General features: G+C 42.8%; 16 protein-coding genes across 18 annotated transcripts in view; 6 read left to right on the forward strand and 10 right to left on the reverse strand.

The window, feature by feature from the left end:
- Window positions 1-2042: 2042 nt before the first annotated feature.
- On the forward strand, window positions 2043-9357 carry kcnj12b (potassium inwardly rectifying channel subfamily J member 12b). Its single transcript, XM_080511480.1, has 2 exons — window positions 2043-2575; window positions 5139-9357. Exon 2 carries the CDS (start codon window positions 5273-5275, stop codon window positions 6539-6541), a length of 1269 nt encoding a protein of 422 aa, XP_080367606.1. The 5' UTR covers window positions 2043-2575; window positions 5139-5272; the 3' UTR covers window positions 6542-9357.
- A 4293-nt stretch (window positions 9358-13650) lies between these two features.
- On the reverse strand, window positions 13651-17209 carry tufm (Tu translation elongation factor, mitochondrial). The gene is made up of 10 exons (XM_080511729.1): window positions 17162-17209; window positions 16520-16566; window positions 16268-16406; window positions 15936-16102; window positions 15553-15822; window positions 15305-15437; window positions 14977-15081; window positions 14631-14782; window positions 14074-14193; window positions 13651-13836 (listed from the first exon to the last, which is right to left on the reverse strand). Exons 1-10 carry the CDS (start codon window positions 17196-17198, stop codon window positions 13663-13665), a joined length of 1344 nt encoding a protein of 447 aa, XP_080367855.1. The 5' UTR covers window positions 17199-17209; the 3' UTR covers window positions 13651-13662.
- Window positions 17210-17880: 671 nt separating this feature from the next.
- hspbp1 (HSPA (heat shock 70kDa) binding protein, cytoplasmic cochaperone 1) lies at window positions 17881-21930 on the forward strand. The gene is made up of 8 exons (XM_080511163.1): window positions 17881-18014; window positions 18184-18308; window positions 19358-19565; window positions 19690-19914; window positions 20057-20212; window positions 20649-20745; window positions 20849-20960; window positions 21139-21930. Exons 2-8 carry the CDS (start codon window positions 18192-18194, stop codon window positions 21220-21222), a joined length of 999 nt encoding a protein of 332 aa, XP_080367289.1. The 5' UTR covers window positions 17881-18014; window positions 18184-18191; the 3' UTR covers window positions 21223-21930.
- Window positions 21931-22057: 127 nt separating this feature from the next.
- Window positions 22058-23839, reverse strand: tmem86b (transmembrane protein 86B). Its single transcript, XM_080511164.1, has 3 exons — window positions 23681-23839; window positions 23284-23527; window positions 22058-22525 (listed from the first exon to the last, which is right to left on the reverse strand). The coding sequence occupies exons 1-3, from the start codon at window positions 23729-23731 to the stop codon at window positions 22074-22076; spliced, it is 747 nt and encodes a 248-aa protein (XP_080367290.1). The 5' UTR covers window positions 23732-23839; the 3' UTR covers window positions 22058-22073.
- A 945-nt stretch (window positions 23840-24784) lies between these two features.
- aspdh (aspartate dehydrogenase domain containing) lies at window positions 24785-27966 on the forward strand (the record flags this gene model as incomplete). The annotated part of the gene is made up of 7 exons (XM_080511920.1): window positions 24785-24836; window positions 24927-25071; window positions 25223-25307; window positions 25523-25672; window positions 26223-26446; window positions 26533-26672; window positions 27929-27966. 7 exons carry the CDS (start codon window positions 24785-24787, stop codon window positions 27964-27966), a joined length of 834 nt encoding a protein of 277 aa, XP_080368046.1.
- A 632-nt stretch (window positions 27967-28598) lies between these two features.
- Window positions 28599-36319, reverse strand: gys1 (glycogen synthase 1 (muscle)). Of its 2 annotated transcripts, none has more exons than XM_080511124.1 (15): window positions 36162-36319; window positions 34229-34347; window positions 33861-34042; window positions 32731-32922; window positions 32364-32549; window positions 32128-32272; window positions 31832-31949; window positions 31625-31745; window positions 31296-31402; window positions 30935-30994; window positions 30371-30563; window positions 30036-30258; window positions 29783-29946; window positions 29604-29684; window positions 28599-29517 (listed from the first exon to the last, which is right to left on the reverse strand). In XM_080511124.1, exons 2-15 carry the CDS (start codon window positions 34344-34346, stop codon window positions 29272-29274), a joined length of 2136 nt encoding a protein of 711 aa, XP_080367250.1. In that variant the 5' UTR covers window position 34347; window positions 36162-36319; the 3' UTR covers window positions 28599-29271. The 2 variants fall into 2 exon arrangements, with proteins under 2 accessions (XP_080367250.1, XP_080367251.1); XM_080511125.1 differs by lacking the exon at window positions 36162-36319 and adding an exon at window positions 35865-36016.
- Window positions 36320-39337: 3018 nt separating this feature from the next.
- On the forward strand, window positions 39338-47001 carry pold1 (polymerase (DNA directed), delta 1, catalytic subunit; the record flags this gene model as incomplete). The annotated part of the gene is made up of 26 exons (XM_080510759.1): window positions 39338-39524; window positions 39721-39834; window positions 39963-40103; window positions 40237-40362; window positions 40559-40727; window positions 40965-41079; window positions 41182-41311; window positions 41451-41617; window positions 41754-41858; window positions 42025-42165; window positions 42303-42413; window positions 42614-42805; window positions 42886-42974; window positions 43064-43180; window positions 43696-43809; window positions 43907-44054; window positions 44352-44447; window positions 44540-44677; window positions 44929-45104; window positions 45224-45376; window positions 45464-45566; window positions 45720-45852; window positions 45998-46111; window positions 46241-46293; window positions 46620-46717; window positions 46817-47001. 26 exons carry the CDS (start codon window positions 39338-39340, stop codon window positions 46902-46904), a joined length of 3318 nt encoding a protein of 1105 aa, XP_080366885.1. The 3' UTR covers window positions 46905-47001.
- A 315-nt stretch (window positions 47002-47316) lies between these two features.
- On the reverse strand, window positions 47317-51517 carry LOC308141517 (GTPase KRas). The gene is made up of 5 exons (XM_080511701.1): window positions 51270-51517; window positions 50890-51002; window positions 49862-50040; window positions 49022-49181; window positions 47317-48912 (listed from the first exon to the last, which is right to left on the reverse strand). Exons 2-5 carry the CDS (start codon window positions 50998-51000, stop codon window positions 48799-48801), a joined length of 564 nt encoding a protein of 187 aa, XP_080367827.1. The 5' UTR covers window positions 51001-51002; window positions 51270-51517; the 3' UTR covers window positions 47317-48798.
- A 4850-nt stretch (window positions 51518-56367) lies between these two features.
- slc17a7a (solute carrier family 17 member 7a) lies at window positions 56368-69498 on the reverse strand (the record flags this gene model as incomplete). The annotated part of the gene is made up of 13 exons (XM_080512049.1): window positions 56368-56669; window positions 56754-56823; window positions 56922-57049; window positions 57243-57353; window positions 57855-57987; window positions 58136-58285; window positions 58671-58809; window positions 59659-59749; window positions 59915-60002; window positions 60102-60216; window positions 60448-60566; window positions 61064-61316; window positions 69437-69498. The coding sequence occupies 13 exons, from the start codon at window positions 69496-69498 to the stop codon at window positions 56368-56370; spliced, it is 1761 nt and encodes a 586-aa protein (XP_080368175.1).
- Window positions 69499-70612: 1114 nt separating this feature from the next.
- Window positions 70613-81150, reverse strand: slc6a16a (solute carrier family 6 member 16a). The gene is made up of 12 exons (XM_080511702.1): window positions 80933-81150; window positions 77916-78144; window positions 77468-77625; window positions 76783-76909; window positions 76529-76704; window positions 74937-75047; window positions 74549-74790; window positions 74234-74414; window positions 73307-73508; window positions 72889-73048; window positions 72638-72800; window positions 70613-71894 (listed from the first exon to the last, which is right to left on the reverse strand). The coding sequence occupies exons 1-12, from the start codon at window positions 80933-80935 to the stop codon at window positions 71547-71549; spliced, it is 2100 nt and encodes a 699-aa protein (XP_080367828.1). The 5' UTR covers window positions 80936-81150; the 3' UTR covers window positions 70613-71546.
- A 2896-nt stretch (window positions 81151-84046) lies between these two features.
- On the forward strand, window positions 84047-88599 carry eps8l1a (EPS8 signaling adaptor L1a; the record flags this gene model as incomplete). Its single annotated transcript, XM_080510877.1, has 13 exons — window positions 84047-84164; window positions 84345-84403; window positions 84974-85109; window positions 85630-85718; window positions 85817-85891; window positions 85979-86127; window positions 86211-86408; window positions 86630-86738; window positions 86826-86966; window positions 87086-87215; window positions 87325-87487; window positions 87724-87856; window positions 88348-88599. The coding sequence occupies 13 exons, from the start codon at window positions 84047-84049 to the stop codon at window positions 88417-88419; spliced, it is 1572 nt and encodes a 523-aa protein (XP_080367003.1). The 3' UTR covers window positions 88420-88599.
- A 907-nt stretch (window positions 88600-89506) lies between these two features.
- LOC308141712 (nucleoside diphosphate kinase-like) lies at window positions 89507-92810 on the reverse strand (the record flags this gene model as incomplete). Its single annotated transcript, XM_080511921.1, has 5 exons — window positions 89507-89621; window positions 89720-89832; window positions 89949-90050; window positions 90127-90260; window positions 92792-92810. 5 exons carry the CDS (start codon window positions 92808-92810, stop codon window positions 89507-89509), a joined length of 483 nt encoding a protein of 160 aa, XP_080368047.1.
- A 3013-nt stretch (window positions 92811-95823) lies between these two features.
- On the reverse strand, window positions 95824-108343 carry xpo6 (exportin 6). 2 transcript variants are annotated; one of them, XM_080512053.1, is made up of 24 exons: window positions 107805-108343; window positions 106765-106855; window positions 106142-106254; window positions 105673-105870; window positions 104983-105142; window positions 104226-104303; window positions 103576-104107; window positions 102517-102643; window positions 102307-102416; window positions 102095-102203; window positions 101854-101946; window positions 101092-101161; window positions 100830-100989; window positions 100387-100479; window positions 99839-99983; window positions 99523-99672; window positions 99105-99294; window positions 98784-98939; window positions 98360-98474; window positions 98015-98186; window positions 97733-97894; window positions 97485-97583; window positions 96703-96933; window positions 95824-96405 (listed from the first exon to the last, which is right to left on the reverse strand). In XM_080512053.1, the coding sequence occupies exons 1-24, from the start codon at window positions 107805-107807 to the stop codon at window positions 96304-96306; spliced, it is 3459 nt and encodes a 1152-aa protein (XP_080368179.1). In that variant the 5' UTR covers window positions 107808-108343; the 3' UTR covers window positions 95824-96303. The 2 variants fall into 2 exon arrangements, 1 of the variants encoding a protein (XP_080368179.1); XR_013936982.1 differs by lacking the exons at window positions 95824-96405; window positions 96703-96933 and having other exon boundaries at window positions 98015-98179.
- A 1535-nt stretch (window positions 108344-109878) lies between these two features.
- Window positions 109879-118778, reverse strand: atad5a (ATPase family AAA domain containing 5a). The gene is made up of 22 exons (XM_080511922.1): window positions 118656-118778; window positions 118371-118434; window positions 116582-118290; window positions 116378-116447; window positions 116130-116285; window positions 115441-115588; window positions 115112-115360; window positions 114864-115012; window positions 114574-114728; window positions 114134-114426; window positions 113523-113619; window positions 113328-113410; window positions 113106-113224; window positions 112841-113018; window positions 112581-112751; window positions 112255-112485; window positions 112094-112158; window positions 111809-111998; window positions 111573-111718; window positions 110623-111485; window positions 110370-110528; window positions 109879-110013 (listed from the first exon to the last, which is right to left on the reverse strand). Exons 2-22 carry the CDS (start codon window positions 118419-118421, stop codon window positions 109935-109937), a joined length of 5361 nt encoding a protein of 1786 aa, XP_080368048.1. The 5' UTR covers window positions 118422-118434; window positions 118656-118778; the 3' UTR covers window positions 109879-109934.
- A 2987-nt stretch (window positions 118779-121765) lies between these two features.
- LOC308140971 (far upstream element-binding protein 2-like) lies at window positions 121766-127428 on the forward strand. Its single transcript, XM_080510953.1, is given in 16 exon segments — window positions 121766-121851; window positions 122040-122076; window positions 122207-122259; window positions 122350-122421; window positions 122532-122589; window positions 122748-122919; window positions 123036-123134; window positions 123230-123349; window positions 123353-123500; window positions 124112-124233; window positions 124332-124628; window positions 124779-124894; window positions 125034-125122; window positions 125478-125687; window positions 125924-126120; window positions 126213-127428. Coding segments are annotated over 14 exon segments (1722 nt in total). The 5' UTR covers window positions 121766-121851; window positions 122040-122076; window positions 122207-122246; the 3' UTR covers window positions 126222-127428.
- Window positions 127429-128476: 1048 nt separating this feature from the next.
- Window positions 128477-139102, reverse strand: part of rfx1a (regulatory factor X, 1a (influences HLA class II expression)) — a 13009-nt gene continuing 2383 nt past the window's right edge. Inside the window, exons 4-18 of the mRNA XM_080511698.1 lie at window positions 139051-139102; window positions 137864-137958; window positions 137346-137772; window positions 136436-136617; window positions 135148-135267; window positions 134684-134817; window positions 134231-134349; window positions 133995-134101; window positions 133729-133880; window positions 133100-133197; window positions 132609-132758; window positions 132145-132353; window positions 131218-131371; window positions 131082-131127; window positions 128477-130992 (exon numbers count right to left, since the gene is read on the reverse strand). The exon at window positions 139051-139102 is cut by the window's right edge and continues 44 nt beyond it. Coding sequence (XP_080367824.1) covers window positions 130832-130992; window positions 131082-131127; window positions 131218-131371; window positions 132145-132353; window positions 132609-132758; window positions 133100-133197; window positions 133729-133880; window positions 133995-134101; window positions 134231-134349; window positions 134684-134817; window positions 135148-135267; window positions 136436-136617; window positions 137346-137772; window positions 137864-137958; window positions 139051-139102 — 2206 coding nt within the window. The 3' untranslated portion in view covers window positions 128477-130831. The remainder of the gene's footprint in view (window positions 130993-131081; window positions 131128-131217; window positions 131372-132144; window positions 132354-132608; window positions 132759-133099; window positions 133198-133728; window positions 133881-133994; window positions 134102-134230; window positions 134350-134683; window positions 134818-135147; window positions 135268-136435; window positions 136618-137345; window positions 137773-137863; window positions 137959-139050) is intronic.

Here is a 139102-nt window from a genome sequence, read left to right on the forward strand (position 1 = left end):
CACTGGTCTCGCCTGCGCCGCACAGGGATCACCACAACATGACAACACCTTAAATGAGTCAGAAACGGGCACAGAGTGCTGATAATCTGAAAGGTGATCAAGTGTGAGCAAACACTGCAGCTGGTAGCAGCTCCGGTCAGGCTGAGCCTGGCCCACTTTGTCCTGCCGCAGTGAGGAGGCCTTTAAATAACTCGCTGGGCGTACGTGGAAGCTTTCAGCCGGACTCTGAGCTCGCTGTGGCCAGATAGCACACTTCACATCCCCATCTGGACTGCTATACCCGGACTGAACCCATAACCCATTTACAGGCTCGACAGCAGCTTATAGTAACAACCGAATGAGACTGAAAAAAAAAAAAAAGAATGTAAATTCCGACTGACAGGAGGGGCAACACAAAAAAAAGTTTTCATTATGGTATTATTTTATTCATATTTTGTAAATTCTCTATTAACGGCTCCACTTTGCTCATAATATGAAGTAGCTGCTTTCTGTAAAATCTAAAACTTTACAGTAATTCCTAATAAATTGCATCATTTAAGTTTAGTTTGTGTAGTTTTACTACTGCAATCTACACATACATTGCATTTTCTTCTTTGATTTGACGTACATTATCTTGCATATGTGAAGCAAACTATTCATACTGATTTGGTTTCAACAGAACTCTGATAGAGAAAAACGTGCAACTCTTGAGAAAAGTGGAGTTGGAAGCTTTCAAAGACTCTGAAGCAATTTATTGTCTGTGTGCAGATTAAATAGTATTTAAAACACGGTTACACTAAACTGACCGTCCTCTTGTCTGTAGAATGCCAATACTGAGACACTATCTCCCACCTTCTCATTTGAATTCTATAGTGTTGGTTAGTAGGTCAATTACATGGGCTCCTCCTGAAATATAACGTTCATATGGAATTCATGGGGTCCCACATGAGATCCAAACCAGCGACACCCGATCCTTGTTGTTTTCGCACCACTGCAGTACGACCCTCATGTCCCTTCGGTGGCTCGCAGACGTTTCGCAGACCACCACCGACAGGTCAGCATCGCTGATCACAGCAGGTTGCTTACTGTGAAACATCTGAGCATGCGGCACCTATTTGTCGAGTTCTACCATTTCATTTGGCAAACGCTTTTATCCAAAGTGATGCAGATCTACGAGCACGTGTGCTTCGCCTGTTCCGCTCTGGGACACACGGCACACTCTGACCACCACAACACAAACCTTACAGAAAAGTAAACACATCTGTTCATGCTCAGGATGTGACACCATGAAGCATGGAGCATCAGAAGTGGGGAGAATAATCTGTCGCAGCAGGTTGACACCAGTATATTGTCATGCTGCTCTCAAGATTTACCGTGTCAGTTAAAAACTAAATCTTCTCACTTGTCTTGTAATACGCATGAGGTTAACTGACGGGCTCCTTCGTTCGGGCTCGTACGCAAACGATGCATAACAAGCTGGTGTTCCGCTAACAACTGCCTACATGTGCTTTTCAAGGCCCAGTGTGTTCAACTGGGGCTGCTTTGCTTTCTGAATGAGTCAAATTGGACTGCACACCACCCACTCTGTGGTCCATTTGGATAGAAAATAAAGGCAATATTATAGTGCAGGGTTCTACTTTTTTTTTTTAAAAGAATAAAACACACATAATAAGGTAGATTTGATCTCTGCAAATACATTACATATTTGTGAAATCACAGTTCGGGACCATTTATTCACAGTGCTGTGCTCTCTTCAATGTAACGCAGCAAGACAAATGTTAGGAGACAAAAAAAAAAAAAAATGAGAAGGCAGCAAAACCCTGAAGAAACTGTTGTCCTCTGGTCTTTCCTCACCATATATCAGACCTGAATTAACCAGCTGGTTCTTTCAACACCAGGGGTTGTCAGCTGACCATCAATATGTTGTAGGGGAAGAGCATGTAGTCTCCAAATGCCAAGTAGCTACAGTGACACGGTGAGAGGGAGGGGGAGGACTAGAGCTGAGCAGTGAGCAATAGTTCACTGGATGTGGGAAACAGAGTGGGATCTGCAGCAGAACGAGATCAGATAGCAGATTTACCAAGGAAGTGTGAGACACGTGGAAGAAGAGAGACTGTCGACTGCTCATGGCTCTAAAATAAGAAGTGAGGAATAGATTTTCTGATTTGACTAGACCCAGCAGACCACGTGAGCACGAGATTTATTTAGTTAGGGAAAGCTGTGATTAAGTTCTGCAAGTCTGAGGGTCAAATTTACAACTTCACTGCTTCACTAAAGTCATTTTATAGCATCGGATCTGTTTCTGATGCACTGGATATCAGCAGAGCAGTAACGTTGGAGTACCTGACCGCAAGGAGTGACTGTTACACGTTCCTCATTTAGAGGGAAGCGAGATGCAAAACAACTAGGAGGAAGAAGCATGAAGATACTCTGTGGCCAGTTACTTTCCTGCCTCAGGAGGACCGAGTGGCTGTACCCATAACCAGAGAGGGGAGGTGAAGGGAGCCTGAGAAGAACCATGCAGCAGTTTGGCTAGAAAACTGAGAGATATTTAGAAGAAAAAGTCGGATATCAGTATTTGCTGGGAACACCTGAGGTAAGACATTTAACATTTATGATAAAGAACTTATATAGTTTTGCAAACTTCCCTTGTTAGATTCAGTCTGTTGGATTAAACGTGATCGTCAATAAGGGAGGTTTTCTTTGTGATTAAAAGTCAGCAGAGAGAAAGGAGCTCCAACAAAAGTGCCTCCACTCTTGGAGATCACAGCCCAGCAGGCAGAGTGTGGCTTCTCAGATGGCTGATGATCAGTCGCACAAAATATTAGATATTAATATCCCTACTACATCCTGCTTCCTAGCAACTAGACCACTGAGACCTGAAGCAAGTATCTGCAACACCCGGATTTCTCACTCATATGCAAAGGTTGTTATCATCCATTCATTTGTCATCATGCACGATAAAGTCTGACATGTAATTAAAACTGAATTTATAGTTCACCTGCTGATATGTCGCATGTTGCATGTCCTCCTGAAAATGAATGGTCGTCTATCCATGGCTACAGGAGCTATAAAAAGAAAAATCTACAATGGGAAAATATGCATATGAGACTTTACCAATAAGACCTTTTGTTTGGCAAGCAAATAAAAAAAAAAATCACATCATCCTTTCATTCCTAATTATCTCTTTATTTTAGTGTTGGTACAGTTTGTTAAACAAACTGTAAAACATCTTTCAGAGTTACTGCATTGGTTTCTAGACACAGCAGGTGGATGTGTGACCTCATAATGTCCACAGATACTCGTTCAGCCAGCGAGATAAATTCTACATAGTGGAGAAAATTTGCAAGGCAACTCTGTGTCAGCCAGTTGTAAAAGCAACAAACCACGTAGTTGAGGTGTTTTTTTTCCTCTGAGTCTCCTCAGTGTGCCGTGCAATGGTGCTACTTGTTACGTTAATAATCACATTTACACTTCACAAGAGCAAACTGACCCCCCCTGTCATATCAGTGCCACCTCTGAAATAAAACAGCTGAACATTACAGCAGCAAAGCCTAAATAAATAATGAAAGTATGTGAATTATCATCTAAACGATCTGTAGCATCGTCTATTTTAAATGAAATATTCGTTAATGGTTAATATGTTTTAATGGTGAAGTCTGCCTGTCTTCTTGTTGGTTTAGATGACCCATATTTCTACATATGTGTGAAATAAAATCATGTAAACATAATTCACTAAATTGTTGGAAACTAAAGAACATTCCTGAGACCATTTCTATGCAATTCAAAGAATCAAATAACAGAGACGTGTTACTTTAATCTCAGATAATTACCCATAATCACCACAAACTAGAGCAGACCAGCAAGTTATTATGTCTCTCAAAACTCTCGATTCTTTCTAACAATGGAAAAATATTTAGATTTCACCTTTAGAAAAGTGAAGCTCAGACATGTTTCTATAAAATCTCCTGACGTCATTGTTGTGGGTGATGTAATGATGCGTTTCCGTGTGTTGTTTACATATTCAAAACGCTTGCATTCAATTTAATGGACGTCATGAGGGGCAGACCAACGAAAATCTCTAATCACGTGCATTACTTTCTTTTAAAAAGCAGTTTTTAAAACCCTGTGGCTTTTGCAGATACGCGTGTCTGTTCTTGCTCTGTAGTAAAGAAATAAAACACATTTCTTTCATTATCAATACAAGCTTGAAATGATACCTTGGCTTGGATAAAACTCCCCTTCATAAAAAAACAAAACAAAAAAAAAACACAACATTTTGCTCATAAATGGGATCCCATCGATTTCTATCATGAAGCCATTTGTTCTCAATCTGTCTCCATGATATCCAGTCCTGCCCCGTCTTTTTCAGTCCACATTACTTTCCAGTGGAGCCTCACTGGGGAATCACACAGCCTCATCACAGCACTCCAGTGACTCTAATAGTTGTGCCAGCTGGAGGAAACAGAAGATACGTCACATAAAATGGCAGGGCATTGGATTAGCTGGCTATTTCTGTACCTTGTTGATCAGTGACACATGTATTGTATATTGTGGGATATTTCCAATGGAGCAAATAGAAAAGAGAAGAGAGGTAGACTAGTAAATAAATGATCAATGGAGGTGTGCGGAAGGTGCCGTATAAATAAAGGTAGTATTTAGTTGAAAAACTTGCTTAGAATAATGTCAATTGTATGTTAATTATGAAAGAAACAAAGAAACAAACAAAGTAAGAAACAAAGATATTTTACCAGTAAAAGCTTAATAAGCTAGAATCTACTGGAGGCAGAACTATCAATCTTAAAGCTACTAAATAAAACAGGGGGTGACTCATGACAAAGGCCTGCATACTTTAATCATTATCATCATTAACCAAAATCAGATTTTAATGAGTCATATTGGAAATCCTAAAGAAAGAAAAATGAATAGAGAAAAAATAGATTTAATCATGTTGAGGAAAATGTAATTGGAAGAGTAGATTTCCACTGAGTTGGACTAATGAACGAGATGTACACTGATGTACTGATAACCTGCCTTCCTTTGTGGCTGTAATCTGAATTCTTTACATAAACAAAGCCAATCGTGTCCTGACAGCTCCATGCAAGTTTCAACCACCCATAATGTGGCGTGTTAATACCCTGCCTGTTCTTCTTTTCCAGGAATCCGTAGTTCCCATCAAGCCTGTGCTGGACGGAGCGGTGCTCTCCGGGTGTACCTGCTCAGTTTTTTTTTTTGTTTTTTTTTTATGATCAGGCTGATAGCATCAAGTCCTGTGGCTGCGTCCCACTGAGGCATGAGTGTGGGAAGGGCCCACCACCACAGCTTCTTGTCCTGTGAAGAAGAAAGCCTTCGACTCAGCATCATGCCTGCTGTGGGCAGCTTTGGCAATGGAAAGATCCACACAAGACGCAAATGCCACAGTCGGTTTGTCAGCAAGTCTGGCCAGTGCAACATCCACTTCTCCAACATGGACGAGAAGTCGCAGCGGTACATATCGGACATTTTCACCACTTGCGTGGACATCCGCTGGCGATACATGTTCCTGCTGTTCAGCCTGGCGTTCGTGGTGTCCTGGCTCATGTTCGGCTTGGGCTTCTGGGTCATCGGTCACCTTCACGGCGACATGGAGCACGAGGGAGACGACAGTTTTGTTCCATGCGTCACGCAGGTCAACACCTTTGTGGCGGCATTCCTGTTCTCCGTCGAGACCCAGACGACCATCGGCTACGGAGCTCGCTACGTGACGGAGGGATGTCCGGGGGCCATCTTCTTGGTGGTCTTCCAGTCCATCATGGGCTGCATCATCGACGCTTTCATGATTGGCGCCATCATGGCCAAGATGGCGAGGCCCAAAAAGCGCGCGGAGACAATCATTTTCAGCCACAACGCGGTGATCGCCTTACGCGACGGGAAGCTTTGTCTCATGTTCAGGGTGGCCAACCTTCGGAAGAGCCACATTGTGGAAGCTCATGTGCGGGCCCAGCTGGTGAAGCCTCGCTACACGGAGGAAGGCGAGTACATCCCCATGGATCAGATCGATCTGAACGTTGGCTACGACAAGGGCACGGACCGCCTCTTTCTGGTCGCCCCGCTCACTGTCATACATGAGATCGATGAAGAAAGCCCACTGTTTGGCATCAGCAAGCAAGATCTGGAAACATCCGACTTTGAGATAGTGATCATACTTGAAGGATTGGTGGAAGCCACGGCCATGACGACGCAAGCCCGCAGCTCTTTCCTCTCCTCGGAGGTCCTGTGGGGTCATCGCTTTGAGCCCATCATCTTCGAGGAGAAGAGCCAGTACAGGATAGATTTCTCCTACTTTCACAAAACATTCGAAGTACCATCTACCCCCAGGTGCAGTGCAAAAGACATGGAGGAGAGAAAATTCCCGGCGTCCGGAGCAAATTCCTTTTGTTATGAGAACGAGCTTGCCTTCATCAGCAGGGACGAAGAGGACGAGGAAGGAGATGTGGACAAAGATCAAGACAGGAGCGGCTCGTCGGAGCTGACTCCCCTCAGACAGGATAAACCGTCCTCGCGTAGAGAATCAGAAATTTGACTTACCGTCCGATGCTCGTCTCGGCGTTTCTGAATGCAGAGCAATGTCTCAAAAAGAACCCTATGACTGTCAATCCACTGATACGAGGACTTGATTGAAGACATGCCTGCTGCGGGAGGAGGACCAGCGGTAGTAATCTCCTCATGTGAGGACAAAACTCACAATTTCTCTCATTGGAAGAACTTTATTTCTGCTTTCCTGAGATGATTTTTGAGCTTCACCAAATGGAAACGTGTCACGTGCTGATAACTGTCTCAGCTGCAGAAAACAATACAAAAGTGCATGAAAATAGCATCATTTGTGACTGAATATTTTCAGAAATGTTTGGTAGATCTGGTGCAACTACTTGTGGGCGCTATTGCTGAAATGTACATTTCACAACTCAGCGTGCAGTGAAACTGACACATGGATGCATTGAATACATTTAGCATAATACCATCACTCGTGTGAACAAAGGGACTCTAGATATTTCACAATTATACAGTGTCAGTAACTAATTTCATTAGTTGGCACAGGTAATTGACTTACATCTGGGATGGGCTGCACAACTGTCGGGATACAAACAAATTGGAGTCGCGACAGTATCGCGAAAAGGGAAAACACTCGGTAAGTTTGATGTTCAAGCAAGGAAAACTATTCATCTCTCTCTTTCTTTTTAGCCAGTGGGAAACATTTAACTCGTGTCAATGAATTGATTTCTTTCACTCTCCAAGAAACCTCATGACTTTTAGGAGACCGTTCATATTAATCACCATCCCTGCGCTTGTCCCAAGGAGCACATAAATCATGATCAAATAATGAAAGCACATATAAAGCTTCTTCATCTAATATTGGAACAATATCTGTCAGAACAATGAGTGTTTGATTCCTGGCGATAGCAGTTTTCTCTCCTTACCTGAACGGTAGCCAGTTAATTAAGGCAATGCTATTTTGAGTTGGTATAAAAGGCAGAGTTTCTTAAAAATATTTGTAATTGTTATTAAATCTTGATACCTGCTTTATGAACGAGAAATCCAAGCTAACACTGATGTTTCTGCAGGAAAAGGAAACATCAGTGTTATGAAAAGGAAAAGTGCAGGAGTAAAAAGTCTAACAAATCTTATTGTCTCTTTAAAAGTCCTGTATTTTTCTTTACAAAGACTTTAAGGATCAGTATATTATCTAACAGATGTGGTTGTATTCAACACCAGCATCCGCTCAGCAAGGTAATATTATTAAGTGGACGTGCCAAAGATAAAGAATTAAAAGTGACTCCACTGTTGGTGAAATCTTGAATATCTTCATTGCGGTAGAGGGTCAGCAGATTTGCCATATGGAATAAATAAGTAAATTCTATAGCTTTACGTTCTGAACAGAAACATCTTTGTAAATGTTGTGTTACGGCTCAAAAGACACATCGATGCCTGCTAATCAACAACCGATAACAAGCACCTCTAGTTCGACCTCAAGATATGAAAACACAGAGAGAACAGGAGACTCAAACTGTAACGTCGCAGCATCATTTGAGAGGGACCCCGCATGCAAGATACCGTATAAAAAATAAAAAAAAAATCTAATTAAAGTCTGAAATGAAGCTCTATCTTATGTGTGACCCGTGGGAGACAGAGCGGAGTCACACTGTGTCACATCTGTGCTCTAAATCCAGCTCAGAGGCCCCGACTCAAAAAAAATAATGACAAGAAGGGAAATCGTGACACCAAACCAAAGACGCCACAGAAGATATACGTGTCGGGCGTCTCCTCGAGGACTTCAGTCTGCGTATCAGATTTACCGGTAATCCTCCAGTGTGTTTGGATGCGATGTCTTACGTAAGGTTGCAGAGAGATCATCAAATTCAAACAAGCTTTGAATAGGTATTCCTCATTGCTGAGTCAGTGGAAATATATTGCACATTCAAGAGGAATGGAAGTTGGAAAAACTTTTCTAAATGAACTTGATTTACATCAGCCGATTTAAAAGAAGAGTATAATAAATTGTTATTGTCCATCAAGGCTGAAATTTGTCTTCAGCTCAACAAACAAAGTACATACAAAGACAGAATCTGTGGAGGTTCCACCTAATAGAAACCCGTGGCCGCGGTGTTGAATCTGTTGCTATAATTTACCAGCTCAAGCAGTTTTTTTTTTTCACTGTTCTCGTGGCGGCATCACTCTGATTCTTTCTTTTATAATAAAGAGGGTGATAATAAAAATGTGTAGGTCGGACTATTTTTTTTCTGATCCCCAGCGAGATGAAATAGTTTTCCCCTCCACATTTCTCACACTAAAAAGCACCATGCGGGTTATTATATACACCTGACTGCCATTTCAGCACATTTCGACACATTTGTGTTTGTATATTGCTGACTCGTGCTGAAAATATCAGGATTAGCTCTGAATAACAAATGGGGGTTGCTCTGCCATTTGCACAAAGAGTGGGGTCAAGGACTTCCTGCATGTAAAAGAGCAAAGAGGCACATGTTGTTGTTGTTTTTTGTTTTTCTCTCCATTGAATATTGTAAATATATATTTTGTTCAACTTCTGTTTCTGGTTTAAGATCTCTCTGGCTGATCAATAGGTAAATATCACAACATATTAGAAATACTTTCTTTGCTTTTAAAAAGCTGAAAGAATAATGAAGCGAACGACTTGGGTCTCCTCTTGCCGTCTTCCACTGAACACATTTGAAGCAATCTCAACTATCTTTTGCACCTTGTTCTCTTCTCTCCGGGTTTTGTTTGATTCTATGAGACGACAATTAAAAAGATAATGGCGGAATGAGAAGAAAAAAAAAAAAACATCATGTTGTTGACCACAATAAAAATGTCTGACAAAAGTCAGCACAGCTTTATTTTTAATTTTTTATTTTATATGTAGATTGACTGGGATTATTTCATGATGTTGTAGGATCCTATTAAACAAGAGGAGCAGGGAGGGCAGACGCGCACGCTGCTGGATAAACAAGGAACGGACTGTAATTTATGGCTGCGATTTGGTCAGATGGTATCTGGTCGGGGTCAGAGGTTTCTTCTTTCACTCTTATGCAACCAATCAGGCATCTCCGAGCATAAATACATATATGGACATGACTTGGCAGATCTTTTGGATTTCACTGCCCCGTAACCTTGAACACCAGAGAAGAGATCACACACGCCCATAGAGTCACACTCGCTGGGAAACCCGATGACAAGCTTTTTGCCGCTGTCGTTTCTTATTATCAGAGTGTAATATGATAGATAGATAGATAAATACTTTAATGATCTCCAAGAGAAATTCACATGTCGCCCCTTCTTCTGAGAATAATTCAAGTTTTAACTGATGGCAAATGTTCCACTAGCCTGTAAAAAAAATTGACATTTAAGCAGAGATATAACTCGATCTGATCATAACGCTGTCCTGATTCTATTTCATCCAGGTATCATTTAATATGAGCAGACACATACACACACACACACTCATGATGAGCCAAATAGTGGGTGAGACACATTAAACTCTCATCAGGTTTCAGACACAGATTAAGCGGCCCCATGTTGTCACACCTTCACCTCTCTAGGTTTCGCATAATCGAAGGTCTAATTTCGTACTTATTTCGAGCTGCATCCTCCGAGATGGCGGGAGCTCTGAGAATAAACCTGGGAGGCTTCCCACCCACTCTGGCAGTGTTGGAAGATGAGAAGCCGTGGAGGGTCAGTCTTCCAACATGCAGAGTGGGCTGCTGAAAGGCAAATTCAGCCCTAATTGGAGCGGCTCTATTCTTTCCCTCAGCTGTAAGAAGAGGAGGCGGGGAAAACAACAACAACGCAACACTCACAGCTGCATTTTCTTCTCCTGGAACATAACTTTAGATATTCTAGTCCAAAATGACAATATTAATCCATGTATTTTCAAATTTTTTTTTTTTTTTTTACCAAGAAAATGCTTCTGTTGACATTAAAACACCTTCAAAGCTGTTTGATTCAATTCAAAGTTTCTCAGAATTTTCACAGACCATAACGGAGAACGTACCTTAATGTCATTTTGAGAACTCACAATTAACACTTTTATTTCATTTTCAAATTTGATTTCAAGATACTTTTTCTTCATTTGATTTTGTGCGAACCTCAACAAGCTATATGTATTTCAATCACCTGAGTTCGTTCAACTTTAATTATTTGACGAAACCACTTGCCTTTAACCATTTGATTTTTTTTTCTTTTCCTAGTGAAAATAAAAAAAACAAACATATTAAAATATACCATTACAAATGTAGTTTTGTCACAGTTTACATCCTGGAAATACTTACTGAGAAGTCAGTGCAACTTGAGGGAACCTAAACTATTCGAGTTAAATCTACAGTACATAAATAAAAAACAGAACTTAACACTCTGTGTTAGATAAAAGAATAAATCAATAGTGTACCTTAAACATCCATTTAGGCAATTTGGCACTGATATGAAAATCAGTTGTTGTTTTAATTGCCTTGCACCAGATTATTTTATTTGGTTGTTTTTGGCTAAGGGAACAATTGCATGACATATTCTGGACATATGCTAGATTATTTCACCTCAGTGTAGGGTACGACACAACTTTGACCTGGTGTGATCTTCAGGATGTCAGGCAAAATGAGTCTCCAGTTATTGATCCACACGTCTGGATCTCAAGCCTGAGATTTCGTGTTTGAATGCTCTTGGTGATGAGTGTCGTTCTTTGTAAAAGAAAAAAAAATCCATTATCATGTTACAGTTTTCTTTCCATTCAGTCAAATCAGAGCACTAAATCTGTGCCGTGTTTTTCTTTTGAGGCGTGTGAAAAGTTTATAAGCTCAAGAAGCGAATAGAATATCACTGGATGGGGGGGGGAAACTCCACCCTGTCTGAGAAAGTACAAGACAGGAAGCTGGTGTGACAAGTCATGGAGGACGAGACTGTAATTTATATGATTATGTAACTGCCTCAAGTAATGTGCAAATAGAGCCCGTGTGAATCTTTATTTCATAAGGGACAGAAAATCCCACAAACTTGGAATAACAAATACTAAAGGCACGTAAAGATGGTACTATTTTAAATGTTACTTTCATATTTTACCTCAATCCTCATATGAAAGATATGGAAGGCTTTATAAAAAAAAATAATTAAAAGAAGGCCACTGAGAAATTAACATGTAATCATATGCAATCATATTCAGTGATAACGGATCAATCATCTGAATGGGAAAAGACAGATTACACCCATCACTTGGCAAACTCAGAGAGACTGACAACCACACACACTCACATTAAACCTGGAGGCAATTTTAGATTTACCAGTCAACTTCAGGTGGGTGTTTGTGGACAGGACACTGGTGAGAAACTGAAAACTGAACACAGGAAGGACCAGGCCATATTTAAATCCATGACTTTCAATATTACGGGATGAAATGAGAGTAAATATGCAGAAAAGGCAGGAAAAAGTGCATACAGAAAGGGCATGGAAGCCTTTGAATGACAGTGTTCTAGCTGTCCTGCACGGATATGAAAAATTAAAAAAGTATCATTTATGTTTTCTTTTTATGAGATCAGCATAAACTGCAGGGTATATTTTATATTTTTCACTGTTTATGGTTAATTTATCATCCACTACTTCTTTCACAAGACAGGTTTGCGCTTCTAAAAATCCTTCCAAATACATCATAATGCATTACATTACCAAAAAACAAACCAAATCAATATGAGCTCTAAAACAATAACCTCTATTACCCCTCTTTGTCTCGACACTAAGGCTGTGTCTACAGTGAGCATCGTTTTGATTCTAATGTATTGTTATAGTTAAAGACGTGTCACTGAAGTACACCAGTGTTTACCAGTCGAGTCTGATCATCTACCTCTGAGGTATTTAGTTCATGGAAACATTCGTCCTCCAGCTGAGCACATCACTCAGTGACACTTGCTGCTCCAGCCCCGACTCCTGCAGACGTACAGTATTTGATTACAGCAACAGGCCGATTGGATTACAGGAGGCTCTGACTCAAATACCGACAGCAAACACAGCAACCGAGAACTTCCTGCTGGGAATAAACGAGCAGAGAGCAACCCAAAGTACCGTGTGGCCCACACCCAGGCCAGAGCCAGAGACTGAAACCTGCAGGACAGCCTGCATTCAAACATGAACCTCACACTTCTGAATGGGACTCAATGTGGGTCTTTTTTTTAACGTCTTTCCTACATTTTTCTTACAGAAACCACAATAACAAAACGTTTGTGTTGCTTTGTTTTTTTCACATTTTGATTATAGCCTGGGATGTCTGTGTTGAGTTTGTATGTTCTCCAACCTGTTGGGGATTTTCTAAGTATCCTTAGATTCTTCACAAAAAAGTACAAAAGTGTGTTTAAGGTCCATTTCTGCTTCTGAATTGTCTGTCGTTGTGAACGTGTGTATGAATGTCTGTTTTCACACACTGTCGGCTGCGGTCACCTCCAGCACAACACAATCTTTAATTGGATAAATACATTACTCACAAAAAGTTAGACATTTGTCATTTGTATGAATTTTCCTAAAAATATCAATTCAGTTATTTAAGGACATTTGTTTGAAAAAATTAGGAATTAGGGAAAGAAATATTTGAAATTGTTGGTGCATTGTTTAGAAAACAAAAACCCAGATAACTTCAACTTTTAAAGTGAGCAAACTTTAAAAGACTTAAAACAAGCACGTACATAAACATAGTTATCCTAACAGGTCATCACTATAGGATGTGTGCTGCTTCATACTGTATCACAACAAACCTGTGTGTCCTCTGAAACGCCTCTCTGCTGCCCCCTTATGGAAGTTCACATCCAGTGAAATTATTTTTTATTGGGAAAACCAACAGGACGCGAAACAAAACCAGAAGCCTGTCTTATTAAATACATTTTATTACATAAATGACATAATTTTGGCTGTCCTCGAACACAAATTCTAAGCTGAACATTTTGAAGTATTTCTGTTGGGTGGAATAGCACAACATGCGTTTCTTTTGAGTCCTCTCTTGTTTTGAGATTTCAGCATGTGTTTGTGTCTATTTATACACGTAAATCATCTCACCAGACACAGTCGCTCAGCGAGTCGCCCCACGTTCACCCTTGCGGCGAAGCACCACCTTACCCCCCCCCTCACCCCCCCCCCCCCCCGCCAGGATCTGCAGGTTTTTCAGCCCCCCCAGTTGACGTGGTCGTCTTCTTCCATTTTCAGGATGTCCGTCACCAGGCCGGTGCCGATGGTTCGGTTTCCGTCTCTCAGGGTGAACCTCTGGCCTTTCTCCAGGACCATCGGCTGGCGGAGGATGAGCGTCAGCGAGGTGTCCTCACCTGGCATGACCATTTCCTGAGGGCGGAGACGACAACGCGCGAGTGGTAAATATTCCACCATTGAATTTGGTCCTCACTCACTCACACACACACACACACACACACACACACACACACACACACACACACACACACACACACACACACACACACACACACACACACACACACACACACACACACACACACACACACACACACACACACACACACACACACACACACACACACACACACACACACACACACACACCTTCTCTTTGGGCAGAATGACTCTGCAGGCCATGTCCCAGGTGAAAGAAAACATGATGGGCATGAAGTTGGTGACAAACGGTTTGTGTCGGCCTCCCTCCTCCTTACTGAGGATGTACACCTGCGTCACAAAGCGCGTGAAAGAAAACACTTTACATGTAAAGGAAAGATGTAAACAAGAATCTTGTGCCTTTGCGCGAAATAAGAACGTCCACAGGCTCGACGAGCCCTTTCACTACCAAGTATATAATCACTCATGTTCAAGTTTTTCATTCATATTTAAAAGTGTTTCAAAAAAAACTTGGGCTTTCAATTGGATAAAAACAATTTGTTTGTAGTTAAAGACAACTCAAAACTGACATCATACCAAAACACTGTTTTAATAATAATAACAATAATAATAATAAAATACAGCAGGGATGGAGCAACTTTGATCAATGTAAAGGCCAAAAACATTTTTGTGTTTTACCTTGAAATAAACTTAGTGCCTAACAAAAATTACTAGCATCCTACCATAACGTATTAAAACAAGAACTCGTAGATATTTGTGAATCGGACCTGTGCCTTGACTTTCTGGTGAGGCAGGATGGATCCTGGTTTGCACATCACCATCCCTCGCCTGACGTCCTCCCTCTTCAGGCCTCGGACCAGAGCGCCCAGATTGTCTCCGGCCTCCGCCCGGTCCAGGGATTTGTGGAACATTTCAATTCCTGGGCAGGAAGACAAAGGTAATATATGAGCGAAAGTCATTCTGTCAAATTCTCCTTTTTTGGATCAAATTCACGTGTCTGAGATCTTCAAGCTTTAGAGATCCACAGCATCAGTCTGCATGCATTTCATGCTGGAACTCTCGAGGTGTCCCAGGCATCAATAACGGCTCCTCCTCTGATTTATTCCCACTCACCCGTCACCACAGACTTGCTGCTGCGATTGTGGCCCACAAACTCGCACTCGTCTCCTTTCTTGACGGTTCCTCTCTCCATGGTGCCGCTCACCACTGTTCCTCGGCCTGGGAGACGAGAGACAACATTCAGAGCCGGGGCGACACCAACGGGCGTCGGTCTCCCGAGTCGACTTCGTTTGCAACTTTAAGTCAAATGCCAGCAGACATTTCAAGTGTATTTTTCAAATTGCGGTTATGTGACTTGAGTACTGGAACAACAGAAACAAATGTTTTACAACAACAAACCAATAATCGTAATAAAAGATTTTAATGTTTTTTTTTTTCTTACCTGGGATCGAATAAACGCCTTCGATCGGCAGAAGGAACGGCCTTTCCAGTTCTCTCTTGGGCAGAGGAACATAAGAATCTACAATTTCCAGCAGCTGCATCACTGCCTTCTGTCCCAGCTCGGGCTGCTTGCCCTGAGACAGAGGACAAAAAAACAAAACCAGTGAGCTTTTGTTATTTAATGACAGTTTCTGCTTTCAGCCAGCTGGAAATGACGAGTGTGCGTGTGAAACGCGTCCTGCGCCTCACCTCCAGGGCACAGAGCGCCGAACCAATCACCACCGGCGTGTTCTCGCCGTCGTAGCCGAACTCGGTGAGCAGCTCACGGATCTCGATCTCCACCAGCTCCAGCATCTCCTTGTCCTCCACGGCGTCGGCCTTGTTGATGAACACCACCACGTGCTCCACGCCGATCTGCCTGGCCAGCAGGAGGTGCTCGCGCGTTTGCGGCATCTGGCCGTCGGTGGCCGCCACCACCAGAATGCAGCCGTCCATCTGGGCCGTGCCGGTGATCATGTTCTGAAAGAGGAAACCAATCCTCAGTCCGCTTGTTTGGAAAAGACGGCGGCGCGTCACGGTGAACGGCTTTTCTCAATCTCGGCGTCGCGTGAGCGAGAGGAGCGGGGAGCTACCTTGACGTAGTCGGCGTGGCCGGGACAGTCTGTGTGGGCGTAATGTCTGTTGGCTGTGGTGTATTCAACGTGGGAGGCGTTGATGGTGATTCCTCTGGCCTTCTCTTCTGGAGCGTTGTCAATGTCCTCGTACTTTTTGAAGTTCGCCCCGCCAGCATCAGCGAGCACTGATGATGGAGAATCAGATTTATTTATTTTTTTTTAGATTTTCTGTTATGTCAGATCTAATTGCATCCTGATGTTGAATCCAAGTTTAGTTGCCTTAAAAATATAAATAAGTATATGTTTACTTCTCCTGGAAAATCAGTAAATCATAAAATCAGAGCTTGAACCTTTGGTGATGGCTGCAGTCAGGGTGGTCTTTCCATGATCAACGTGGCCAATTGTTCCAATGTTGACGTGGGGCTTGTCCCGGCTGTATGTCTTCTTAGCTTCTGCAGCAAAGGTCCGCCGGCTCAGAGGCACAGCACACTAGACGGAGAGAGAGAAGAAAAAAAAGAATTGAAGGAATGAGTGTTAACTGAAGTATACTATAATAATATACAATAACAAGTCTGTGTCATGCAGTTTTTCTGCAAACTTACAAGTTTGAATGAGCTGTGCAGGAGGCCTGGTGAAGACAGCTGAAGTGCTGCGGAGAGGAAATCAACATCAATAAGTGGTATTTTTTTTGGACTGGATGTTCAAGTGAAGTAGATTCCTTTTTTGTTTCGTCATTAGGACTTGTAGGTCAGTGCTATTGTGGTATTTATCGAGACGATGCCTCGCATTTAAAAATCACTGAAAATACACAGGTTTTCTTCAACAAGCTAAAGAAAAGAAAAGAAATGTTGCTTCACATTTAAAAGCAGGTGAGCCGATCAGGAGCTCTGCAGCTCCAGACGGTGAGCTCCTAAACCTTTTAACCATTCAGATTCAACTGGATCAATCTCCTACAAATTGAGCAGCTGTAAATAGTATGTGTCAAACCGATATTGGTTGTTTCTATGCGGTTTGACAATCGTCCAGACAGGCTTCATCCTGCTCTCTCTGTCGTTAGCTAACCTCACTGGTAACGTGACCTTGCTCTGCTGCCCAAGAGCCTCTTTTTAAACGCACCTCCAGGTTTATACAAATCAAAACAAGCAGCTATATTGTTCATAAAGCGACGAGCAGTGCTGTGAATCAATAGACAACCAAAGATGCATCCAACGACGGATATTTTAAAAGAATTAAACATGTTTTACCAGAGAAACATGCACGCAATCCCACAAGCGCCGCCATCTTGGATGATAGACAAATCAAAGACGATCAAAAAGTCAAGATAAGACACTGACAACTGTCGAGGATGTCGTTTCTAGCCCCGCTTCCGTCAAGTTAAACGTAAAACGCCACTACGGGATAAGATATTAAAGTTTGAATGTAGTATATTTTTATACTACAAGGAATGTTTTCTTTTCCGATGATCTGAAACAAATTTGCCATAATCCAAGAAGAGGATCACAACTTGTGAATCATAAGACACTTTTTTTTTTTTAATTTACAACGGTTGTATTTCTCAATCGTTCACTTTATGTTAAACTTATACAATGCAATATGATACAACATGTACTGCTACATAAAGACGTTGTTTACAAAACATTGTGACGAACTGGTTGGCAGCGGAGACTTGTACTCTCCGTGATGGGGGACATAGGGACTCATCTCAGCCTTATGATACTCTCTGTACACGTCGTGTTACTTATTTACCGTAATTCTTCTAAAAGATGTAGGTTTGCGCTGTAGTATTTCAAAGAAAGGGGTGTATTTTATGATATAGCTTATTAGAATATCAAATATTAAATCAAAGTTATTGTTCGAGAACATGTTCGGATTAAAATGACTTTGACTTTCCGTTTGGTACATAGACATATATATAAATGTATTCACGTCCATTTGGTTGGAGTTTTACGGTGCAGCATGGCGGCCTCCGTGTCGCTCACGAGCTCAGCTCGCTAGAAGGTTCTCGTTCGTTCCCGATCTGTCTTTTAAAGACGTTATAAATTGTCTTGGACTCACGGAGAAACAGATCGTCCATCAACTCTACTCGACTCTTTAGAGGTAAGACAGAGATCAACATGATTCTGTGTAAATCGTCCATTAGGTGATACGTATCATAAATGTTGTGTCAAGTCAACTGTGTTATAGTCCATCGCTTTATTGTTGGTGTTTTGTAAAAATCGGAATGTGTTTTTATTTGTATTTTTTTCTTGTTGTGTTTCTCGTCCAGTTTGCGTCATGTCGGAGAACAGAGAGACCAGGAGATACCCCCAGAACCTGCAGGGGGTCCTGCAGCTGGCGGTGGACGCTGGATCCGCGGAGGCTCCTAATCCCGTGGAGCCCATGTCAGAGGAGGTCGGTGTCTCTCTGGCTCAACGTGTTTTAACTGGATCTCCTCACCAACACACACACACACACACACACACACACACACACACACACACACACACACACGCACGCACACACACACACACACACACACACACACACACACACACACACACACACACACACACACACACACACACACACACACACACACACACACACACACACACACACACACACACACACACACACACACACACATCTCCATCCGTGTGATCAACACACAAGCGAGAATCACTGTGATGTTATTCTAATGTCCTTTCTATCACACGCACACTCTTCAAGACTTAAAACCATCGCAGTGTAAAGAAAAACAAAGTTAAACATGCTTCCACCATCATATATTTAAGTCTCAAGAAAAGCTTTTTGCGTGATTATAAAGTTTTGAAATTTGTTTCAGTGTGATACCGCTCAATTTAAAGTTTTTTTCTGTTGTACTCGTCAGTTAGCTGAGCCAGGCTGTAAACAGCTTGGTGTATTTATAAAAATAGAATTATCTAAGTATTCACTTAGCTTGTTCCTAAAACAAGCAAGACGTGCAGGTGCATCACAGGACATTGTGAAACAATTTAGTCTTTATGTTTGGTTGGCTTTCAATGAAAAATGTTCGAATTAACTTTCTGAATATCACCATTCAGAAATCAATAAGATGTAAATATATACACAAAGGTTGAAAGAAAACTATAAAAAAAACCTTAAACACAAAAATCAATTCAACAATAAAAAGAAAATTACCAGAAGAGCATCAAACCCCATTTAAAGATCAAGATCAACAAAAACAGATAACTGAGTAAAATAAACACGGGGACATGATGGGAGGGGATTTTTGCCATATGAGCTTTGTGAATATAGAATTTTGAAATGTAATATTATTGACCAAAAAATTTTATTTCTTTGTTTTTCCAAAACCAATTCCAGTCTGTATTGTTCGATAAGGGAGGAAGTCGATGTTCACAGATCTTCCTATCAACCAGTGGTGGATTCGTAATCTTTTCATACTCGTTGTTTCGCTGCAGAGGAAAGTCTGGTTGAGAGAAGCTCTCGCCGAAGTCTGCAAGGGGCAGCTGGACGAAGTGGAGCAGATCAAGCAGTGCCTGGCCATATTACAGACTGAGGAAAGCAGCGAGGGGGAAGACTGGGCTGAGGATGAGGATGAGGAGGACGAGCGCGAGTCGGTCTTCCAGCTGTTATCTGACTTGTGTGAGAATCTGGACAATGCTCGAGGTTTGTAATAACTCAGTCACGAGTTGATTCTACTTTCTGCCGCAGTTTATAGGCACACACTATAAAACGTTTCTCAGCCAATATGAAGGCGATGTGTTACTGAGCTCATCATTGCTTCACCCAGACTTGATGACTCTTGGCGGACTGGACTTGTGCGTGTCTCGCTATCTGTGTCACGCTCACGGCGGCCTGAGGTGGCATGCCGCTGAAGTCATCGCCTCCTGCGCCCAGAACATGCCGCAGGTTCAAGTCCACCTGCTCGGCATCGGGGCGCTGCCGAAGCTGCTGCAGCTCACAGACTCGGACCCTCACACCACCGTCCGGGTCAAAGCCTTGTACGCCGTCTCATGTGAGTCGACCCGGTTTCACAAATGACAACTTTGGTATCATGCTGCATGGCTTTCCGATGCAAATTTAAACATTCCTGCCTCTTAGAGATGAGGCAATTCATTCATTTTTGCAAAAAAACATTTTTCGTTTTGTGGCTCCAGGTCTGGTCCGAGAGCAGGAGGCGGGGCTACAGGCCTTTCTGTCCCATGACGGTTTCTCGGTGCTGATGCGAGGGATGCAGTCGCAGAACGAGAAGCTCAGGACCAAGTCTGCGTTCCTGCTCCTCAACCTGCTCATGGCTCATCCAGAGCAAAAAGGTTCGGACGAGATCTGATCGGTACAGCGAAGCTGTGTCCACACTGATGGTTTTTTTTGTAAAGCATCTTACAACATCGCAAAGCTTCAGTTTGAGATTTAGCAACTTTTTAAAGCAGTATAACGAAGAAGTAATTGGTAATTATTAATGAAGTAATCCTCCCCACATGGGCAGATCTTTCTTGGGCGACACTCATGTTGTCTGTGTAAAATAGGTAAATGTTTCCAAAAAAAAATTGAGCGGTTCTGTTTTTCTCTTACTGTGACTGATCCAAAGATTTTCACTGAGTTTTTGGTAAGAAAACCTGTGTTTCTACTGCAGGTTACATTGTTCCAATGCAGGCAGTGTTATTGTTGTTTTGAAAACCACAATAAGCATATTTACTCGATGAAATACATGAAACCCAAGTATGCTCTTGTGTATTTGAATTCCTGCAGGTGCGGTGGTCTCCATGGGTATGGTCGATCAGCTGGTGGCAGTTCTCCGCACGCCACACTCACCTTTTCACGAGCACGTGCTCGGCGCCCTCTGCTGGTGAGACAAATTGTCCACTTCACCGTCGACCCTCAGAAGTTAAAGTTGAATTAATGTGTCTGCCTGTGATAATATATGTGGAACTTTATTTTTTTCTGTGCAGTTTGGTGGAAGATTTTCCACAAGGGGTTAAAGACTGCAGGAGCGCGACTCTGGGTCTGGAGGAGCTCCTGACACAAAGAGCCAAAGAGCTCCAAGGACAAGAAGAAAGTCAGGTAATTCATTATTTTGAGTTTTATGGTGAAACTGGATTTAACAGCATGTGTATTTCCTCATGAGGCCTGGATGCAAAATTACCAGGAAAAAACACATAAAAAAAACTAAGAACAATTGAAAGTTTAGGAATCGGGTTAATCATTTCCCACTAAACATCTTTTTATTGTTTTCTAACAGGAAGAGCTCGACTTCTGCAATCGCTTGAAGGCTCTGTGTTTCCATGAGGGGAAGCAGTCAGACGACAACGGCATGGATCGCTGAAATTTCTGGGGGGTTTTTTTGTTTGTTTTGTTTTTTTCCTCCAGTTCTTCACACCTCAGCTGTGTAAAAAGATCCAAAGTATTCATGAGCTGGATCAGGGATGTTCTCCTGCTGCGTCTGTCTCTTATGACAGCCACTGTCTATATTTTGCATGTCATCCAGAAACTGTGTTTTGCTGTGTGAATCCCCGTATGAAACACTTCATATCAGCATCTTTTATTTCAGTGTTTACATTCTTCGTGTGTTTATTGTTATACCAAACCGATCTGTTATGGTTGTGATGTTTAATTTTCTTTTAAGTTGTAGTACACTCAAATGTCAGTTTAGCGAAAACGTATTTGTCTGGATTCATGTTAGTATGTTTCAAGCATTTCGCTTCAGTTGGTCCTTTCACAAAAAAAAAAGAGAATCACATTCATAGATCATTTATTTATTATTAACAAAACACTTTGTCAGATATATACATCGAATTCCTGGTTCACATGATGCACAGACTACACTTAAACATAAATATCCCTCAAAATAATTTCATCATTAAATCAGAGAACCTGGATATCCCTTATTGGTGCACAGTGGAAGCTTTCTTTTGCTGTCTTATCTGTAGACTTTGTAATTTGAACATAATAGGACTTTTTCTACCATTATTGCAATAGTATGAAATATCTTATTTATTTTGTCACAGGTATAATAAACTATGATTGAAATTCACATTTAGACTCCAAAGTTTTTTTTGTCCTATTCCACACTTGTTGGATTAAAAAAAACCCAAAAAACATTAAGTATAAGAATTGGTTGTACTGAGAATACCGGCGAAGGTCCCTCAGACTTTGGGGATACCACAGGGACGCTGGTTAAGTTCTCTTCCGCTTTCCAAAGGTGTCTTTGTTCTCCGTGGCTTTTACATCACCAACAGCAATCAAAAGCTGCGCCAAGTAATATGTCGCCATGACTGTGACGTTGCCATACACAGACGACGGCATCGCCTTGAAAACCTGCAGAGCCAGAGTAATGTCGGACACCATGAAGACTAAACTCCCCAACAGAGTTATCGCACGGCGAGTCTTGATGGCTAAAGCACCCATCGCAACTATGAGGAAGATGTAGACGCCCACAGCTGGAGTCACTATCTCCGGGTTTGGCGCTTTCCTCAAGAATGGAAACAGGTAGACGTAAAATCCTCCACCGATGACGGAGATGGTCAGAGACAGCGGATGGAACCAGGAGGAAGACGAGTATGTTGCGTAGCGGCTGGATAAGAAGGAGAGCGAGTACAGCAGGTGAGCCGCAGCAAAGGCGCCCATTCCTGAAACGGATGGAAGGTCGAATATTGAGGTCAAACTGGGGAAAAAAAAACATCTAACGTCATGGCATGGTGAAGATAGCAGGTCTACTGAAGGTTGTATTCTATAACACCAAGTGTTTCATCTCCTACTGCTTTTTTAGTTTTGACAGAGAAAAACAAGTAACTGATTTTGAAATTAGTCACTGAAATAATGAAGTGTCTTCAACCATTGCGCCTGCTACCCTTGTGCTCGATTTTATCACCTTTATTTTATCATCATATAGAAGATTCACCTCTAAAAATGCGAAATTCAAATAAATAAACTGCTTTGAGTGAGGCGACAAGGAAGAACGATTTCATCATCAATTGGCCAAACTTCAACTTATTGCACAAACTCTTAGAAACTTGTTTAATTAAAATTAATACAGTAGGAATGTAATTCTAAAATCCTTGATTGTCTTTGTCCTGTGTTGGGAGTTTGTAATTTGAACGATGATGTTTGGCATCAATTTCTAAAAAGACAGAAACGACTTTCTCACTTACATTTTGGCCAAATATAAGTAAACCGATGGACAAGGGCCAAAGACAACCAATTCCAAATAATAAGAAGTTTCTGTCCATTATTTCCTTGGTCATTTCAGGTTGTTGTTTGTTTTTTTTCAAAGTAACTTCTATATCTTTTTTTATGACTTGTATCACACTGCCAAACATGCAGATTTAGCGGCATTAAGAGAAAACTCCACTTTGTTTACTTCTAATATATAAATTAGGGCTCCTACCATGCAGAAAGTGTTCGGGCCACACCAAGCACCAGTCGCCGACCGCAGACAGCAGCAGTCCTCCCACCACACCCAGGACACTCTGACCTCCGTTCCAGCTCAGCACCGCCGCAGCCAGCAGCAGCACGGGAGCTGATTTGACACCTGCGGTCATGATGGACGGCGGGGCGTCGTTAGTCCACAGGTAAAAGTACAAACCTGCGGCCAAAAAGAAAGGCAAGAGAGAGAAAAGGAGAGCGCAGGACTGAAGGAAAAGGATGGACAGAGAGAATAGGAAAGACATGTCATTACTTTTGACACCAGGGGAACAGTGGAAATGTATTCAAACACTTGTGTGCGCTTTGCAACATGATAGCTGGACAAACATCGAAAATGAATAAAGAAATGTAAACTGTACCATGTTTCTCCTCTGCCGCCTGTCAAAGTTGTGCGTGTCAAGGATGTCCATCTTCTGCCTGTCAGTACTGATGTGGCCTCCGGTGGAAGTCCCAATGAACTCGTCTCTTTTAAAAAAAAATTTATTTCTATAGTTGTACTTATAGTTCAGCGTCTTGGTCACCAGCACCGACGCTCCTCTGATGTTCTCCCGTATCCCTCCTCTCAAACCTCTGCCGTGTCTTTCAGATCGTCGGTGTTTGGCAGCGACGAACTTTGGACCGATCCTCGCTGTCTGATTACACTCCGATAATCAACGTCCTCCTTCTGTTTTCACTTCTCACGGGCAAACAGCTGACCTTTGACCTCTCCAGCCAGAATACACCAGTGACATCAACACGCAAGGGGCAAAGTTGAACTTGCTATTATAACTGTAATTGAAAAAAACGACAACTTTCATGTAAGTCAATTGCTGTAATGACATAGTAAATCATGTAAAATATTGGATGAATACGGGAACGTGTGAAATTCTCAGCCTGGCATTGAGCTCATTCTTCTAACAGCAACAGTATATCTATTAAGTACATTATCAAAAGGAACAAGATGGAAACATTGTGTTCAAGCATGTTTCGATTTTCACGTTTTAAAACACTGTTGCACATTTATCTATAAAGGGAAGAACTGTGTTGCTGAGCACAAAGCAACGGATGTAAAAGTAGAAACTTTAGAAACATATTCTGTCTGTGGGGGAAACACTATGTACATAATTTGGGTCTGAAACTAAAATTCCTGTTGTAAGTGACTGGTGGTGGAGCTCTGTGTGGACGACGTTTGACAGAACAGTAATGATTAACTTGAAACAGGGAGCCAAACTTTGAACTCTTTTTTTTTTTTTTCTTTTCCCTGCACAACTCCCGGGGTTGCAGGCTTGTCGCTGCTCTTCAGAGTGGGAGACGCGGCTCTGGATGAGTGTTGGACTCTCGAATGTGTAGAGCCATAAATGCAGTAAGTGTAACAGCGATTAAGTGATTGTGGGAGGGGTATCAGATTAGGTGTAAGGTCGAATAGGTGTGCATGGGGCAGCTTGATGTTCTGGACATTTTATTAGTCTCTCTTTTTGCAGGCCATGGAAAGCAGCTCTTCGATAAGGATTGGAGTGGTAGGATATGGACATCTAGGTCTGACATTCTGTACCAATTCCCAGACACACGCTCTTTCAATTGGTACTTCTGGGCGACTGACACAACATGTCTGTGTTTACACTTTAGGGAAGTTCCTGGCGGAGAAGATCCTCAGAGATGGACCTGCACTTGGTTTGACCCTGGCATTTGTCTGGAACAGAAATTCAGACAAGCTTAAGGGTTTAGTCCCTGCTGAGCTTGTACTCAGTGATCTGTCGTCCTTTGCTGACAGGTACACACACACACACACACACACACACACATATACATATATATATATTTCGACATGGCAGGGTGAACGCTGAGATTACTAGAGACAGTCTGTACTTTGACGGGTTAAATAAAATGAACAATGACTAATAATGACCCGTGTGTTTTTACAGACGGTGTGACGTGATCGTGGAGGTGTGTCATCCTCAGATAGTGAACGAGTTTGGCCCCAAATTTCTGGCTCAGGCTCATTTCATGGTGGGGTCCTGTTCTGTTTGTATCAGTTTGAGTGAAAGGACAAGTGTGTGACTTTCGTTTTTGAAATGTTGCTTTGAGTTTGAAGCTACGCTATTGTATGTGATACATGCACATGCTGTGCATCTTCAACTTTACGTACTTATCTTGTGAAGTCTCAAGTAGGGGAATGCTACTGTCTTACATCCATGTGAACATCTCGTTTATTACCGTTATAGGTGGGCTCTCCCTCAGCACTCTCTAATCCTGACCTCAACGAGAAGCTGCGTCAGGCTGCTCAGCAATATGGTCGGACACTTTATGTCCCCAGCGGTGCATTATGGGGAGGCCAGGACATCCAGAGGATGAACGATAGTGGGACACTGAAGGTAACGTCAAAACAATGCAAGTGGGAAAGCAATATAAAACTAGAACGGGCACTTGGGAGAGCGCATACCTTCGCCAACACCCCATTTGTTTGTGGAACCCAGTCAGCACCAAGCAGGGAGCGTCTCTATGGCAACAGGCCCTGATCTCACTTGATCTCTATGAGATGCCCCTCTCCTCCACTTTGTATGGGAAGGTTTTTAGGATTTATTGGGGAAAAGGCTCGACATTAACATCCCAGAATCTAACTGATTGCTCCTTGGATAATGACAAATCATCCCTGAAAATTTCAAGCAATTTAGGTGTGTGGTTTTTGTGAAAAGTTGTTTAAAATGCATATAAAACTAATCAATAGATAAATACACGCAGACGAACACGTAACCTTCTTGGCCAGCTTCGCTGGCATAGTTAAAAAAACAATGTTAAACAAAGCAGCAACTAAATGTTTGCAACACTGACAGAGATCTGCTCTTAGACGAATAGCACAAACAAGATTACTCGCTCATGCTGATGGCGACAGTCTTTGGCAGCCTCTTCTCTGCTTCTTTTCAGGCTTTGTTCATAAGAATGTCCAAGCATCCGTCCTGTTTCCGGCTGACAGGAGACATCCTCAGTGATTGGACGGAGGGGGAGGGCCGGCGCGTTTTATTCGGCGGCTCAGTGGCAGAGTTGTGCTCACTTGCCCCAAACAATGTGAACACCATGGCAGCAGCAGCAGTGGCGGCGGGGGCGCTCGGCTTCACCGGTGTTCGGGGGGAGATTGTGTCAGACACGGCGTGAGTCTCTCCGGAGGAATCGGATCCATCCGACGCGGCCTCGGGCCGACGTGTGCATTGGATGAAACGGTTTCTCGTCCCCTCAGGTTGAGCGACTTTCACGTGGTGGAGGTGGAGGTGACGGGGCCCGACGGTTTCTCGGTGAAGACAGTGAGGAGGAATCCAGCCAGACTCGGGGCTGTAACCGGCAGTGCCACATACAACTCTTTCTGGAACAGTTTACTCGGTGGGTCTCGGACAGTTTTTAGCTACTTTCTAAAACGGTTCACTACAAAGCATGAAATACTTGGAGTAAGTGTATTGAAAACACTACGTAACCCTTTAAAGTCCTTCTCAAAAAGTTAGTGAAACAAACGTCATTAATCGGGCTGTGGAATCCCAGTTGTTGCAGGAAGGGAATCTCATGTGAAAATCGTTCAAGTTTAATGTGCCAATTGTAATAACTTGACATGGAGACTAATGTAAAAGGACGTAGCTGAATAGACACTTCATCCTCAGTTACTGGACATATAGTGGAAATGACGAGACTGAGTCTGCTCTGTGACTTAGTTTTTATACAGTTATCTGCAAAATGTTTGTTATAAGATACAATATTACACCAAAGATATATAGTAGGAGTATTCAACGGCTGTCCAGAAATGTTTTTTTTCCCCTCAAGAATTGATTCGAGGAAAAAATAAAAAACTGCAAAGTTAAAGGTGTACAGGAGGATTTTCCCGAATTTTAGGAAAGAACCGCCCTCTCCACCTTTTGAAAAAATGCACATGCGCAACGCTCTACCTGCTCCCGAGACGGAACGCCTACTAAAACGTGCGCGAGAGACATGCACGAGCCCAGTTCTCCTCGTGCACGCTCCGTTTACAAGTCATAAGTCGGCATCGCTCACACAAGCTCACTTTACAAGAAGATTTGCACTTTTTCCACTAATCAACCCTGGAAAGTTACAATATAGACGTAGATAACTTTTACTGGAAGTGATTTGAAATGGATTTCTCCAAATAGAATGCCAAACTTTACCTGTCGAGTAGAAACTTCACGACTGAAGCATCAATGGGAAGCCCAACCTGGGCTTTCAGCGCACGCGATCGTGTGAAAGAATCTCCCAAAAACACTCTGGTCTTGTTTCTCTCTTCCGAAGCCTGTCTCTTCTTCTCATACACTTCGAAGATACTTTTTCTCTTGCGACCCTTTGCCATTTTCAAAGTACCCGGTGAGAACTCCGAGCTACCTGAAGGCGTAGCTCGCCATATGCACCTGAAAGCGCGCATGCGCAGAAAGTGAAAACTAATAGATCCACGCTACCTAGGGACGAGCACGTACGACGGCTTTACGTAATATATCACCAGAATGATTGACAATTGGGAGGACCAATAGTCTTGATGACCCACCCGGAAAAAGAACATCCTCCTGTACATCTTTAAAAGTGTGTGTTTAAGCAAAACTATATCAGTTTTCTTTTTTTTTTTTTCCTTTCCTTTTCAGTTTGCAAAGGTCACGGGGGAAAGTTTTACTTGTGCTGAAGCAGGAAAGGACCATGGAGCATCACCTTCAACAGGGGAGGAAGCTCCACGACCAAATCCCCATTAAACTAGAAGCTTTGTTCTGGATCACTGCCTCAGTATGTTACTGCAAAACTCCACAGATGTTTGGATGAACGTGTTTCAATAAATTGCATGCATACAATGAAAGAAGAGGCAGTTGTTTGTAAAACACTAACCGGTATATATATATATAGAATTCTTTTGTTTATTATAAGTTCATCTGGGTCAGGTTTTAACAAACGATGCAACGCTTACAGAGAGTGAGAGCACACGCATAGTAAAATCAGTTTTCATCTTCAACACAAGGAGTTGAGATTTACCGCAGCTCCTCTTATAGCACTTAGATGTTTTCAACCCTAAATTACAGTTGACACTTCAGAAGACAGTCCAGTGTTGTTTTTTCCCCCCTTCCTTCTCATTTCACATATAAATACAGGTCAATCAAGGATAAACCATTTCCACACAGTCACACAAATGCATACGAGGTTGTTCATCAGTATATACTGAGAAGCTGTGATACAATAAGGCACAGAAACAAAATGCAAACGTACATCTGACGCTTCTCTCAAATGAAAAACGTTATTTGTCACTGTGCATATGTGTATTTTGCATTTTGTTTCCATTCTGGGAAATCTTGTAGTAAACAAGGCATTTCAAAGAAAAACAAAAAACAAAAAAAACAATGCTACATCATTAGTGGACAGTTGAGTTTGAAGCCCTGTGTCATGATCACACAAACTGGTACACAAATGGAAAAGTGTTTACGACTCTGAACAGCAAATGACAGCGCAATGTTAATGTGATGTTATTAAGCAGAAATAAAATCTGATTGTAAAGATGTTTAGCTAGTAAAAATGAGGGTAATGTGGTTTCTTCTACTCTGACCGACCTTAGAATCAAGTATAAAAACCATCTTGTTACAATCCTATCATTTATGTTTTACACTTGTTATCCAGCGTTAGTACCCTACAAAATCCAGCAAACATGATTTTCAGCAAACATGATTTTCACCCATCACATTAAACTGCTATGCAACTCAATCACTGGGTTAATTCCTCCAAGCAAACCAATGGTTGCACTGCTGGTGTAAATGAACGATAGCAAAAGATATCAAACCGATTTGCAATTCTGAGGTACGTACAAGTTGGGAAGACACCGAGGGTAATGTAGATTCTCTTTTCTGACAACATGCTTTCATTTGTCACGTTTGCGAATACGTAGATCACTAACTATTGCCACAGATAAAGATTGACTAGTGAGGTTTAGCATGTACTGTATGCGTGTTCAGATTTTCTCGCTTGCGGCACCGTCACTGGTCCCATTGGCTGAGTTGGCGGCAGCCACCTTGTTTTTGAACGCCAGGCTGTGGGGCTGGCGGATGTTCACTCGGTCCTTTTCCGCCTCCAGGTCCTCGTCGTAGCGTTCGTCTTCGTCGTTGTCTTCGGCCTCGCTGTGGTGCGGGGAGGAGTGGCGGGACAGAGCTGGCGAGGGCGGCACAGAAGCCGGTCGGGGGTAACGGAAACCAGAAGTCTGAAGAGGACATAAGAGGAATGAAGGCATTAGATCCTCAGCTGGAAAAGAACAAGAAGTTAAACACACATTTGTCATCAACTTACCGAGGTGGGGTCGTGAGGTTCGTACAGGTACGTGTCAGGGAAGGCTTTAGCCAGAGCCATGTGACGGGCCGATATGTAATACTGAAGCAAAACACACACAAAAAAAATGGATTTACTGTCAAGTTTGTTGTTTTTTTTTTTGCATACAACAAAGTTCATCCTATAAAATGTAATCGCACCCTGCCAAGGTATTTCCAGTCTAAGAGGTCACTTAGGCGCTCAGTCCGGTTCCTCTGGATGATCCTCTGACGTCGGCTCTGCTTGCAGAACTGGAACAGGAAGGAGGTGAGCTGGTTACACGACTCGTCCACCCCTCGATACCGCCGGTCCAAGATGTAAATACCTGTCCAAAGAATAAAGCTCCATTACTGCCGAGCCAATAAAACAAGGAGAAGTAAAAACTCAAAACCATCCTGTAAAGGAGACACTCGCCATATGCTGAGGGGTCCGCTATGTGTTCCTCCATGAAACAGCCAAAGCCCGACAGGTTAGTGGAGACCGATGGGATTCCCATAACTGTGCACTCAGCTGGGGTATAGCCCCAAGGTTCATAATACGAAGGGAAGACACCCAGGTGGCAGCCTCTGACAAACTCCTCATAATCCATTGGAAGTAGAGGTGAAGTGGATGAAAGAAACTCTGGGTGGAAGATAACCTACAGGGGTGTAGAGAACAACATATACAAGCCATTAATGTACACAATGAATGTGAAAGTTGCAATGTAGGACATAAAACGGCTAGTCGTCGTTCAGTGGGATCCTCCAGACCTTGACCCGGTCAGCAGAGCTGTTGAAAAGGCCAATGCGGCGGATGCAGTTCAGAATGGGGTCGCTGCTGTCCTCCAGCATGTTGTGGGTGCAAATGGGAGGCTGACACTGTCTCTGGGTGGCAAAGATGGCTCGCTTCATTATGGTGAAGTCGTCTTTGTCCAACATCTTTGACACGTCGGGGAGCTGCCCACTTAAAAAAAAAAAAAAATATATATATATATATATATACACATGAAGAATTAGAGACGCACATGCTTTGAAGCTAATTCGACAATCTAAACTCAGAGTTTCTTAATTGAAATCTAAAGAACAGAAAGAAAACATGTGGTTACAGGAAGTGATAACAGGATTACATCTCAAAGTCTGAGAAAAATTACAAGCAAATTTTTGTGGGGAAAAAAACCCCCAAAACAACCTCCTCCAGTTACTGAAAGGGGATGTTAAATGACAAGAAACATGCCAAGTGAAGCTTGTTGCACTTCCATCTTCCTTGCACTTTTCCACAAAACATTTCCTTCCACATCTTACAGATTTCATTCTGAAAACATGCAACGAACTTACTGGAGAAGTGATTCATACAGTTTCTTGCCGAAGCGTTCCTTCACAGTATGAGCAGTATCCCTGTCGAGAACAATAAAACAACATCATTTCTGTTCAACACCCGACTCCAATTCAAAAGACGTCAAATGAGTACAGATGTTGAAAATTTGTTTCTATGTTACAGATTTTATTTTAAAATAAAACGTACCAAATTAATTAATTCCACATTTTCAATAAATTAGATACCAGGGTTCTCATAAGCCATTGTGGCAGATGAGCTCAATCCCCTTTTGGACCTCTCATAGTGAGAATAATATTTCTGATGTGTTCTCTGTGTCTTGTACAGCATCGAGATCAATTTAATATTTTATTGCACACTTACCATAGCTGCTTCCTGACTGCTTGGCCCTTCAGTGTTTCCACATTAAAGTTGTTTGTCCGAGCCGGCATGATGAAGAATGCGATAACGGTCACGTCGCTGTGGTTGACCTGTGAAGGATAGATCATGCAACTACTGAGTGGGGAAAAAAAATGAACACAACTATGCTACATTTTGTAAAATGAAACGTTTGACTTAAAAATTGTGTGGAGATTAAGTCTATTCCTCATTGGATTTCAGTAAAAGGTTTTAAAACCTTGGTGATGCATCTATTGTAAATCTTTGTGTGGGTACAGCAATTAAACTGCACAAGATATTATGAAGACACTCACCCTCAGAAGATAGTTCAGTCTGGCTAAAGCCTCCAAGAAGACGTCGGCCCCTTTGTTGGAAAACTCATACCTTCCTGCTATGAAGAGGAACAGACACTTGTCCAGGTTGAAGTCCAGATGCCTGATGGAAATGAAAAAAAAAAAAACATGCAGTCGATGTATTTCCACTAAGAGTCAAGCTTATTATTGTGGTCAGTGTTTCCGCACCCGTAGAAATGTCCCCTGACAAACTCCTGAATGCGATTTTTGCTCTGAGCGTGCAGGTTTTGAAACTCGTGCACGGCCTGGAATTTCTTCACGTTGAGCCCATTGGGAGTCACGATATCTTTGAAAAGGTGAGAGAGCACAAGGACATTGAATGCAATTTATTAACAAAGAAAAAAAAAAAGAAGTTACAATGTTCTTTTCTACTGGCGAGCCAGTGATTCTGAAACCTCCAGCACCGAGGATGAAGGCAGCAGGAGACGACACATGACCCCCCCCCCATAATATGATTCACACACCTGGTTTCCTCTTAAGCAGGTGCTCCGCCTCGATGGCTGTAATTTGTGACACTGTAGTGAAGACGTGGGCACAGTGAGCAGCCGCCCGCTCCAGACAGTACCGGTGGTAGATCTGTCGGTCGCCGGCTTCCTTGTCAACTTTGAACTGAATCAGACAAAGAGAGTAAAATCAGGTCGGTTACTTGCATCTCTTTTATACCGTTTTGATGTGATAAAAAGTTGACGGACACGCGTACCTCTGCGAGGTTGTTATAGAAGTCCACGCTCCCAGCGCACAGGTAGCGGCCCAGCAGCGTGGCGTGCGTGGTGAAGATGGTTGCGACGGGCAGCTGCCTGTGTCTGCACAACACCAGACCCAAACCGGCCAACCACTCGTGGAAATGGGCAACGATGTGAGGGGGCTCCTCGCTCTGGGCTGCATACTGTCATGTGCAACAACGCAGAGTCAGTACAGACAACATGCTCAGTTATGCCAAGCTCATTTCAAAAAAATCCACCCCAATTGAAATTCTCCTGTTTATTATTGAGAATGTGTCTACGGCGTCGTCTTTTTTTTTTTTTCTTCAATTGGGTATAGCGTCACCCTCAGCTGGAGCTGCTGACCTCTCCCAGAAGCCAGGCCGTCAGGAAGCCGAACAGCACGGCATCGTTGGCCTCGCGGTCGAACCACGGCACGCCGATGTCACAAAGGTCCCACAGTTCGGTCTTCCAGCGGTCCAGAGACCAGGCGGTGAACCCCACGTCGATCAGAACCACATAGGGACTGCCTTCAATAAGCCAGCGGCCAAAATAAACCTGGAGGAAAAAATGAAGATCAAGTCAAGGTCAATACTTTTTTTTTTTTTCATAAATTTCTTTACCACAGATGTTTGGGGTTCTTTTGCATCTTCAAGATGATCATTTTAAATATGTTGAGAAGCAATATTGAAGAAAATAAAACAAAAGCAGCTATCCCGTGTTCTTGTTAAAATCATCCTATCAATTGTACATGAATTGTGTCGTCGCTCTGTTTGCAACGTGACCCATTTGCATTTGAACCAAACCACGCACAGAACATTAGGATATTTGTGTCCATTCGTCAATAATTTCTGTGGCGTAATGATACTTCTTTGCAATACACAGAGTCATTGAGAACAAGCATTTGTTCAGATGGTTTGTTAAACGAATGAATTGAAGTCGAAGGAAACAAGACCAACATCCAATCCACTAAACAAAAAGCAATAAGCAAATAAAGTCCGCTTGGCACTGAAAGAGACAAATCATAATGAGCTCAGGCCATCTACAAATATGGCACCAAAAAAGGAAAACTTTCGGCCTCGCTAACTTTGCTCCAGTCTATCGGACAACTTTGTTCAAAATTGAAACTTTTCCCTTTCAACACATGACCACTCCTTTCCTTGACCTATAATTCTTCCAGCACTCCCAGAGTGACGCAGCACAAAGCACCGAAAGTATCACACTCTGCCTTCTATTTCTGGAGCGCCTCCGTCTGAAAAGAGGCAGAGACGCCGACACGACCTCCAACCTTTGCAGTGAAATGTCATTGGACTTGGACAGAAGGGCTAAAGCCAAGTGGGAGTGGGTGAACTCTGATTGGTTTCTGCAGGTTTGACACACACACACACACACACATTCACCAGTCTCACTGGTCAGAGTCTCCAGCTACAAGTAGTTTGACCGCCCGCCCTTGAACGTGTAATTCTACCTGGGGAGCCGTGTGTGTGCGGCAGTACCTTACACCCGCTGGCGTTCATTTTGTCAATGGTCCTTCTCAGCGTCGGGTTCGTGGGCTCGATCAGCTCCACCTGCGTGCGCACGTTGCTTTCCACGTAGGGACCCACCAGGAAATAGTTCTCCCCCCATTCTTCTGCGGTCAGACGGGCCTTGGTCTGGATGACGGTGTAGATGCCTCCAACTTCACACATGCAGCAAACATGCCACACGAGGTTGAGACAGAGATATAATTTGATTCAGTCTGATTTAGACGTCGCCGACGACAAAAAATATCAATAAAAATCTGTGAACGCGAGCACATTTTTCACCGTTTTAAGAATCTTTCTTTACAGTTTTACTCGACACACACAAAAAAACAAACACTTGCCTTTGTTAGCAACCTCCCAGGCAATTTCAAATAGGACAGCATCCTCCAGGTCAAACTCCTCGTCCCACTCCTCCAGTCCTGACAGGGACGTGACGGAGAGGCTGCGAGCCAGCGGCATGCTGGGTAAATATAGAGCACACCTTTAAAATTCTGTTTTCACAACACGTGAATGTCATGGGCTGAATGTGTTTTCCCCCCAAAAAAAGTCACTTGATGTGTGAGCGACACATACATTGAAGGTATGAACTCCTATTAAACAATGTTCTTCATATTAATGGCAATTACTTTCTCATTTTCTTTCTCACAGGCACTGCGTTTTAAAACAATTCTGTACAGTTAAACTGATTTCTCCATTTCTTTAAATATGTTGCATTTGATAACAGAACTAGGTTAACCTGTTACCAACTAAAACAAAACCTCAACTTCCTCTTGATCAATGTTTTGCTTACAAACTTGTCAAATCTTGTCAAAAACCAGTGTGAATGAACCACAAACCCTGTTTCAAAACTGCTGTTACATCACTGAACTGTGATGCAAACAACACTTGCTCCGCTCCTTTATCTCTGACTAATAGGAATGAGACGTATAGACGCATCAAATGTCCCGATTTGCTCTTTACATCTGGACATTCTCACAGGGATCCTCAACCAAACGAACACATAAAGTTTTTGAGCAATAAAGATCTAACGACGCAGAATGAGAGCGGAAGGTGTTTGTTCTTTCCACTATCAGGTCGGGCCAAAGGGCTGCGTCTATCAGAGTGGCTACACAACACACTGCAACATATATCAGATACTACATTTGTCATTTTAAATGAGAGAAACCTTGCATCACTGTACCACTGCCTTCGTATTAGTAGTGGGGACACTGCCAAAGAAATAACAGGAGTGCATTCCTGCTGTGTGTGTGCAGCAAAGTAAATACAACTTTGTTGCATTCTTGCTTGTAGATAAACACTTGGATCGTCTACAAATGGGGGAGTGGCCTGTGAAAGGATGCAGGAAGCAACAGGACAGATTATAGTTCAGGTGTAAATCTGATCTTGTCTCTTCCATTGTGGCACAAAGAAGCCTTACAAGTTGCAATCACTGTTGATACTTGACAACATTTTTTTTTTAATCCAGTGCAGCATAAAGGACAGATGAAGAATGTTCCAACCACCTGTTCTGTAGATCTTTTCTCAACGTTGTTTTTTAATACACTTATCCAAAACAGAAATGTAATCTGTCCAAAACAGGAGCAATCAGCTGATCTCAAATTCCAAAGTGTTGAGACGATTGATAGTAGTTGACACAGCCAATCTGGATACATGTGCGCTCTTCACCTCCAATAAAGGACAAATTAATAACTCGTGTAACTTGTCTTGGTTGATTGCAGTTTTTGAAGCAGGATTTTAAAGTTTGATATATTGACGGACCACAGAGTGGCTCAAATGACCTTCCAGCCAGTTAGAAATTCAGCTTTCAGTCTGCTTTATTTCCGTGGATTGCCTGTCCTGGGGGAACGTCGTTAATCTGTTTGTATAGCAATCATCACGACACGACCTCACGTCCATGTCTCTCTTTTTTTTTTTTTTTTTTTAATGAATAATGCACTGTCCTGTTGGCCCGCGGTGGGAAGCGAAGACAGAAATAACCTCGAACTTCCAAAAGCGGCTGATGTGCACCGTCACATTCAGCACAGACGCCCCGTCTCCAGCCACTGACAGCGGGCCTGCTGGCTCGACGTGCAAAAAGCCGCCGACCGTGTGCTGCTATGTGTTTCGTCCGGAGTTGCGAGGTGGACGTGACATCAAGCACCTTCTGCAAAACAGCTGCGGAAACGCGCAAGGAGGAGGACGCGGCGTCCGGGCGCGCGCCTCAAAGCAGGAGAAACTCCATCTATTATCAAGGCGTAGAATTAAAATTAAAAAAAAATACAAGGGTCTACTCACGCGTCAGTTTCGTGCAAACTTCACGGAGATGAGCAGCGCATCAACAGCTGTCGCTGTCAGTCCACACGCCGCGGTGAACGGCGGAGAGTGAGGGGAAAAGGGGGCGGCGGCCTGCGTTAAATGTCAGCGTCTCACATTGGCGTGGTGCGTTCACTGTCACGTAGAGTGGACGGGACGCCCCTGGCGGCGGGCCTGTGCACGATGGAGGCCGGGTCGGAGAGAGAGAGTGTGTGCGTGTGGGTGTGTTTCTTTTGCTCAGATTCACCCCTCCATTGGCTCCAGCTTCCTCCGTGTCCCCGCCTCCTGGAACATCATGACGGGAACTGGGAGTCTTCTTCAGCGGAGAGACGCCATTGGCGGAGCGGCAGTGACAGAGGCCTTCTGTGGTTGGGGAGAAATCATCGCATCCATACAAACTGGAGGAGCCCTGGTCCACAGGGACATGGTTTTTATTTTTTCCCGTGCGGAGGGGGGGCAGAGAGAGTTATTTATAAGGGTCCTCTAAAAGCCACAGAGCCAAATTCTGAAAAACACAACGTGACCAGTGACATTAAGACTTCAAACCTATACATATATCTGATCTTTCCTACAACAACCCGTTGAGCAATTTTCCACTGGCTGCCATTTATCAAACCTCAAACCAATTACAGGAACATTTACAAGAGCATACTGTGAAAGACAACTGACACACAAAAACATTGATGTCCCCGCAAAACTAATTTGATTATATATTAAACATTTTGGATGATTTTGGCAAAACACTGAACAGCACTGTGTTGCTGTGGTGAGCACTGTCGCCTAATAGAGAAGGCCTTGGGTTTGAGCCCCCCTGTGCAGGATTTGCATGTTCTCCCTGTGCATGTGGGTGTTTTCTAGGGCTACCCCAGTTTCTCCTCACAGTCCAAAAACATGTGTTTGAGGTTGATTGTGACCATAAGTTGCCAGTTGGTGCAAATGTAATTGCGTGTCTCTGTGTAGCACCACCTCTGGGCTGCAGGTTTTATTTTCTGCAGATTGTTCTTTTTAGGTCAATAAAACATGTCAGGGAACTGAATATTGAATGTGATTCTATCAAAAGCCAGCTCTCATAATACACATTCAGGTTAGAATCATTTTGTGATGTGATGTTCCTGCAAAAAAACAAAAAAAAACAAAAAAAAAAACTAAACCATGAAAGTGAAATAAAAACATTTGACAACACCTGCGAAGAAGCTGGTTCATCAAAATGATCAACATAAGCTGTGATCCATACCATTGGAAAAGACAACCAACAGTCCCATTGTCATTACTTTCACAATACATTCAAGTGCTGCAACATGTCACATACTCTGTAGGAAGCAAGACAGCTCTAATTGGTATGATATACATTCAGTGTTTTTTTTCACCTCTCCCATTAAAAGATGAAGCTTAAAAAGTATTCCTCCAATCAGCATCTGCTCATTTTCTGGTTAAAGGGTTTAATATATTATTTCAACATAACTTGAATGTATAGCTCTTTATTTTCATTATATTGTAACATAAAATGTTCACGTATTTAATGCAATATATCACTTTGAAATCAGACAAGCCATAGAAGTGAAAATTAAACAATTAAGTACACTTCACATTTTATTTTTGCATTATTATTATTATTATTATTATCATCATTGTTTGCTTCACTCAGGATTATTAAAAAAATTACACAGATAGTGTTGTTTTCCCCTTTGTTGTGATTTTATTTCAGCTTCATCTATGGAAACCAAGATACTTAAATTTTTCTAAAGAAATTCGTTTACTTTTGGGAATTCTGAAATTGAAGTAAGCTTGTTTTTTTTGTGGTTTTTTTTAATAGATGGATATATTTTCCAGGGAGTCAAATCTTCTTCCTTTAAATGATTTTACTCTGAGTAAGTTATTCATTTTGGACATTGTCAATGTAATTAAATCAAAATTCAATGGAAGTCAGGAAGTTTTCCCTCCAGTGTTGCTACGTAATACCAGACGTCATTTTGCCGGGAACACACGGTCTGTCTTTGTTTCAAGGTTCAGACAAATCGTGGGCCCCCTCGCGCTCAGATACCGCGGCTACTTCCGCCCTTTCTGTGACGTAGATGACTATGACTTTACGATGCGTCCGGAGACCAGGCTGCAACTTTCCGCGCTTTCGTCGGTGAAAGTTCACAAATTAAAAGGAGATTGGCGGGAGCCCCGTTGTCAGACTGGTTCTCTGCAGTCAAGAAGAGACTCCAGTTGTTTATTTTTTTAATATATATCTTCGCGCTGTTAAGACGCAGAGCCTTGTTAGTTGTCTCGTCTGAAAGATATCAGACGTCTATCTGACGCTTCAGGTAAGATTATCCGGTGGAGTGTTTACATCCTGCAGTGCTAGCTGCTTCCTTTAGCGTGTTACAAAAGAAACAAGCTGCGCCGGTTTGGTACGTAACGTCTCGTGTTCCTTGGATGCGAAAGTCTGGCTTTAACCGGGAAACAAAACCATTCTTATTTAAGAAGCAGCAGAAGTGGCTCGTTTCAGTCGTAATGCAGACAGCGTGACTGACTGTGTGTTAAATCAGCAGGCATGCAACACACCGGCCATGCAGCCTGAGCGTCAGCACACATTTACCTACTTATGGTGTTTCTTTTAAACTGAAAGACACTTGATGCACGAATTCTTAGTCATGTTCAGGATCTTTCTTGCATTTCGAGTTGCGTTATAATTTAATGATTGGAAAGAAGACATGGAACTAAATATAAAGTACTTCCTTACCGTATTTCCATTTTATCACGTGTGCATAATGGTAGACTGGAGAGTATTAACTCAAATGCAATGCAAATGGGTTGTTATGCAGTCAAATACTGCTCTTCCTAAAAGAGGCCAGTCGGTTGTCACACTTTCTCAGGTATCCTGGTTTTGAAAGTGTAGTGCCTGGGATCCGTGGAGGCCTTCAAGGCTTTGCCATGTGTTTGACTATACTAGAGAGTAATTAAATGCCTTTATTCACATTGTAGAGTGGAGAACAGTGTTGAAACGGGTTGTTCATAAAATAAAATAAAAAGTATCTTCTGGACGATTACAGAAATTCGGAACTTTCTGTCGTTCCTGATTAGGTAATTGTGTCACCATCCAAAAGTTGCTTCCAAGTCTAAGTCACTACTCTTGTCTTTATTAAAGTTTTTCTTTGAACTTGCTCATAGGCATGGATTTTAAACGGCGCAATGGCGGCCCGTTCACCGGCGGAGCGTCGCAGGCCAAGCGGGGTAAAGTGGCCAGTGAGTGGGAGGACAGCCCATCGCAGTTTGAAGAGGAACTGCTGTTGCTTGAGGAGTCGGAAATGGATGCGGAGGAGATGGAGGGGCAAGCGGGACATGATGTTATTCCTGTCGGTGAGTGTTGCACAAAAGTGCTAAATATTCAGAGGTACGGCGGGAATATTTTCCTTCATCAATGAAGTTGTACCTGTTGTAGCTTTTAACCATCATCCTACAAACAATCTGCTGGTCCAACTTCTGAGAAAACTAGGCTCTTCTTGACTTCACATGCTGACATGACGCGTCGTGCTCTTGCTCCTTTTCCTGTCAGGTGACCTGTTCTCTGCAGACCTGAACCCTCGCTGGCGACGACCTTTTGCTCCCCATATTGAACCGTCATCCGACACGCTGGTGTTTCAGCAGATCGATCTGGACTATTATATGGGTGATTATCAAGAAAAGCACGTTGAAGCCTGAAAACAAAAAAAAACCTCATTGGTTTCTCTGCTGTTTGCATCAGATCTTGTGGCACGCGGCTTAGCGGATCCGTGACTGCGTTTGTGTCGTGTATAGGTGACGCAGTGGCTGGCATGCCCGGCCAGTCGCAAGCAAAAGTCCCCATCATTCGGATGTTTGGAGTAACGGACAATGGAAACAGCGTGTGCTGCCATATTCATGGATTTGCTCCTTACTTTTACGTTCCTGCACCAAGCGGTGAGTAACTTTTCAAACGCTTAATACTTAATCATACTCTCAGTGAAACAATTTCTAAGGTATCACCCCCCCCCCCCTTCTATTATGAGGAAAATAATCCCACAATGCTTTTCTCTTTCTACTTCATTTGAAGGCTTCACCTCTGCTGACCTGTCTGAGTTTAAAAGAGAGCTGAACTCTGTGGTGTTGAAGGACATGCGATCCAACAAAGACAACATCTCCACAACAGTGCTTGCTGTCGACATCACTCGCAAAGAGAGTAAGTACTGGATTGATGTTTATAAATAAGTTCACAAATGTTATTTGTCTTTTATTGTCCGGGAGATGGCTTGTCTTATGTTATATAAACGAAAGAATTGACATCTTAAATCACCTGCACAGACACAGAGTTGTGTCGGTACGTTTTATTATACTTGTAGAATGAAATGATGTAAGTTTAATTTGTTTTGTCACAGACATGTACGGTTACCACGGGAAGAAGATTATGGATTTCTTGCGGATCACCATGGCGATGCCTCGTCTCATCGCCCCCGCCAAGAGACTGCTGGAGGTGGGCTTCAAGTTCGGACACCACCCAAGCCAGAGCTACCAGTCCTACGAGGCCAACATCGATTTTGAAATCAGGTGTGTGTTCTGTCGAAATTCACGATTGTGGCTTTTCAACCCACTTGGCCCAATGACACAAGCGATGTTGATGTTTCTTAGTGCAACCCCGTGGTATTTCAAATAGATTGGGGGGGGGGGGGGGGGCACTTTGAATGTGCTGTAATTGTTCATTTACATTAGAGTGTCTCAGATTATTCTAATAAATTCGATACTAAAGCCAAATCAGTCCAATCATAGAGTCTCTCGCGTCCTCAGGTTTATGGTGGACAGTGATATCGTGGGTTGCTGCTGGATTGAGGTTCCCAAAGAGACGTACAGACTGCGTGAAGAGAAGAGCATGGGCAGCGGAGATTCTCGGGCTACAGGAAAGGTGCGTTCAGTTCACATTTAGGTTTTGATGTTTTCTGTAATTTGTCTATTCAGACGCGTACCAGTAGTTTTTGAGCCGTATTCGCTTCTGTTTGTCCTTCAGGTGTCCCTGTGTCAATATGAGGTGGATGTGGCTTGGACGGACTTGATAAGCCACCTGCCGGAGGGCGACTGGCAGAGGATTGCGCCGCTGAGAGTCCTCAGCTTCGACATCGAGTGTGCAGGAAGAAAAGGTATTTCCCAATCTGAGACGTTCTTTCCATCCGGCAGACGGATGGCGGTGTACGAACGTATCACGTGGCCTGGCTCATGAAAAGCAAGTGCATATTCGTGAATTTGTGAAACGTTTGTGTTTGGCTCTTTTCTTCGCAGGAATTTTCCCAGAAGCAGACAAAGACCCTGTGATCCAGATCGCATCCATGGTGCAGCGGCAGGGCGAGGCGGAGCCCTTCATTCGCACAGTGTTCACCCTTCAGTCTTGCGCCAGCATCGTCGGCTCTCAGATCTTGTGCTTCACGCAGGAGAAACAGCTGCTGCAGGTACAGCCATTTTTTAATTTTATTTAAAAAAAATTTTCCAGCAGGACACTTACACATACGCGGGTTTCTTCGGCTCCTCGGTTTGAAGTTGTGCCATTTCATATTCGTCATGCCGTTTTTCTCTTTTGCTGAGCAGAGCTGGGCCGAGTTTCTGAGGACGGTGGACCCCGACGTCATCACTGGATACAACATCCAGAACTTCGACTTCCCCTACCTGCTGAACAGAGCAGCTGCTTTAAAAGTTAGTTGAAGAAATATTTACTTATTACATTATCCACTGCAGAAACTTTAAAGCTACATTCAGGCTGATGGCGCGCACCTTTCCTGCAGTCTGAATGTAACTCTTTATCAACTGGAGCATCAACATCTCAGGACTTTTTAGTTTTTTTTCTCTCTCCCTTTCCCAGGTGAATTACTTCCCCTACCTCGGCCGAGTGCGAAATGTCAAGTCGGTGTTGAAAGATTTAAATTTCCAGAGCAAGCAGATGGGACGCAGAGAGAACAAGACCATCAACATGGAGGGCCGAGTTCAGTTTGATCTGCTGCAGGTCAGCCTGTCGCGTTTCAAACTTACATTTTTACTATTTGTGATAGTCAGCATGAGGTGTTTTGTGTGGGTAACCATGCTTTTCGGTAAAGATTCCGAGTTGTGCAGGGTGCAGGCTGATTGTTGTGTTGCATTCAGGTCCTGCTCCGGGATTACAAGCTGCGTTCGTACACGCTCAACGCTGTGAGTTTCCATTTCCTGCAAGAGCAGAAGGAGGATGTGCAGCACTCCATCATCACTGATCTGCAGGTAATCCACCAACCAACAATCAGCATTTAGTTCTTATTTTGATTCTTTCACTATTAATACCTGATGTGACATATTTCCGATAACCATAACTCCTTGATCACTTATGGTTTTGAGAAAATTTAGCTTTTTATTCACACGACAATTATCTGCCATCCAAGTGGCGCTTTTGCATTAAACTTTCTTTTTTTCTTTTTCCTCAGAATGGAAACGAACAGACGCGTCGCCGTCTGGCAGTGTACTGCCTGAAGGACGCCTACCTCCCGCTGCGCCTCCTGCAGAAGCTGATGTGCGTGATCAACTACATGGAGATGGCCAGGGTGACGGGCGTGCCGCTCACGTACCTGCTGTCCAGAGGGCAGCAGATCAAAGTCGTCTCTCAGCTGCTGCGACAGGCAAGAACGGCGAACGCGAACCTCGTCCCCGCATTCTGACCTGGTAACTGCCACGTGTGTGTTTTTTTTCCTCCGTTCAGGCCATGAAGCAGGATCTGGTCATGCCCGTGGTGAAGACGCAGGGAGGGGAGGACTACACTGGCGCCACGGTCATTGAGCCAGAGAAGGGGTGAGTGTGCCAGGTATTTTGCCGGTGCGGTGCGGGCGGTTCGCAGCCCGCTCGCAAACCTCACCGTCGCCACCCTGTTGTCTGTGCAGCTACTACAGCCTTCCCATTGCCACCCTGGATTTCTCCTCCCTGTATCCGTCCATCATGATGGCTCACAACCTGTGTTACACAACCCTACTGCAGAGAGGCACAGCCGAGAAATTGGGGTGAGCAAGTTTTATTTTCATTTCAGATATATTTTAGTTTTCCGTTTTGGACTCTAAGCCACTACTTTATTGACCCGCTTTGAACCCTGCGGCTTATACAAGGATGTGGTTAATTTATGGAGTTTTACGGGTTAACAGGCTTCACGCCGCCAGATTCCGCTTCTCCAAAATTTTCCCTAAAAGCGATATTTGTCTTCCTGACCTGGTCGCGCTGCTTTATCTGGTCTGGTTAACCAATTGACCAAAATAGCCGATAAAATACTAAATCAACTCGTTATTTTCTCGTAGTGAAATTCATGCCCTGTTCCAACGTGGACGCCTGCGTGAGAGCTATATATGTACATTTTTTTTTCTTTTAAAATTTGGTGGGTGCGTCAATAGTCTGGAAATTACAGTACTTTTACGAAATGTCAGCCTGCAGCCTGGAATTGCCCCTCTCATGCACGAGCCTTATGTTTTACACCACTAATCTCGTTAATTGTAGAGATATAGACTAAAAGGTTGAGTGTTTGCAGTCTGTCGCCAGAGGAGTTCATCAAGACTCCCACCGGTGATCACTTTGTGAAGAGCTCGGTGAGGAAAGGACTTCTCCCAGAGATTTTGGAGAACCTGCTGTCTGCTCGAAAGAGGTGCGGTGGGACTCTGGACAAATCACCCACTTGGACCCGGAATGTTTTATATTCTTCAGATAATTGCAGTGAAACGGTGTCTTCGTTCTGTCCACAGAGCCAAAGCGGAGCTGAAGAAGGAGACGGACCCCTTCAAGAAGCAGGTGCTGGATGGTCGACAGCTGGCGCTCAAAATCAGCGCCAACTCCGTCTACGGCTTCACCGGGGCCCAAGTTGGAAAACTGCCCTGCCTGGAGATCTCACAGGTCGGCACTTAATTCTGGGGCAATACTTTATATGGCACATCTCCAGATAGTGTTATTGTCATAGTTCTTTATAATGGATCTTTACTGTTTCTCACTGCGACCGTTTCTGCTGTTGAGCACAGATTAATGCTGAAACAGGAAGCACAGCACAGCTGGAGTCAGAAATGCAAAAGTTGAAAAAAAAAAAAATGGAATGCTCGTTGATTTGTAAAATAACTATTAATGAGTTTTTTCCCCCCAGACTTGTATGGTCACTTGCATGTCATATTTCATCCTAATCTCTTTTATCTCATTCAGAGTGTCACAGGTTTTGGGAGGCAGATGATCGAACAAACCAAACAGTTAGTCGAGTCAAAATACACCATTTCCAACGGCTACCCAGCTGACGCCAAGGTGAGAAGCGTATTATATCCGTTTTCTGACGAGTACTAAAATAAGGTGCCGAAATTTTATACTTGATAATCGTGAACACTTGGCCTGTTCAGGTCATTTACGGAGACACTGACTCCGTCATGGTCAAACTTGGAGTTCCGACAGTGAGCGAGTCCATGGACATCGGGAAGGAGGCAGCAGAATGGGTGTCGTCTCATTTTATACCTCCAATCAAGCTGGAATTCGAGAAGGTGCTTTTTTTTTTTTTTAAACAAATTGTGTGCTTTAACGGGCTGTTTCTTGCATATCTCTTTGGACCAAAAATTCTTTTTTGTTATTCACCTATTCATTGTGGAGGTGTAGTGGTTAGTGCTCTCACCTCATGGTGAATTTCTCCGGTTTGAGTCCAGTCTGTGGGCTTTGCACGATTTTATGTAAGATGTTGGTTTCAATACAGTCACTTAGCCTGCAGATAAATGAGAGCTTGTGTTCATCTCCACAGGTTTACTATCCCTACCTGCTGATCAACAAGAAGCGCTACGCCGGCCTGTATTTCTCCTCCAATGCGAACACTCACGATAAGATGGACTGTAAAGGCATCGAGACTGTCCGCAGAGACAACTGCCCCCTGGTGGCCAACCTCATCAACACCTGTCTGCAGAAGATCCTGATAGACCGGTGAGACGAGCTCAAGCAGCCTCAGTTCACTTTGGTTTAAAAGTTTTGTTTAATAAAAAAAAAAAAAAAAAAAGCTTTAAAGGTCGATGGCTGTGTAAAAACTGTTACCGTGTATTTAGGGATCCCGACGGTGCCGTCGATCACGCCAAAGAGGTGATCTCAGACCTGCTGTGTAATCGTATTGACATCAGCCAGCTGGTCATCACCAAAGAGCTGACGCGCACCGCGCAGGAGTACGCCGGCAAGCAGGCGCATGTGGAGCTGGCGGAGAGGTCCGACCCACTCGCCAACAAGACTTTTCTATTTTTAAGCTTTTTACAAGAGTCTCGGTCCGCCAACCGTTGAATTATTTTTTCCAGGATGAGGAAGAGAGACGCCGGCAGCGCCCCAAACCTCGGGGACCGAGTCCCGTACGTTATCATCAGGGCGGCAAAGGGAGCAGCAGCGTACATGAAGTCAGAGGTGCGGAGACTCTCAACTCTCAAGCCCGATGCTAAAATTCACTGTTTTGAAAGTCGTCCCACACGTACATCAGCTGGTCGCTTTTCCCTTCACCGGGTGGGGACAGGCCGAATGAATGACTTTTTAAAACTCTGCTTGTCGCACCTTTCCAAGGATCCCATCTACGTGCTGGAGAACAACATTCCCATCGACACGCAGTACTACCTGGAGCAGCAGCTCTCCAAGCCCCTGCTGAGAATATTTGAGCCGATCCTGGGCGAGACGAAGGCCGAGAGCGTCCTGCTGAGTGAGTCCACCTTCACACGTCGCCAGCTGCCTTCTGGGCGGCTTGTTGACACGCGAGTGAAGAAAGTCGTGCGCGACCTCGAAGAGGAGGATTCATGTTATGGGCTGGATACGTGAACTGAAGAGATGCGCTGTGTGTGTTTCAGAGGGTGACCACACCCGCTGTAAGACCGTGTTGACCTCCAAGGTCGGGGGTCTCATGGCGTTTGCTCAGAAGAGAAGCACGTGCATCGGCTGCAAAGCCGTGCTCAAAACAGACGGTGAGTGGCATCTTCCTTTTTTTTTAAGAATGTTTATTCCTTGTTTGTGTAAGGTGGGAGTGTGTGGCTTTAGAGAAGTGTGCGTTGTGTAATGTGTCGCAGCAAGTAACACCTACTGTGCCGTTGCAGCTGCTGTGTGCGACTTTTGTAAGAAGAAGGAATCTGAACTCTACCAAAAAGAGGTAGGCAAGCTGCTGCAGGACACGACAAGTTAAAATGCTGGTTTTCTTCATGGGTTTGAGCCTTTAATGAGTGTTTACCGTTCATCATATTGCCCTCTAGTGGCTAAGAGAAAGTGTTTAAATGACAGTCGCATTGAATTGCCACAACATAGGCTTTTCAAAATTACACCCAAGTTCCCCCGACTACCTACTCTGAGCACTTTGAACAGAATCATGCCGTTACTTTCAGACTTTTTTCCCCCCACAGAAAGCACTTCTTGGTTCATTTCATTCAGATATCGCTATTTAATAAATGCCTTCAGAGCTGTAATTCGTTGATCTTTCAGATCTTTCACATGAACACGCTGGAGGATCGTTTCTCTCGCCTGTGGACTCAGTGTCAGCGCTGTCAGGGCTCCCTCCACGAGGACGTCCTCTGCACCAGGTACGTTGTTTCTTCTTTTTTTTTTTTGGTCTTTGAACACTTCCAGCGTTTCCCGTGATAATTCTCACGACGCGGTGGTCCCTGCTCTCGTCTCTGCAGTCGGGACTGTCCGATCTTCTACATGAGGAAGAAGGTGCAGAAAGATCTTGACGACCAGAGCAAGCTGGTGTCTCGTTTCGGATGGTGATGGAGGCTCCTGGGCTTTAATTCAGATGACTTCAGACACTCCTCCTGGATTTTCTGTTTTGATACTTGTAAAAATGCTTAATTTCACACCATTTCTCTATTTTCTCTCTAGTTTTGTAAAATAAATATAAAAGCTTTCTACTAATTTTCAGCTTATTGCTTCATCTGCAGTTGTGTATTCTGGCTCATCTTAATTTACCATCATAGTACCCATGTTCAACTTTAAGGAAACAAAAAGAGGAACTTGGATACTCTGTTCATTTTATCAAACTACATCCCATCCTTTTTATTAACTCAGTACCTCAGAGAAAAACAAATCTTTGCCATCTGATGGTACAAATTAAACAGATGCACTATAAAGGCAAGGAAAGCAGACATTTGAATCCAATGTGTTTATTCCCTGTGTTTTGAAAACTAAAGTGAAGGAATACTATCAGCTCTGACTGACAAAACACTTCTAATTTGCAGTGACCACTCAGATCAGCTTCTGTGTTGTGAGAAATTCCTTTTAATGTCCTTTTTTAAAAACAAACTTTTCTGAAACCCTAACGAGCAGATACTGTGGTTCCAATAAACCAAACATGAGTCATTTGCTAAAACACATGAACTTGTTCTTCACACCAGAGTGCAGTCCTGATTTTACATTGCTGTCAGTGAGAGGCCAGTTCTGATCAAGTTAATTGAACATTTCATAAGTAATACCACAGTTAGGCATCGTATTAACGTACTAATAACGATCATATAAGTGGAGTCTGCAGCTCAAACATGCCCCACAGATTCACTTGTTTGTACAATGCCACTCAACTTTGAGTAACTGCTTTTTATATTTGGGAATGCTGTTCATACTTTCATAAAAAAAAAAATCTGTCACATTTAGAGTGACATTACTTACCCAAGAAGTTGAAACGACAAAAAAAAAAAAAACCTTGATTATCAAATCAACTAGCATTACGTGCGATCTGACATGTGTGACTTAAGTTTCTTGCTGACTGACCTATTACTGCAACTACCACCAACAAGACGAGCCACACATTAACTGAATTTCAAGTGGACCATGAAATCAACCGCAGAAACAAAAAGCATCAAATTTGAGCTGATTATGTGACAAAGCTGTCAATTTAAAAAAAAAAAACATTATCAAAGCCTGAAAGTGACATGACAATATAAAGTGCACCTACAAGTCTGAAGCTGAGTTTTGTGTTTTAAGCCCCAAAAGCTACACCAAGCTATGAAAAAGAACAATTAAAAAAAAAAGAATCCCTATGGTTTCAATGGGGTCTTATGTGCCGTCGGTGCTCAGACTCTTATTAAGGGGATGACGCACATTAAACCTCTGAAATGTTTTGACAAATCTCATCTTCGATCAAATGTTTTCACGTGGAAAACGGATTTCCAAGTCATTTTAAACAGTCAGAGCAGTCCGTCACTGATCGGTACAAAAAAAAAAAAAAAATATGAAAGGTGGTCAATTCTGTTAGAAACATTTGGACAAAGTTATTCACCTGATGTGACGGTGCAAACCGCAGAGACGCATCACTGTAAACACTCGACCACTACATGGCCAACTGGAGCCACAAACACAAACAAAAAAGTTTGCAAAAATGCTGAATTTAACATAAAAAAAACCCCAAAAAACAGCAGTTTTTCTTCAGTTGGTTATCAAAACGATCCCTAATAAGCCCTTGAACAAGACGACTACACTTGGTGTTGAGTAGATGCTGTACACGGGGGAATCGTGCGCCGACAAACTGTTAGTGGAAACCGTCACGGCAATAAAAACTGTTTTTTGTCGCTTCTGCTCCTCCTGTCCGGAGCAGAGAGTGGACGTTTACATGGCAACGGGGGAGCGGAGGGATGCTGGCAGTGGGTATTTTTTTTTAGGGGGGGTGGATTCGCTATAGTATTATGCAACGTCTCTGAGTATTCTTCTTGCTCTTCTTGTTGCTGCGGTTGGTCTCCTTGTATCTTCTAATTTCCCGCACCAGGGAATAAAAAGCCTCTTCCACGCCCTGCGAGACGGAAATAGTCAAAGAAAACGTCACGTACACGAACGTATCACTGGCTTAAAACCCACACGAGCGCCCATGCAAGCGTGTCGCGCAGTGCGTCTGTGCTCACCTGTCTGGTTTTGGCGGAGGTCTCCACAAACGGCACCCCGTAGCTTCGCGCCAGCTCCTGCGCCTGCCGGCTCTCCACCGTGCGGGTGCTCAGGTCACTTTTGTTCCCCACCAGCACCATGGGGACACTGTCGCTGTCCTTCACCCGGTTGATCTGCTCCCTAAGGGGGAAACGCAATAGCCAAGACGGCCAAGAGTCCCATCACTCTCTGCGCATCGAACGTGGCGCCTGACGGTACAGGAAGCAACAGGTATTTGTCGTTTCAACAATAACGGCGACAAAAAGTTAATGAACTAATAACTAACTTACTTAAAAGAGCTTTGAAGTGCTTATAAATGGTAAAAAAAAGAATTATATAGGCACTTTAAAGAGGCAACCTACTGTTGCAACACCTTTTTAAGAATAGTGTTACATGTTTGGATCAGTAAATATCACAAAAAAATAATCAACCCACTCAACTCATAATCAGTTGGGCCGTTTCCCGACAGGCAGAAAGTGCATTCAGTCTTCTGTAACACATCTTGAGATGTGTGCGCCGATTATGAGCTCTCAACAATATTGTTGTGTCGTTTTACCAGCTGTGTTGCGACTCGGGTAAAAGTTTACTGGGCAAAGTCAACATACACCTGTATTTGAGCAGTAATGTCGTGTAAATAAGAGAATTCATCTTTGATCCTACGAGCTCAAAGAATTGCGGTTCATGGCCGAGGCTCGCAAATTTAACAAACATCTGGATCCACACTGTTAGGGATCCGAGGTCAAATCCCTCGGCCAATAGCTCTTTTAAAGTACGAACTCAACTTCCCTCTGCGGCAAATCAACCGCGGAACCGTCTTGTACCTGTAAAGATGAACGTCCTCAAAGGACTTGGTGTTGTTGATGGCGAACACGCAGAGGAAGCCCTCTCCCGTCCTCATGTACTGGTCCCTCATGGCGCTGTACTCCTCCTGGCCTGCAGTGTCCAGGATGTCCAGCAGACACGTCTCCCCATCGATGACGACCTGCTTCCTGTACGAATCCTGCAACGAGGCATGAAGACGGTCGTACGGGCCTGCACCAAAACGAGTTCAACGAGAATAGGTTGCGTAATGCAGACTCCCGTCATCCCGCCGCTTGCGCCGTGTCGCGACAAGACCGGGATGAATGGAAAGCTTTGTGATGCACTTGCTGACACGTCAATAATTTAAAGCGGCCATGAAATAACACCAATTACTAAATTTGAGCTTGGCATCAAGCGTCGTCTGGAAATGTTAATTTATGAGCGTTTAGTGGTGACTTTTCGGTGACGGTAAAAGACAGAAAAGTGCTGAGTTGGCATTGGAGATTCATATCTTTAATTGTGTAAATCTAAATAGTGCTATGGAAAGCCATTTCCAGTATTGGATTTTACCAGACATTATTTGAGTAAAATAAGGTCTGTAGAGTTTTAATAAACAGGTTTTTAATCACATAACACATTTATTTCATTCCTTTACTTGACAAATATTACAACTGAAAACTGTAAATTATATATTTTTTTAAAAAGGGTTTAACCACAGCTTGAGACATGTGGACTTTGTTATGTATAAGGAATAGCAAATATGTATCTTTAACATTATACATCTTTATACAACATGCATCTTAGAACAATCACAGTTGTAACTATTTAATGGGGCCTTATTTAGGTTAGAGAACACAAAAAGTGTTTGATCAAGATGGAATTCAATTTCCAACTCTTCACAGGCTTCCTTTGACAGCTCAGTAACATTTTGTTTTGTTGCATGCAGGTATTCTTGATTTAAAGACAGAATCCTTGTTCAGCAACACCAGATTCTGTACAGTTTCCCCCCCACAGACTGATCAGTTTGATGACGTTGCCCCCGGCTCACCTCGATGGTCGGGTCGTATTCATCCACAAAGTGGTTCTGGATGAGCTGGATGGTGAGGGCGCTCTTCCCCACGCCTCCTGCCCCGACCACCACCAGCTTGTACTCGGTCATGCCTGCGAGGGGGAAGCAGGCAACAGGTTGTGTACCGGAGCCCGCAGCAGAGAACCGTGTGTGGGGGGGTGGTGGTGGTGGGGGGGGGGGGGGGTCGCGAGCAGCTCCAACCCGTCAGCAGCGCTCTTCCTCCCCGAACGACATGACGAAGAGACTGACCCAGATTTATCTGCTTACGCGAGTTGTTGTTTTTTTTCTACGAGTTAACCCCCACCTCCGGTAGTCACTGTGTAAATGGGCGCTGGTGGTGAAAAGTGTGAAAAACGTACCTGTGCGCAGACTTTTTAACGCGGAGAATCGATCGCTGAATTTCACGAGTGGAAGATGAGATTAGCTCGCTACATAACGTTAGCCCGAGACCATTTCCTTCTTCAAAGCACTTGTGGAAACACTTAACAGTCCGTCCAGAACCTGCCGTTACTAGATGGAAATCAGATAAATCGCTCGGTGTAGACTTGTGGATCTTCTCTTATTATTTAGCCTTAAATTATGAATATATCAACGCCCAAAATCTTGCAAGTTCCTACTTGGTCTCCATTGTGGTTCATAGTAAAGCGGACCGTCTTGGCTTTAATCCCCTCCTTAGACGTCCAATCAAAAATAGGACACACAGATTGACGCCTGAATTGTCCAATCAGAGAGGAGCATAGCTTGACAGCTCCGCCTTTGGCTGGAAGATTGAACCAATCACGAACGACTATAGCTTTAATTGGGCGCGGCCAGTCGGCCCACTTTTCTTCACTGGCACGGCGGATTGTGATCTCAGGGTCGCAGGTTCGATCCCCGCCTCCGCAAGTTTACGCATTGAAGTGTCCCCGAGAAAGACACCTCAGTGTTGCTCTCACCATTGGACCATTGGTTATCGTGCCAGTTATAAATAAATCTAGTTTGAAACAGTTGAAATATTAGAATAATCAAGTTCTGCGAGTTCGAACATTTGTATTTTTATTTTTATTTTTAAAACCACCTCAATTTACACCCCGGGTTGTGTTTGATGAGGCCCTAAGTAAAACCAGCCCTCTATTTACTTTTGAGGGGTGGGTGTGGTTTTATGCAACATGTTTTTTCCTAAACTTGTGCCTACTGTACCTTCACGTTAAAGCTGAAACTAATCAGAACATTGAATCCTTTGTTTTTACTGGCCCTTTGTGGCCACATTGAGAAACTGCATCTGGGTGAAAATGCACAGGAAATATAAGAACAACCAACGTCAACACTAATTGCAGTCATTTTATTATGACAGTATTTTCTCAATATGTACTCTGACGTTACATTTTAGCTGCCGTATAACACTGGATCAGCTTCTTTCCTTTGTGTTTTTATGAAGAAATCATTGCTAAAATGGCCATTTTTACATCAAGCTTTCATACAAAAAGAGAAATAAGGCAGTAAGCTCAAAAGGCAATTGTAATTAAATCTTTTTTTCATGATCCCTTAATCAATTTTATATTAATCTATTTAATAGTGACCCAGGGCCACACCATTGCATTGCTGGCCAGTTGGGAGTCATTACTCAGACCAATAATAGTTCTTTATTTAATTGCGACTGTATTTATTTTCTCACAGATTCTAAAGCATCTCCTTTCATGTATGCAGCCATTTTTTATTCCATTGTTTACACCTGACATTGTCTTTTATCAGTCTACCAGTCAGCTCTTTGAAATTAAACCAAGTTGCGTACATTTTACAATCTAAATTGATTTCGATTATGAAATTGTCAAATTGTGCAGTGGTCACCCTAAGGGTTCACCTCCAGGGCCTTTCTGCACAGTTTCCATGTTCTACCAGTATGTACATGGGTCCTTTGGTTTTCACCCACTGTCCAAAAGTCTGCACACTTGGTTAACTAGTGACCTTACATTGCCCTATAGGTGTACAGTAGGTGCCTGTCTGTTTTTGTCCTATGGTGAACTGGTGATCAGATCTCCAGGCAGCTGGGATCAGCTTCAGCAGACCACAACCCCGAACCTCATAAAGTGGTACAGAAGATAAATAGCCATAAGGAGAACTACCAGTTGAAGAAGGGCAAAATGTGTGAGATCAATAAGTTATTGTCTGACTGTGCGTTTCCAAAAAATTCTGTATTTTACAGTATGCAGAGTCCTCTTGTTTCTTGTTCTAAAAAGTTCACATTAGCTGCGGGTAGATTTATTATTCATTCCGATGTTGAATTCAAACAATAAATGAAACAAAAACCCTCACAGAAACACTGTTTTATGACCAAACTGATCAACGAGTTCAAAACGATTACAATAAATCTCAGTCAATACATGATATAAGGGGGCTACACAGTTCATACCTTCACCTCATAGGAAGAAGGTCTCGGGTTCATATCTCTACTCGGGGTTTCTGTGTGGAGTTTGTGTGGACTTTCCTCCCGGAGTTCAGACATTAACTGGCCTCACATTGACCCTAAATTGCCAAAAGATATGAACGTGATTGTGAGTCTCTTAATGTTTGTCCTGTGATGGACTGGCGGCCTCTTTGGAATGTAACCTGCCTCTTCGCCCGTTGTAAGCTGGGATCAGCTCAGGTCCTCCGTGACCCTGAACAGGATTCTTACTGAGGTCTGTGTCGCTGACTGGACACAATGATTACTGAAAAATGTCTACAAACATACACACGCACACACGCACACACGCACACACGCACACACGCACACACACACACACACGCACACACACGACACAGCAGGCTTGATGCTCCTCCCTCTGGTCCATCATCCTCACTTCCCTTGTCGGTGACGTCCATGTTTCTCCCTCACTCTCCCACTGAGTGCATCTGCTCTCCCATCTAATCTTTGCCTAAAATCACAGAGATAATCCTGCATCCATCTGTCCCGAGAGAAAGACAAAGAACCGACATCACTCTCATGATGTAAAAGAAAAAGAAAAAAAAAGACCCAACACTTATTTAATGTGTCATTATGCTGTCGGTGAGATATCCTGGCGGCAGGAATGTGTTGAAGTAATGGCATGATCTAAAATTGCTTGGATTTTATTATACACAAGGTTATCTCACATGTACATTTTTTTTTCACATAAAATATTTTTCACATTTTTGCATTTTTAAAATGATAATTTCCTTTGTATGCTGTTTTACATGGATTCCCACCACACATTTCATCAAGAGGAAGAAAGACAACATTGGAACAGACGAAAGAAGAAGGAACTCGATTAAATATACACTGATACAACACTTAAAAATTAAACCGTTCACAGGAATAATCATTCATGTCTTTCAATTCGATTAACTCAAAAGGACATTGTAGTTTGTCTTTTTCTCAGTTTGTCAAATTGGTCATCGATACCACACCACATTTTACTCAAATCTGAATCAAAAAACATACTTTTTTTTTTTTGGGACAATCCAGTATTTCTTCCCACAAATATGCCAGAAAAAAGGCCCATCCATAAATATACTTTAAATAATAAATAAAGAAAAACACTATGTGCCAGCATGAGAACATGCTTGATGCAGGAGTCGTGTGTGTGTGTGTGTGTGTGTGTGTGTGTGTGTGTGTGTGTGTGTGTGTGTGTGTGTGTGTGTGTGTGTGTGTGTGTGTGTGTGTGTGTGTGTGTGTGTGTGTGTGTGTGTGTGTGTGTGTGTGTGTGTGTTTGTGCATGAACATGCTGTTTCATGTCCAAGTCTGATGTGCGAGCATGAACAGCATGGGCAGAAATACAGTGCCTCTCCTGTATGGGATTGTTCCTATGCCATCTACTGAAGCGCTCCATTACACCGCTGTATGGAGGCGAAGAGGACGCCCTATTCACTTTCTTCATCACGTTTGATTGAAAGTTCGTCAAAATCTCACTCATATGTGCTTTGGAAGCCCCTCACTGCGACAAACATGACATTTATGCGTCACAGCTCACTTTGCACGCCGCGTACAGTGCACTTGACTGTGCTTTGCATTGAATTAGCACCCTGTGTGTGTTTGTGTGTAAAAGGAAAGAGAGGGATGGGGGTACTGCACCATTGTGCTCATTAAAACATGCTCACCGCACAACATTTCAGCACCTGCACCCATCACCGCAGCACACTTGCTGTCTCTCACACACACATGCACATGGAAGTCTCTGAAGCTCTGACCCATCAACATAAACATGACTGACATAAAGACGAGGAAACAGTCGCAACTCAGTCGGGGTCGGAGAAAATGGAGAGGAAAATGAACGGAGAGCCAGCCACAGAAACAAGGAAAAAAAAAAAAGGCATAAAAAGAGTCGGCATGTGCTGTCAGGCCTGGGAAGTATTATAACTATTGTTCCACACTGGTTAAACAGTGAAACAGCAAAGCAACTATCACACTCTACTTGTCATTCTGGGCCACTTCTCTGATGGGAACACACACACACACACACACACACACACACACACACACACACACACACACACACACACACACACACACACACACACACACACACACACACACACACACACACACACACACAGTGGAATATCGTAAGTGCTATATGAATATTCATGATACGTGTTTTGTGACCCATAAAACTGGCTGGACATAACCTAGTTAGGCCGCATCCAGGTGAGGTTCAGCCAGAGACTTTGTGTGCAAAATCAAACACATACAGGAGAGCCTGCTTGACAAAAAGTTTTACAGCTTTACACACGCACGCACGCACACACACAGAAGAATACATACAGCACCATTTTCCTGTTCAACGTACCTTATATGAATGAACTTGTGTTGAAAACCACACGCAAACATAGTTTCAGAGAGTCTGTTCTAACTTGCATCACTTATGTCTCCATAAGAGGATACACTCGTATAAACTCATCAGATTTATTGTTGTAATTTTTCTTATGATGCCTGTAATTTGTAGTGTCAATCTGTTAAAACTTAAAATAGACTTTCCAAGCAGAAACGTAAAGTAAATGCATGGATCAGAAAATGTAAATACTATACTGTGTGTGAATTATTATTCACATGCACGCACGCACACACACCCACACACACACACACACACACACACACACACACACACACACACACACACACACACACACACACACACACACACACACACACACAATCTTCTCATTTTATGAACTCCTGCTGTCCAGTCACAACAAGTGCAGAGCAGGAAGGAAGTCTGAAAGATGAGTTACGATTTTGTGGATGAATGTCGGATCCGTTTATGTATATTTTAATCACCCTAACACCTGCCTGCACACAATTGCACACCCACAATGGAATGAATCATACTTTTGATATGTACATAATAAATAAGTGCACACAGCAGGTCCATTCAGTGCAGCTGCGACTTTCTTACAATCCCTTTCCTAAACAATCTTCCTCATTTCTTATTTTATTTTGTAAACTCAAGATTAGTCAATCCTCTATGTCAGCTTCTTCTCTTCTCCTCCTTCACACATGTAAGAGTTGTATCCAGGCGGTTGCACATACTCCTCAGACTTATCCCAGTCTGATACCCATCCTGCCCCAGCTCCTCCTCCTCCTCCTCCTCCTCCTCCGCCATTGGAACCGACCGCTGGTTGATTTATGGCCCCGTACTGCCCGCCTCCTCGGTAGAGCTCCTCTGTCTCATTGGCCAGTTCATCCTCATCAATTATACCACACTTCTCCTCGCTGGTGTCTTCAATATCTGCCCAATACTGTTTTTCCCCCGATGCAAAGAGTCCTGATGAGGAAAAAAATGGATCAGTGAGTCGACTTGGATTTTCTCCTGAGCATTCCTCACAAAATACATCCATGTCAGTCATACCATAGAAAACCACTCCTCCGTAATGAACAAGCGAAGCTATAAGGAAGACACCTTGCCATTCCTCACGTGTCTGAAATGAGGTGAAAAGTTACATTAGTGAGCACAAAGGATTTTCTTTTTTCTTTATACATCACATTATTGTGTAGATACAACAAGAGAATGAGTCACCTTGTGTTTTGTCATGGCTCCAACTATGAGAGGACACACCATTCCAGATAATGTCCCAACTCCATTTGAAATACCCATCAGTATACTGGCGTATCGAGGGGCAATATCCAAATGGTTGACATTAAACCCTAAGAGAAAGAATAAAAGCCACACATCTTCAAACAAAGAAGAAACTACATATAACAATCAAAAGGGAACTCAATGAGTAGAAGGATTTCCTTTTGATATGTATCAAGTCTAGGTTTTAGCACACTACCTTTGATATTATTTCATGTATTTCCATTGTTTTTTTTGTTTGTTTTTTTAAATCACATCACTTGCCTGAGATAGCAAAACCACTGAACCCCACAGCAAGAACCAAGAAAGAAATGGCGATTCCTTTTGTGTGAGAGTAGCCCACCACCAGCAGGAGCGTGGCCTCCATTCCAAAACCTGGGACAAATTCAAAGAGGCATGTTGTCGTCATGTCTTCACACCACTTTAAAGTCTCCCTGAGCAATCAGGTCTCTTACTGTCATACAACGGCATCTGAATATGCTCACCGTTAAGAGCTGATACTCCTGTTTGTGCACACACAGTGTTGCAACCTTTGAGTAGCACTAAAATATTAATATCGCTGGAATCCTCACAGCTGCTGCCCTTCACACACTCAAGATGCAAGCAGTTGGACAAAAAGGTGTTGTGGAAAATTATGCATCTGTGTCACAATAACCTCCGATTATAAAATAACAGGAGCCACAATAAGACTACAGCTATATTGATACTGATTTTCCTATTTCCTCAATTAGCTTCATGTTGACTTCCATTCATTTTGTAACAATCTTCTGGACTTTGTTTTTCTGCCTAAGTCATGTCCGTCTGTGCAGGGCGCGTGAAGACAGTGTTTGTGGATATTTGTGGTATTTGTGACTCCTCTGTCTTTGGCAGACTCACCTCCGCAGTTCATGAGCTTCCTGACGTTGGTGGTGGTCATCAGGTTGTGGGTTCTCAGGTAGTCAGCCAACTGACCTCCAATAGGCACGATGATGGTCATCACAAGATGGGGCAAAGCTGACACCATTCCCACCTGAGAGACGAAAAGCAAAGAGGAAGTGACTGAGTAGGAACTGTACAGGCGTGAAAAGAAGTCTGTTGTCCTTGAGGTGAGTGAACAAACGAGCTGCAGCAATGGGTGGCCTGACGTCAAACCAGCTGAACACGTCATTAGCTCTTACCTTGCTGATTTCAAATCCGAAGACTTCTTCAAAGTAAGCCGGTTGGCTGATGAGCAGCAGGTAGAAGGTCCAGCTCCTGCAGAAGTTGGCCACAATAATGGCGTAGACTGGCATGGAGGTGAAGAAGTGTCGCCAGGGGGTTTTGAATTTCTGCCGGTCAAAGAAATAAGGTGTTAATTAGATCCACTGACATCGATCAGGACCTGGAGAGTCAGTCGTGTCTGTTTCTGTGATGGCAGTTCGTTAAAGCAGCAGGGACCTAAACCTGTCAACACACTACAGGGACTTATATTCCTTATGGCTCTTACCAAGGGAAAGTTCAGGTAAAGACGAGGAATAGGTTAACGTTAGCTTAAGGGTTATGCAAGTATAGTAGAAGATCATTAAATCAGTGCATGTCTATGAAATGTCCAGTGAAAACAATACAAACACATGTTTGAAGGTGTGTGTTTGCCTACTGATACAAATTCCCCTGGGCTGCATGTGTTTGTCCATCTAGGATGTTTTTAGTGTTGAACATCATATAGTGGCGTACATGGAGAGGATTAAGAAATGATGCAGACTCTCCGATTGCATCTTCGATGTATTTCCTCTCCTCTGGCGTGATGGTGGGATGGGCTGCAGGACTCTCATACGACACCAGAATCCAGAATAAATACCAGAATATCCCAAAACTGCCTGGGAGAGGAAGAGAGAAAAATAGAGAGAAATAACACAGGTAAAAGAATTAAAAGATACATAGTTCAAGGGAACGGTTGTGGATCAGTGGGTAGAGGATGTCAACCTCATATCCAGAGATTGATGGCTCTATTTCCTATCCAGATTTTGAAGTAAGCTTGAGGACACTGAGCCCTGGATTTTTCCAAAGGTGTGGAAACACCTTTCAAGAGTTATGAGTGTGAATGGCTGGCTGCGTGCGATCATGTGAAAAGTGAGTTACCACTGCTGAAATGGAAGGTAAAGTCAATTTGAGTTTTTTCCAGTTTTTTGCCGGAACTGAGAGAAACCCCAGATTTTCCTCGGAAGAAATGTGTGAAATCCAACCTGCCAATGTGTTTCTGGTCAGGCTGATGAAACATGTCTCTACTCTGAAGACGGAATTTCTGCAGGATGTTTTGACACATTTAATGTCTTACTAAAGGTTTGATGCTGTTCCTGCAGAACCACTCCTTTTAGCTACGAACAATAACGCCATCCCATCCAGAAGTTGTGTCCTAACCTTTGACTCTTACTGAAAATCTGTGACACCGAGGCGGCAGATTGGGAACAGCGGCTGCTTTGCTTGAAGTTTGTCAACTGGATCCAGCACTCAAGTGGAGTTACAGACATTAATGCGGCCAAAAGAATGAAAATTACAAGCAGCTGTTCCAAATTCTTGACCTTATAGTGATCGAGACACAAGATAATTATACAAAAGGTGTTTAAATTGAAGAGTCTGGCTGTAAATGCAACTGTATCAAGTTACTGGAGTTAAAAGCCAATAGTATAGTAATAATCAACCACACATTTGAAGATAGCAGTACTAACCATAGACATAAAACACTGAAGGCCAGCCCGTGTATTGCACCAGTATACCAGCTAAAGGCATAGCCACCACTGCCCCCGCGTAAGATCCTGGAAGACACAGAGAAAAGCAAAAAAATCAGGACTTTTTTTTCCCCCCACAGCTTTGTGACATCATCAACATATCTCACATATGCTGTTAACCTTGTATGATTCATCCTTGAAAAATCACATTTTTGATATTGATAAAAGACTTGCAACAGTAAGATGGTTTACCACAAAAGGCTGTGGTGGCTAATCGACTTCTTTCAAGAGGAGGAGCCCACTTGGCCCAGATCCCATGGCAGGCTGGGTATGACACACCCTAACGGACACAACACAGTGAGAGAGACACACTCATCCATGTAGGAACAGTTCACCACAAAGTTCAGCGAGCAGATATGCACACATGAATGTGCTGTACCTCCACAAGGCCCTGGCATATTCTGACGAGTATGACACAGCTGTAATGGCAGCGGGCGGCAGATGGAATCAGCATGTTGAGCGTGGACGTGGCCACTATGGCAAAGCCAAATACTCTAAAATGCACGAGAGAGAGAGAGAGATTCAAAATATAATAATTGGATCGTAATATTACATACACATTATTAGTATTGTATTTTACTTTTAACAGATCAAACTGACTGAGTCTTTTATTCTCCATATAAAACATAAACATGACGGAACAAAAATGCTCAGTCACACAGATAACATCAGTCCAGATTACGAATTTCCTATTTTTATGGATGACTATGTGAACATAAATATACCTGTTGGCTGCAAATTTTTGACATATAAAGCCTCCCGGGATCTGAGTGACGATGTAGCCCCAGAAGAAGGAGCCGTGGATCATCCCGACCGTTTCAGGGTCCCAGGTGAACTGAGCTGCCTTAACGGGAGAAAATACACAGGTTTGACTCAGAGCACTTGATAACAGAGAAGATTCTAAAGCAAAGAAATATCCACATTTGTTTCATTGTGAGATCCTCTCACTTTAAAGTACAACAGAGTTCCAAGAGCTTGTGATTTGAGACCAGTGTCATAGTTTTTGCTGGCTGCTGCTGTTTGACCGTAAACCCGGCAAACTGCTCCCAAATGTGTGGCCACAGCAATCTGGATTGTGTGAGATGAACCCTCACACGTGGTTGACCATGGATTGACAATATGGCCACTCTATGCTGGAATATGTTGAAAATATAGATATTTTCACTGGTTGCTGCTCGACACTTTTATGTCGTGTGTAAACTCAGATCTTTGTTTAGAACCAGTTACGAGAATGTCTGACCAGTAAAACTCATATCCAAACGCTGCGCACATCAGTCCTGATTTTGTTCAATTGAAACAGGCTGCATGCGCAAAACCATTCCTTTTCATTTCGCTACCTACCACAAGTACTTCTTTATTGCCTTTGTAGACAGTGTGATCGTTGACCATGCTAACAATGGCCACGCCCAGGTTGCACCGAATCCCAAAAGAGATGCAGAATCCCAGCCCAGACAGGATGGCGATGATATAGCGCCTGGGCAGGCCGAAGCAGGTGCAGTCCACCACCGGCATCTCCTTCTCCTCCACCAGCTCGGGACGGCCCTCCGCCGACAATTCGATGGTTTCCCCATTTGGCTGACGTTTCTCAATCAGCCTGAGAGGAAGAGAAGCGGGAGGTGTGTGAGAAAGGAGAACTGTTGAAAGAGGCTTTTGCTAAATTGAGTTTAAAAACTGAGAGCATCCAGGTTGCGGTGTAGGGATGTATGTTTATAGGTTTTTTGCACGCACAGGTTTTTCACCCAGCGCTCTGCCTCACTTCCTCGATACAAAAACCTGCATGTTTGGTAACTATTATTGAATGTGTCGGAGGGTAATTGTCTGTCTTGCTTCATTTGTCCAATGCTATCATTGGAAAACTGTTCAAGATGTGTTCTGATTTTCTCCCAATGTGAGCCTCTAACCTTACAGGAGATAAATGGTGAGTGAGGTGGATCCACGTGTCATAATCTTTTGTTCAAATTGAAGAAGTTGGTGTGGAATGGTGATTAGCGCGCTTGTTTCATAGCGAGAAATGGGTTCGAATCCTGGACCTTTTTGTGCGAGGTTTGCATATTCTTATGTGGGGGTTTTACTCAAATTTCTTCCAAAATGTACGTCAGGTAATTAAAAAATGTGTCTGTGTTTCTGTGTTCCATGTTTGGCCTGATCAGGATGTAATTCACCATCCAGTGATTAATCCTATATTTCGATTTGAAACCGTTATTTCTTATTTTCTTAATATGACTTGACAATTTAGACTACCAAATGTAGTAGAGAGTGTAGAACATGGACACGATGGGAACGCTCTGTCAGCTGAGATCACCTGCTAAATACCTTAAAAAAAAATACATCTGGCTATCAAATATATGAATGTGGGAAAATGTGTCAATGACCCACACAATGATGTGGACTTTATTGAACTTGTGCTTGCAGCAGTGAGAGTCAATCACAAGTGACATTGGCCAGAAGAAACAACGCACGTTCACATCCTCCAGCATTCACATTTTAGCATTCCTTTGGCCTGGAACCACAGTACCAAGAGAAACACAACTATTAATGCACAGTAAGAACATTCAGACTGAGTTCCCAAGTTGGGAATTAAAACTGGGCTTTCTTTATGTGAGGCAACACTGCAAACCACTACACCGCCAGGCAGCCTAAAATATGCAACAATTATGTTTTTCTTTTACCTGACATGACATTAAGCTATGTTGTTTAGAGAACGTGATAAGGACTATATATTGTCGCACTGACGCAGATACTCTTGGTCATGCGCGCGCGCATAGACACACACACACACACACACACACACACACACACACACACACACACACACACACACACCTGCAGGTAGACAACATGCACCATACTGGGCCGGTGTCTGACTCAGTGTGTCCCAGTGTGTGGAAGCAGCTGTCACTAGCTGAGAAGCTACGGCAGCACTTTCCCCCAGCGTCCACTCCTTCAGGACGCATGGGACCTGCTGCCACGCGGGGTAAAAATGTCCCCTCGCCCCGACCCAAACAGACGGTCAGTGCAGATCCCGATCCCCGCCCACAATTCTACACAACCGAGCTGACGAGCTGAAAATGTTGAGCGCACGAACAGATGAAAGAGTAGCATGAGGGTCGATGTCATCACTTAGATCGCGTGCTTCACAAGACGCAACTCCATTTTAGATGCTATAAAAGAAAATGGTGATAAATGGGGGGGGGAAAGACATTCTATAATAAAGCAGACAATATTCACTGAGCAGTAGAGAGCATATGCAATCAATATTTCAGGTGATGTACACAGAAATACACTTACTTCACTACACTTTTCTGTCTTTATATCAGCCTCAAAACTACAGGATTTTTCATTTCATTGCTTACTTTCTCAGTGTTTCTCAAAGCAGAACAGAATTTGCTGATATTTCGGGACTATTGTTCAATTTGTGTGAAACCTTTTTTGTTTTTTTTGTTTTTGTCAACTGGCATGTTGAGAGTCACTTTTTCTTTTCCAGAGAACTCAAACAGAGAAGTCAGGCGAGTGGCCATCTGTGTATTACAAACTCCACACTCTCAACAACACCACCCACTAATAAACACGCAGTACACAGACAGCAGACCCAAATACCTGGCAACCGCGGATATACATTACGTGAGATGTTACAACACGGTTCAGAGTTGTGGGTTTTATTTAGATTGTGTGTCTTTGAATATGTTTGAATTCACAACAAAAGACTCATGTGTCAGCAGTCCACTTTCCACTGGACTGATCTACTTCGTCACTGAGCTGGAGAATTATGTACCGCAATGAGTACCATCATTGCAAAAAAAAAAAAAAGAAAAGATAAAGGCCTTACAAATTTGGGCTTCGATAGGTTCCCAAAGTACCAATGTCTGAAACACACCGAAACTAAAAGTTAAGTTATTCACGCTTTGTTACCATGAGACAAGTAAGACTCTGACACTGGTTAATTATTGATGTGTTTTTGAGTCAGATAAATAATTCACACGAGCTTTTACACCAAAATCTGTCACTCTCTATCTATGCATCCCGCCTCTGGTTTCATGGTTCTCTTGTCTCATCCATGCCCTCCATATATTTCTTAGTTTTGCTTGCAGATTGCACTCCATCCCCCATTCGCGCACATCAGACTACATAATCTCCTAATACATCCATGCAATCAGGAAATGCACAAACCATACAATAAAAAAAAAAAATGTATATACTTATACATGCTTGCATGTGAATTAAATGTAAAGTGACAATGATACATTCTAATGTTCAAATGAAACACAATGGATGGGTTAAAAGCAATAATTTGTGAAGCAACGTTTGGGAAATTGTAAGAGATTAGAGAGGCTGCGTCCTCTCTCTCTCTCTCTCTCTTTCTCTCTCTCTCTCTCTCTCTCACTCTTAATCTGTCACAACATTCAGATTAGGATTACAAAAATGATTTACTTCCGGAAATGAATATGGACGGACAGACCAGCGCCGGGCGTGTCTCTGCATGCTGCTCCTCCCTCCATCACGACACGCTGTTGAACTCATGCAGGCCTTGGATTCGTCAATCTCATGAGTCGGAATGATGTTACTGATGTGCAGTTGGTTCATTGGACAAACATTTAATGGTTGTGGTTCCTAAAACTGTCAGGTTCTGCCTCCCTGGGCTAACCACAGCATAGATAGATGGCATAACGGCCTCCAGACCTGCACTGTCGATGTATATATGCACCACGGCGCTTTGAGTATAAAAACAAATGAGTGAAAGTCCAATCCTGTCATTTAAAACAGTCTAGAAGCGTGTGTCAACCAAATCAAAGTCTGCGTGTATTTTCAGTTTAATCAGTTTACCCCTCACGTTGCGGGGATCTCCGAGCAAAAACTAATGTGCTGACTCGGCCCACCGCTCATCAGTTAAAGAAGGTTGCAGGAGCATCCTCATTAAACCTCAAGACAGATTGCAGCTTGACACCTTCACATATGCTACCAGCTAACGAGGCTAGCCCACAGCAAAATCTATTGTTAATTATGAATGCCTTGCACTAAAGGCCAATCCCTCCCATTGCGTGTGTCTGTGTGTGTGTGTATATATATATATATATATATATATATATATATGAAAATAGCTGAGTAACTGAGGATCTCCAATCTGGAATATGGTGTTTTATGCAGCTCGTGAAGGAATTGTAATGGCATGTTTAGGTTGCGTTCACATAGTGATGTCATGTTTGCACGCCTGACGACCTGGTTGGTAAAAAAAAACCCAACAAAACACGCAGGTGTTTCGTGCACAAGTGGAGGTATGAGAGAGAAAAATGAGGAGTCGTCGCTGATCTTTTTTGCCTTCATGTGAACACTGTGAGGTGATGACGCTTCTCTGGTTAGAGGAACGAAGACCTGATTGGTCTCAGCTGGCAACGATTAATGAGGCAGAGAGGATGAGCAGGCAGGAGTCCCGTGACCTCAGGCTCTCTGAAGTATCATAATTACAACAGTAGCAGGCACAGCGGAGCCTCACACCTCGAACTGAGCTCAAATCTGTACTTGTTTACCTGAGCGCACCAGGAGAAAAATATAAAAAAAATCAGTTTGACTCATTTCTAATTTTTTTGCATAATTCCCTCTGGGCACTATAACATTAGAAAATATGTAAATACACCATCATACTGTCTTTTACGCTACAGTAATTTCCATTTCCCAAATTTGAACACCAAACGTGAACGTCTCATTTTATTTATAAGTTGGCTTTGGATCCATCTATTGAATTAATTCCTATACGCAACAAACTCCAACATATTCAATTATTTTTACTCAGTCATATATTAAGGATTCTCCACAATTTTTTTAAAGCAACTGTAAACCTTCCAAACACAAAATGACCATCTTTTAGAATCAACCATAAAATATCAACCCTGAACATCCTCATGAATAAGCTACTATTTAAATGTTATTCACATTTGCAGTTAAATTGTGAATTGATTTGAATTCTTGCTTGAGTCACACCTACTTCTCGTGGCTGCTGTCATTTGTCAGCTATAATACTATTCCGCTCTCACGTGCTGGTCGGTGACCTGGCTGTGTATTAAAATCACCAATTCGCCGAGTATTCTGCGTAATCCTCTCATATGAGGATGAAAGAGAGAGAGAGAGAGAGAGAGAGAGAGAGAGAGAGAGAGAGAGAGAGAGATGGCGAGGGAGTTAAAATATTATATAACACCAGACGTCCTGGTCATTATTTGTCCACGTGTGTGCTGCATTGATCTTTAAGTCTACTGCGTGCGTATCGAGCGTTTCGCTTCTTACTTGCCCGTTTTTCCATTGTGGCATGAGGATTTCAAGTTTTCAGTTTGAATTTTTTCGAAAATCCGTGGTCATTCTGATGATGGCGGCGTTTCCCCCCCTCCCCGCCTCCCTCATTCTCCCTGAAGTGAACAGATTGGGTCTCGGTGGGACTGTGTCACCCAGGGAGAGACCCTCCTCCCCATCCTGGCACACCATTTTCTCTCTCTCTCTCTCTCTCTCTCCTGTGCACACACACATATACATACACACACAAGCGCACGTGTGACCTTCATCGACTAATAATCTAAATACTTACATTGTACAACTCAGTCACACTGTGGCTGGCTTCTCGCTGCCTTGACCACTTTAAAGGAAAAATACTTGATCAAATGAGACAAAAGGAATTTAGATTGAAAAAAAAGAATGTGTGCTGTCGCTTTTCAAACTGAAACCCAACAAGTGAGGCAGGATTAAAAACTGAATACTGGAATTGTTTAGACATCACAGATACCGACACCATCGCTGCCAATAACCAGGCGTGTTGGGTGGTTGCAGCTGACTCTCCAAACTGCTCAGCTACGGGAGCCACCTCTTCTGTGAAGACATTTTTACAAAACCTGCACACAACTTACAGCTATTACGCAACACGGCGATGAAAGGAGCTTCAGATGCAGCATTCTGTTGTCTTCTCAGAGCCTTTTAACTCATCGGAACCGACTACAATGACAATCCTCCTCTTCTCTTTTCAATATATCAAACAGTGTAGTTGCTGTCAAGAGGTGACTAAAGGAAATGTGTTAAATCCACTTGTTTCCAATAATGTCTATGATTGGACAAATACAGTGACAAATGCAGGTTGGAAATAAAGCTGATCTTTGTCTGGATATCAGGAACATATAATCTGGACATAATGGAACAATAAATGGTATTCTAATTCAACACAATTACAATTATTGCTATTATTATTTTTACTTACAATGTCAAATACCAAGATGTTAACGGTAATCTGTTAGTTCAGGTATTCAATAATAATCAATTCCAACCACATCTTCAAAAACTGCTGAAAGTGAAAATACACTCCACTGCAAGTAAAATGGATTGAAAATGGATTGATTACCATATATTCTGTATTGCATATACAGTATGTGAGAAACATAAGCTCTTCCTGTGCAGCTGGACTATCAAGCACATGCAAACAAATGTCAATTTATTTAGTGTTTCAATAAAATCAGGGTGTGTTTTTCATCTCTATCACTGGTATATTTAAGCAACTTAAACAGAATCAATGTTGCCATGAAAAAATAATTGCAACCTCTGTATGATTCTATGTCATGAAATGTGCCAGCAGTGTTTACCTGGCATGAGAACTAATATATAAAATGCGTATGTGACTGTTTGTCATTCATTTGAAGTGTGCAAATAGGGCTGCGGAGTGCACTTGACCTTACAGTGCTCAAGTTTATGCTTACCTAGTGGAGTTTAATATAGAAACAGCAGAGGCATTCTGATGGAGAAAATGTTTAAATAATAGATGAACTTCTGGCTGCTTTCATCAGGAGGGATGACGGTTCTGTCTGCGAGGCCGGCGAGACTGCACACGGGCATACCCATTGAGTTACGCAGTGCGGGGAAGCCCCGCGTGAGAGTCGACACAGTCGCACATGCACGCTTTCGTAAACACAGATGCATCCCTCAAGACACATATTTTTGTGGCATATTTATATATGGTGTATTTATATATGGTGAGCACTGTGAGCACCTAACGAGTGCACTCGCACAGAACCAGAGGTCACTCGCTAAGCTTAGGAAACGCCCACTAAAACCAATCTGAATCCAGTCCAGCACGCCACGTCACTCATTGCATCAGTTGCGGCTGTGTGCAGACGTGAGAAAAAAGCCTGAGATTCGCATGTCTCTTAATCTGGGAGACCCCAATAAGCTGAAAGTTGCCTGTCCTGATGTCTCAATGGATGGAGGATGAAGGAGGAGGATGAAGGAGGAGGAGGAGGAGGAGGAGGAGGAGGAGGAGGAAGAGGAGGAGGAGGCAGCTGCTGGAGGAAGTGACATGGGATGGGATGGAGTGAGTGGGAGGGGAGAGTTTAGGGATTTGCATGGCTCGACAGCTGGACTGAAAAACAGGCTATTTCAGGACGGGATTTATATGTTTGGTCGCTACCTCAAATCCTGAGAGAGCGAACGCTTGAAGCAACGGTTATTACAGGAGGGTTTTTTTTTTTTATCACTGTCTATAATCTCTTTTTTTTATTGAAGAATGATCAAATAAACACAATTACTGTAAGTCAAGCATATTTATTTATGTTACATTTTTTATATCAATATCAAATGAGTTCCCACATGAAAGACTGCAGGGACAGATGTCACTTTTATATATTTGCAGAGCACATATGTATTAAATGTGTGTGTATCATATAAGTAAAAGTGACACATTTACAAGGTTGCGCGTAATTATCAACCGGTCAAAACCTATCATTTATAAAGCACGTTTTCTACAATAAAATGCACCCGAAAGTGCTTTACAAGTGCTAAAATGTTTATCTTACTTCCATTAAATTTGCTTTCAAAAAATTATACACATTAGTTCATCTGTTTGCCAAGTTGAATAAATAACAGGAATTTGTTATCAAATGTTTAAAAGGGAAGTTTTAAAAACTTAAGATAGATAGATAGATAGATAGATAGATAGATAGATAGATAGATAGATAGATAGATAGATAGATAGATAGATAGATAGATAGATAGATAGATAGATAGATAGATAGATAGATTTGGTTCCATCTGCCTCGCGCGCGTCCAGCCAAGTCGTGCCAATACCGCACGGCAGCATTATGTAACCACTTTCTTCTAAAACGCCACTTCGAGCTGGACCAAAATCCCACAGGAGCAAAAAGCAAATTAAAAAAAAATTAAAAAAAAGCTAAACATTGCTTCTTGGATATTAGAAACAAACAACCAAATCTGGCGCTTTCTTCTCACAACCGCACATCTTTTAGATTTCGGTTTTTTTTTTGGTCTTCTTCTTGATTTATTAGTTTTTTTTTTGGAACAGTCGCCGCCGCCTACAATTAGTTTGCTGCCCACAAAGAACCTAAACTCTTCATGAAATGAAATGAAAACGAAACATGTTCTCCACTCAGCGCAGTTCTCTGCAGGTTGGGTCTCTCCACTGAGCGGTGCGTTATGCCGGATTGTCTCACTTTCAGTGTTAAAGCCCAACAGTTGTTGTCACTCCTCTGCTAAAAAAAAAAATCAATGCGGGGTAAAACTTTTTTTTAAATTTAATATTACGTTATTTACTGGAGCGCCAGATGGATGGAGGGGAAGGGCGAGACGCACTGCTGCGTCCCGCAGAACTAAGCGCGTTAAAAAAAAAAAAAAAATTTTAAATGGCACAAGTCAGAGGTGGAGTCACAGAATAATGAATTGAAATAGGAAGGTAGGTACCTGTTAATTTTCCCCAGAGTTTTGGCCGCGACCGCTTTAAACCTGTCTGGTCGGATCTCCATCCTTGTCGCTCCTTGACCCGGCCGGTGTGCCGACGTCCCGCGCGCCCTCCTGTCCTGAGCGCCTCTCTCTCTCTCTCTCTCTCTCTCTCTCTCTCTCTCTCTCTCTCTCTCTCTCTCTCTCTCTCTCTCTCTCTCTCTCTCTCTCTCAGGTACAGGCCCCACTGATAAAATCTCGTGCTGCAGCTTTTGGTCTCTTTAGTAATTGAGTCTTATAATAAAAACCCTCTTTTTTTATTATTTTTTTTTTTTTAACTTCTTAATATTTTAATATGGAAAAATAAATGAAGTTGAACGCGCACATGTCACGTATGGGAGCGCAGTGCTGGACCAAATGGGCAAATACGCAAACGCTCAGGGCGCCATGGCCGCCAGGGGGCGCTACAAAGTCGTGGAAAAAAAGTTGACCTTCAATATATTAAAAGTAGTTATCGCCATAACTTACTCAAGCCTCAACTCGGAAGTGATTTACAGCTCGATGTAATTTTCACGTGTGGGTCATATTCTGTAATTATATTCTTGTGAATTTGTTGTGGACCAATTAAAAATGCAGACTGGGCTACATTTGGACACCTCTTGTCTCAAATTGAGACCTGGGGAACTGTGTGTTTCTGTGATTTTGGAGATTATTTTCAAATGCTGGTGACGTAGAGGAGGTCTGCAACTTTTCTTTAAGAAAATATGAGGGGATCCAAGGAAAATTGTGTGATTTTTTTTATTGAAAATTATTTCTTAACTATGCATTCTTGCAATCCTAATGGTGGAAAAGACATATAATTGTTGCTAAACTAAAGTTGTTTCAAGCAGAGGATCAATAATTGGTCTCCATGAAGATTGCGAGGGATTATATTAAAAGTTTACAAGTCCATTATTTGAGTTATATCATTGACACAGGTACTCTTTATATATATATATATATATATATATATATATATATATATATATATATATATATATATATATAATTTTCCCCTGAATGTTGTTAAAGTTCAAGATGAATTCAGTCCACATATAAATCTGAATATAAAAGGCTTTATTACCTATGCTGTCTTTTCCATATGAAATCATCACAAATAATACTTTTGACAAAAAGTGATTTCTGTGTTAAAATTTAAAGTCTAAAGTCCTGTCAAACGTGTATTTTTAATGACAGAGCCTTCCTTAAAACTGATCAGCATTTCATATTTAATATATTACCTTCTGTTGATACTATTGCAGTACAATAACTTGCTATTGTATCATATTTCTTTTCCTTTCTCCCATTGACTATACCATGAAACAAACATTAGCATTAAAAATGTCAGTTCAACACATACAATTCAACCGTTTGTGGGAATCAGGTGGGGACAGGGGGATCTGGACTGATAATTGTCCTGCTCAATAAGTGCTTTTAAGATTAGCTCATTGTGTATTGTGTAGTCAGTTGAGTTTATTGCTTTTTTGATAACATGTGTAAAACATTTCTGTGGTCTCATAAAGTGAATTTGTACAAATATAAAATGAAGTTATCTGACTGCAACATTAACATTTTTTTCTTATTTTACAACAAGAACATTCAGTTACACACACAAACACATGAATGCAAACATGTCACAGTTTCTCAAGGTAGAATGTTTTCATGCAAATCCATATTTGTCGTGTTGATAAAATAACACGGAACATATTTTGTCTGCTGCTTCATTTAATAAAGCGTCATCCTCTAATAAAAACTAAATTGTTTGACCTGCAGTTGGTCTTCAATTTCTAACTAACCTTCCATAAAATCTGTGTTTCACCACTAGATTTTATTTTTATTTTCTGTCTATCTTTTTTTTAATGTTCTGCACAACAGGAAAGGTTCTAAGTTGTGTGCTTGGGAGGTATCAGAAGTTGTATTTGACTGGTAATGTACCGTCACGATAGTAAGTTGTTGATATCTTTGGTTTGTCAAGAGTTCAGAGTTTGTTCAAAATACAATTGTTCTCTCAAAGAATAAGAATAAAAACTGTCTGATTCATCTTGATCGTCTACTTCGATGTTCAGGAGTTCATCTGCTCTCTCACTGGTAACGTTCACAATCCAGTATCTTGATCTCCGTCGTCGTCGTCGTCCTCTTGCTGTGGCAGGAGCCGGTAGTGCTCGCTGCCCACCGACAGGAAAGCAGTCCTGGGAGGAATCTCGTCTTCCTCTGTGACGACGTGACGAGAGCCGCAGTCCAGCGGCTCAACGGACCTGCATTTCGTGTACATCTCGCGATGCATCTCCTGGCCCGCCCCGTCGGGGGACGGGGTGTCACGGACCCGGCGCTCTTTCAGCACGGCATGGACGTAGCCGATGGGCACGGGCAAACTGGCGAAGATGATGAGCATGACGATCATCGCCAGGGCCCAGCCGGGGTACTCCAGAGTCATCTCAGAGGCCTGGAAACACGTCGAGGGTGAGCATGGGAGAGAGGAAAACTAATGGCGAAAACGCACAACCTGTTGCATTAATCTTTGAGAAAACGATAGATACTGCATTTTACAGACATGCCATGATACTTGAGCAAATCTTCCACGGATCAGAGGTGTTTTGTGTCTCATATTCAGTTTGGATGAAAAGTATTTGACAAGTTAAACATTTCTTGATGGTGATCAACTGAAAGAGAAAAAAAACCTGAATGTTTTAAAGTTAAGTTTAGGTAAAAAAAAATGGCAAGTTTTCATCTGCCCTCAAACATTTTAATTAAGTTTTCAGAGTTTTGAAAGACCTATCCCATCCTTATATTTCAAGCTTTCCACTTTATAATATAGAAAGAAGGTAAGGCCTAGTAGAGATATCTGAAGTGAGAAATCGTAATAGTTGTGACATGTGTTTTGGTGTATTTATTTCATGCACTCAGAAGCTTTCAGGACAATTTCTTCCACTACAGATATAATATATGCCTTTGGGCATGAAGTTACAATATGCTTGTGAATGAAATACAGTGTAATATTTATATTTGAAGTCATAATGAATTAGCTCACAAAGCTTTCCAGGAGGCCTTTGTATTGATTTATGACTTACAGTGTTGTGGAACTGCATTGCTTTACATACAGGCTTTTCTTAGTCTTTAAAAAAAAAAAAAAAAAATTCCAAGTATAAATTCCAAGTTCAACGATAGAAATGCAGCACAGGAACTCACCGTGGTTTGATTCCAGGCAGTGTACGTGGGTCGTTTGAAGACCATTCGCAGCAGACTGGCAGCCAGAAGTCCCAGCATGGCAAACACGCACACGTACTTCCAAAGGTACTTATACACCACTGGAGGGCGCCACTTGAGCATGACTTCAATATCATCCAGGAAGCTGAATTGATGGGGAAAATATTCACAGGTGAAACCTTTCATAATAACACATGAAGATGACAAGTCGACAGTGCAAAGGAGTTTCTCACCGATCCGTCCCGTACACCCAGGCCACACTTATAGTCTCAAAAATGACGACGATGATGAGCGGCAGCGTTGCGGAGTAGTCGTCAAACATTGTCACAAAATAGTTGCCAGAGCGCTGCGTGAATAACAGGCCTATGACAAACCCCACAGCGCAGCTGGACACTGGAAAACGAGAGAAAAATGTGGGCAATGTTAGAATTATCTGATGTGATTAAGTCGTCAAGACACATGAGAGTGCCGGTTGAAATTGCTCCTTTCTATTAATTACTCATGGAGGCACTTGCAACCGCAAGACATCAAAACATTCTGATCAGAACAAAGATTTCACGTGAAATCTGTATAAAAACCTAAACGGTGGATCTAGAAGGACTGAGCATTGAAGCGGAAATATTTGAACACATGTGAACATGTGTCCGTTACCCGTGAGCAGGGTCCGATGGCGCCCCAGGAGGCTAAAATTGTCCATGAGAGGTGTGAGGATTCCCTGCATGGTCCCAAACATGGTGCTGAGGCCCAGGTTGAGCAGCATTAGGAAAAACAGCGTTGACCAGAAGGGGCTCGCTGGGAAGAGGGCCATCACCTCGGTGAAGGCTATGAATGCCAGGCCCGTCCCTTCAACGCCCTGTACATCAACACAGCGAGGACAGAAAAAGAATGGGTTTATGTCTGAGGGAGCAAAAAAAACCACGCGCTTTGGAAAAACAATGCGGATATGGTACTTTTCAGTACAAAACCTCATGTTTTCATCCTTAAACCTTTATTTGTGATGTTAAGTCATATCAGACACTAAACTAACATGACCTCCTCGCAACTGCTTGTTGCTTTATTCCTTTAATTCTACAGTTTCCACTTGCTTCGCAGCATGCCTCCATTTCTCCAGTGGTTTCCGCAAGATACAATGTCACACATGTTTTCACGCTCTTTCCTGCTGGATATTTTACTGTACCTCCCCATACCTCGCAGAAGCCTCAGGAGTTCTGGGAACAAAAGCACTCTGCCTGCGTGCTATTATCATTGAAACACTGGCGTCTTTCTTTCCAGGTAGCCACCGTCAGGTATTGAATGGGAACCCTGCACTCGTATTTTCCACAGCAGTACTCTAAAGAGGACATTTCTGGTTTAATTTAACGGCTTCTTGAAATGCACAAAACAGATGTTACAAAACTAGCCAAGATAACACTACATGGGAAATTTGAATTGAGCTCAGCACAGGACAAATATAATTCATTCACATCACATTTGTATTCTTTATTGGGGGGGGATTACTTTGTTCTCATATGCTGGATTATGCTGTCACACTCACTGTTGAATCATTCATTTGATAGTATTGTTGTGTTTTAACTGTACCTTATTCATTTCGTCCTCCAGACTGCAGTCAGTGACTTTAGGACCCACCATGGAGCCGTAGTGACTGTACCACTCTCTGTATTGAGCGATAGACACAGAGCTCACGTCCGACGTGTTGAACCAAGGCCACCAGTGCTGGTTAGATTCATGGGACGTCATCATGTTTAATACGTCAAGATTTCTGAAAGAGGAAAACATTTTGAAATAAGTAACAAAACTATAATAGTATGTAAACGTACGGCTCTCTTGGACTTTTCAAGAAAAGCTATTTCTCATGCACATGCAAACAGACACACACACACACACAGTCCGTACTCAGTCACGCATTTTAGCGCGATGTTCTTGGCACGGAAACCCAGCACGACGAAAACCACCAGCGAGGCCAGCACGGACGTCATGAAGTTGATGCAGGAGACCATCAGCGCGTCCCTGTGGCAGTTGTTGTGGACGGGATTGTAAGAGGAATAGGCGATGACAGAGCCGTAACCCAGGCCCAGGGCGAAAAACACCTGGGTGGCAGCCTGACGCCACACCTGCACGCTACCCCAGATTTCAAGCTGAAAAGCACCACGAAATAGCATCCTTTTAGTTCAAGTTACTCAACATCAGTTCTCTAAAAAAAATTTGCATTTGGTATCTCGCGAATATAAGAACAGATTACATTTTGACAACATTTGCAAGAAACAAAAGGATCTGTGCTTACTTTGGGGTAAAACATGTAGGTGATTCCTTCTATAGCACCATCCAGCATCAGGCCTCTGATGAGGAAAATAAACAGCACCACGTAGGGAAAAACCGAGGAAAAGTACATCACCTGGAGGAAGAGACAGAGGCGGCTTTGTGTGTCAGAGCATTTTTGAGGGAATTGGCTCAGTTGCTTTCTGGAGTGGAGAGTTCAAGTAAATAAACTCAACAGAATTTTTTTAATGAAACACCTGTCGTGCAAGGTTAAAGGTTAAAGGTTAAAGGTTACCGGTACGGGCACGTCATAATAAATAAAATAAAAAAACAGACACAACAAACCAAACAGGCAGAAACTTGGCCGAGTGACAAAGAAAAACCGGACAAAAAAAGACAAGTGTTCAGTGTTCTGTCGTTCACCAGTAAGTAAATAAATAAGATCAAAACAGTTAAAAACAAACTATAATAAACATTTTAGACAGAAAGAAGGAGTTTCTTTATAAAAACTAGGATAAGAACACAAAAAGAAAAGAGTCATGATAATAAATAAATAAATGAAAGAACGATAAACTAGATTATTCCTCACCCACTGTGTACGCATGCGCCCAGGTCATCATAATAACACCCTATATCTCGTGTATTTATTTATTTATGTGGCTCAGCTCTTCCTATTTAAAGCTCAAGCAAGATTCTAATCGAGTAATAATGCTGCCACAATGTGATTTTTACTTGAAATAAGAAACTGTGAATGCGCATCGGATGTTTTTTTGCGATTTCTGTTTTCAAAATGGACATAGTAAGAAATAAAACGGGAGAGGCGGATCAAATGTGTCAACTAATCGCCTGCTTTCATTACTCTTGTCTGCTGGCTTTATCTCATTAGAAATATTTACTAAAATGAGTCAGAATTAAGGCAGAGTAACAAATACTTGATCTACATTTTCTGTGAACCAAACAACATTGTTTACCAGATGAAATTCCACTGAAGACTGAGTCAGCTTGGTCAATAAATATTTATATTTAAGCTTCAAATGTTTTCGTGGCTTAAATATGCAGCATTCCTGTATGATGCTAAATCCTCTGCGACCGTAACCCAACACAGCTCAGCTCAGCTTGTTTTGTTAAACAACGTTTCAGAGTGTAAAATACTTTCCTTCACTATCATGCAAATTATCCAAGATCCGAAATATGTGACGTCAAATGTAGTGAAGTGTTGCATAACGTTGCATCTGCAGTAAACTGGTCAGTGGCTTTTGCATTTAAAGCAGAAAGTGTAGCAATTGTTTTTAGATTGTTAAACATGAACTCAATATTGCTTTAATAATGAAGATATACACAAATTTGTGAATGTGTGGCCACTCATTGGAATAGTGTAGTGTGGGTTTTTTTTATATTGGGTGTGAGTTCAAGCTTTTCAGGATTTTTAAATGTTTTTTATTTGTGACAATTGAACTCGAGTACAAACATGCAATAAATGCTATTCGTATAGATTAAAGTGATGAAAATATTTCCTATTTCACTACTTACAGTTAAACAATTTCGTAAATGGGACACAAAACTCCCTGCATTTCTGCGATTCATCCCAGAATAAATTGATACGATTGATTCGCTCACCTTCGCAGAAGACTTGATGCCTTTGATCATAGCCAAGGAGACGATTGCCCAGGCGGCCAGTAAACAGCCCGTCATGATGGGATTGAACTCTCCGGATTCTTGGATGGAGTTGGTGATGTCGAGAGCTTTCCGAAACCAGAAATATGACGTTGGGGAGCTTTTTGCGCATTCTCTCACTGTTGGTTTAAGTACAGACAGCAAGATAAAGCACGGCCTCCAAGCGGCATCTCATTTTAGATACGCTCTGTGATTACCTGTCTCATTGCTGGTTCCATCTGTTGGACAGTGCTCCCATGGCAGGGGGTATTGAAAAGAATTACCCATGTAGAACAAACTCCAGGCAATGATAACATTGTAGTAAAGCGCCACATAAAAGCAGACCTGTAGAAGAAAAAAATTTTATAAATTATGAGTGCATATGTTGGAATTTGTGTTACTTGTTCAAAGCTCAAGTAGGTCTTTGTGAAGTAATGGTTGCTGTAAATGTAGCTATCATGATTAATTACACTAGGCGAGCCATGGGAGCCTTCGAAAAACAAACACGTTTATAAAAAGAGCAATAGCACAAGTGTGTGCTCTGTTTGCGCACAGAAAGTCCTTTACTCCTCTGTATCGTCCTGTCTGTCCACAGAGAAAGCTGTTATGCAAGAACCTGGAGGTACAGAGCCATGCGGCATGCTGCCTCTCTCAAATTACAACGTGGCAATGGTGTTGTCATAGTGCTGAAGTGCACCACAGTGCAGCGTCCAATGTAAATAAATCGACAAATTCAGACAGGAGTGGAGGCGTCGATACGAACAGATAGATTTTATTTTTTTTCCCCCTTCGTCTCTGCTTATGACTTCATGAACAAGCAATTCGATGCAATTCCAGTCAAAACCCAGACAACGAAAAACAAAGTGTGGGGAGAAAGACCTTGGAAGAAATCAAAATACTGACCAGGCAGCTGGAGTAGCCGATCCCTGCCAGCTTTGGGGAAATGTGCTTCCATACGCCGATGCTGCCCTGCCGAATGCTCTGGCCGGCTGCCAGCTCCATAAAAAACAGAGGGACTCCCACAATCATCAGAAGAAAAACATACAGCAGCATGAAGGCCCCTGGAAGGAAGACAGGAAGGAAGAAGTGGTTTAAAAACATTAAGGCCAGAATTACCTTCGTTATTTAGTTTGATCCCGATTACATTCCTGTCTGTACCCTGCTACAATGTCACATTGTGATTGAAAGAAAATAGACTTTATAAAGCCCTCTGGGGGTATTGCTTCTCTGCTTTTAACCCCTGCCAAGACCCACAGTGGTGACCTGCGAACCAACAAACATCCAATCGCAGGTCCACTTCTCTAACGTCTCGGCTCGTTTAATATTTGCTGTGAGGGTCTGAACAACTCACCTCCTCCGTTCTGGTGACAAAGATAAGGGAACCTCCACACATTTCCTAGTCCCACGCTGAAGCCCACTTGAGCCAGCACGTACTGGATCTTGGAGTCCCACGCCGGCCGGTCGTCGTCGGCCGCTTCGGCCCCGTCAGGCCCCGTCACGGCCGTCAGCTGAGTCTCAGACCGGCCTTCTCCCAGCCAGCCTCGCTCCTCCACGCAGTCCAGAGCCGGCTTCTCTGTCTCCTCGTAAACACAACAAGCAGAGCGTTGAATTTTATGAGCAACGAAGTAAAGCTTATCGTTAACAAGGCACAGACCGCAGAGAACTCAGTTTGCAAAGCTGCTTTTTTTTTTGTACATGGAGCAGTTTGATGAGGTGAAGGCAAAATATTCACACGTACAGGACAAAAGATCAGATCAAAAGACATCAAGACAACAAGAGAACACATGTAGAAGTATGTAATAGATGCAAAACACATTTTATAAATACATCAATAGTAGGTTAATGAAAAAGTATTTTGAGAAGACATAAACTCAACGAAGCCTCTGATTCCGTGAGCCTTATCTCCACTGGAAGGTCGTTTTGAAACCACCGTGTCCTGATAAGAGGAGCACGGTCACCTTTATATTTAAGCCTCGACTTTGCAAGAGTTCGGAAGCCACCACGTGATTATTTAAGGATATTATCCAGGGCATATGGAGGGTAGTCATTTCCCACACAATCAGTTGCTTGGAACCAAATTGTGCTTTGAGGTGATTACAAAAACTCGTAAAGTCAATATTTAATGGAGGTGAGGGGAAGTAGAATGATGTCATTTTGTCTGAGAACTCTGCCTGCTGCTTTCTGGAGCAACATCACATCACCGGCTGAACAACTGACAACAATGTGACTCAGCTCAGAGGTGTAAAGACAAGCAAAATGGCTTCGGGTAGTGACCCTGGCACGGTCGCCTCAATGTGCCCCCGTTGGTATCGGCTGGCGAGAACGGAAAATTACAAGAGTCGTATGACCCAGAGACGGGACACGGTGGTTCAAGAGACAGAGCCAGATAGGGGCAGGTGATTTCAGAAACACACACGCTGCCCTACGCAAGGGCAGCGTGAAGCAGCAGCAAAAATATGCATACACAAATAGAGAGGAGGGGACATGGGACGGGCTGTAGCCATTCCGGCGGCGCGTGGGTGGAGGCGTGAGGGTGGAGGCGTGAGGGAGAATCCACCGGGAGGTGTTAGGTTTACATTGGTTCACGGTGTGGGCGGGTAGTGAAGTGCAAGGTAGTGGGAAACTTTTGCTGGCAAGGCACGGGACATGCAAGGAGAGTTTAACTCTGGTCGACTTCAAGTTTGATTTGTGCGTCTGGTCGTATTGCAAACAAGACCTGAGGGGAAAAAACATTGTTTTGCTTCGACGTGAGTGCAGGTTCATTGCGGCTAAATGTGATACCGTCAAATGTTTGCTAGGGCTGAATAATGAAAATCCATTATTATTATTATTGTTATTATTATTTCGATTATTGAGAAATTGTTATTCTTCAGTTTGGTGACTCGTCACAGTTGTTTGTTTCGAGGAACCTCGTGGCTACCCATCGCTTTTTCTATAATTGGCTGACCCTAATATTATCTTCACACTCCATATGCTCCCGACCCCCCCCCCCCCCCCCCCCCCACACACACACACACACACACATACATGTTGGTCAGTCAGGGTCTATCTCTGGGTGCAGTTGGAAAACAAGCGACCACACTTCAGTCCTCAGTGAACAGTGAGTGTGAAAGCGCCGACAGTGCGCCATCGCTGGCAGTTTGCTGCAGGAAAGTCATGGTGAATGTTACAAATATGTTTGGGGAGATTTTCTAACTGTACAGTGCAGTTGTTATTTCTTCATCTTTGCAGTTTCACATGTCAATGTCATGTTTGAAAAGTCTTGGGGAAAGAGCAAACCAGAAAATCGGGCCATCGTCTAAGCGGCAATACATATTAAAGTTCAATTCAAGGCAGCGGCTGTAAGATCAAGCTCAGGGGGCAAAACTGGCCGCGGAATAAAACCTATAGCTTCATTTTAATTGTCATTCTCATTCTGCTGCAGAGATGATCATGACCTTTTGCAGAGCATCACACAAATTCGTGTCTATGGGCACACGTGCAACTGTGAAATACAAGTTAATAGATTTGTGAATTTCAAACATATGACACGAGGGCCATCTTCGTAATTGTGCACAACTTTTACCACAGCAGCACCAATCTGCTGCAGATGAATGACAATAGTGACTCTGTTACCGGAAGAGATGCCATTCAAGTATATCTGTTCATCTCCCAGCAGGAAACTTTACCAGCATTCATTTCATGAAAGAGTAAGGGGCCTGGACCCTGTATAGGTAGATATTAAATACTGGTAATTACAGCCTCTCACTCTCACACACGTGCAAACTGAACTTGATGTATTGCATAACCTCAGTAGCTGTCTGTCAACATACACTTCCTTGAAAATCATGGGGGGAGGGGGACCAGAGCCCCGTTTTCCTTCCAAAACATATTCGCTCCCCTAATTTATCATTTGTGGAACCTGCATAGAAATGCTCTCGACTTTTTTTATTAGTTTTTTTTTTTTATCACGTTTTTGTTTATTTTCCCCTCAACATTGTTTACTTGCAAGATGCATCATTCAGTGTTTTGGCAGTTGATGAGGCTTTGGGAAACATATCTTTTGCTTTGCATATTAAACAGCATAGGTATTTGTGGGTGAAAAAATGCACATAGAATCGAGTGCACGGGGTGTGTGTGTGTGTGTGTGCGTGTGGGGTGGGGGTGGGGGGGTGGGGGGGGGGGGGTTATCCAGGGAAAAGCAAACACAATCTTAAAGCCCACTCATGACTGGTTAAGTAACAAAGAAGTCAATCGCCTGTAAATCATACAATCAATAGTAACTTCTTTTTTTTCCTTCAACATTGTGGGAATGACTTCTGTGGGAGAAGTGCAGAGTTAAGACATAATGAAGACCGAAAGTAAGACAACGGTGAGATGAGGACATACCATGCTGACAGCACAATCCCACAGAGTAGAGTTCCCAGGGTCCTGCTGCTTGAGGCCCTGTGCGTCTTCCTACAAGGACACTTTCACCAGTCCTCTCTTTCTCTCTCTCTCTCTCTGTGTCTCTCTTTGGGAAAAATTCGCTGGGTGAACAGAAGAGACAAAGAAGTCTTGAACAGTTTTGACAAGTTGTGGCCACGATTCTTGAGTACGGACAAGCTCTGCCGTCGCCACCCCAAGAAGAAGTGGCGGAGGTTTGGGTTTCTGTTGCGGAGCCAATGGGGAGACTGGAGGGGCTGAACGGGCAGCGAGGGGCCGGACTGCACAAGAATAACACTGCGGGGTTACTTTACTGTGTGTAGATGACACACTGTGTGCACACAAACTGTGGCACTGCATGCTGCACGGTGTACTACACGTTATCACCCCTCCCACCCACCCAAAAAAAAAAAATACAACATACAGGCTGCAGAGGCGCGTAAAACCAAACTTTACGCGCCTCCGCGCAGCGGCTCCAGTGAAAGAAGCGCATGAGCGCAGGAGATATATTAAAAGAGCAAATATCTACTGTGTGATACTTTATGACTTAACAGCGCCTTACAACCCTCAATTGCATAAACCAGATGAAAAAACATCCACTCATCACCCTATACAGTCGCATTTGTGAATTTTATAAAGTGCAAATTGTAGCCTATTTATTTAAGTAATAAAACACACACGAATAACAAATGCTAGTAGTTGATTACACCTATGTGAGTGTCTGTAATTTGTTCACAAGACAAGCAGAATTGGGAAAGTTATACTTTTCCAACGTTCAGAATCCCCCTGGTGTACCCCTATGGACTAATGTGAAGGAAAGCAAAGCTCACAGCAGTAATCAGTAAATCCTAAAGTAATTGTTGAGATTAGCCGAGAGGCTCCTTGAGCAATAAATCAGACCTGCCTCTTTATTGTCACTCAATTCATTACAGTATGAAGCAGCTGAAGAAATGTTTTTCCATATGTTTCATTCTAAATGTAGAATAATTAAACTGAGAATTATTTGAGCCGCCTGTAATTCTGGTATGAATTTAATCTGATCTTAACCGAGAATGTTGTAGTTTATTTCCGCTGCCAATCATTTTGTCACACCAGCCAGATCAGATATGACAGGAAAAAAAACAAGACAGGGAGCATGACGCTCCACACAACTGGTCTCGTTCTCAGATTTGAAGTTACAGGAACGTGAAGAAAGGTGAAGAACCTATAATCCTATAATGACCAGTTGGTGTCGCTGTTCTACAGCCTAAATTTGGCATCGCTTTCAGTGGCGGGACTTCCAAACAGTTGCAAGTTCCCCATTTGCAAAGTATCCCTATTTCCTACCATTGCAATTCATGCAATTATGAAATATAACATAAATAAATAAATAAATAAATAAATAAATAAATAAATAAATAAATAAATAAATAAATAAATAAATAAATAAATAATATAGGCTCCTTCAGTTTCTCAAAAACATCCCAAAGATATGTTATTTGTTCCCACTGACTGCATTTTACACCGTCGGCACATTGATTTTCTCACCATTACAGCGTTTGAATACTTTTTCATCAGTGTCCTGTTTCTTTATGTTTCCATTCAGTAATGAAATAATCTGTAATGAGTGCAAGTCACGTTTTTGCTGGTACCTTTTTACACTGCAGAGGTATCATCAACTCATCAACTCAAAGGGTTTATTGGTGTTTTCTGCACATATAATAACTCCACAAATTGTACCTAAATGTAAATGAATGTCTGCAGTACTTTGCTCATTCGGACTTTGAAGGACTCCCTCCCCCCAACAATGAACCTTGTCATGGTTTCATGGCTTTGGTATGATGGCCTTAAACAAAACTTGATGTCTCTAAATTTGTGGAGGTGGGGGGGGGGGGGCATGGGGGTGAGGAAGACAGAATTTTGCATTTCTGACATTTCATTTGTGGCACATCACAGTCAACCTCATGGCTCAAGCCATGGGGAACAATGTGTGTGTGTGTGTGTGTGTGTGTGTGTGTGTGTGTGTGTGTGTGTGTGTGTGTGTGTGTGTGTGTGTGTGTGTGTGTGTGTGTGTGTGTGTGTGTGTGTGTGTGTGTGTGTGTGTGTGTGTGTGTGTCTGTGTGTCTCTGTGTGTCTCTGTGTGTGTGTGTCAGTCAGAGGAGGAGTGTGAAAGCAATGCAAGATTAACTGCGAGAGAAAAGCCAGACTAGTTTTTCTCGTTTCGGCATATCTTAAGAAGGCAGGACGTCCTCTTATAAACAGTGAAACTCAGAGCCGAGGATCCAGCGAGAACAACCGCGTTCTGTCTGTCATAAAGCTCTGAATCATTGCGAAAAGGTACAGTGAATAATTTATCCTTTGATTCAATGTATGTAAACAGGGTGTGTTTGTTTTTAAGGGGGGGAAGAGACATTTAAAGAGATTTGTTTTATGTCTTTATTAAGTTTCTCACATCATTATTACCTTTGTTGCTTTCATCTTAATACTTAAGAGTATTGCATTCAATGCTTTGACTGTTTTAGTAAGCTGACAATGCTAACAATGCAGTATGCACATCTTTATGCAGAATAAATTGTCAGATTTAAACAAGAAATGTCACTGTGTAAAAACACCGTTTGACCTTTCGTGAATCTGACTTCACCTGAACTATTTCTCAATCAAGCTGTGATGGTTGTGTCATCTGCATACCTTCAGGCAGCAGTGGTTTTTCCTGTAGTGTCTATCTGTCACTTACCTGTGTGTGGTCATGCGAATGTGCACAGAGAAGTACTCTGCATTCTTCAGGAATGTGGTGATATTGAGCCCCCCCCCCTCACCCGATTCATCACCTTTGTTTGACCATACTCAGTTGAAGTCGATGTGTCCGTTTTGTAAAGTTAGGTGTGTCTAAATTAGCTCTTTTACGTGTTGTCAGGTGTGGATTTTCCACCTTGTAAAACAAAGAAGTACAATCTGAGAGGAGAATTTAAGGTGTGGATCACAAATCATCTATTCAATAGACGCATTCCGATGAAATAACAAAGAGAATTTCTTCACACTGATGTTTAGTGAGAGTATCCAGACATTGCCACTTATTGTTTTGCTTAATAAATGCAACAGATGTCTGCCCGGCCTCCTCCGATGGTCCCCAGAAAACCCTCGGGTGTTCGAGTCATGGTGTCCCCTGGGGAAGAGCTTCCATCTGGTGGGCTGCTGGGGTACACTCACTCTGTGAAAAGTATGCTTCTCTGTATCTTATTACGTCTCAACCTGAATCTATCACAATTTCTCTTGCGGGGACATGAAATTGTCTGTATTATGGACTATGTACAGTCATGATCTTGTGATTTCACTTGGTGAAATTGTATTAAAAAAAAATGATTTGAAACCATCCAGACACATTTTTCAATGTGCTCAGATAGCAGTACCAACGGGGAGGCAGATCATAGCTCTCTACTGAATGCTGAAAGAGAAGTGGTATGTACAAAGCCTCAATTCAAATAATATTTCGGACTGTTCTTTGGATAAGTATTTTTTTAAAAAGTAATCTAAACTGAAGGTTTATCGCGATTTGTGCAAAAAAATTAAAATTGTCCTATCATATATACAATGCATCTTTGTCATAAACACAGCTGTTGTTTAATGGTGTCATCTGACCTTAAAAAACTGTTCAGTAATCAATAAACAACATTGCAAAACTTCCTATTCTCTCTATGAATGATTCGAATTTGTTTTGAATTTGCAGAATTGCATTGGATTTTTGCAGTAAGGGTTGGTAGGGTTCAACCAATCAGACATGGTGCAGTGTTGTGGCAAAAGTGTTAGCAAAAGATGAGCCGGGTTCATTTCTGATGCATTACATTTCTATATTTCTATAAATGCCACTATTAGGCTCGAGTCAATTAATTGTTATTAACTGTCTCTAATTAAGTATTTAAACATTGTCAATACTTGTATTAGTTTGGGATACATATCTGGTATGTACATAGTAGAGGTTATCTTTATTGCAGGTTATTAATAACGTGTTTTGCCTAATCTATCCCTCAGGAGATTCTGAACCACTGCTTTGACGACGTGGAGAGATTCATGTCACGTTTGCAGCAGACAGCTGAGGCCCAAACCGTCCTTAACCAAAGGAAACAAAAGAACAGCAAAAAGAGCAAAAAGAAGGTGGAGGAAGATGGTGAGACTTATTCTACTATCACGTGAACAAAGAGGCATTAATGTTGAAAGTTTCTTCGTGACCCGGAGACCAACGCTGTCCTCTGATGTTCTGCACAAAATGAAGGTGGAAATTTAAAAACCAAAAGGCTGACACCATTTTACACACTTTCAGGCAGGTTTTCCTCCAGAGTGAGTGTGACAGAAATATGGCTCGGACGTCAGTGCAGCTGCAGATGTGTCAGTCTGAAGAGAACCAGTTCATACCTTTTGGATTGACAGCCTGTCTGGTGCTATGTGCAACGTGGTGCCATGAAAACAGTCATAAAAATATCTGTGTTGAATGTCGTAAATCACTAAATTGCTTTTAAGTAATAGCTTCAACTTTCAGGGAGTTTTTCTTGTCACATCAATATTAATCTATTGATAAACAAAGAGGATTTGATTTTGATAGCTTACCATTTCACTTGAGTGTGATGCAGCCCCACTGTAACAGGCATATTGCATTTTGTTGTTTTAGTCACGGTTGTGTTTGTGTGCAGATGATTTGCTGGCCATGAAAGCGTGCCCGCCAACAGAGCAAGAGTTTGTGGACATCTTTCAGAAGTTCAAGTACTCATTCTGCCTGCTGGTGAGATTGACGAATCATAATATCACTGCTCAAAGTTTGATTAAAAGAAAAAAAAAAAAATGGAAATGATGATTATTTGCTGTTGGTTTCTTTTGTAGGACCGCCTCAAGTCCTCCATTTCTCGGCCTGATGCACCGGAGCTGCTGCACCACGTCTTCGTGCCTCTCAGACTGGTGAGACGTTCACCTTGTTCAGTCCCGCGTTTGTTTCCCTTCCCTCTGACCGTCGTCCCCACCGTGGTGATCTACTCCTCTGTACAGATGGTGAAAACCACCGGAGGCCCAGAATTAGGTGCATCTGTGACGAGTCCTGCCCTGACCGGCGGTGCCGTTTCACTGCTGCGGGAGCACCTGACCGAGGACGAGAAGCAGCTGTGGAATTCATTAGGAAACCACTGGACGTCACGTCGGTTCGTGTCGATCTGCGCGCACGCGCCAGTTTGAAGCGCGTGGCGTCACGCTGGCTTAACGGGACACTGGTTTTCTCCTCCAGCTCTGACCTCAGCGCGCCCGTTCCCCCGTATTCACCTGCCTTCCTGGACGGGTGGCAACCATCGGCGTACGACTCAGCCGGCCAGCGTTTTCAAGATCCCATCGAGTCGCAGCACAAACAGGAGGCTTCCAGGGAAAGCAGGCAGATGCAGCATCATCAGGGTGAAGGTCAACAAACTGCAGAAGGCACGAAGGAAGAGTAAGAGTCTGAAAAGTCACTTTACAGAGCCGATTATAAAGTAGGTGTGACGGCAGAAACTCCGTCGTAAGTCGTAATGGGAGTGGATGTTATTCAGGCTGACATTAAATATTTCTCCTTGATCCTATTTGGAAACACGCCAAATAATGTGAGTCCACGTGGTTTAATTGACCCATTCTTCCTGTGATGCAGTTTAAGATTGTATGTCTTTTGTTTTGCAGCGACGGCAATGGACTCCCACCCGAGGGTGAAAGACTCTACTGCTGTAGCTATGACTTTGTGGCGAGGAACAGCAGTGAGCTGTCGGTGCTCCAAGGAGAAACACTGGAGGTGCACGGCCACGGGCAGACAAGCCGCTTTGTGATCCGCTTGTGAGTGGATTTCCTCTTGACGTAGCGATGCGAAACTCTTTCGCAGGTCGTCGAATCGTCAAAGCGGTGGTGGAAGTGTCGCAATCGCTTCGACCAGATTGGATTCGTTCCTTTTAATATCCTGGAGCCTCTGTCCGCTCTGAACAACACGGGGAGAAACAGCCCAGTGGAGCGCAGAGAGTCAAAGGTACAAGCAGATGCACCCAATTCTGGGCCTCCAGTGGTTTTCACTTTCTTTGTCGCTGCTTGCGAACATTCACGCGTTACCTTTTCTGATCCTGATACAATTTGACGTCCCACCACCAGAAGGTGCCTCTGTCTCCTCAGAAAAAGTACTTCTCGTACGTTCCAACGAGCCCCACAGCGACAAGTCCAACGACGCGACCTCAGAGTCTGTTTCTACCAGCCACGATGCAGGGAGAAGAGGACGACCGCGGTAACATACACTGACGCAGAGGCAGACGAATGAACTTCTCGAGACCCTCCACAGTGAAAATAACATCCTGAAGGTCTGCGTGTGTGTGTGTGTGTGTGTGTTTTCACAGTACTGATCATGAATGAAGAGCTGATTCAGCGGCTCGCAGAGAAAAAAAGCTCCATTCGTCGACAGTCGACTTCTCGCTCGAGCGACACAGCAACGCCTCTGAACTACCACTCGCCACCTTCGGATGTGAAGGCCTGGCTCACCGCCAAGGGCTTCAGTCAGCCGTGAGTGTTGCATCGAGACTTTACAAACTTGAGTAGAAACCTCCAGTGGAGCCATTCAACATGTTTTTGTTTTTTTTTGCTCATAAATGACTAATAGTTGTGATTCAGTTCAATTCGATCACCTCGATTCTCTTCTGTCCTGAACCACAGCAAGAGTGTTGTTGGAACTCGTCATGTTCAATTCTGCCTCACGGATGCCGAAGAGTAATTTATGTGCTGGTTTCCTCATCCATTAGGACAATCCAGAGCCTGGGCATTTTAACAGGAGCACAGCTCTTCTCCCTGAACAAGGACGAGCTCCGCACAGTGTTGCCAGAAGAAGGAGCGAGAGTTTACAGCCAGATAACAGTGCAAAAGGCCCTTCTGGAGGTTTGTTTGGAGGTTTTCTTTTTTCTGGACGCGTTCACGGTTTGATGTTTGCTTATACTCAGGTCCATGTGTCTTTGTTTGTTTGCGCAACCTTGACGGAAGCACAGCCAGTTATTCTGTCAACAAATGATGATGCAAAAGCTGAACTTTTCTCCCTTAAAAGAAACGCAATCTGCTGAGAACAGAACTAAGAATAGGTGCCAATTCAGACAGTGGGTTTTCACTATAATATCTGATTCAACAATGAGGGAAGAAATATGAAGTATCATGAAGTTTTTCAATCCGCAGTTTGACGGAACAAACAGTATGTAGTTGAAAAGATGAGATTGTCATAAGCTCAATGTTATAAAAAGGCTTATTAGGGATGTACTATCATTCTATCAACAGAGATATTGGTTGAAATGTGTGTTGCAACTCCCTGCATATTTTTATTTCTTTTGCCGATTGTGGAAAAAAAAAAAAGACTAAATGTATTGTGATGCCCTCTTCAGGACGTGCGGAAATCTTCGGAGCTCGAGGAAGTGATGGAGAAGCAGAAGCAGAAGATCAGCCTGGAATCATAGAGCGACGCACTGGAAGAGTCATTATATCTAATCCACTGACACAGATGCGACATCAAGCATTATTTCATATGAAGGATGTATTTAATCAGTTAATCAAACCTGCTGCTAAATCGTATCCGACTACTTTTGAACGTGAGAACTCAGTTATACTCTGATTGAACTCATCTAGATTTGTGCTTTTTTGCCAAACTCTGCGCAAGTTTACTGATTTTCTTCTCAGCTTCTAGTTTTCACTGTTGTTTTATTAACTGATGTGTTGTTGTTTTTTTGTTATTCCTTGTTTAGTTATTCTTGATGCAGCTGCATACTGTTGCTTTAACAAATGTTTAATCCTCACAAGACAATGAACACCAATTTATTCTCAATGTATTAGCTTTATTAAAGTATAATATGCATTCTTGTTTTTCTATTGCAAGAGAGATGACCGATGTACTTTACAGACAATACATGATAAAGTCACATTTCATATTGAGTACAATACCAAAGACCCGTGTCACAATTTAGCAGACGTGCCAAGAAATAAAACTTGTTGGATTAGAAAGTAACTATAACAGTCAGTGGGGGGAAATTGACGCAGTGCTGTGCAGGGCACAACAGTATGTCCCTGTTTTGTTTTGGGTTTTGTTATTTCAAACAAGTAACATCCATAAGAGGTCAAACGATTTTATGTAAACAGTATTTGAAATTAAAGTTCCTTCAAATCTGTGGGAGGAAAAAAACAAAATTTTCATGATATGAAATGTCATTCACATAAAGAAATGACATAAAAATCATTATATATTTTTCTAATGTTGCAATATTATTATAGCAGCTGTTAATGTAAAACCATAATTAGCTAGAGACACTGTAGCCTATAATAAATCCTTAACACACATGAACATGTTACAGTGGTTTGAATAACAAAATGTCACATTTCTTTAATCTCACGTAATCCAAATATGGGTGAACTTGCTGAGGTATGTTTTTTCACGCTTAACACTGAATATGGCTCCTGTCTTCAATCTCCACAACTTCAATTGAATCGAACCTCTGAGCAGCGACTCCGGCAGCTTTTTTTTTTTTTTTTACTGATGCTCTCTCTTCATGATCAACATATCCAGGTATGGTAACAGCAGTCCCAGTCCAGGAGGTCTTTGTCTTTAAACCACAGCTGGATCTCCCTCTGGGCTCCCTGCAGTGAATCGCTGGCGTGGACCACGTTCCTTGAAATGAGCAACACGTTAGTATTTTACAACAGACAAAAAAAACTTGAAAACTGAGCGTGTGTGTATAGAGATAAGAACATGTAAGTCCAGGTTACCTGCTCACGTGGAGACTGAAGTCTCCTCTGATTGTGCCTGACTGGGCCTGAGCGGGGTTGGTGTGTCCCACCATGCAGCGTGATGTCTGGACAACATTATCTCCTTCCCACACCTGAAAGGAAGGAAAGTAACACACATGCATTACAATGACTGGAGGAAAAGATCATGAAATAGAAATAGTTGGGGTTTTTTTTAAATCCCATAAAAAAAACAGAGAGGGACTCTCACCATTGCGATCACAGGCCCTGAAGTCATGTACGCTTGAACTTCAGGGTAGAACGGCTTCGCCGTCAGTTCGCAATAGTGCTGAGACAGCAGATCCTTGGACACCTTCGCGACAGAGACAAGCAAACTCACAGGCTGCAAATCGCTCAGGCACTGACGAACCTTTTCCAGACTTCAATACCTGCAGCATCTTTATCCCGACGAGCTTGAAGCCCCGCCGTTCAAACCGCTGGATTATCTGCCCCACCAGACCACGCTGGATGCCGTCTGGCTTAACGGCTATAAAAGTCCGCTCTGAGGAGGCTGGGGGACCGGCTGGAAGACAAGGAGGGGAAAAGACGTCCACCTCATGTCGCTCTAACATGAACACGCTGACATTATCATCAGCCTTATGAGAAGAGAACAATCAACAATCACCTGTATAAACACAGGTATCAAGTGTAATCACACTGACAGATTCTTCTGTCACGTGAGACGAAACGACAGGGACAGAAACTTATGATCTGAACCTACTCACCAATCAGATTAGTCATGAAATCTAATGGAAGGTAATTAAGGACAAATGACCCATTATGGTAGTTCCTAAAGTAGAGTTCTCTGGAATCAGCCCTTTGCTTGACTTGTTTTCTGACCTCTCAGTTTCACGCCACACGTGTCAACAGAAGTTCTATCTGTACTGTTTTGCATCACATCAGAGATAACAACAACACAGAGAGGGAAAGTCAACGACTGACAAAAGGACTTGAGTCCAGTGAGGCAGGAATATTTATGGGATACCTCTGTTTTCTACTAACTGCTGCTCAAGGTATTTAAAGTTAAAGTATTAGTATGTTTCACCCGTTACTCTTGAATGGACTCAAATCTGTTGTCACTATGAGGCAAGAGAGCTAATTACAACACTGTAATTGTCCAATAATGCACAAAGCACACTCATCATATCTTTTTCTGTCTTTCTTTTGTACAAGACTACATCTTACTCCCTGTCAGTTCTTTTTTTTCTTCTTTTTTTTTCTTTTCCCCCCCTGCCAGTTCTTACTCTAATTTAAATAAAGAGGTCCATTCAGTATTTCCTCCTTCTCACAAGAGTATTTTTAAAATCTAAATTTAGTACTTTTGTCTATGGTGGCTATACTTTCCCTGACCATTACACTTGAATCCTGACATGATATTAAAATCTGCTGATATGGAGGCCTCGCAGTAGCAGAAGAATGAATGATTGAATGAATGAATGAATGAATGAATGAATGGATTGATTATTGGATGGACGGGTTTTGTAAACTTGTTTTTGTTGCTCAAAGGATGTCAAGTTCCTACCGTTTGATTGCGTAAAAGCTGCAACACAAACACACACACACACACACACACACACACACACACACACACACACACACACACACACACACACACACACAAAAAAACCCCTGTTGGTTCGCAGGTCAAAGTCAGATTGGTTCAGCTTGGACTCACTGAGAGCAGCAGCAAAACCACACACGGGCAAATGAGTGACTGCACGAGATCAATTAAAAAACACACGTGACTATCGACGTGAGGAGCTTTGTCTTAGGCTGTTTGTAAAAAAAAATAAAAATTAAACCCGGTGACATGGTGCAGCATCAATCAATCTTTAATACTGCTTCATCCTGTTCAGGGCGCTGGAGACGATCCAGGGAAAAAGGCAGGGTCCACCATGGACAGGTCATCAGCCCGTCACAGTGCAAACACACACATATACGTTGACACTTCTCGCGATTTAAGTTCAGAAATTAAACCTTACACGCCTTTTTTGAGACAGTTTTGATGAAATTGGATCAGCTGTAATCATCCTGTCAGCGTTGCGCAGAGCGCGCAGAGATTTTTTGGGATGAATAACGCGCACCGGGGCGCGTCGTTATCTCACATCAAAGTCAACTTCAGTGTTTCTAACCCAGATCCAGTTCATGACCCTGTTTGGCAAAGTTTCGCAAATTGACCCTCTTCCTGTGAAGTTTGTAAAAAGATTAAACAAAACAAAACAAAACAAAAAAAACCCAGTGTGATTTAGAGATAAAAGCACAGACTCGGTGTCAATAAGTATTCTGCTGAAAATGCACGTTTTTTTTTTTTGTTATTCACTATCGTCAATATAAACAAATCATTCAACGTGTTTGTCGATTCGATTTTTCGCTGTAACGTTCAAAGAATTGCAGGCAGAATTTAAAAAAAAAATCTGTCAGTGCAAAGAATGAGGAAAGACAAACTTTCTTTCCTTCTGGTCAGCTGATCTAAAGTCTTACTTGATTTGTTCCTGTGCCCAGCCCTTTGCGCAGCGAGAGTCCCAAACGGAAAACTCTTCTTGGGCCCCGAACAAAAGTGTTGGAGGACCCTGATGAAAACACGCCGCTGCAACATGACCGTGTTTTGTCGGCTCGTCCAGGCTGAAGTCAAACCTCCTCGATAATAAAAAAAAAAACCTCACGAGTCGTCCCTCCTGTGTGTCTCCCCTCAGCCACTACATCCAAACATTTAACTCTATGGTGCCAGGTCTGCGCGCTCAGGAGCCTCACCTGACCTTTGTCATATATCTTTATTTACTTTTTTTTTTTTTTTTTTTTTTTTTGCTGCCAACAACATATCACCACGATTTTCTGATCGTTTTTTTTTTTTTTTTTTTTTTCATTCTTAAAAGAGAAATAGTTTTTTGTTTTTTTTAAACACAGCATGTCTAATCTAACCTGACTTCAGATAGTCATATTCCATATCAACTACCCCGGCATCGCGCATGCGCGACACAAGGTGTGACGTTTAAAATATGTAGAGAAATACAATAAAGATATAAGGAGACACCTCATTGACTGTCCCTTCCTGACGTTTCAGCGTGGCCGCCATCTTGGATGAGGCTGCTTCCATTCCAGTTAATTCATTTCTTTTTTTTTTTTTTTTTTTTTTAAGGTTTTGCACAAATAACATAATTAGCACTCCCAGAATTTTCAACCCAATTTCTCGTGGTTTTGTTTGTTCTGAAAACAGCCCACGCAAAAAAAAAGTATTCAGAGGTAAAATCCTTCAAACCCTGCAGTTTAATTTGTTCATTTAGTATGGAAAGCCCACTTTTAATGTAATAAAATCTTATTGCATCTCAACTATGAGTCATGATTATTTAATCTGTAAACTATGTCTTTCCAGAGAGGAAAACTTAACTATCTATCTATACATCCATCATTTAGTATAAAAACAAGATTTGAACTTCATTTTATTCAAGCTCAGGTAGTAGTTCATCAAACTTCCCTTCCAATATAAAATCAACACTTAGTAAATTTACAGATTTTCATGTCTGTAGTTGTTACATGACATCCTCATGAATTTCTTTTTTTTTAAATCAAAGATTCTGTACAGAAATAAATGTGATTCATTCGTTTATAAGATGATACTGCAGCATCCAATGTAGTGGCTGATGTATAACAATCGTATAAGAATAAACAAGAAAATAGATTCTCAAGAGCTTGCAGGAGTTTGTATGCAGCTCACGTCACTGCTTTGGTAATTTCATGATTATGCAGAGTAATTAACCAAGCGTGATCAGTTTAGTCCATCACAGTTGCAAGAATGTCATTGCAAAGTAAAGAAGGGTCAGCGCAAGAGAATAAGGACAATTCTTCTTTTGTAATTTGACAAAAAGTAATATAATAAAAGCACCCTTTTGCCAGAACAGCCTGAGCTGTAACCTGATGAAGGAATGTAATATTTGTTCATGGGTTTATTACTTATTCTGATAGTAGAAAACACAAATGCTTCCGTTGCTTTGATTTTCAGACAGACATATCATAGCCATATCTATATTTCTGTATATCTACTTCTCCATTGTCTGAATCCCTGCACAAACTTCCAGATCTGGACTTGTTTGCTTACGCGCAATATTTACTCTGGACGTGCGTCCATGTGGGTCAGCGCTGTTCTGTTAACTGGTAACCGGGAACAAATCATTGATTGATGTATTTTCACCCATGTTCTTCTGTGGAATAATAAATTTCCTTCTTTACATATGTTAACGATTACACAGCTAATCTCTCTGTTGACAGTCTTCATCATATTAACTGACCTAATGGTCATTACACCGACTTTGTTTCAACATTTGTAAAACAACGAAAACCCTCCTTTTTTTTTTTTTTTTTTTTAAACATTCACCACTTATTAACAACTGTAATAGATGACGAATCACTTACGTCTGTTGAAACATTCAAAAGCCAAAAGTACTTTTGTCAAGCAAAGTCGTCTGTCTCAACGTTCTTGGGGTAAACATTAGACGTTGTACAACAGTGCAAACAGCCATGTTCTATTACTGAAAGTACAAATTGATTATAAATGTCATCATACAGCAGTGATACTGACAAAGTCCTGCTCAACTTCACCGAAATCTCACAACTTTTCTGAAAAGTACATCTGAGTTTCTGTCTGTTGATACAGCATAAACTGAATAGTCATCAATTGTACTGATTTTTGCCTGATTATTGACACCGTGACACATCTTGTCACATTTAATTTCATGTTATAAAAGATCTAAACTCACTGAAAACATTGGTTTGACCAATGCTGGTTGCATTATGTTCAGTTTCTACAGCAGCAGAGTCAAATTACTGCAGTGTTTATGTTGCCATGTTACCGCAGGAAGAGAGCACAGTTACAGGTGGAAAGTTAAAGTTGCTTTAACTAACCTTTTCTGTGAATGGTAGTGACTCGAAAGGCATTTTAGTTACGCCGTCAAATCTCAACACCCACAGATATTTCCCTTTTGTAAAAGATGCCATTTCCTTTATTTTAAGATAAACTTCCTTGATATCAATGTTCACACACACCGGTGGCATAACTCCTAAAATCAGGACTAAATATAAATGTGCATTTCCATGTAGAAGAGTATTTTGAGCTTCTTTTTAAATTTCTCGATATTATTAACTACTGTTCTTTAGGAGGTCTGCAGGGGGTTTCAACATCTCCAGTGCAAAGGTCTGAACTCATGAGACGCAGAAGCGGACGGGAAATGTCCAACAGTTAAACCATAATGCGATGAGTGAGCAAAAGCATGCAGCCTGAGAGGCCACATGCTTTAACACACAAGTTTAAAGATAAACACTTACAGCTAAGGTTTTAGATTTTCCTTCTTGTATAAAACTTGTGGTTGTTCAGATTAAATTTTGCAGTAAATGTGAATCAGCAGATATTCATCATTCAGCACTAAAACAGAGGGGAACCTTCAATACACACTATATATGTTCTGTCATTTCACAAATCAAGATCAAATTGTGTTGCAAGTTGCTCAATTAAAATGAGTGCAACACCTCTGGGGTACGAAGCCAAATAGCAGACTTATATAATATCTATGATAATGGAACTCGCCACCAAATGATCAGAGTTGCTTGTTTCACTTTATAACTGAAGCAAGTTCCTTTTCTTCTCATGCAAATGTTCTCCGGCTCGTGAGACATTCATGAAAAGGAAAACATCAAGACACTCTTCTTTGGATGTTTCCTTCAGGAGAAAGTTTGAGCATTTTCCCTTTAAATCTGCTCCAGTGTCGTTTCTCTTCTCTCGACCCAGTGATTTATTCATTCGGCAGGATATAAAAGTAAATAAAAACTGAAGCCTTTGTTGCACAACTGAAATCAGTGATAAAGTAAAATTTTAAAACGATATGTGACAATTATGAAGCAAACGCATCAAACGCGTAAATTACAGAAATTACAGTCGCTCATCTCACAGTGATGTTACAACACGTCTCACAGATCAGTCAAGTCATGAATTAACCAAAACCTGAGTTTTACAAAAAAAAAGCACTTTATTAATCAAGCCGGTTTTCTCACTATCAGAATGGAATGATATGAAAGATCTTAAGTTGAGAGTCTGTCTCCTTTGGAGATGAAAAAAAGGCAAAAAAACAAAACAAAAAAAAGAAAAAAGCAGACAATTAAAAAACTCAAAATGAGTTGAAAGTGCTCAGTCCCAGCCCGGCTTTGTCACAGAGGCGTGGGAAAGGAGGCCTGGCTCAGACTGCTCCGGGTCCGGGGCGAAAGCAGACCAGGTTTACATTACTGCCAAATCATCCTTGGCAATAACACGAGGGGGGGGGGGGGCGGGGGGGCACCGTTCTAAGAAGAAAACCCAATGATGTGCCAACTTTCTACAGTAGAAATGAAAGAAAAAAAACGAAAAAAAAAAACATCAGCAGCATCCTCGACCTCCAGTTACTCAGCCGAACCGTGTGTTGCTCCTCCGTGGTACTTTGAAATAGTGGAGCGAAGACGACTTGGGAGGCGCGGCGGGCAAAGTGGTCAGCACAGGCAGTCTCTGGACACCATCGACGTGCGGAGTGGTTCAAGAAGTCATTGTGCTATAGCTTTATGGTGCCTGTGGGCAGGCTACTGTTACACAGTCTGTAGTAGCGGAGGTCGTTCACCAGGCGCTGCACGCTCTGAGTGAACGAAGGCAAGTCCTGGAGGGGAAAAAGGAGGAAAGAGTAGAATTAATAGTGACCCGTGTTGTGAACGTGGATAAAATACAACTGGAAAATGATTAAAGTGTTGTATATCAATTTCCATCTATGTTGTCCTGAGGAGGATGACCTGGAGGAAAAAACCAGCACTTAAAAACACCAATGTACACTGATTGAGATCAAACAAGATTGTACGAGAACATTTTAGTTCAGTGACATCTAGTGGTGGTGATGACAATTACAACTATCATTTGAGGGTACACCCAAAAACATTTATTAGTTCAATTTAGTTTTTACCCGTTCAAGCTTGAAGTTGCGGGCCAGAACAGTTCGTTGGCTGGCGTCCACACCCTGACAGCTGGTGAGGAACTCTGGCATGAAGGCTGAGTAGAACGCTTCGAAATCCACCGAAGCCATGTTGTAAATGGCGAGGGTGATTTCCTCCTGAAGGAGGTCGTGGCTTTTGTGGAGGAGGACTTGCAGCAGCACGTTGATGAAGTGGAAGAGCATCGAAGTCCGGAAAAGCTTCTGAAGCACACGAAAGGACAAAGGAGCCGTTATATGGGTTGGATTCGAACCCCCAAAACTACATATTTAACAAGATCACCCGATAGCAATGGTTCCAAATTAAACTAAGAATCTGGCGATATGATCAAGCTCCTATGCCTCCTTCATCCTAAATAGTCAAGAGTCTAACACAAAGCATTGCAGGTGGATTATGATCATTAGCATGCTCTTCATTCTATGTGTAACATGTTAAATCTTATATTGACATACTAGCATCAAAATACAAAAATATGGTGGCAGCTCAGCTTCTACGACATGTCCGAGCTGTGGCAGCTGCTCGTGGCAGCAGTAGGTCGGCGCCGTTCCTGGACAGTGACAACCGGAGCAAACTGACGTATATCCGACAGCTGCTAAAAACCACAAGAGTTGCCATGAAAGTTTCAGCAGCAGCTGCCACAGATCAACAGACGGGGCTGTGTTCGTCACCGGAAGAACCTCGAGCTGCTGCCACAGTTTGACCCAGGCCCCGAATAATGATTTGAATTCATCAAACTTAGTGGAGCTGAACTTACTCTGTGATACAGCTTGTGCTTGCTGTTGAGCGACTCCAAATAGGAGACGTTCTGCTTGAAGATGTGGATGTCGGGCTGCAGGAACGACTGTCCGAAAGCCTGAAAACACACGTCGGCGAAGGTCAGGAGACGGGTGAATTAATCTGCCACCTTGGTGACGATTCAAACGTTTTGCTTCTAATGGAAATAAACACAAGCGTCTTTATGTCGGCATAATGATTCAACGGCAAAGTACAGCAAGAACAGACCTGCATGGCAGCTGTGAACTGGGCCTCGTTCTCCATGGCGTCATCGCCAGCTCCTCTTTGGACACTTGTTAAGACTGAAGTTTTGAAGAAGTACCTCCAGTTTTGGTGAAGTATTTGGTATAACAACTCAAACATTTCCGCTTTGACATCCGGAGAAGAACGCTGTCGAAGACAAAGAGATTCACTGTGAAACATCAGTATTAACTGCTTGAATTCCAACACGGTTTGTCCAAAGGATTTCTATTGTATTGAAAACAGCAAGCAGAGTGGGCGCATACTGACCTCTGCCACAACTGGATAGACCTGCTCCATGCACAGAGAGAGGATGCTGGGTAAGAAGGGCTTGAAAGCCTGACCAGGCTCTTGCACCACCACCTGCAGGATTTTAAGGAACTTTTGCACCACCCTGCACCCAGCGCTGCCCTCTTGCAAAATACTGGCAGCCAGCTGTTCCCTGCAGTGAACAAAAAGTGACATCACTTAGTGTAATAAGTCATAGGGGCCTTGTATAGTGTCTTACCCACATGCAGTTCAAACTTTTAACAAATAAATAAAAAAAAAACCCAACTAAATCAAAAAAAAGATTTCTCCTTTATGCAAGTCAAGAATGAAGCAAATGTTTGTTACCTGGTGAACATGCTGAGGAAAGTGTGGATGATCTGTCCGGTGAAGGCGACGCCCATCTGGACTCGCAACGCCTGGAACAGTATCAAGAAGAAGGCCAACATCTCGTCCGTCACATCTGGCAAAGAGAGGAGGCGGTTAATGGCGACATGCACAGACAACGCCGCCCTCTTGTAGGAGAGAAGGAAAACGTCAAAAGAAGTGAAAACAAAACAATTCCAGTGTCCGAACACACAACGAGGTCAGAAATTGTGATTTGGTCTGTTATTTTTTTTTTTTTATTCCCGTCGCACACAATAGCAGCAAGTAAAACCGACTGTTTCTACAAGAGGAATACATAATGTGTATTCTACATAATTCTACATAATATGAATCAATGCAGCGTCATGAGCATCAAACTTTGACCTCGTGCTTCAGAGAAACTGACCTGGCTGCTGGATGAACACCGGGAAAAGGCTGAGCGACACTTGGACAGACTCTTGGAGACTCTGATAGCAGATCTGGCGAGATTTGGTGGATTCACCGGAGATGCTGTCCACTATGTCTCTGAGCACAGGCAGCGTCTGCTGTATCACGTCTTTCACTGGGGAGAAGAACGATGAGAAAATATAATCAAAGAACAAAGAGTGACACAATGTAAAAAAAAAAACAAACAAACATCTGTGGTCAAAAAAAAGAAAAATAATTTTATATATATATATATATATATATATACATATATAGAAAATAAAAGTCACAAAGTACTGACTGCCGTCCAGGCCGGGTTGCCGTGGAGTAATGTTCACAGTCCCTCTTAAAATACGATACTCTCGGGTCAGCGCTGCCAGAAGGCTGGTGTGGTTGCTGGAGCGCGTTTGCCACTGCTGCTCGCTCTCTGGCAAGTTTGGCCAAGGGAGCAGCAACATGTTGGATAAGCCACGACACACCAACATGTGAGCCTGTTTGAGAAGAGATATGAAAACACAAGGATTAATAAACACGTTTGAAAAACAAATCCTTGCGACACTCAAGGTTTCCCCGAAAGACGAATTTAAAACTATTAAATAAAAACGGGATGTTATCTAGATTACTTGCCCAGCGATAGCCAAGTTTGACTCATGGACACATTTACTTTATGTTAAATATGTGTATCAGACAAATAAAACATAAAGCCGAGCAACATTAACCTCAGGAGGAAGTCTGCGGGTCTGATTCTCCGTCGTGATCAGGTTGAAGATGTTTTGAACAGCAGGCAAAGTGACCAGAAACACGGGCCGCACCGTGGCCGTTATGGAAACCATCAGATGACATGCAGAGAGCAGCAACTTTTCAGGTACCTGAAAACAAAACACCAGCTCTTTAAGTCCAAAAGGTAAAGGGATACTGGCTCACGACACTCAGCAGGACAAATTGATCATGTCGCCATTTAAAAAAAAAAAAAGGCAAAAACCAGCAATGAGAACATTATTACAGCTTTTTAATCGGCTGGGTCCAGTGAGCTACCTTGGCAGTGATGAGTGGGCTACTGGCATTGACTGCAGATGTGATGAGGGTGATGAACTGGGTTTGGTTTTGACTGTGGACTTCACTGTAGAACTGTGCAAGCCAGTGAGAGTAAGCCTGAAGAGCAGCGAGGGCCTGTGCGTGTCTGCAACAAACAAAACAAGACATTCTTTAACACGATGCTTCACTCGCAACTTTACCGGGGAGTACGATTCTTGCCACTACTGCTTAAAATTTATGGGGGGAAAAAATGTAAACTTTTAAATGCAGATTGTTTGGATTTCAAGACAAGCTCAGAAATAGAGAAAAGTCAAAAAGTCCATGATGGGAAACATGAAGCTGGTCTGACTTCGAGGCAGTAAAATCAACTTAATGCAAACAGCTGAGTGAACAAACAAACCCAACTATAGTTTCCTTCTTCTTCTTTTTTTTTTCTTCATGTGACTCTGTCTTTGATAAATGAACTGCACGTTTTTTGCCCCCTTCTAACCAATGGGCCACACAGACGAGGCTAACGCTCCATTCTCAATGAAACATGTGATACTCACACGTCAGTGAGGTCAGGCTTGAGCACAGAAGGCACAGCGGTCTCCAGATCGTACAGGCTGGTCTGAGAACCATAGCACGTCACTTCAACCAACCTTGAACAGGAAAGAATTTTTATTTTATTTTATTACACAGCGTCCTATCTTATTGATGTGACACGACAACAACTGTCAGAAGATGTGAAAATATCTAAAACAATTGGGTTTTTTTAAGTTTGGAGCAGGGACAAATCAAGGGGGGGGATGCATTTGAATAATTGTAATTAACCACATCTTTGGAAGTGAATTTATTTCAAGAGGAAATGCGGAAAAATCATTCGAGAAACAAAACGATTGAATAAGAGGCAAACAACACACCGAGGTTATGTTGTATTTGTTTAGGCTGTCTCCTGGTGAAGGCATGATAACCTCTGATCATATCTTAAAGGAGTGGCAGACTGACTGACCTTTCCACCACCGCCAGAGCGTCGCTGAAACGTGCAGCGAAAACCTCCCCGATGAAATACTCAGCCAAGCGTCCCACGGCCTGAAGGAGTGAGCTGAGATCCCTGAGAGAACAGTGGAGTCTCCGGCAGTCATTCTCGGCAGTGATGTTGAGCCTCCGAGCTGCAAAGAAAATTGACATTTTCTGTAAAAACATTCAGATTTTTCAAGATTTGAAAAAGAATATCTGAACCCCCCCCCCCCCCAGATAAAAGAGTGCCTTACTTGTGCCTGTGGTGACAATGAACTGCTGCAAGCCCAGGTAAACATCCAGGTTTTCTTGAAGTACTGGGAACTTGAGAGAGAAAAAAAAAAAAAAAGGAATGAGGAAGATTCTTCGATTAACTCTGGGTTGTAGCTGTAAACACTTCCTAACATGACGGTCAGATGACTCACATGACGTAACAAAAATGGAAAGGAGAATTGCAGGAAACAGAAACTCAAAATACAAAACTTTGTTTCAACAGTAATTAGATCATTTTTAAGTGTAGAAATTAGAAGCAACGGTTGTATATAACTGTGAGTTACAATATTACAATACTCAAAGGATGCATTCATAATCGCATGAAAAAAATCTAATTTTGAAAGGACATTAATTGGCTAGCCAATTGGATTGAACTACATCTGGTGTGAAATTGTGAAAGTTGTGATTTCAGGCTTCTGATCTGTGAATAATGTAGATGTTTGGGTTATGAAACTTCTTAAACACACAAGAATCACTGTACTGTAGAGTCTGAAAAATGATGGTTTTCAAAAATACAATACATAAAAGTCAATTATAAAGAAAAGCCACAGTGGAACAAAAAAAAAAAAGTTTGGTTATAATGCATTTTAGAGTAACTGAAGTTTAACAAGTTTTAGTTTTGAAATTCCTTCCATAGCTTTATAATAGATATTAAAGTTTGTGTTAACATCAACACAAACGTACTGGTGGTTCAAGGAGATAAAGAAGCCTTTAAAATGTCAAGAAATAAGGCAATCTCTTACCAAAGTAGAAAACGCATGGGATGGGAGCAGCTCCATCACCTTGGCAACAACCTCCAGACTCTGACGCAGGTACCTCTGCCACTCAGTCTGTTGCTATGGTAACAAAGTGAAGGCGAGCAGTCAGGCTTTGAAGTGAAAGACGTGGACATCATTGTCGTGTGTTCATGTAATAAGGGGTGAACAGACAGATGATAGACGGCGGGTGAACGTGGGAATATTTGAGAATATGAAATGTTCTTACGTCGTCGTCCAGAGTCTCATCGTCCAGTTCTTCTAACTGGGCCTGATTGTATCTGAACTGGATGCGATTCAGAACTTCCCTCAAGAGAAGAACTAAAGCATCTTTGTACCTGGTCGACAACAAATAGAAATGTTTTGCATTATGCCAGTGAGTTCAAGCAAAAGCCAAAACACATTTCAAACCCGTTGGCAGTTTTGTGTGTGGACACGTACCTATTTAAAACACTCTCTCTGTCCGCTAGTCTGCTTTTGATTTTAGTGGTCAGAAAATCTAAAAAGACACTCCAAATGTCCAAACAGGCAAAGTAGCCTTCATGGGAGGGCTGAAAATAAAATAAGACATTAGCATAAAACAGATTATTAAAAACAAAACAAAAAACATAACGTGTCAAGATCCATCTATGTGAAAACCAAGTTAATTACCTGGTTGAAGGTATATTTGAAAAGTAGCCCAAGAAACTCTACAATAGGAAACTGAGGACTTGACTCAATCCGCCTCAAGTGAACACTGACAAACAGGCGCAAGAAATCGGTGAACTTCTCCAGGTAGCTGCAAGATTAGAAAGGAAAACCATCAACTCGATCATTGAAGTCGTCACACACGGGGAGAAATCTGGCAGCCTTAAGTTACATCACAAAGTTTATCTTCAGAAACAACAGCTGCATTTCAATAAGGGGACGACAAAGTCAAACAACCACGACGCCATAAAAAGTGAAGGACCTGCCACAGTGTTCACCTCACAGACTGTCAACATGGAGGATCAACTTGTGCCGTTTGTAATGTTTTACTGCGTTGTAAACGGGTTTATTAAAACAACACAGGAAAGTAGATGAACTCTTGCAGCAGAATGGCTACATAATGCTGGAAACGATTGAGTCCTCCATTTGAACAGGGCATAACGGAGATAAATGAAGGATAATAGTCAACACAGAGCTGCACTTTTGAGAGGATATTGTTGAGATCAAATTTAAAAAAAAAAATCTACTCCAGAACTAAATTTAGAGTCTGAAGTTTCTCTGATGGTGTGTCGTACTTGGGGAATGTTCCTGCAGTGAAAATGCAGTTAATACGTCAGACACACAACGAGACCTCTGCTCGAACATCAAGCTCTTCTCCGCTGAAATTAGTCATTTCTTGTTAACGATTCCCAAAGACATGCAGGATGAATTTCAATGTCTTCCTTTGAGCAGTCACTGACTTCGCACAATATTGGTAATTCTATATGATTGATCAGATTAGGGAAAGCTGCATCGTCGTTTAATTTAGGGGTTTTCTAGCTATATACTGCTGCATGTGACCGAGGAACACGACGGGGCAGTCAATGGAGAAAATAGCAGTGATGAAAATAAAAGACCTGCCTTGAGAGATGAACAGTGAGCCAAAGCCTGACTGCAGCGTTAAAATATATCCGAACTGGACTTGCGCAAGTTAAAAAGCACCGTCTCTAATACTTTTGCACGCGCCAACCAGCCGGGTCATACCTCTCATCAAGTTCTTGTAAGCGGCTCTTGACTGTGTGAGCGTTGTTCTCTCGCGTGAGCCTTTGCAGGAGGAAGAAGGTCTGCTGGAACATTCGCAGAAGGTATTCCTCGAAATCCACCGGCACACAGTTCTTTGACACCAGTTCATTGACACAGGTCATGGCCAGGACGCCCAGCCTGGCACGGTCCACCTTGCTACTCTCGCTCTGCTGTCCGTTCCGCCCGCCTCCGTTTGACAACGGCGGCATCGTCCCGGGATTCAGCTGTCCGTTAGAGGAGGAGGAGTTGGAGGAGATAAAGGACCCGGCCTTGGTCTTTGTCCGGAGGTCGCAGCCAAAACGTGCAAAATGGAAAATGGACGCGAGCAGTGTGGGAGTAATACTGGTGGACAGAGGGATCCAGCTGAACAGGTGAGCCAGACACTCCAAAACAAGACAACAGAGCTGGTGGCTGTCATTGTCCAGGGCCGCCATGGGTTGACAGAGCAGCTTTGAGTACTGGCTGCCCTGAAACAAGCTGCCCAGCAATTCCACTGAAAGGTTTCAAAAACACAAAACCATGTCAATGCACAAAAAAAAAAAAGCGCTCCATTAAATAGTAACTATTCATACGTTTAGAATTATTGTAAAATGACAAGCTGGTGAACTCACTGCTCTCTCCGGACGTTGGTGATGGAGGAGGGGTGGAAGCTATGACGCTGTGCTTGTCCCAGTACGTCTCCAAGATACCTGGAAAACAACGTGAAGGACGTCCGTGTCAACAGTCTGACAGAAATTTTACTACAAAGTCAGGGGATGTACTTAAGTTTCGGGAATTGGATTGGATTTGCATCTGAGAGTGTTTGACCTCACAGTGACTCAGCCGAAACCAAAAAACAATATGGTCCATTTAGACTGGTTTACTGTTTTTATCTACAACCATGTTGTTGCCCTCACGCTGTATTTTTACCTTCATAATAAAGATATTCGCAACAATTTGCCCGCGTGTCTCCTGCACCCGCTACTGTGGTGAAATGCAATGAATTTAACGGAGCGTGACAGAAGCGAGGTTGTCAAACTGCCACAGGGATGTGGAAATTATTTGGTTTCGTGATCGAGAAAGTGAGGTAGTGAAGCACCTTACCATATTAGCCTGCATAACACTGCCCCCTTTTTCTGACAACAATTTGAGGAAAAGCAGGGAAGGAATGAAATTCCTTTAGCACCGCTTAGTAAACGAGCTAAACACAGTAATACATAACAATGTTTGTGCTACTTGTCTCTGACTCACAGGCTCCTGGAGTTGAATAATTCATTTAGAAAACAGTTTTTTTTTTTTATCCTCAGTGTCTCAAAAACCCTGGGCTGACAGATTTCCCCGATTAATTGTGCCAGTGCTGCCATCAAACGTTTAAAAGGCTGCCCTCACCTGTCAACAGGCCCAACACCGTCGGTACCTGCTCCAGCAGCAGTTTACGCAGCTCGTCTTTCCTGGCGACGCTCAGGTCTTCACGAGGACAGGCGAGCTCCTCAGATGTGGTTTTCAACATCACCAAGCCCAGTGGAGCCAAAGCCGGGGATTGGATCAACTGGAGACACAGACAAGACATGGGCTCAGTAAGGCTGGGGTAAAAAAAAAAGCCTTCAAGTTGTAAAATAAGACAACCAATGGAGATTTGCTCCACCAGTTCTCACAAGGGAAGTGCAATATACTTTTTTCTTTATCCACCCATCTAACGAAAAGTACTGGTTTTCAGGGGTGAAACAGATCAACAGACAGCTTGTATTTATTATGACTGCCATTGAAATCGAGTATCTCTGCTTCAGCCTTGACAACCTCAAGTTTATTTCATGCCTTGTATATTTTAACAGATTAAAAGCAACTAAAGTACGGTTCCCAAAGCTCTCACAATCAACACATTTCAGATGAATAAGATGTTAAATGCAGCTTCGGTTAAACCGAATAGTTCCACAAATCCTCATCACACTTATAACGATTGCACTGAAGGAGGTTTTTTTTCACTGCACAATTTAATGCCGTATGTGTACTTTTCTTATTGCAACATTTGCGGAAGTTACATTATCATTAAATCGCAAGAATGACTTCTGCCAGGTTTACCTGAAGTGTGTTTGTAAAGAAGTCGTGGTAGAACATTGGCCAGTCTTGGCGGCCGATGTCCACGATTACTTTACAGAGCTTGTTGCGGATGAAATAGGGCACGGACTTGTGCTGAGCCAGGAGCAGTTTAGGCAGACAGCCGCGGATTTCCATCTTATCTTGCGAAGCGACGCCGATCCACATCTTGTTGACCAAGTTCTGAAAGTAAAGTGGGGTGATTGAATAGCTGTTCTGACGTTTGTGCAAAAAAACATTACTGACAAGCACCTTTCTCTAAATTAAGACACATCTAATATATACATTATAAGAGTGTATTTGACACATGGCTCTTATGCAGAAATTAAATCTTCCTGAAGCCTGTATTCGTTCGACAATTTATAACGATGATTTTCTTTTCAAAAGGAATTCAGAGCAAACACTCTCCACCACTTTGATGGGAAAATACACATCTTCCACCAACTGCACTTACTTCAAACACAGTGAGACTGTACATCATGACATACTCATTGCGAGTATTGGAGAGGAAGAACAAGCAGTGACGCCAGGCTTCGGTCTGCTGTGCAAAGTTATTCAGGAGCTCTTCTGCAGAACAGAGGAAGTAAACGCCATCACAGAGATGCATGATAATAAAAGACTTTACTTGTAGACAGACTGAAAGTAATGCGTCACGATATAGGAAGTGTCAAAAACAGGTGCCAAAAGTACCTAAAAATGGAAAGTAAACCATTTGGGGTCAACCGAAATCTTCAGATCTACAAAAAAAAAAGTGTAATCTCGAATGGCCGACATTATATTTCAAGGCCTATGTGTGCCGACTTTGAAGGACTTTCCAGAGAAGAGCATCACATTTGGAAACCAAATTTTGATTAATTATGCTTTCAATGAATGTTTAAGAGTTTTAAGATCATGCATTATTAAACTGGGCATAAGTGGTCCTTGTTTCAAAGTGGAGCCTGGAGCTGAAGTATAGTATGATTATATGTGGTACTATGCACATTGAGCACCTCAATTTCTCATTTTCAAAACTAACAAATGACGCATTTAATACCATATCTAGCATGCAAGTGATGGCTTTCGCAAGGGTACACTCACCTATTTCTCTTTTTCGCTCGTTGGTCGTGCAGTTGTGGAAGAACTCCGTCATCAGAGTCTCCAACGCACGCAGCGATCCCTCCTCCGAAGCCTGGGGGGAAGAAAGTTTCATGTAGACTGTGTGAACGGCCACTAAAAACATACTGCGCAACAATACAACAAGAAAATAAGCATATTAAGTGATGAGCATGTCCACCAGTAGACTTGTTTAGATGCAAGTGAGGCCTCATCCCACATCTATTCAACTGGAGTTTTCTCCACTCTACTCATTCTTAACTTGTTTACACTTGAGCTGTTCAATAAAACCAGTTTTTTTTTTCCTCCCTTTGAGCTGATGATAAGGTACATGCAGGCCGATTCGGCTGCCACTTCAGAAAGGCCACTTCCCTGGAAACCCATTTTCACAAGTCCCGACAGGCAGAGGGGAGTTTAAAGGGAAATTGGAGGAATAAATGTAATTACTGTGGCTTATTTTTTTTCCTTTTCTTTTTTTTGGCACAGCCACTTGGAAATGCAGATAGCAGCTACAGCTCGACGGTTTCAAGCCTGCATTCTCTTTCCAGGGTGCAGGAAGTCGGGCCCTGCCATAACGAGATGGCAAATTGAGATTCTTTCTTCTTTTTTTTTTTTAAAGCGGCCCCTGTAGTAGTAGGCAGGTCCCGAATTCCTCAAATGAGCCACAACTTGCCGAGGCTCAACACTTCTGCAAGAAAATATTCGCTTTTGCAAGATGGGCGTCTTTTGCACCGTGAAATGGCTTTGAGAGATCTGTCACATCCCGTCAAATACCTGGCCTCAAACCGTTAGACGACACTTGCAGACACAGATGTTCCTTAACGCAGGATATCGTACACCTCTATAGGTGCATTTATAGACGTGCATTCGCCTTGTTATAACAGAAAAGTCACCACGTTCCACTAATGAGAAGCAGTGTTTTTTGTTTTGTTGTTTTACTTGTTGGATGAGCAGGACAACGACTAAGACAAAGTAACATCGTTGTTGTTTAAAAAAAAAAAAAAAGAAGTGTAAACATTACTTACCATATTTGTGTGGCCTCGATGCTTTCTTCAGCTCGCTGAGATCTCGATTAAACGCAGTTGTGAGCCGACATTTGCTACGGAGCTAGCCGCGGCTCTAGCTAGCGCTAGCGGAGGCGAGGCTAACCACAGAGGGGCTCTTCATGCTCTGCTCGAAGGCTCGGGTGAGAGATTCAACGCGCAGCGGGCTGACAAACGTCGGCGTCCACCGGTCCCCGTTCACGTCAACGACTACAACGCGAGGCCCTTGGCGTCGGGCATTTCGACGGCAGATTACTCCCGGTGCTAACGGTGCAGCGGATGGCTAACCAGTTAGCTTTTCTAGAAGGATGAAGGCATAATTTGCGCGAGCTCTTCCGCCGCAGACATGCTGGCCTCTCGCGCTTGTTTGGTGTTTTTTTTTTTTTTTTTTTCCCACGCGGGTGAAAAAGCACACCCGAGTTATGTGTCTAAGTCGTCTGTCATAACTTCAAATCGTGCTAGTTCCCTTTATTCCCCCCCTCTGCACTGCTTAGGGCGGCTCAAGAATATCGCTGCTAGCTTTCAGGTTACAGGGTCTGCTGCTGCTTCGCAACTTCCTCTTTGGTCGCGAGACCAGCCCAATCAGCGCGTGTCACTCCCGGTAATAAAGGCACGATCTCCGGTTATAGCCTCCAAACTTTCAGCACGTTTTTAGACTCGCGCTGAACACGTGTTATATTGTGGAAATGCATTTAAAGCGAAAACAATAACAAGTCACCCACATAAACGCAAGGGAATTCGTTTCAATACAGCGTGGTATACTGTGGAAAAAATATATTTAATGTTAGAGGCGTGTGGAAGGACAACGCACACCAGATTTCTAGTCAAATTTATTTAAACCTGCGACGTCTCCAATATTCAATAATCACGGTTCCTGATTATCCTGACTTTTACAGTAATATAATCGTTTGGCACCTCTTTTTCTCATCTTTTAATTTATTTGTAGTTTTCTTCCCCCGTTTGTACATTACGTTGTTATATACCGTCATTAATAATTAACATGTTCATCAACCGTTTCCTAAACAAATGATGTTTTTGAGAATGACTAGTAGTCATGAAGTTCAACATGGAATTCCAATCTTGGCCTTGACAAGGTCTTGGGTGAGGTCCTCAAGACCACTTAAGACCGAGCCAAGACCAGTATCTGACGACCAAGACAAGACTAAGAGCTTGAAAATGTGGTGTACAGGGTCTTATATTCAACATACCTTTTAACAATATTTTTGCAAAACATGTATATAACATAAACCAAATTCCTGACTTTAAGACCTTACCTGTATATAATGATGGAGGAGTGAATTATCAGCGATGTTACTGAAACCAAGAAAATATGTGAATTGTGTCTGCAGGATTAATCAAAGCCAGCCTCAAATAATAAAGAACAAAGCTCCCAAAAAACGTTTGAAAATCATTGATATTAAGACATATGGGTTTATTTAGGCACACACGAGTTTATTACATTAGTTGTGATAAGCCTTTATTCATCATCAGTAAGCCCCACTGTAACAGTGTCTACATATAATAGTGAAAAAAATCATGAAAGAAAATAAAAGTGTGATGATTGTGAATATCAAAAGCAATCAGACTTTTATTAACTGTATAAAGTCAGATCCAGAATGGGCACAAATTTTACAAATACAAATCTATTTTACATGTGTATCACTTACAAAATGATTAAAGAATCACCACTGCTCCTGAAAAGCAACATCTACTTGATAAAATCCCTGTTGTATAATCCATCCACGAATGAAGCTACAAAATAATACTGTACAAAAAAAAATCTTCAAACTTAAGCTAAAGTCATGTTACAAAATGTCTTAAAAAAAAACCAACAACCTGAAAATAAAATTAATTCAGAGAACTGAAGATCTCTGATAAAGTGAGGTTACCTTGTGTTCTTCAGGAAATTGTTCACTTCCACATTGGTATGTGTCCTTTGTGTGTACATTTCATCGCAGGATCATAAAAGAAAAGGCAATGCTGGTTTGTCACCGTCAGGCATTAATCTGCATGCATGCTCGTTCCAAAAGCAGAAGCTTATGGGTTTTTTTTCCCCAAAAATGTAATCATAGATTTTGTGACCATGAAGACAAGTCTGTTCTACTCTGTCAATTACGGGAAGTCTTCAGCCAGCAGCTGCAGGGTGCTCTTTTCTAGAGCCATGTGGATCACATCCAGGTAGTGCAGGAATCTGAAGAAAAGAAGGAAGTAGCTTAAATATCTTTTCTTAACAGAGGAATAAAATAAAAAGAAATCAGATGCTTGATTCCGCAATATTTAAGTTGCATTGATCAAATCATCTAAAAATAAAATATTCCAAATTTCAAGGAATTTTGAAAAAAACAATGTGTAGCGCAGCCCAAGACATTTCAACATAAAGGCTGTACATTGTATTTTCCAGTTTATACTTAATTCAACAGGTTTGGTTTAGATTTTTATCGCCAGCCTTAATCACTTGTCTTGAACGTCTTTCAATTCAAAGCTTCGTGTCAAAGCAAGACCTTATTTAATCACCAAATCTTCCTGGGATTTTCTCTGCACGCTCACCTCCGCTTCACTTTGCCTTGCTCCTTCAGCTGCTCAGACCTGCAGATGGTGCGGATGACAGGCAGATAGTCCAGAGCCGCTGCCGCTCTGCTGAAAGGAGAACCCAACGCTCCTCGAGACGCGAGTGTCTCCATCACTTCCCTTCTCTGCTGCACCAGCCTGCAACACATCAACATTTTTTTTTTTTCTTGACTTCTCTAGTGAAATCACATGGTTTTAATCACAGTTAAATATGCTTCTTGTTTTGACTCACTGTGGAGGACAGGGACCATCTTGAAACAAACTGAAGCCTTCTTGATGGGCGGCCACAGGCAGGCTGAGTTCTGTCACAGCCTCTGTTCTCAACTCCGCTTCCAGCTTCTGCGTTCTGTCCCAGGCCTCCGTCACTGCAGTCCGGCACTTGTGAAAGCTCAGCGCCTCCACAGCCGCCTGGATCTCCAAAGCACAGTCCGTGAAGCGGCTGCCCCTGTCGCCGTCCTCTCGCGACTCATCAGTCATCCCGTCTTTAAAGACCACACCGACAGGGGTCATCAGTCTGTGAGCTTCGCCTTCCTCCGGGTTAGAAATCAAGCACGTGTCCATGTAGGACATGTTGTCGAGGAAGTCGGCCAAGGACCGGAGACACTGTGAGACAGGGACACTTTTTGCACGCTCTTCAGGAGTCGGTGGCTTCCTCTTCACGCTTTCTGGAGCTGAACTCTCGCCGACCTCCTCCTTTGCCTCAGGAGAGTCCGATCGTTTGCTAAGAGAGACAAATCTTTCCTCTGAGTCCGAGAGGATCCCATCCTGGTCCAGGGTACCGTGTCGCCTCTTTTTTCTCATCCTGTGGGACACTTTAATAGGACTTCCACCGTCTGAACAGTCCCCTGCCTCTGCCGTTTGCGGTAAACTGTCACTGGATTGCAAAGAGGCAAGGGTCTCTTGCTTTCTTGAGCCGGCTAAAGAACAAGGACTGGATTCAGCAGCAGGCTGCTCTGCTTTGCGAGGCGAGGCACTCAGCTGTGTGAGAGGGAGAGGCAAAAGGTGCGCCATGTTGGAGTAGAGGAGGTCAACTCCTCGCCGTTTGCTGCTCGTCAGAAGCTCCCAGCACACTGCATCATCCACAAGACTGGAGTTCTGTTGAACGAACACAACCTCGGTTATCTTGAAGCCACTGTGCTGCAGGCAGTGCTACAACAAATGGCTTGGTAATGAACAACTTACCTTGAGTAGCTCCCAAATGTGTCTCTCTGGTGAGATATTCAGCAGGCCCAGTTTACTCTCAACACAGGTGGCGTTACATTGAGCTGAGGTGAACAGCACAGTTGGAGACTTTAGAGAGGCCTCTTTGTTCTCAGGGTTTGGTTTGGCTGTTTGAGCATATGAGGTTAAAATAGTTTCAGTTTTATAAGCCAAGCTGCATCATCAAGCTTTCAAATTCTTGAAGCTTATTTTCTCACCGTTTTCGCTTGTCTGCAACGACGGCTTCGTCGCGTTGTCGTCTCCTGCACTGCGAGTCCAGAACTGCAGCTGCAGTAAACTCTGCCTGACGTCGCAGCCGTTCAGTCGGAGCAGAGAGCTGACGTCCGACAGGTCCGTCCTCATGTCTTCAGCCAGACACAGCAGCTGCAGGTAGCTGCCTACATTCAACTGGAGCAGAAAGACAACCACAATCAAGACGATCAAAAAAAGAAGTCTCCATGTTAATCACAAAACTAAAGCAAACAGGTTTAAAAAGCCCTTACCACTGAAGGCATTTTAAAATGGAGTTCTTCGAAACTTCCATCAAACATGGTGCTGAAACCAGGATCTGAAAAAAAAAAGAAGAGAGAGTATTTTAAAAACTCAAGTCACAATGAGTTAGAAACACTAGAACACAACCATCTCCCTTTGTGTTAATACGAACCGCTGGTGGTGAGGATGACTGGCCTCTTTGTAGTGGTCATAAATGTCTTGATGGCAGCGAGGAAACCCAGGTCATCGTCAAAAATCACATCGACTTCTTCAAACAGGATGAGCGAGGTGGCGGTTTTCTTGTTGGGCTCTTCATTGTGGTTCTCTGCTGGGGCGGTCGCAGCTGCAGTGCTTCTGTTCTTCTTACTGCTCTCATGGGCTTTAGTGACTTTTTTGGAGCAAACTTTACAAACAGAACGCGATCAATAAACAATTCCTCCTTCTAAAGACGTAATAATAATCATTTGATGTCCAAAAAGAAAACGGGTATGTAATTACCAGGTTGTTCATTTGTCGTAGTGGGAGTTGGCTCCTTGTTGGTGGACTGGCCCATTTTGAAGAAGTAAGATGCTAAAGAGGTTGGAGCCAGAGCTCCTCTTTTGGTGCCTCGTGGCGACTGGGGGTGTTTCCTGGGTGACGAGACCACCCTGCGAGGGGAGTTATTCTTTCCTGTAAGACAAAGAAGGAAATCTTTTTTTTTTTTTTAAAGTTCTCTCTGGTCACTAGCTGATCAGAAACAAACACATCCGGGCACATACTCGGAGAGGACCCAGGCCTGATGGAGCCAGTGCCGCTGTTCGTGCTGTAGCTGTTGAAATAGGAAGGTTTGTGGGCGCCGACCCCCTGGCTGTCCACCTGGTGGGACTGAGTAGCCTCTTTCAACTGGGACAGAATGAGACGGCCGCTCCGCTGAGATGACGCATTCACCTCGAACACCTTGGCAGACAAATCAGAGGATGACGACACTTCACGGGTCTGTGGCTCTGAAATGCTAATGAGATTTTTTTTTTACATTTTTTTTACCTTGAAGCCCAGTTCCTGGGCACAAGCGTAGACGGCAGCAGTCTTTCCAACTCCAGTGGGCCCAGAGAGAATCATCGTATTGCACAACATGTCCTCTTCGCCACCGTCCCATTCTGAGTCTGGAGACAGACAGACATTGAGCAATCCTAAAGTCATAACAACTACTTTAATCAAAACACAGCAGTTCAAACCACTGGCAGTTTAGCTCTTCTAATTTCTCACCACTGCCGTCGTCCTCTTGCTTCTTGTCTTTCTGCTTTTTTCTCTCTTCTCGGTCTGCACGAAGTTTCCATTCCTTCAGCCAACTAGACAAGAAAGGAAACCGTGTCGTCAATAATCGTCTCCCAATTATCTTCTTTGATTAAAATATGAGAAGGCTGAGGGGGAAAGGAGGATCATTATCTTGTATTTCCTCACCTGTGTAGCCTCTTTACCGAGGCGGTGTTGTCGATGATGTCAGTGGAATGCTGCGGCTGATATTTGTCGGTCCACAACACGTCCTCCTTCACCTCATCTGGACAGAAAATGTTTTATTTTGGTTAAACATGCAATGACAGATTAATTCTGTGGTTACAGCAGTTAACAAGTGGAGAGTACAAACATTATTAGTCAGAAAGAAAAGCAGCAGGTATTGACATGAGTATAACTATGAACTTTATATTTGATCTGACTCAGATGACCATGTTTTGTTTCATAAATCTTGTTTATCAATCTTTTCATATTACTCTTACAATACTCATTTGTTGTGATTATTGCGGTCCAAAATTACTGAGTTTGTTGCAGTTTTCCTAAAAGGTACCATCAAATTTGCAGGAATTTAAAATGTGTTTACGCCACCAAAAAACTTATTTCATCCTAAATGAACTCTTCCCAGTTTTGTTTTGAAAATATCTTCAAGACACCACTTCAGTCTTCTTGCAACAATAATGTGACTATTGCAGCTCTAACACAGTGGTGCAAATTTTGCAAAATAGAACAAACTCCTGTTAATTATCACACTTAAAAAAAAACAAAAAAAAACATCGCACCTGTTTGTCCAGGGACGTCTCCCTCAACCAAGTCGTCCAGCATGACCACAGAATCTTCGTCAACTGTGACGGGAGCCATTTTTTCCGTCTCCTTCTCGGATTTCTGATTTCTTCTTGAGCGGCGTCCTCGTTTGGTCGGCTCTGCTTCGGCGGCAGAGACGTTTTTCTCCGAATGATTGGACCGCAGTTTCTTGGCCACCTTTGTGGCGTTTCCTTCATCATTTCTCCTCTTCCTCTTCCCGCACACTGGCTCAGCTGACAGTGGGGTGCTCTTGACTCCAGTTACAGCCTCTGTATCGCAAGTGAATATGATAGTTGTTCATAATGTGTCTGGCCTTGTGTTTTAATGCATTCCACCATCCTTTAAAACTGAAGAGTGAAGAATGAAAACAAAATCCACACAAACGTTCACTGTACGAGTGCGTTAGCTTGTCGTTCACTGACCGGAGGTTTTGTGCTGCTGCTGATAGTCAGCGCGTCTCTTCTGGATGCGAGTCATGAACATGTGCGCGGGGAACTGAGGGTTTGAGGTACTGAGCTCCTCCATCAGAAGCTGACGAACGCTTTCGGAAATCTCTGACTGACGGCCTGAAGTCTGAAAGAAAACAGAAAGCACAAAAATTATCAGTTACAAATAAGCACCCAACGCCTTTTTCTGAGGATTTTAAATATATCAAATCAATAAAAAGCAGACAAGAAGCAGCTCTAAACTAAAGAAACTTCAACCTACCCTTTTATAACAGCTTCTGGGAGCTGCTTCCGTCTTCAGAAAAAGAGAACCGCTAACAGATGGATACGGGCTGCATGTTGGACTCCAAGACGCCTTGAGATGAGACAGTAATGAAGACTCTGGCCAAGGCAGACTCCATAAGGGACAATCTGTCAATAGACACACAAAATTAGCTTTGACCTGTCCTTCGAGTCTCATATCGAGAAGAGGCAGTAGTCACTCAACCAGCCTATGATGGACGTGCCTACCATTTGGTGGTTGCATTATGTGTGTCACTGGTTGAAAAGAGGAAGAGGAGAGAGAGTATGCCTCCTTGGTGGCAGCCGTCTTGGCTATTTGCTTTCTGAAGGATTCGGGAAAGCCACTCTTCAAGAACTCCCTGCGAGCCTTGAACTGCCCGTCGTCCTGGGAGTTTTCAGAGTCGTCGCGACTGCTGTCGTCAAAGATGGAAATCACGGCGCAGACCTTCCGACCAGTTTTATCTGTGGCTTTACAGCCTGTTAGAAAGTACGGCACAAATTATGAGGGAAAAGGCGGCGACGCAGTGGCAAATATTTGACATTAGAGGGAAGAAGACTACCTGGAGCAGCTTTGGCCTCATTTCCGCCTGCAGCCGCTCTGCCAAGAACGTCATTCAGGCTGCGTAAAGACTTCTGGTTTTTAGTCTTTTCTGTTGCCTTCTGAGAACCGGCTGATTTGGTTTCCTTGATGAAAACGATTGAATCCTATCAGAATAAACCACACCATGATCTTTACACTGCAGTGGATTCTCCCTGTAGCCAAAGCAGTGATGAGGAGAACTGTACATATTTCATCTATGAAGTCCCCTAAATAAACATAAAACCTGTTGGCAGCCATTCAGGAAGCAAACAAGAGGTACATTTTCATTTCTTAACAGTTTGTGGTAGATTTCCTATTGAAATGTACTTTTTTTCTTCCACTTTTAACATGACAGATTGCTGTGAGTCTCCCACTGAACTCAAGGTACAATTAACTGCTGTAGTTTCATTTTCTCTTCTTTAATTTTTTCCCCTATGAATAATTTAAAGTTATTCACCCAACTCATATTTCCCTACTTTCGAATGTTTCTTGAAATTCTAATGACAAATCATACAATGTCTTCACATTTCCTTATAATTTGTGCAAATGTTTTTGTGTGAAACAAAGTGTCTTGAAAAGATGAAAAGACAATAATATCTATAAGCATGTGACCTTAATATGAACTAGATCCATATGTTTAAATGCATTTGTGTTTAATATCAGTACCTCATCCTCACAGTAGCTCCTCTTGGCAGAGGCCTCAGTCCGTGATGAACGCCTTAACGTGCTCTTTTCCTCCAGAGATGATTTCTTACTCTGAACCACTTTAGCTTTTTCCACCAACCTCTTTGCCTGCTTCCTTTTTTCAGACTCATCCGAAGTCTGAAAAAACACAAAAGATTGTAAGAAAATGCTTCAAATTGCAATTATTTTCAAAAAAAGTGGAGAAATATCATACAAAATACCAGACTTACTTTTGAAGTAGCTTTTTTGTCACTTGTACGTTTCGCCTCCGACTTTCTCTGGACTCTAGTTAATTTAATCCTTTAACAAAGATATGGACAAACAATGAAAAAAAGAAGCAAAACATTTCAAAGACAATTTATGTGGCAATGCTTACAAATGCATTTCAGATGGTATAATGAGATAACTTGAAATGACATGCAGCCATGTATCACCTGATTGGACTTCCCTTTGCGTCAGGCGGGGTCATCATCTCTGCTACAAAGACGTCCCGTTTGGACTGGCGTGTCTTCGGAGTGGACAGAGTTTCGGGCCTGTCCAGAGGCTCGGCGGTGGCAACATCAGCCTTCGACTGATTCTGTTTTCTGGTTGTCCTGACAGCCGTTTGCTTGGTTTCAGGCGTTTTTCGACCCGCAGTTTCTCGTTTGGATCTCCTCACAGCTGGGACGGAGGACGTTGCGGCAGGCTCCTCTTCATCATCATCAACTTCAATAATCTTTGCCACTATTTCATCTACAACTGTAGCAGCAGCAGCAGGTGGGGTGGTCTCAGTCTCTTTTTCCTCTTTGGCTTTGTTTCTGCGTCTTCTTGACGACTTCACGCGAGCTGCAGTGCTCGCCGTAGGAGCTTGAGCCACTTCATCCACTGGAATGACAGCGTCATCTTCAGCATCCACAGTCTTCTCCTCAGGTTGCTTTTGCTTGCCTTGGCTTTTGCCAGGTTTTGGTTTCGATCCCTCCACGCTGGGCTGTTTGAAAGCTGCCATGAACTGCTTCTTTTCTGCTTCACTACACCTTGGAGCAGATTCACTCTCAATAACTGCAAGCTCCAGATCCTCCTCCTCGAGGACCACATTCGATTTGCGTTTGACAATCACGGGAGATTGTTGTCCAGTCACTGTGTCGGCAGAGGAGTTTACCTGCATGGGACTATTCGCCCCTCTCCTCTGATTAAAGATGGAAGCTATTTTCCCAACCATCTTAGTGGATTCCCGTTTGGGTGAAATTGTATGCACTTCAGCCTGGATGGTGACGGTTCGGGGTGACGCAAGGGCAGCTGTTTCCCCACAGCCCACATCTTCTTCAGCATTGCAGGTGCCGACCTGGTTGGTGTCTAATTCTTCTACCCTTGTGATTCCACCTTTCCCCCCATTTTGCTCATCAGTCTTTTCTTCACTCTGACTCCGCACAAAGTCCTCAAAGGAGATCGTCACTGTGCTGTTGTTTAGCGGAGATGCCTCGCCTGGGCCGGCCTCTGAGCCAACATCACACATGGCCCCCTCCGTATCACTCTCCACTCTTTCTGAAGGCTTTGTCTTCTCCTGCGGTTTCTTTTTCGCATTTCGTGCAGAACTTTTCACTTCACTTCTTGAAGGAGCAATGGGAGATAACTCAGTAATGCTCAGTGACGGCTTGCGTTCAACACTTCTACATTTAGGAGCATCATCATCGTGTTTCACATCCACCCCCTGCTCAGCACTATCAGGCTCCGGTGCTGATATTTCCGCTGTGGCACAAGACTGGGAACAAACCTGGGCGAGCAGAGCTGCTGTATCACTGCCAAGGACGCCACTGTCGCTCACTTTTGGGGCTACTTCTTTACTTTCACATGAATCCTCTATGATGATGCAGCTTCCCTCATCTGAACAAGCCATAGTTTCAATCGCTACAAGCTTCCTTGCGGTTTTGCTGGACTTTCTTCCCCGTTTTCCCGCAGAGGCAGATTGCTGAGAATTTTCTTTAGCTTGTTCAGGCGTGCAACTTCTTTCTTTAGAAGGCGGAGGCTTGCGACTAAAGTAGTCCATGATGTTGTTGGAGCGTGGAGGAGAGAAGGGCTTCTCGACAGGCTTGGCCACGGGTGAAAAATAGTTTGTGATTGTCTTGACAACAGGGCTGCCACCATCTTTGCGAGGTTTCTTACAAGGCTGTTAAGATGAATATCAAAGTTAGTCTGCTATATGACTGGAAAAAACTATCTTAATGAATTATGGATGAATGACAATACCTGCTTATCAAAGTCCTCAATAACAGAAGCCATAGCCACAACACCAGCCATAATGTATGGTGACCTATAAACAAAAATATACATGTGTAATAATGTAACAGAGCTATAAAATGGTCCTGCTCACCATATACCACTTTGTAACAAGTCTATAACGAAACATTTTTTGGAACAGTGAAAAGAGCTATGCAAGGATCACAAATGTGCAGACGTCCACATCACAAGCAGATTTCTCTGTTTGACATATGAACACCGCACAGTAAAATTATCCCAGAAACAAACACTCACCGATAATGCCGAACTGGTAAATTGCTCCGACTTCAGATTTTTTTTTTTTTTGCAGCTTGTTGCTACATTTATCGCCTGCTCTTCAGGCTGTTTGTTGCCAGCAGAGACACAAACTTCAGTGAAAAAAAACAACAAGCTAGCAGCTTCTGCTCGACGCTCGTCTCGAAGCGGCTCCCCAAAGTGCGCCAAACATTTCCCTCGCCACTCACGGACACCGGGGGGGTTTAAAGTCTAAACGTTACGCGGATAATATCCAGGTGTTGTCATTTGGAATTCAAAACACATTACAATTCTCTTAAGCTGGAGTTTCAAAAACGCGCCAGGCAGCTCGCGAACGAAAAGCGCGAAATATAAGTGACCTTTGACTGGACGCGATTCGGCCAATCACAAGACGGGGAAACGATTCCGTCATTTCCTGATGTATATTGCCCAAAACAAAAATGGCGTGTAAAATTATTTTTGTTTGTTTGTTTTTTTTATTTTTCCAAAAAACGAAAATGCAACGTGCAAATTCAAGAGATATGAATAGATTATGATGTGATTTTGTTGACTGGTCGCCCGTGGTGTGTTTCCCTACTTTTTATTGCTCATAACACACAATAAATAAATAAATAAAATGTGTACGATTATTATGGTTAAGGATAATCACGCATTACTATCCAGCTTTAAACTTGTCATATATTAAACTCTGATCTTTTTCCTTGCTCGGGAAAAACACCTTTTATACCAAGTGAGTGCTCAAAGTCACATTATTAGTGTATTTATTTTCTATTCTATTCTATACATCTATTTAATCTCCTGTCCAAATAATAACTTAATGCTTCTGAGTGGGTATTTTGTGTCGTTTAGGTGACTGTTTTTATTTTTTCTGTTTATATTTATTTATTTCTGTGCTTTAAATGATCTGGGGCAAAACATTTAAAAATACAGGTGATTTGAAAGGTTTATGGGGTTGAAATGTTTCACTTTTAATTCAAATTTGAGTTTCACATTTCTAATACATACAAAACACTTGTACACAATTTGATATTACTTGTAACATCAAACTGATCAACCAACTGTCTTGGAGCAGTGAAATCGCGAATGATCCTTCCCGGCCGCCGTCGCGTCTCCACTGCTGCCCTCTCCTCTGTGTCTTATCACTTTCCCTTCTCCTTCACTCTCTCTTCACTCCCTATCCCCCCCCTCCCCTCCCCCCCTGTGGCCCGTCTCCCGGGTGTCATGTCGGAATATAGCGCCGTACCTCCGCCGGGCTCCGGGCCGCTCCTCGGCGGACAGCCGGCTCTCGGGAACGGGGCCGGCGGCATGAAGAAGGATGCGTTCGCGGACGCGGTGCAGCGGGCCCGGCAGGTGAGCGGCGTGTTGTGGATCCGCGGCTCGCGACAGCTGTTAGCATGAGAGCTAGCCGCTTTCACTGGAATCATGTCCAACCACTGACTAAATAACTTTAAATAAACGTACTGTTACTGTGTAACGCCCGTGCATAATCATTTAAACATGGAGTTTGTGATTAACATTATAGTTGTAAAGTTAATGTTGACAATATTGGACTTAAAGTGGAATGATCTTTTAGTGTTAATGTCACATTATTGTGACAAAATAAAAACACACGTTATGCACGTTAAGACATTTGGAACTCATCAGTGGTAGAACCCACAGAGTACATTCAAAGTTACTTTCGTGGCTGATATTAAAAGGCTCGAGAATAAATGTGTGACATCAAATTGTGCTTCAGGAACAAAAACACGGATCTTTCTATATCTGGTTAAGCGTCTTTGACACTGTCTGTTACGGCTTGTGCCCAACATTGAACTTTCATTGTAATCTAAATCCTCTTCTAAATCCTCGACTTCAGGTGCAGCTCAGATGTCATTACATGTCCCATTAACACTCTACAATGTCCAGTCACTGTATGAATTCACACTGATCAGCCAGTTTCATTCCTTTCCTTCAAAAACTATTTTATATATATATATATATATATATATATATATATTTAAAGGATTTTTCAGACGTAGTACCCCATCTTTCTCTCGCTGGACACGGTTGTAGACGACCCATCTGTTAGTGTCCTGCAGTAATCTTGGCATCAGCACCGATGACATTCATTTCAACATGTCCGTATCATTCTTCAACTCATTTTTTTTTTCATCCAAGTAAAGTGGAATAGCAAGATTTGCTATTTTGTTTTGTAACAATCTGGAAATTCACATCACTGCCGTGAGTCACTGTCGGCGTTCTCTCTGGGTTTATTCTGCCTTCGCCCACAGTTAGCTGTTATCGTCTCCAGTGCCCTTTGACTCTGAAAAGAATAACATCAAATGGATGGAAGTTTCAGCCCAGATATAGACTCTGGGTCCCCAGCAGGTCCCTGCTAGTGATTTCTAGAACTTTATAGCAAACCAAAGCCATACGGACCCGTCAGTCGCTGCTTTTTAAAACGTGTTTATTCTCTCATTTTATTTAATACTGTATTTTCTGTTGCCAACTCTTTATTGTTGTTGTGAGGTACTTGGTAGTTATATTTTAACAAGGGCTACACGATCATCATTTTCACCTCATCAATATTATTGAAAATACATAATAATAAGTGCATTACTGCTCGTGAAGTCCGTTCATCCGTCTTCTATACAGTACCGAGTATTTTGGATGAAGACAAGATACACCCTTGAAAAGTCACCAATCTCTCCAAGGAAGACAAAGAGTCATAGACAGATTGACACACATTCACACCTAATGGCACACTTTTCTGGACTGTGGGAAGTAATCCAAGTATCTGGTGAAGCACACGCACACTGAGCGTTCTTCCTCTGTGACAAGAGCACGAATCACACTTTTGTGTAATTCCAAAGTCTACAATTGCAGGCATAGTTCAGAGATAAAGAGTCAATTGTCTTGATGAGATGTTTTATTTATATATTTATTTATTAAAAATTTTTTCAGATTGCTGCTAAGATTGGTGGTGATGCTGCTCCTCCCTTGAACAACAACTCTACGTCAGATGGCTTTCCCTTCACTGCACAGAAACGACCATTGGAGGATGCAGGTAAGATCAGCCGTGGCTGTTCATACACTGTTGGTATTCTCACCCGTGTCCCCGATTACAGTCGCCACTTGTCATTTCCTCACCTGACAGAGGAACCCGAGAGCAAGAAGCTGGCAGCACAGAGTGACCTGGAATCAACCAAAGCTCTGTGTAAGTGTTGATCTGCTGCGTCACGCTCTGCTGACAGGCTGCTTTACCGTGTTAATGATTGGCAGTGTACAGGGTCGTCTCTTCACTCTTGGCCAGCGCCGTCTGGCCTGTTCCTCACACATTCCGACAGTGATCCGAAATGTTGACTTGCTCCATTGACTCCCTCTCTTTGTCTCGTCCCATCTCAGCTATTGGTGCGCAGTTAGCTGCTCTTGCGCAACAGAGGTGAGAATTTACAGCTGCTGTTTGTCTTTATACAACTATTAATTCATGGCGCGCACTTGGGATGTGGACTGTTGCTCAACTTGTTGCCTCTCACTCTCTTGTCTTTATCTCTACTTGTCGATGTTTTCAGACCCGCCTCCACCACGGAGGAGTACAGTGTTCCTGACAGTATGGTGGGACTCAGTGAGTGCAGGTTTAACATCCTATTTAAAGTCACACTTCTCCCACGTATTCCAACCACAGTGACTCCCCCTTTCTTTCCCTCCCCCCCAGTCATTGGCCGTGGAGGTGAACAGATCAATAAAATTCAGCAGGAGTCAGGCTGCAAGGTTCAAATAGCTCCAGGTACACACGGTTGCCTTAAACAATTGATTACTTTTATCAGAATGTACAACAATTTTTTTGTTGGAAGTCGTTGTGAAATTGAGGAATGCTTGCACTGTTTGTGTGTCCAGACAGTGGAGGTCTTCCAGAGAGGAGCGTCTCTCTCACCGGCTCTCCAGACTCGATAATGTAAGTTCTGGTAAAAAGCGTTCAGAAATGAGTGCTCAAACCCATTTTAAATACACCGTCTAGCCTTGATGACATATTTGTGATGTAAGTGTAACTTGATATTTCAGTATTTATGTTGACACGACTGTGGACTAACCACTGAGCTCTTGCCTGGCCAGGAAAGCCAAGATGCTGCTGGATGAGATTGTATCCAGAGGAAGAGGTACCCCTCCTTCTTCATTTCATGAATCCACCAATGGGCAGGATGGGGCCGTTCATGAGATGATGATACCTGCCGGCAAGGCCGGCCTCATCATAGGGAAGGGAGGAGAGACCATCAAACAGCTGCAGGTATGATGGAGAAAAAAAAAGAGAAATATCTTTTACATTCTGTATTTTTCAGCTGCACACGTATGTCATGTTAGTGTGTGAAAATGTCAGTCGTGTTGATTTGTGCATTACACCAGGAACGTGCAGGGGTAAAGATGATCCTCATCCAGGATGCTTCTCAGGGACCCAATGTTGACAAGCCTCTGCGGATTATCGGAGATCCGTACAAAGTCCAGGTGGGAATGGGGAAATTCTGCCAGAGATCTTCGTTATCTTCCAAAACAAAATGCTTCTCCATGTGCAGTAATCCGACTCTTGCGCCGCTTTTCAGCAAGCCCAGGAGATGGTGCAGGAGATTCTACGGGAGAGAGATCATGGCGGCTTTGGAGAACGGAATGAATTCGGTTCTCGAATGGGAGGAGGCATGGATGTAAGTTTGATTGGAGGGCGATGAACAAAATCCAAGCTCATCAATAACCAACGTGCGTTTTCCCCTCAGATCCCAGTACCGCGGCACTCGGTCGGTGTGGTCATTGGCCGCAATGGGGAGATGATAAAGAAGATCCAGAATGATGCAGGAGTCCGGATTCAATTCAAGCAAGGTGTGATTTCCATCAGTCCTCTCCAGTGCTTTACACTTTTAAGGTTTGTAGAGAACTGGAGCCCTTCCCAGCAAACTGAGTGAGTGCTGTCGCCTTCTTGGAGGAAAAGTGTTCTTCCATTTACATAACATGCAACTTAATGTGATCGAGACAACACAGCCTTTGGTTAGTCCTCTCATTACATGATTTCCTATCATGCAGCCAAGATGAGTTAATAATAGGAATTCCAAGCTGAATTTATTTATTTCCTTGTGCCAAACAATAGAAGTTTAGTTTCGGACAGAGGAGAAGTACTATATAAAATACAACCTTGCGCTTTGAGTGGCCCTGAGGCCAGACTTTGAACATGGCTGTTTGAATATGAACACAACAAGACAGGTTATTGTTTGACACAACGAGCTAAAGCGCGTCATAAATCAGGATAAAAGACTCAATCTGTACCAAAAAGGACATGGCACAGTTTAGAAAATATCTAGTCGAATAGTACTAAACAAAAGCATCAACTTCACGAGTTATCAAACCCCAAAGCGTTGATTCTCAGCAGTACCAATTTTTTTTGTCCTGAATAGTCAGACTGAGCTTTGCTTGATGCACATACCGACACTCCTCAGATGACGGAACGGGTCCAGATAAGATTGCCCACATCAGTGGACCCCCGGACCGCTGCGAGCACGCCGCCCAGATCATCAGCGACCTGCTGCAAAGCATCAGGGTCAGGGAGGAGGGACAAGGGGTATGGATGGCTTCCCTCTCGCGCTGCCACCTGCTGGCGACTTGATTTCCGTTCAGAATAAGCGGATATTGAAACTTTGTCTCCTCCGTCCCCCACAGGGGCCTCCAGGTCCTCCGGGCATGCCGGCGGGCAACAGGGGTCGAGGCGGGGGGGGACAGGGTGGCTGGGGTCCCCCCGGAGGGGAAATGACGTTCTCTATTCCCGCCCACAAATGTGGGCTCGTGATTGGCCGGGGAGGGGAGAACGTCAAGGCCATCAACCAACAGACTGGGGCGTTTGTGGAAATCTCTCGACAGCCGCCCCCCAACGGCGACCCAAACTTCAAGCTGTTCATCATCCGAGGGTCGCCACAGCAGATTGACCACGCCAAACAGCTCATTGAGGAGAAGATTGAGGCACGTGTCTTTTTTATTTTTATTTTTTTTTATTTTTAGAGATATGTGCTACTGTTTGTGTCTTTACTTGCCAGTTAACCAGGTTAATTGCTCTTCAGCGTCAATCTACTTGTCCAACCGTGTGATGTGCTCTTGTGTGGCACGTTGCAGGCTCCTCTGTGTCCCGTGGGTCCCGGGCCAGGTGGACCAGGTCCCGTAGGGCCGATGGGTCCCTATAACCCAAACCCCTATCCCCCAGGCCCACCAGGTGCTCCGGGCCCACCACAGTGAGTCGGAACAATTAAGTCAACAAACACCAGACCGCGTTTGAATCTGACGCTCTCATTCATTCAAATTGCGAAGCGTATTAATATTGTCTTAAGTGTCTTAACGGCGGGGAAACTTGTTTTACACCTTCTTCCTCAGCGGTGGGCCTCCAGGTCACCCCCAGTACACTCCTCAGGGCTGGAGCAACACCTACCAGCAGTGGCAGCCCCAGCCGCCCCAGGACCAGAGTGAGTCGCTCTCGACGTCACTGCCTCTGCCAATAAAACGTCCTCTGTGTTTATTCTAATGTTATCAAGCACATTCCGCTCAGCACTTATCTCAAACTGCACGTCGACTGTATCGCCGTGCAATTATTTTCCGATGAGTAACGACGTGATTTTTCAAAAAAAAAATCTGGAAAGGCCAGCAGGAGCGCTAATGGAAGTGTTGTTTGTGAGATGTACGTACGTATGCATTGCGGCCGTGGCTAACCCTCTCTCTGTTTCCCCCCCCCCTGGTCTCCAAGCCCGGTCTCCAGGCCAGTAGCAGGGGCTCACCCTCACCCTATGAGGACCTCACCCCTCCACCCTGCATCTTTTCTAGGCAAGGCAGCAGCCAATGACCCCAATGCAGCCTGGGCGGCCTACTACGCTCAGTACTACCAGCAGCCGTCTGCGGGCGCTGTGCCATCCCAGTACCCCGCAAACCCAGCCGGAGGTGCTCAGACGTCTGGGGACCAGACCCAGCCTGCACAGGCTCCCGGGCCTCAGCCAGACTACACCAAGGCCTGGGAGGAGTACTACAAGAAGATGGGTGAGGCCCCAAAAGAAGAAGAAGAAAAAAAACCCCACAACAAAACAACCTCTGATTGGTTGGCGAGCACTAAAAAGGGGAAAGACTTGTTGTGCTATACACTACCGTCCACTAAATCCAATGATTAGTGATTTGAACAATTAAAAACAAATGATAGGGATATTTTAACTCTTGATAAGGCAAAAGGACAACTACAGAAGTTATGGTTTCATGTTGTTGTTCAATGTCACTTCCAGGGCAGACGGGCGGCTCTGTGCCTGGACCGGCAGGCGGAGCCCCCGGAGCCTCGGCGGCGGCGGCGGCGGCGGCCACAGCGGGAGGCCAGCCGGATTACAGCGCAGCCTGGGCCGAGTACTACAGGCAGCAGGCGGCGTACTACGGGCAGACGGGACAAGCCCCTGGTCAGCCCGCAGCCGCTGCCCAGCAGGGACAGGTTGGTACAGAGCCCCGCATCACGTAGCTTCAATCAGCTTGCAGGATTTTCCACTTTTCTTCACAAGCTTCTCCCAACTGCTTGTGTCGTAGGCGCCGTGAGAGGATGTTGCGATCAAAGGCGAGGACACTGAACTCTCAGCCCGGATCCAGCCGTCATTTTTGATTTGTTTTTTTGGGGTTTTTTTGTGTTCAACCGCTGGATGATTTGAACTAAAATGTGAATTGAACCAGTGCTTTGCTGCTGAGAAGGAGGAAGAAGACTGAGAGACTGAGCTTCTCGATGCCTCTGCGTACATTTCTATTGACATGGACGCCTTGAATCGCTTCCTTCGTTGACCAGGGTGCCAAATGCATCCGTCCCATCTTTATTCTCTTCCCACTTTAAAGCACTTACCTTCATATCGCCAGTATTATTGTATCAACTCAATTGCACAGTGCTTTTAGGATATAATTATTACTTTTTTTATTTTTAAGGTGTTTTTTTTAAAAAAAATTTTAGGGGAGGCTGTAATTTAAAAGTCTTTATGTTTCGATAGTTTGAACTTCTGAATGTGGTTATAAGTGTACAAATGTGATTCTGATGAGTTGAGACTAAAACAAAAAGTAAAGAGCAGAGCTGCCCTGCATTCGCAGCGCAGCGTCCTTAAGGCTTCTCGTGATTGTAATGTATGTTTTTTTTTTTTTTTTTTGGTTTTCCTGTGATGTTTAGGAGAGATTTATGATTCTGGATGTGGATACGAGTTTATAATGAATGCGTGGTTCACGTTGCCATAATTTCAAAACCTCCTCCAGCTTCTTTTAAAATGGTTGTCTGTCTATGCACTATACTCACCTTTTGCCAGTGTTTGAAATGTATTTTCCGCAGTGTGTTTGCTCCGTTGAACTTTTGGGCTTTTTGGGGTTTAACAAAAAAAACTAAACATCTTGCTTTGGATGAAAGATTAAAAAGAAGAAATGGGAATTTGTACTAATTTTGAAACTGCTTATCAGAATTGTTTTTGTTTCATTATTACAGTATAAGACAACATTCAACTCCACAGGATGAAATTGTTTTAATCTTTTTTTTAAGCTTGTTTTTCATTAATTAATCACTGGTGTTGTTTTGCCATTTCAGTCATAGTTTTTATGCAAACTAATGTCTTCCAACATGTCCCACTGGAGCAGATACTGTGTATATACATATATTCAGCAATATAAGGCTTTTTCTTTTAACCTTGCGGAGATGTTTCGGGTATGATTCATGTATTCTGATCGGCAGCTGTGAGTCTTGCCTTTGGCAGCAATGTTGATATTGTTAATAGATGACCACCAGCAGCAATACTCAGAATAATAATAATTAAAAAAAATCACTAATGTGAATTACTGTAAACTGGTGTTGTATGGTTTTTGTGTTGTATAAACATATATCTCAGGTTGTTGTGTGATAAATCCACCACTAGATGTCGCCCATAATCACATTCAGAGTAAAGATTAAATTCAGGGACACAAACGTCTTCCAAGTATCCAGGTTGAATGAATTAGTCCCTGAAATGAAATCCAGTTCCATTGGAGGATCCATCCAGTTATTGTTGCAAGAAAACGTTCTGATATTATGAGAAACTAACATTGATTTTCATTACTTAAGGTAAAATTAAGTACATGTAAAGTTTTAGTACATGTAAAAAAAAAAAATCTAAATCTTACCATTTTACCATCTACTTTAATTTGTACCGTTGTGGGGTGTTTATTGATCTCCCCATTAAATCTTATTTTGGTACCCTGGATATTTTGCATGTATGTTTTTGTTTATTTACGAAGCTCCGGTTGCAGTTAGGTTAGTGGCAGTTAGTCAGTTGTCTAAAAGTTGGTGTATCAATACAGATTGATCGTGGTGAAATTCAACAGCATAGCTTTAGATTTTAATATTGACAGTCGATTTTGAAATACTACAAAGGTAGTGGAAATAGGTTGGAATAAAGTTGGCTAAAACAGTCACACAGGATTGAGTAAGGCTTTTTCACACACGTCAAATCAATCATTCCATTAAAAAAAAAAAAAAATGAGCCCCACCACAAGTAATCTGTGTTTGTTCACTGCACAAACAAACTGCCTTCTGGTGTACTGACAGGCTCAAGGTGTTTGTGGTTCCTTGCTGCTACAGAAGCGGTAACAGGCTGGTGTGTGTGTGTGTCAGAGGGGAACGCAGGATGCCACAGTCTGTTTACCAACCATTTTTAGATAGTGTTCGACACGAAGATGATGCATTTCGATGGGCAGATGTGTGCAGGTGTGTGTGTGTGTCTGTGTGTGTGCTTTCAGTTCACATCTGCAAGGCACAGAAATCCAAAAGACTTGACGAGAGTGCAATTTTAAAAATTACTTTAATTTATATCTTTAAAATTAAAAACATCTGAATTGCATTCTACCACCTCCAAAGGCACAGTCATACTTACAGCAGACCAAATTCATAAAACACTGCCACCGAACATCTTTTTTTTTGTTTTCTTCTCAATTTCTTTTGTACATAAGAAACAACGCACCATAAAAATGACTGAACAGTTGTTGTTTTTTTTGTTTGTTTGTTTTTTTTAACTGGGTAAACAATGGCCATTCTGTAAGCTGTAGATCATTAAAAGACTGGAGTGATATGTATTCAGCTGTGGTCGCATTAGACTCCATATAAAGGATGATGTGCTGGTTTGTTTAGAAATTGCACACTGCAGCTATTCAAAGACACAGAATTCAAATATTCATTCATGAAATGTTTACAATAATCAATCTGGACAAACAGTGTTTCAGAATATGAATGTCTGAAGCAAAAACAAAGCCATTGGCAAGAGGATGGGAATGCAGTGAGATGAGTATTGGTGGAGGACTGTGCAGAAAGAAAAAAAGCTTTCCGATCTCCCACCTTTCAAAATCTGGCACCTCCACCTCGCTATTACAAAAAAATAAAATAAAATAAAATATAACACACCTTCAAAAGGAAATTAACAAAAACAAAAAGCCATTTCAGAAAATTCTGAATTTTAAAGACAATAGTCAACATGTGCAAAGAGGCAGGGCCTTAGCCTGTTTGTGGAAAAAGCCATCAGATATGACGGAGGAATAGAAAACTGAACGTACAATCACAAATCAATAATGCACACAAAGGTTGGTTACAATGTGTGACAACACAACACCATACACTGCACAAGAGGTTCACTTCGTGACAACAAAATTCAAAATAGTGGATAAATATACAGCAGAATATAAGTATATCACTGTTCTCACTCAGGCACAGTCCTCCCGAAAACATAGAAAAGGGAATGTGAAAACAACGGGATCTGTGTTTAAAACATGTCGGTTTTGGCATACACATGGAGACAAATACTCAGAAATAAGGCGAGAAAACAACATGTCAAAGGATAAGATGTGAGGCAACAAAGGAACGTATTACAGGTAGAGGAGTGAAGCACTTTGAACAGAACGTGCGACACAGAACGGCACGTTTCGTGGAACCAGGTGTTCAGGAGAAGAGGATTTTTTTTGCAGCAACTAATGGGGAGTCCCGATACCGCGGCCTTCGCTTCATCTTTACAAGTGTGAGCAGCAGCCGTGTTCCAGCCGGTTCAAGAGCACACTGACAATTCATTTACAAGTTGGACTGAATCAAACTGGAAATTTACACACACACACACACCCACACACACACACACACCTCCCAGATCCCAGAAAAATCTGACCGCTTTGGAAAATATCTACAGAACGACACTTGGCTTCACATTCGCACAATCAGACGCGCACGACAATCGGCAAAAGGGCGTTTCAATCAGACTCCGGGAATAACGGCGGTCGCGTGACCACAAGTGCTCGTACAAGCAGACAGAAAAACACACACACACACACACACACACACATACACACACACACACACACACACGGACGGACGCGCACACACGACACTAACCGAGCTAAAAGTCCCCACCGCCCCTTTGTGTTCAACAGCTCTCGCGGACGGTTTCAACTGTCTGGAGGAAGAGTCAGCTCCAGTTTCTCCAGTAGCATGAGTGACTATCTCCAGCAGCAGACGTTTCCTTTACACACACGTCACAGTATTCTGGAGATCGCTTAAATACGGCAGTGACAGTTTTAGGAGGATCTTGGGTGAAGACGACACAGCTACAGGTTGAAATGCAATGAGAGAAATAAAACATGCCCCGGCTTCACTTTGTTTTGTTTTGTGTGTGTTTGTTTTTTTTTGTTTTGTTTTGTTTGTTTGTTTTTTTACAAATTCATACAACTTAAGGTTAAAATGCTATTTTTGGAGTAAGAAACAGTTTGTTTGATTTTTCAAGCCACGTCTGTTTGCAATGTTAGCGATTGCAGCTTTGATCAATGATGCCATCAGGTGTTTGTGCCATCCAGGCAGCAGCAGTGTCTGACAGAGTGTGCTTTGATCGTGTGTGTGCGCGTGTGTGTGTGTGTGTGTGTGTGTGTGTGTGTGTGTGTGTGTGTGTGTGTGTGTGTGTGTGTGTGTGTGTGTGTGTGTGTGTGTGTGTGTGTGTGTGTGTGTGTGTGTGTACAACACACAGTCAAAAGAGTATGCAGCAATGTGTGTGCACTCGCAGATTGACAAGATCTATATACATGTGTCAGGTGTAGTGTGTGTGTGTGTGTGTGTGTGTGAGAGAGAGAGAGAGAGAGAGATCAATGTGATCAGCCAAATATCTGTTGGTGTTACTCTGTGGTTAGTTGTCCCCCGACCCGGTGGTGAAGAGGACCCTCTGGTCAGTTCTGGCCAGCTTGGCCGGAGGCTCCAGAGACTCTTCTCCGAGCACGGCTGCGTCCGGAGGAAGAGTCAGCTCCTGGCCTTCTTCGTCACTCTCCTCCTCTTCCTCCTCTTCCTCCTCTGCCATGGAAAGGTGAAAGGGTGGTTACACGACAATGCACAGGGGGCACGACTGTCAGTGGGAGATAACAGAGTGGAGCAGCACAGACCTTTGTCGGGGTCCAGCTGGTTCAAGCCTCGGCCTAAACTGGCAAACTGATGATAAGAGAGGAAGAGGTGAGTATTTCAGATAAAGCTTAATATCGTAATATCAGTTTATTCATGGCAGTTTATTCAGGGTCATACCTCCCCCATAACAGCAATTGGAGTTTCTCCTTTCGCCTGGGCCACTCTGTGCTCTATAAGGTAGTACATGTACTCGTCGTACAGCAGGCGGATTAGGTGAAAGGATCCAAAACTGGCCGCACTCCTCAGGGTGAGGTCTCTGATCACCATGGAGCTGGACAGCAGAAGACGGAGGATAAGCCACTTCTAAAAACACACACAAGTCCTATTTCTCTGCACAATTAGGAAGTACAATGTTCCACTGTTGGCAGATAGACGCAGATAAATTCCTTAGCTAAACTTATTGTCGTGACTGGTTCCTGATTCTGAAGAAAGCAGAACAAAAGAAGAGGAGAGTGTATTCTAGTTTTGTGTTTTCAATGAACCAAATTGTAAATGGATGACTAGTGGATCATGTCCACAATAATGTAATTCAGAGACTTTTATGTTGCTATATCCACAGGCTGTTTTATGAACGAATGAATTTTGAACCAAAGAGTAAAATTAAAAATAGGGAGTAATAAGAAGTGACTCATGCATTCTTATATGTATTTTTGACTTTTCTATCATCTCAAATTGGTATACATATACAAAAGTATACGTTGTTAAAGCATCCTTCAACTCAGAATTCAACGTTCACAACTACAATTCATATCAAAGTGGAAAGTCCACTTAAATGAGTCTCACTTTAACAAGAAACATTTACATGAGGGAAATTGAAAAAGCTCATCTTTTTTTTTAACTACTTGTCTAAATGTTGTTTATAGCTAGTTTTTACTTTTCTAATTGTTTTCATCACTGTTTAAATACAATGATCTTTTAGACAGTTTTTGCTTGTCTAAATAATAAAGTATTTTGAGTTGTCTTGCTGACGAAATGTGCGACAGAAATCAAAGCTATTGAAGCTATACTTGTACAAACGACCCATTAACAGCTTCCTGGCCGCACCTGTAAAAAGACCACTTCAGAAGAAAGAGCTTGGCGGCCTTCGGGAAGGCGGAGCTGTGTTGGTAGGGCTTTAGGACCTGGGAGACGACGCCATCGAGCCACGCCGCCCACTGCTCCAGCGAGTTCTGCTGCTGCAGGGTCAGCTTAAAGTCCTGCTCCAGCCGCTGAACAACTCTGTCTTCACACCGGCACACCCATGAGGCCTGCTCCTGAAAACACAAGGCGTGATGAGGTTAAAGAAATAAAATGTGGATCAGTCGGTTGCACCTGGTTTTCGGTACATACAAGGCAGAAGGGTGACTTCATGATCACACACATTGGTCACCTTGCTTGGTAAAGAGTTGCCGGGAGTGCTAACCACGATACAACCGTGCGGCCCATGACTCGATCGCTCCCAAAATCTCATATGACATCACATGAATACCGCCCCCGGGGGCTAAATAAGTCAGGGGTTTTTAACCAACCTGGACGTTTGCGAAGTCAACGCGGTTAAGGTCGGACAGCATCTGGTTGATCTGGGCCGTGTTCTGGAGGACAGCACGGGCGGCCTGCGCGAGGTGATTCAGACTGGTGTAGCGACGGAGGGTCTGAGCGAACGCAGTAGCTGATGTGACCTGCGAGCACGAGGAGGAGTTGAGTCGCACACAAAAAACACAAAAAGGGAGCTTGAATAGTCCAACTGTGGGAGGAAAACCTTCATAATCACATACGTTTACCTCACGTTGTTCTGATGCGACAAGTTGTTCATAATAAGCTGTTTTCCTATGAGTAATTAGATTTAGTACATTTCTGTGTATATTATACAAACACCTGATAAGATTGCCACAGACTTTCATAAAGCATTAGCTTCGTCTTCTGTTCATAAAAGAGAAAAAAGAGTTTTGGTAACGTTAGACCCTTGATGACCCAGAAAATCGGTTTTCATCAACTGTGACCGAACAGAAGGGGATTGTACCTTGATGCGGACCATTTCCTCAGGGATGTTCATCATGGCGTTGGTCAGCCAGCTCTCAAGACTCTTGGCAAAGTTTCGGATGGCTTGTGTTAAGGCACCTGCAGGGAGCAGAGGGGACAAACACTACTAGCCTCTGACATTTTCAAATCAAACACTCATCCGAGTGTCGAAATCTTTGCTCGAGAAACCCGATTTCTTGATCATATATCTGATCGTTCCATTTCCAGGGTGTCCAAATTACTTGGAAGAGAAAAGCAGACTGGAAATCTATGTATTTGGCAGCAGTGTGGAGGACTGAAAACCCAAAAATATTCTAAAAACAGAACAACGCAGGCTCTGACCAAAAACATAATTGAAAGAGAAAGACAGAAGTGCAACTGCCGGTGATGTGCCAGAGCTGAACACTTTGTTACTACGGCGCTTGAATAAACCAGTAGAGAACCATCACAACAACAAAAATTCTGAAATTACGAGTTACTGGAGATCAATTCTGAATCTCACTAATTCCAGATAGAAAACCAGTTTAACAGTTCCTTGTTTTGAACAATTGGAAAAAATGTGCATTTTAACCACTCGTGATTTTTGTCAGAACACCAATGTAAATCTACTAAGCGGGCCAGTCTTCTTACTGGGAATGGGTCTGAGGACATCAGGGATTAGGATCTCCACCAGGCCCTGGTACAGGCTGTTGTCACAGTCGCGGCTCCAGCGCAGCACAGGCTCATATTTGCACAGCAATACCAGGCAGGATTTAGGGAGTCGCTTCTCTGACTCATCATGCCTGCAGAGAAAGAGAAAGTCTGAATGGAAATGGCACTGCTACGGCTATTGGGAGGATTCTCTGGCGACGTACGGGACCAGTCTGAATTTTGAATCTTCAAATTGAACCACTCACACGGCCAGTGTTGCATCTCCGCTCTGACTTTGGCTAAACCTCCAGAAGGTCTTCCAGAGAGTCTCCACCAGGGTGAACTGCAGGTTGACCATCACATCCAGTATAGCCTGAAAGAACATCGGAAAAGCTTTTCTTTTTCTCCTATCTGGTTTCAGTAAATACTATCATAGTCATAGATTGTTTGTGCAACTTGCAACTTTTTCACTTACAACTGAAGGTAAAAGCCAGGTAATTACCTCACAGTGTTCCCTGTAAAGCAGCTGAAAGCTCTTTATGTGCTCGAGCTCAATGCCCTCTGGCAAAGACTTCCCTTGGAGATCGATGTCTGGGAACTCTGGGAGAGCTCTGGATGCATCTAGACACGGGACACCAGAACGCTTAGATAAATGACATTCACGTTTCAAATTACGCCTGAGCTTTGAATAAAAAGTGTTTTCAGAGACATGGCTGTCCTGGTTAATGGCGTTTACATTAAAAGACATGTATATATGAGTTTATGTTATAAATACCAATAATCTGGTATGTGATTGTTTGACAAATACCAAATGAGTCGTTTACGCATCCAAATAAAAACTGAATCAACATATTGTCATGCCAGTCATATATATATATATACATCTACGACTTTATGAGTGAGATTATTTTTTGTCACCTTTGCAGCCTGTTTGATCACTGCTCACTGAACTCACCGAGGAACTGCTGGTACTGCTGAACCTGGGTGCTGATGTCCACATGTCCTGACCCCTGCTGCTGCTGCTGCTGCTGCACTGTCCCCGCCGCCGTGCCATTGGTCATTCCTTCCACTTTATGCACAGGCTTCAACCTGATTGGAAGAGAGGCAAAAAAAAAAAAAAAGAAAAGAAAAAAAGTGCATTAAACATTCAGGACCAGGACAAAGGCAATAAATAATACAGTGAAATAAAATAGTCACTCGGGCTCATCAGAGGCCTGGCAGGTGCCTGGAGCCACGGCACGACGGAAAAAAAAAACATGTGTAGTGTGGGAGGGAGAAGGAGGGGGAAGAAAAAAAACTTGTCTATGACAAAACAACATGGAGAGCATTGACTGAAATGAGGAGAAAGACTAATTGCTGCAGCGGTGTGATGATAAATGAGGCGTGCTGGTGTGTGTGTGTGTGTGTGTGTGCGTATACCTTTGTTTCTGTGAGAACGGCTGTTGCCTCATGGCCAGATGTTGCTGGTCCTCCATCAGACGGAGGAGTGAAGAGCCTGCCTTGATTCTCAGCCCATAATAGTGGTATTTGGAATTGCCCCTTGTGGGAGCAAATAAAAATGGGTTACTATAAAATCCTTCACCTGTATTAGCGAGCATGCAAACAATTTTATTTTCAAGGGAGAGGAGCTTTTACGTTCTCACTCCACAAATCCTACAAGTACTAAAAAAATATATGATATTCATTTTGGAAGAAAAAAAACAAACCCCGCCATGTTATCTTTAAAACTATCTCATTTAAATACATTTAAATTCTAAAAAGTTGGTTTTACTTGCTTGCTCTATCGTCCTTTGTCAAACTCTCTCACCCACACACATGCTGTCCGTCTTTATCTCTACCCACATACTTTCCTACACGAGGCGAACATGTTGCAATGCTCCAGAGAACGCTATATGCTCAGAGAAATATCGAATTATTCTTGAGCTCAAACTCTGGCTGGTCATCTGTTAATTTATGGAGCCGCATGCAAAATAGATGATCACGCATCCAGAGGATGCTTGCCATTAAAGAATGGCGGAACACACAGCTTGTACACCATGTAGGATCTCTATGGCATGCTTATTGTAGGAAGGGGGATTTATTTTCAGATATGTCTCTTTACTGTTACCAGGCTCGTTAGTGATGTCGCTGTAATTTCTATTTCGCCATTCAGATACAAATTAAGCACACTCAATGCACAAAGCAGAGTAACGTGAATATGCAGATGGACTGAGTGCTTTTTACCAGCTATTTTTTCCAGGGGTCTCAATATTGTTTTATTGTGTCCTACTGTTTGTCACATGTTTTCTTTTTTTTTAATGGATCTGATTTTTGGCTGTCTTGTGGTTCATATTCTATAGAAATGGCAAAGACAGGATTCATGGTTTAATAGTGTATCTATACTGAACAAAAATATAAACATAACACTTTTGTTTATCATTTTTCATGAGCTGATCTCAAAGATCACCATTTGCCCCTCATCTCCTTCGCATACGGTAGACTTGATCAGGTTGTTGAGGAAGTGCCCACTAACACAGATATCGACAAATCTGTCAATAATATTTGAGAGAAAAATGCCTTTTGCAGACATAGAAAAAAGTCTTAAGAGTTCAGCTCATGAAAAATGGGAGACAAAAAAACAAAAGTGTTGCATTTACATTTTTGTTCAGTGTGTACGACCCCTTGGGTTTCCGACGCCTGTGTTTGGCTGCGCGACGACCAATCTTACCGTGTGCCCAGGCGTCGCGTGCGCAGCCCCATGAACACGGATCTGATGAGCTTGCCGAAAGATGCGGCGTTCACAGGCTCCAGCTTCTGCTCCTGGCAGTGCAGCAGGTAGTGACAGTAAAGGGTGGAGCGCGGCAGACTCACTCCTTCAGCTGTTTCATAGTTGTCCAGCAACCACTGTACCTGGCACACAGGCAACGAAGACAAGAAAAGAGCTGGTGCAGTTAGCAAAGCCGACACGTACAGAACCCAAGGAAAGACACCACGGTGGAGGTGCGCACAAATGCACGCGCGGTTAGCAAACACGTCACACACACATATTCCACTGAATAACCAGTGCATGCACAAACACCAGACTAATCATTAAGTCATACAAGCACAAACCCATTCATTGTTGGAATCTGTCGATCATTCGGACATGGAAAGACAAATACATTTGTTTGCGTGCCGTGGCATACAACTTTGGTATGCAATGAATCAATGACCTGGAGGACTGATGGGATGTCTGCCAAACACATTTTGGTCATCATTATCATATGAGGTTCAATATGATGAATTTTTAGGATGAAAAATATCGTGTTGGGACATTTCAGGCAAATAAAGAAAAATACCCCTTCATCACATGCACTGCAATGATATGAAAGTGATGAGGTCATGGTTTGTTTTCCTTCAGAAGGAAATCACAGTTAAAAGGAAATACTGTGTCCTACAAGTGGGATAGCGAACAAGTAAGATTTCAACTGTTCCTCGTACAAACGTCCAGATTATTATTATTTTATTTTTTTTAATTGTGCTATCCACTTGCAAAGAACAAAACATACTATGACATCATCACTGTGCGCCACCAAGAGATTACGTGAATGAAAACAAAAAGGGAGAAGAAAGTTCCTGCGCTTGGCGCCTCTGCATACCTTCTTGTCTGCCGACGGCACGCTACTCTCCTCGCCTTCTGTAATACTCACAGTGGCTGGGGAGGCGCGGGCGGTGTGCGAGTAGCTCTGACTGTTGCCAGCTGCCCCTCCACTGCTACTGCTGCCGAGCATGTAACCCCCCTGGATCACATAGCTGCCCGCGGCGCCACCGTTGGTGCCCCCCCCATCCCCCGACCCGTTGGTGGTGCCACCCGCGGTCACCACGGTGGCCCCTCCCCCTGCTGCACTAGTCGGCTGTGCCACAAACATGGACACGCCCCCCGTGGTGCCAGTGGTCACTGAGACGGTCAGAGGTGTGCCAGGGGTGGACGGCTGTGAGCCGGAGGTTGGCTGACCTTCATAGTACTGGGCAGCAGTGGTCTGGGTGTACAGAGGGGTTTCGGTGTACGGGAAAGTGCCGGATCGACTGGACGAGAGACACAAGAAAGTTGACGTTAGAGGGCAAGAAAACCGAAGCGGCGTTTTTGGGGAAACCATTGACATGATTGCGTTCTAACATGGTGCTGGTGGTGTAGCTGCTGTCTCCTCCTTCGACATATTGTACTTGGTTGGTGTACACGTGTTGCACCGGCACAGTTGTGAGCTGCTGGACCTGAGGAGTGAGGCACACACACACACAAAAAAAAAAAACCCTTACACATTTTTTTTTTCTTTTTCTAATATGGTATTCAATGTATCTGACAAGAATCACATACATTTCCTTTCCGCTGATCCTGCTCTGTTCTCTCATCTTTATAATAACAGTTTCTAGTCTAAAGCTGACCTACTTGGAAGGCGTCAGTTGAAGTTAGCTGAGGTAGCTGATGGGGATATGACGTGATAACTGAAGAAAGTCCTCCCGTGACTTTCTCAGCTCGCATACACACATCCACTGACTGAAGGGCATCGAAGAAGATGGAGAATGGATTTGTGAAGTAATCAACGGCGTCGTTTCCAGATGCCCGGGCCTGACTTTCTGGCTGATCTGTCTCACGCGGCTGCGGTTGTTCTTCTAGTCTCATATCCCTCACTAACCTGGCCTCCTCAGTCCTTAGGGGAAGCTGAAATGTAGCAAGTTTGATCAAAAACTTAGGAAGCTGACTCATACCAAGCCAAGGGACAATACGGTTGTCAAGTGTAGTTTGTGTTAGAGGTCACATGACAACATATTGCATTTTGAGACACAAAGATCTGGAAATTTGATTGTTACATTCCATTAATGCATTCAAATTACAAGTGCTGCTGTGGGGAAAAAATACTCAAGTAAACTGCAAAAGTATTCTTTCCCAAAAAAAATCCCCTTCAAACTAAATGTAATCACTTGGTCAATTGCAGTCATTCAAGCAAAATGTACCTGCATATACAAACAATAAAGTTAATGACAATAACACTAAAGTGATTTGATTTGCTTACAAATATATATAAAGTGTTTTCATGGGTTGAATCAATAACTTTAAAGGCCAAAAGCTTGCAAAGAAAAGATTTGTTGTAAATTATACTTTCATAATGAGGCTACATCATTGAATGTAAAAAAAAACACCCAAAAAGTACAAATATAGAGATAATACCTAATTGAAGTAATGTCAGAATATGTTTTCAGTTACTTGACAAATGAAACGGAGTCTACCTGTGATTTGTTTGTACTTGATTTCAGTAATAGCACAAATGGTTACTAGATGTAGCTGTGATCATTTGCTGTAGTTACCTCCTGCGTGATGTGAACAGGCTGTAGACTGGTAACACTGAGCTGTGTGCCT

Source organism: Blennius ocellaris (genome assembly GCF_963422515.1).
Source record: "Blennius ocellaris genome assembly, chromosome: 16".
NCBI lineage: Eukaryota > Metazoa > Chordata > Actinopteri > Blenniiformes > Blenniidae > Blennius > Blennius ocellaris.

Bases quoted from the DNA above. Each gene is read 5' to 3' on its own strand.
- xpo6 (XM_080512053.1), bottom strand. The intron at 104,108-104,225 runs GTGAGTTCACCA...GAAACCTTTCAG, and splicing joins ACCAACGTCCGGAGAGAGCA to TGGAATTGCTGGGCAGCTTG. The intron at 98,187-98,359 runs GTAACAAACATT...TGTTCACTGCAG, and splicing joins TTCCTCAGCATGTTCACCAG to GGAACAGCTGGCTGCCAGTA.
- atad5a (XM_080511922.1), bottom strand. From the start codon at position 118,421: ATGGCTGGTGTTGTGGCTATGGCTTCTGTTATTGAGGACTTTGATAAG. The intron at 116,448-116,581 runs GTGATACATGGC...TCTTTGTTAAAG, and splicing joins GCAAAGGGAAGTCCAATCAG to GATTAAATTAACTAGAGTCC. The intron at 112,159-112,254 runs GTTCGTATTAAC...TTTTTTTTTCAG, and splicing joins AGTCATCCTCACCACCAGCG to ATCCTGGTTTCAGCACCATG.
- tmem86b (XM_080511164.1), bottom strand. From the start codon at position 23,731: ATGGACATCCTTGACACGCACAACTTTGACAGGCGGCAGAGGAGAAAC. The intron at 23,528-23,680 runs GTACAGTTTACA...CTTTTCCTTCAG, and splicing joins GGCGGCAGAGGAGAAACATG to TCCTGCGCTCTCCTTTTCTC. The intron at 22,526-23,283 runs GTAGGAGCCCTA...CATCCGTTTCAG, and splicing joins GCCCGAACACTTTCTGCATG to GAATGGGCGCCTTTGCTGCG.
- gys1 (XM_080511124.1), bottom strand. From the start codon at position 34,346: ATGCCGCTGGCTCGCAGCCTCTCCGTCACGTCCCTGTCAGGACTGGAG. The intron at 31,950-32,127 runs GTGTGTGAATCA...ACCTTTTCAAAG, and splicing joins CCTGCTTAAGAGGAAACCAG to ATATCGTGACTCCCAATGGG. The intron at 30,259-30,370 runs GTCTGGAGGATC...ACACCCCTGTAG, and splicing joins GCTCTGCTGACCGGGTCAAG to GTTATCTTCCACCCAGAGTT.
- hspbp1 (XM_080511163.1), top strand. From the start codon at position 18,192: ATGTCGGAGAACAGAGAGACCAGGAGATACCCCCAGAACCTGCAGGGG. The intron at 18,309-19,357 runs GTCGGTGTCTCT...GTTTCGCTGCAG, and splicing joins TGGAGCCCATGTCAGAGGAG to AGGAAAGTCTGGTTGAGAGA. The intron at 19,566-19,689 runs GTTTGTAATAAC...TGCTTCACCCAG, and splicing joins GAATCTGGACAATGCTCGAG to ACTTGATGACTCTTGGCGGA.
- kcnj12b (XM_080511480.1), top strand. From the start codon at position 5,273: ATGAGTGTGGGAAGGGCCCACCACCACAGCTTCTTGTCCTGTGAAGAA.
- tufm (XM_080511729.1), bottom strand. From the start codon at position 17,198: ATGGCGGCGCTTGTGGGATTGCGTGCATGTTTCTCTG. The intron at 16,103-16,267 runs GTTCAAGCTCTG...CTCCATCATCAG, and splicing joins GACTGCAGCCATCACCAAAG to TGCTCGCTGATGCTGGCGGG. The intron at 15,823-15,935 runs GTAGCTCCCCGC...TTCCTCTTTCAG, and splicing joins GCCACGCCGACTACGTCAAG to AACATGATCACCGGCACGGC.
- slc6a16a (XM_080511702.1), bottom strand. The intron at 76,705-76,782 runs GTAATCACAGAG...TTAAACCAACAG, and splicing joins TGGAACCAGCAATGAGACAG to TGAGAGAATGCGCAAAAAGC. The intron at 73,509-74,233 runs GTACAGTTAAAA...GTTGATGTACAG, and splicing joins TGGAGGACGAAATGAATAAG to GGCGTTGAAGGGACGGGCCT.
- LOC308141517 (XM_080511701.1), bottom strand. From the start codon at position 51,000: ATGACCGAGTACAAGCTGGTGGTGGTCGGGGCAGGAGGCGTGGGGAAG. The intron at 49,182-49,861 runs GTACAAGACGGT...TTTCCCCCTTAG, and splicing joins GAGGACGTTCATCTTTACAG to GGAGCAGATCAACCGGGTGA. The intron at 48,913-49,021 runs GTGAGCACAGAC...TCCGTCTCGCAG, and splicing joins CCTCCGCCAAAACCAGACAG to GGCGTGGAAGAGGCTTTTTA.